At 39.0% G+C, this 144,179-nt stretch overlaps 1 protein-coding gene across 1 annotated transcript; it reads right to left on the bottom strand.

Annotated features, from left to right (window-relative positions):
- Positions 1-55,193: 55,193 nt before the first annotated feature.
- On the bottom strand, positions 55,194-122,660 carry COL4A1 (collagen type IV alpha 1 chain). The gene is made up of 52 exons (XM_062514963.1): positions 122,589-122,660; positions 122,298-122,348; positions 104,681-104,770; positions 104,546-104,590; positions 102,979-103,023; positions 102,807-102,869; positions 102,652-102,705; positions 102,475-102,501; positions 101,058-101,141; positions 100,883-100,945; positions 100,238-100,273; positions 99,652-99,693; positions 98,073-98,162; positions 97,471-97,506; positions 97,274-97,333; positions 95,095-95,139; positions 94,820-94,873; positions 94,307-94,348; positions 93,058-93,151; positions 92,376-92,411; positions 90,666-90,830; positions 88,754-88,849; positions 88,025-88,108; positions 87,236-87,306; positions 83,981-84,172; positions 82,963-83,131; positions 82,516-82,608; positions 82,309-82,413; positions 80,753-80,850; positions 80,297-80,447; positions 79,822-79,935; positions 79,263-79,430; positions 78,628-78,717; positions 77,898-78,050; positions 75,361-75,459; positions 75,180-75,269; positions 74,172-74,311; positions 73,185-73,315; positions 73,005-73,081; positions 72,173-72,271; positions 71,612-71,662; positions 69,553-69,738; positions 68,771-68,904; positions 65,613-65,685; positions 64,849-64,920; positions 63,397-63,525; positions 61,917-62,015; positions 61,554-61,766; positions 60,623-60,800; positions 57,687-57,801; positions 56,889-57,061; positions 55,194-55,275 (listed from the first exon to the last, which is right to left on the bottom strand). Exons 1-52 carry the CDS (start codon positions 122,658-122,660, stop codon positions 55,194-55,196), a joined length of 5,019 nt encoding a protein of 1,672 aa, XP_062370947.1.
- Between the last annotated feature and the right edge of the window lie 21,519 nt (positions 122,661-144,179).

The following is a 144,179-nucleotide window of genomic DNA, read 5'->3' as shown; positions in this document are numbered from 1 at the left end:
TTCTAGTTAAGCTTTCAGGTATGAGATAAAGTAGTCTGGCAGTAAGTTATATTGGGACAGTTTCTAATCTTGCAGTGAGATCCTCTAACAGCTTTCCTGTGTGGCAAAGAAACAAAAATAATTGCCAGCTGGAATTGAACAGGCAAAAAGGAGCAAAAGTTGTGACTGACTGTAACATCATGAAACTCAATTATGCAGCTCAGGCAGACTCCTTCAGGTCCACGATGCAACTGAGAAAATCCTAAAGTCTGCTTTGGAATCTTCCATCCTGGGCCATGGCAATGGAGGTACTTAAGGGCAGCAAGTATTGCCAGCATCTCTCAGCTGCCTAGGAAGAGCAGGTCCAGGTCATAGGCAGCATGATGAACAGGAGGTCAAGGTAGCCTCTGGAAAATGCCTGTGTGCTCTGAAGCTGAGGTGATGCATGGGGTGATGCCACAAAGTGTCAGTGCAACTCTGTTCCCTCTGCTAGCTCAGGGCGTTGATAGACCAGGAAGGGGAGAGCAAAGCAGAAGCAGACAGAGCTGTTGTGTGCCTGTAATAACCAGGATGCTTTAGTAGCTGGCAGAAGCACAATTTCAGGAATAGAGTTTGATTAGTGGTTTGTGAAAGCAATTACATGATATGGTTTATTTTTAGATTCTCCCATCACTCGGGAAATCTTCTACTGATTCTAAGAGGTTTTAGTGTAAAACCAGCATAACTGTGTTTATTGCAAAGAAGAACAAAGAGCAAACATCCTCATATTTGTTTCTTAGCTACCTTTTCCAAAATGTGATAACAAATTACATATATAGAAATTATGATTACTGTGCATATTTTTAAAGCATATAGTTCTCCATTTTCATTTATCTTTATTTCCTGAGGGTTGACAGAAGGAAAGATATCCATATTAGGGTAGATTTTCTTAACCTAGCAATACCAGCTGTAAGACTGCTGCCTTGCTTTGTAGATTTTGAATACAATGTTTAGTCTTCTATTAGCCATGGTATTTTAGATGATAGGCTCTCTACCTGGCTTGTTTCAATGCAACTTTTTACAAGCAGCACCTTAGCTACCTCCAGTAACAAATACATTCGGCATCTGTCTAGTTCATTGAGTCAGAGAAAGATCATTATATCATCTGATTCAATATTTGTATCTATATGTATATATGACAGAGTTACTACTTGACAGGAAACCTTGGAGTGATATTTCATTCTGTTTCATTTATTTATGTTTTTTTGCCAGTCCATGCATGGCAGAACCAGCTCTGTTCACATGATCATTATTAACATCTTTGCTTTTTAAGCTTTTGGATCTAATCTTGCAAAACCTTCCTACATAGCTCTTACTCAGAGCTATCTTATTTTTTAAAAATGCGAGTATTTTCATTGGCAGATTGGTCCAAAGATTTTAAATAAGTTCTTTAAGATGTTTTTCTGTTAATCAGAGAGCAAAGAGCTCCATCTAGCTGTTTTGGACTCAAAGATTGAGGCTGACATGAATTATGCCAAAAGAGCATAGAAATATCAACAGAAGGACAGAACATACCTAGTTCTGATGTCTCATAACTCTAGTTTTGAAAAAATTCATCTCTCTCCAGACACTTTTTCAGCATTGTATTAATAGTAAAATAATACCAAGACTAATAAACAAAGCTACTTTCAGAAGATATTTGGAGGCAAGGGGAATCTTTCCAACCACAAATGCACATAATTTGCTTTCATTTTAAGACTTAATTATCCCCAGAAGAAAATGTACAATAAATTGGAGCAAAACAGTCCACAGCTCATTTTGTTTGCTGTCTTTTGTTGCATCACCTACTCTGAACTAATAAACATCAACTGCACAGTGAATAGTTTTCAAATGATTCAGCAGAAGTTATTAATTATTCATTATTATTTCTATTCCAGCAGTGCCTGAAGATCCCATTGGGGAATTGAAACAAACAAACAAGGGCAGAGCTGGTCTGTTTGTGTGGAGCCATGGCTGAAACTCATGCACACAAGGCCAGCCTAACTCTAAACTCACAGGAGTGATGTTACCGTGTAGCTCTGGCAGCGCAGCTCTCCACCTGGGTGATGCAAACCATGGGAGAAGCCACGGTTTGTAGCCTTCACTGAAGTGTATGGAAGCCTGCATGGAAGTGTAGCCTGTACTGAACCCCGTGCTGCCTCAGCTATTTATCAGGCTGTATCCAAGGCAGCAAGCCACAGGCTTTGCACTTCAGCATCCTAATGTCAATTCATGGCATCAGCTGATTAAGTGTGAACTGGAGCAGCCAGCCTGTGGGCCCATGCCCTGTTCTGCTCATCTTCTTTGGGGAAATAACTTCATGCAGGCTCCTAGGGTTGTTAGTATCCAAAGATAGCCCTTTAGCCTACCCCTGAGCTCCTCTGACAGAGACTTTCAATAACAAGGAAATGGAGTAAAAAAAAGAGGAAAGAGTGGCCTTTACCAAAAACAGTCTTTGAAGGTAAAGCATATACTGTAGTCAACACAAAATGTTATTCTCAGAACTTGTAAGAAAACATTTGTGTAAATATTTTTAAAATATCATCGAATAAACTTTACTTTGAGCACCATCTGGGCTGACAGAAGCAATCCATCCCTACACCTTGCCAATAGCTCTTAATCAACCTCAAAGAAAATAAATATGCACTGTCAAAGTGATCCGGAGCATGAAGCATGGCAGTCACTTTTTTCCCTCAAGTATTTATATACACACACAAAGTTCTGCCATCGATGCAGCTGTTGTAGATAGTGAAAAAACCAGAATACTTATGAATGCCAGTGTTGCAGTAGTGAGACCGTACGAGAGGAAGTGACACCCAAAGGAGGTGATTCTGCCCCTCTACTCCCCTCTCATGCGATCCTACCTGAGGTGCTGAACCCAGCTCTGCAGTCCCCAGCACAGGCAGGGCTTTGACCTGGGGCAATGAGTCCAGAGGAGGCCCACCCAGATAATCAGATAGATGGAGTGTCTCTGCTGTAACAGAAGGTTAACACAACTGGGCTTTTTCAGCCTGGAAAAGAGAGGCTGTTGGGGTGACCTTATAGCAGCCTTCTAGTGCCTAAAGGTCTACAGGAAAACTGAAGAGGGGGTGTTTACAGACATGTAGAGATGGGACAAGGTAGAATGGCTTCAAACTGTAAGAGTGGATGTTTAGATTAGATATTAGGAAGAAAATATTTACTGTGAGGCTGAGACACAATAGCAGGTTGCCCAGAGAAAATGTGGATACCCCATACTTAAAAGTGTTCAGGACTAGGTTGTTTGGGTCTCTGAGCAACCTGTCAGGGGGCTGGAACTAGATAATCTTTAAGGTTCCTTCCTCCCCAAATCATTTTACCATTTTATGAAGCTCCTCATAGCAAGGGAAGGCAGAGATGGCGAGGATTAATCATCTGCTAACAAGAAGCTCTTTTATAGAAGAGAGTTTTCTAAGTTTCAACACAGTTAGATTAATTTTGGATTTGTGAAGAAGCTGAAGGACACAGCTGGAAGATGATGAGGGAGTGAAACATAATTTCTGTCTTCTGCAACACTAAGCTAACCAACAGAACTCAGACACAGAAACTTTATGGGAGAACTGAGATTGTTCTAGTGACTTGGTTAATTTGCCTCTGAAAAAATGCCAGAAAGCTGATCAAATCTTCAGCTGGTGCTCAATGAACTCTAAGTGTACTAAAGAAAATTCAGTCTTTCATACAGCCACTCTTTCTAAAAAAAAGTAAATTAAACTTTGCTCCTCAAATAGATTTCCAACTACACAACTACCTTATACTCCCTTCAGCACATAAGTTATCCACTTTTCCTTCTCACAAGTGGCAATGGTTTGATATTGAGAACCATGATAAAAAAGTGGTACTAAAAGTTTGTTTAAGAATCTTCCTTAAGGAAGATTTTAAGAACTTTTAGAGCCTTCTAATTAGTCATTCTGCAGTGAAATAATATCTTCATTGCACCCTCTGTCCTGGCCATTTCTCCATCCAGTGGAAGTACAATGCAATCTGGTTTTGTGTACAATGTCATAGACAAAGCTTTACATAAAGTTTTACATGAAAGAGTTTTCTGCTTCTTCTTGAAGCATCTAAAGGAACGAAAATGTACACAGGGATCATATAAATATTACTGTCACTTCAGAAAAGGTTTGAAATTACTGAGAAGCATTTGGTAGTTTATATGTGAATTCTCCCTTGGTGGTATTCATATGCTTCATGTGAGCCAGAAGAAACAGAATTTAAATCATAAAAGAAACATCCTGGCTTATATGAGGTCGGTTTCCACAGCATCTGGATGCCATAGGGATAAATTATATCCACTTTGGTGCTTTCTAATACACATTCAGAACAGCCCCAGTGTTATCCTTGTTCCCATATATGTCCTGTTTGAAGTGTGAATGGTGACACTACAAGGAATGTTGCAATTGTTCCCCGCCCCTGCCCTCGATAACTGCAGCTGGGAGAATGTTGCTCATCATACAAAACATGCCTGTACAATGCTTACAAGCCTCTTTCCACATGTAAGTTTTATGCCAGTGAAAGGTTATTAAATTCTTTCAAATAAAGGAGCTTTCCTGAGCAAAACCAGTTATTTCTAATTTTCTGAAGTCACTTGCTCATTGTCTGTGTTGCTGAAATATTTTAGTTGAAACTGTGTCTAGGTAGTGGGGTTTGCTCTGGTAAATATTTCTATTCTGACCAGTACACATGCAAAATAATTTCCTTCTGAATACTAGTTTTACTAATTTTCCCCGTCACACACGTTTTGTCATTGATTTCTAAGTTCTGTCTTGTCATACTGTGTTTCCAGAACTTCTTTACATGTGGAAGGAACTATTTAAAAGAAACTGTGGATATAATTTTAAATATCTTGTTAAATGGCCTTAGATTAATGTGAGTAAATCTATAAACTGTAGGCAAGCCTGTGAACTGAGGACTTACAGACTGGAACTAACTTCCATTTTTAGAGCTATTTCTGAACAAACTGTATTGACCTTCATTAGTGTTATGTAGTACCTGGCAGGGATTTCAACTTCTACTCTGAATGAAATGCATCTTTGCATGCAGTTTCCTTTAAAAGCAGATAGCTAGCACCAAAGCATGGAACTTTGTACAGTGTCTCTTGCAAAATTAGCAAAGTATCTTTATAAAATACAGGATCAAAAATCACATGGAGAAAAATAGCAAGTTTAAATCTTTAAATCAAGCTTATCAGGGTCATGCTATATTCCATGACAATTATAAATCTTGATGATCTCTTGTAAAAAGTTTGGCTTTTTGGAACCCGTTTTCATCTTCCATTATATTACTGTTTTTTTTTAATAAGGATACAAAGCTTAAAACCCCCCTGCATCATCCAAACAGTTATATGGAAATGCAATAAAATCTTTAGATGGCAGTATCCTTTAATGATGGCATTATGCCCACACAAAAAGCATGTTTAGTTCAAAGGGAGCTCTTTGGCTTCATGACAGTGATATAAGGTACTTATGCCCTGCATGGATCACAGAGCAGATGGAGGTTGTGTGAGTCATGCTTATACACACCTGGGATTTTTAGAGGGTCCAGAAATGCAAGGTAGAACAAGAGATGTGGCAGATGGATGCAAGGTCTGAAAAGCTGGAAGAAAATTTTGAATTTATTTTAACCTTTTAGCAGTTACATACTCAGGTTTATCAGTCTGCAATATATTACTGAACAATTGCTAAACCCTACTTTCATAAGATCCTTAACAAAGTATCTGTGCAGTACAAATATTATTCTTGTCAAGAACACAACTCTGCCCCTCTTTGACATAGTCTCTAAAAGGACACATCCATTAACTAATATACGATCTCTTCAAAATCTTTCAACACCATTTTACCTCCAGTGAGGCCAGAGCAGATGATGCTTTGAATGAGCACACCACAGTCTGGATACAGCTAAGACATCCAAGGGGTTTCTGGTGAAGTTTTTTGTTTGTTTGTTTTTTGTTTTTTTTTGTTTGTCTGTTTGTTTGTTTGTTTTTATTGTTTGTTTTGGGGGTTTTGTGGTTTTTTGTTGTTGTTGTTTGGGGGTTTTTTGTCTTGTATTCTGGGATGAATGCAGCTTGTTCAGTTGTCTTCCTCAAAATTCAGTCTCAAACATTTCCCTTACCTTTGTTTCAAAACTAGAGGAAGTGAGGACTCTTACCTTGCCAGAAGTAGCAAGAGGTAGAGAGGGCAATGTCAACAGTGTCCCCTCCCAGCCAGCTGCTGTAGCTTTCTACCTGGCTCATAAGCACTTGAACCCCCTCCAGTCTGAGACTGCTGAAGAGAAGGGCCTGGTACCTGGCATGGTCTAATGCTCTGACCCAAATACAGGCATTGGCAGGTGAAGTACATAACCTCTAAGTCCTTAGGAGGTCTCAGTGTAAGAGTCTGAGAAGTACTGTTTGATCAGTGTCTTAATAATTTATGTGTCTTTAATGATTGTCTTTAATAATTCTTCCACAGAATCTAAGGTTATATCCTGAGTTTCAGATAGCAAAGAACTGAGATGTCCAAACTAACCTCCAAATATTAACAGACTGTTGAGAGCAGGAGGCCATGCCAGCTGCCACTATAACTTCTTGGGCTGATTTAGTAGTGTGTAATGTCTTATCAGGTTCATGCTAGTAGTTCCTGAAGGATGGATCCAGTTTGCCAGAAAGGCAATATATCAAAACAGACATGATATTTAAAGCAATGATAAAATACTATCTACTTTGCCCAATTTTTTTCTGAAACTCCAACTCCAGTCTGTCTTGCACTGGCTGTAGCTTATCCCAACATATATTAATTAACTTTATGTCTGGTAAAAGATCTCAGAGGTACAACCCATGATGCATGAATGACAGAATGGAATGGTTTGGGTTGGAAGGGGCCTTAAAGATCATCTAGTTCCAGCACCTGCTGACATGGGCAAGGACACCTTCCATAGCTAAAGGTAGCTCAAAATCCCACCCAACCTGGACTTGAGCACTTCCAAGGATAGGAAAGATATTTGTTCCTTGAAGAAAGAATGGCAGGTGGGAAAGCACCGGGGTTAGTAGGGAAAATTATGAGCAATGTCTGCAAAATCTTAAGAGGGAAGAAGAAATTGTGCTCAGCCAAATATCCCAGACTCACCTCCTCCTTATCACTGATCTTGCTGGAGAACTACTGTGGTGCTGCTCAGTGAAATGAGATAACCAGATTCACATACATACTTCAAAAAGATCTTTACTAATTTAGTTGTTTTTACTGAAATGGTTTTGGAGTGTCCACATAAGCCACTGTGGTAGCTAACTGGAATGACAGAACAAAGAAATGGCATGCTCCCACTGAATTCAACAACATGGGAAGGTAACCTTTTCCACTGGTGCATTTTGATCTGGAAAATGACATCTGTCTCCAGGCTATCTTGAATGCCTTGAAAGGTAGCAAAGCTACTATAATAGTCCAGGATGTGAAGTAATGTAATCCAGAAACAAGGAATTTTCAAAAGATTGACAAAAGACTGCCTAGTTGAACCCTTTCATTCCTTCTGCTAGCCCCACTTCCAATGTTTCTTGGCTGATGTTTTTCTAACCTGCTCTTTCAAATCTCCAGATGATCAAATTTCCAGCACTCTTCCAGGGCTTGTCTCACTGTATCATTACAGTGTATTTCCTAGCATCTCATCTGTCTCTGACTTAGCACAGTTTAAGATCATTCCTTCTTGCTTTATCAGCCATCAGCTGGGAAATAGATAAGCAGAAGCGCTTATTAGATACACGAAAACTGTTAAAATTGTCACCTTCTCTCTGCTCCTCTCTAGACTAAACAACCTTGGTACCTTCAATCTTTTCACATGGGTTATGTTTTCTGGACCTCTACTTATTTCTGTTACTTTCCACCAGATTCTTTCCAGCTGGTTCACATCTTTCCAGAAGTGGAGTGCCAAAAAATGACCTTCCAATATCTGACATTCAGACTTGTTTGTATGAATAACATAAATTTGAATGACAAGCAGTGTCTGAACCTAATAAATCAGTAAAATTTTCAGCATAACACAGAAGTGGTACAAAACTGGAAACAGAAAATATGAGCTTGATTTTAGTTTTAGCAACACAGAAGTTTCTGTTGTATGTCTGAAATACTTATGTGTGTTTGTATATATACATATATGTACAATATATACTTTTCTTGTATTTAATGCAAACATTTGGACTATAGCTGCTGTTGTTCTTCCTGTAACTGAACTGCATCTATAAATAAATATTCAAAAAGATAAAAGATTAACTTCCCATCAGTGAAACCTTTGGCAGATTTCCCTGATTGTTCACATATGTAATTATATTCAAAAGGACAGTTTCCATTACTTCTGTCTGAAAGAAATCGACTGTAAGCAATCATGCAATCTTCCTCCCAAAGAGCTTACTTTTTACTGCTAAAGGAAAAGAACACCTCAATTTAAAAATGGTTCAGTATTTGTGGGTCTTTTTAAATTAAAGTGTCAGTTTTCTTCCAATTAGGAATCATAACAATTATCAAATTACAAAGTTTCTTTTTCTTTACTTTAGGAAGCAATGACTCTCTGTAAATGGTCAAGGAATACCAGCAAAGACACCAAGCCATCATTTTACCCACTAACATGCTTGCCACTATCAAAGAAATAAAAACATAATGAGCATGCAGGACTATGTGTACTTTTTCCTTTCACACATACTGGGTGGAAATTCCCCACTACAAAACTACTGAAATTACATCAGACTGTAACAGTTTGTTCCTTTCATGATTTGTTTTATTAAAATCTCATTCCTACACGTGTCCTGCTTATAGAATCCTGTTTGTGGAAAAGTGCTGTTTATGTAATGAATACAGTTTCTGCTTGTATCATTTTGGTTTCGTGGAATAAATTGCTGTGCAATAATGTTTTATAGATCAGTAATAGCCACTCAACCTTTAAAGGCTCTTAAGTGCTATGGCTGCAATCCACAATGCAGTGCCAGCTTCAGATATATGAGCTATCATTAACTGATTCTCAAGAGCCAGTTTGCTAGCAAGCAAGAAAATTAGAAAGCAAGTTTTCTTTCTGAACACTTGACCACTGTGCAGCAGAGACATTGCAGGTCTACCCTGAAAACCAGTGCAAGTGGTTTCCTAGCAATTCCTGGGGATTCTAGCAGTCCCTAGAATCGCAGAGCCAATGAGGTTGGAAAAGAGGTCGGAAAAGGGGTCAGTGAGATCACTGAGTCCAGCCATTAACCCAGCACTGCCAAGTCCAGCAATAAACCAAAGCATTGAGACAGTGTTTCTGAAATACTGTTGGGCACCAGATACCCACCTCTACACCCACAGTTTCGCTGAAAATCCACACACACCCCAAGTTGAAACTACATAGAAAAGTCACTACAAATAGGTTCTGGATGGAACACAGATGAATGAGATTTTGGGAGAAAGAGGTATAAAGGAAAGTGTCTTCAATGCCAGATCTATTGCTCAGATTCTTTTTCTTCAAAGAAAGTCAATATTACTTGTAAAATTAGTGTTCTTAAGAAAAAAAATGCAGAGTTTTTATTAACAGGAACATTTCCAATCTATTCATGAAGTAACTCAAAACTGGGCTGAAAACTTCAAGTAATTAAGGTATCTAATCAGAACTACAGCTTGTACTTACAGATAATTTTAAAATTTTCTTATGATTCCACATATTATAAAAGTTAAAATTGTTATCAACAATGTAAATTGAAGGAATAAGTGTGGAAATTGTATTTCAGGTGATGTACATTCTTTACATGTGTATAACGCACTGATAACTGATCTTCCCTAACGGAAGAGCAAAAAAACCTCATGTTTGTTTAAATTGCTTCAGACCTTCTTTTAAGAACACAGTCCAAGAAAAACTCCTCTGATTTTTAAAACGTATTTCACTACTTTTTTTTTTTAAGACTTCACCCAAATTCATTATCAGAATTCTTCAGGGCAGAGGGAGGGAAACAGAAATATTTCAAAGCAGAGGTAGATGAAGATTAAATGGGAAAAAGAGAAACATCAACCTTTTCAATATGTACTTGGATTGTGTTAATCATCTTCATTTTCTGAGATAAAAAATTAAAACTGAAATCTAAGTTGATAAAAGTCATCCAGAAGAAAAAAGGGGTGCCATTTATTAATTAAAAACCTGGTGATATTGTCCTTGCAGTAGTCAGGTATTGTAAAGGAACTCCAGTTCGAGATACCAACCTGAGAATAATGGTGCTCAAGCTGTCATAAATGAGGTCAGCACTTTTATTTATTTTATTACATGCTTGATCACTAAGATTTAGCTGAGATTTTTTTGTATTCACCACAGTTCCTATGTGGCTTCAGCTGTGGAAGTGAACATGAGTGGAGGCTGAGGACTGACATATTGAAACAGTTTATTTGGACAACTATTTGCAAAATCTTATCTGCAACTCCACTGATATTGTACTTTTGCCCCTTATATGTGTACACGACACTTTAGTAAGAACAGAACTCTTAGCAACAACAAAATTTAGAGCCATGAATGAAGCTATTCTTTCCAAGTGGCAGTTTGGATATGCCAAGATAAACCTTGAAGTTCAGCTTCCAACAGACATTTCCTGAACAGATTTATCTATTATGGAAAACCACTAGTCAGTTTCTCCTCCATCCCAAAAGAAATGTCAAGTACAGTGGTTTAGTCATTAATACTTTTAAAAACTTATAAAGTCTAGGGAAATAATTGACTTAGAGTTGAAAAATAAGTAGGCCTCAATCAAATCTCAAGTTCCTGAGAAAATTCTGAGAATTAAGGGGGCAAGTAAAAGCCATTGAGAAAATTCTGTGAGTCACTATGGTCAATGGGACTTCAAAAGCCTATTTGAAAGCTTTTGATGAAGACCAGCAGAGGAGGAGCTGGTGAATAGGGATATGAATTGTCATAGCTCTTTCTTGTCCCCACTGTGATCATTACTGTGGATTTCAGTCTTTAAATAATTATCCCAAATAACTTTATTAATATTTTTATTGCCTCCATTAATAATATACTAATTGCGAGGGATTATAACACAGCATTTACCCTCTAACAAAAAATCCCAAACAAACCTAAACCCACAAACATCACAGTTGTGCAGCCATTGTCTTCTAATTCAAAGTGTCTATGCCATGAGATATTTTCCACAGGTACAGGTAGCAGAACTGACTTGTGGTACAGTACAGCTCCACCTGTGAGCAGGAACTAGCAGCACACATGCCATCCATGGCATACAGGTAAGCTGCTGAGTGGCTTACAGCAAGGCAGGGATGGGGGTTTGTGGGCATCATGAAAGCATCACTGAAACAGCAGCTCCCAGGTCCTACAAGAGAGAAGGATGTTGCTTTCAGTGAGAACTCCAGGGAAAGCTCAAGGGGTTTACATGATATGTCCAAAGCCTGGCATGCTGTGGTCCTCTGGTATGAAAGAAATGTCTCACTTGATTTGCCATCTCAAGGTTCCTGGCCAGGTACTAGAACATGCTGCTGTTACCAACCACTTTACAAAGACAGAGGAACAGGATTTCTAAAAGCATCGGTACCATGATGGATATCCACCCACACTACACACGAGACAATTACATTTTGGTGGTTTCATGTACAGAGAAGTAAAATGGCCACAAGTACATAGGTGAAAACTATACACAAAACCTTGTGACAGCAAATGTACCTTAGAAAATATGGGCCCAAGATTATGCAGAGTACTTCTAAATGAGTTCTTGCAATGTAAAGTGGAATAATTTAAGAGGTTATTACTCTCAGCTGCCTGCCCACACAGCCAGGAGTTACTGCCCAAAAGCTAAGTCTTATTGCAGTTCCAGTGAATACACTAGGCTATGACCTCTGTAGCTGAGAGAAAGGGTATATCACCCTTTCTATATCACCTCTGCTGCTGGGGTAATAATATCTGGCAGACAAATGGAGCAGGTATTTTAAATCACTCCTACAGGAATAACCAAAGTTAATCTTAAGGTACTTTCTGTAAGGCCAAACTAGAACACCAGTGTCCTTAGTTATTTGCTGCTCTATATATCTATTTGTGGAACTTTTGCAAAATTCAAAACATATCAATTCATCCAGTAAGGTCTTTAACACTAGATAGATAGTATTAACATGAGAGATAAAATTCATATCTTCTGTAATTATCCAGGAAAGGGAAAGCAGGTAGCAATAGATGAATTGCTTATCAGGCATGAAAGGGAAATCTCATTTTCTGGAGAGTCTTCCAGCTTTCACATTCCTCTGGAACATTCAACATATCTCATGTTTCAACAGAGGAGTTTTAAAAAAAAGAAATGCTCTAAACTAGAGCCAGAACCTCAGGAGATCTAGCAGGCTTAGCATAGGTCCCATTTACATGCCCCTGATTGTATGGAGTTCTTTAGTTCAGCCTTCTTATCTCTGTTAGTATAACTCCAAATTAGCACAATGTGTTCTTTAACCAACCATGTCAGCAGACCCCACATTGCTTGCCAAATAATTATCTTCAAACTTCAAAGTCACCCTGGGAGGCTTTTATGTATAGCAATGTATCGTTTAAAAATAAAATTTTATGTATTCTGAATCTAAGCAGTGATTAAACGGCAGCTGTTAGAGTTAAAGAAAGAGAATGTGAATGTACATACCAAAATAACTTGCTATGCACAAGCAGGGTGATGCCTAGATGAAACTGAGATGTGAGAGCATTATTTTTCAGTCAAGGTACTGTCAGAGAAAAGAAAGAGCCTTTTTCTGAGTTAGACAGTTGACAGACAGAAACCACCCCTCAAAACACAAGCAACACACAAAACAGAGGCAACATACAAGGCTGGTCAGAACTGAGGGAAAGATTGTGTTTGATGTGACAAGAATGGAGATAAAACCTAAGGAACAATTCAATTGCACAAGCTGAGAATTATTTCTGATACTTCCCATTGAAACAAAGGGACACCTTGAAAAAAGTCATCAGACATTGCACTGCATGTTTCAGTTGTCTCAATTCTCTCTCAGATGCTGTCAATAATTGCAAAGAAAATTAGGAGTTACAGTCACAACACTGACAGAATTCTGCAGGGAAGGAGAATCCACAGTTATTAGTGCATGTAGCAGGACATGTATCTAGACTCCAGCTGTACTACTGCCCAAATGTACATCACTACAAGCAGGTTACAGAGTCAAAACTGCAATTTATTCAGAGCTCATATCAAGAAGTTATTTGCATCATGCCAGGTAGTGAAGTGTTTCTCTCTGGATGATGTAGCTCGAGGTGACCTCAGTCCAAGAAGTGAAATCAATTTGAATCTACAGCTCCCCAGTGGCCTCCATTTCCACTACAGTTACCTTAAGAAAAATGAAACAACACATAGAATATCCAAGACTTTCCTGATTATCCTTCCTCACACATCCCACACTGCCTCCAGATTTTGACCTGTCTTGAGCAGCCACCCCAAGATGACTGAACCCACATGTCATAAATCAGGTGTTTTCTCAAGAAAATAAAATGATCCCCCACTTCTCCCTGGAGACTGGAGATAAAGATTGCAGGGATGGGAACAGGTAGGAGACAGGGAAGGTACCATGTGATGGAGGAACGAGTGTGTAATTTATTGCAAAAACCTCCACAAGAGCAGGAGCACACAGGAATCTGATTGACAGCAGAAGAGAAGCACTGAAGGTGACAATTTGTGCTCAGGATGTGCTCCTGCCATGAAGGCCAGGAAAAACACTTTGCATGGGGTGTTGCTGGAAGGTATTCCCACAGTAATTCCTGCATCCAATTACTTTCAAGTTCATGGCAATAATGATCTCGTAGCAGTTTGTCCTGTTACCAGAAACACCCTGAATAATGACTAAGCCTTGGTGACAAGCAGGACAACAGAGCAAAGTCTGCAGCGTGAGTAAGATCTGTGCTCCCCAGGCCTGTTACACAGAACTGGCTCACCAGTTGCCTTTGCTTAGGTAAATGTCACATGTGCTAAATAAAGGCTGTGACTAACTGATTTCTACTGGGAAGGAATGAGGAAAAACAATTGTTTTGTTGTTGTTTTTATTTTTAATACATCCTATTACTGTAGACTAGCAACAGTTGCCAGGACAAGCTGTTCCAGTTTCATTCCCAGTGCCAGCGAAACAGACCATGTTAAGGAGTGGTTCATATGGGCAAAGAAACAGAAATACACAAAAAGCTGAAGTGTCTATATACAGTAAATCATGTTTAAGAAAGCTGGCAAGCTACTTGGGTTAAAAGCTCCTGAGACAGGCTGCTGAGGTGAATTATTACAGATTTATTGTAGTTCTGAAGTTGCAAGCAACATTTAAAAGCCTGGCAGAACATCAGCAGGACTTATCTTGAGGGGGTCTTCACAGAGATCTAACTTGTTCCATTCACAGTTAAATTGTTTAAGACCTTGCAGATCTACCCTGAATTTTTTCTAGCCATGGCCTAATAATTACTTTCTAAACCACAAGAAATAGAAGAGTATTTCATGTATATGATTCAGCTGGAAAGGCACAGAGCTTGACCAGACCAGCTTCTTAACTCTGTGAAATAGCAAGAAAATTCCTACAAAAATGGAGTTGTGATGCTATATCCTACTTTTCCACTGCCTTTAGGTGCTCTTTTGGAAACTTATTTTATACATAACCTCTGTACTGAAACCAGGAACCACACAATATTGTCCATTTACTCTAGATGAAAAGAGGTGGTTTCTATTCCAGAATATTCTCAACAGAAGCATTTTAACCATAGATATGTGTTTAGCATAATAATCATGAATGTGTATTAATTACGAGCAATATTAGATAATTAATCCAGGCAGGATTTCATTGATTCTTGAGTTTGTAGTAGTCTCAGGCCAAGTTTCTCCTTCTCTTAGGTTTGAAAAATTATTCAGCCAAATTTACATTACTAGAGTAGGCAACCATGTATTTATCTCAGAAACCTTTTAGAGTCAGCAGAAGTTGAATGCATTTGCCAGGTTATAATTATTTGAAAAACAGCCACAGATGATTAGCAGAATTGTCAGCTCCAAGTATTTCAGAAACCAGTCTCTCTTCATCATTTCAGCTACAAAACCCCCACCCTTCTGGCTCCTTCATGTCTGTTTGGCATAAAGACAAGTGCCCTTACACAAGAGAAAGACAGACAAAACCAATGAAACTAAATTGCCTCATGAAAATTTGTTGTGAATCTCCTTTTGGTGAAATATTTCTATTCCACTGGAAATTAAAGTGTATTTACTGTACATTCTTCACTGTAAATAATGTTTAATGTTTAGACTGCATCTTCTGTGAGACATTACATGATCCTCTATTAGCAAGAGACGAGATCATATCAGCAGATCTGCAGTTCAGTTCACGAAGAGTAATTACATACAAAGAAAGAAAACCTAGAATAGCCTAACTATAACTTTCACAGCAGAATATCTGAACTTAAATTTATGGTTAGTTCTTATCTAAAGCCTATTCAGCTCAAACCAATAATTTATTGTGAATTTTTTTTTCTTGAAAGCCCAGGTTTCCTTCTGTGGCAATTTTTAAAATGTACAACTAGTCACCCATCTAACTCTCTAAGTCTTTGTTACTGAATTAGACAAAATCTTTGCAGTCAAGATTTATGCGTCCTATTTGTTCTGTGCAGTTCTCAGAACATTAACAGCTCTCATAACAAACACTTTACCTTTTAGATGAACAAGTGTAAATATCTAGAATCCTGAACAGAAAAAGCGCTTCAACAAGACAGAACAATTCCTTCTTTCACATGTTGGCATATGCCAGCTAATCAGCCACATTACACTGAACACTGAAGGAGACACAGATGGCAATTTGGGGCTGGTAGTCCTACAGCAATGGAACAGCACACTGTTGGCAGAATATATTGCCATTTTTGTGCTGATGTCTGTGGAGTAATCATAGCAGTTCTTGGTCTTGGTAGTTACAGCTTTTCTCAGAACAGAGTCTTAGGAACTAATTTATTTTTACTTTCTTTAAAGTTCAGCTTCGTGGTAACAAAAAAAATAAATACACTAGTTGTGTAGGATGTGATGGGAAGATTTGAGTACTCTTCAATTTATGGATCTATGCAGGTACTTTGGCTACATCCTAACTATTTTGCAAAGAAGTGTGCAATTTATTTTCTTTGCCTTTTATCTGAAGACCATGTAGAGGACAGGACATGTAGGACAGATGTCCTACTGTCCAAATATGACACCAGATTAGATCCTCAGCACAGTGTAGTTTGGTCTATAACACACACCAATGCACACTACCTATTATATTTTTGATAGTATAGGAAAATAATCATGAGATCTTACTTTAGTATTTGGGTACAAATCTCTAATCTCTCCCCTTCACAAATGAGCTGCTCTCTAAATATTCAGAGTCTCCACAGACAGAGACTATCCTATACTGAAACTATCATCCCTACATCACCTTTTTTTAATGTGTTTGAAAATTATTTTTAAAATTATCACCCTGATGGCACCATCCTGAGGCTCTGTTGGTGACTTGGCACCCCTGCCAATTGGTCATTGTCACTCTGATAGGGGAAACTGGGAGAAACCAGCTCTAAGTTAATTCTTGTGCAGGTTTCAGATGCTGATCTCATTCATGTCAAGCACAGTGGAAAACAGGAAAACCTACATTGCCTGGAAATATCACTTCAAGATTTCACATACATTTTCAGACCTAAAGAATGATTGAAAAAAATTCTATTCAGCAAGATATCCTTCTCACACTTGTTTTTGAACTTCAGACACTTTCACGTGTTATGACTTTCCTGGAAAACTAAGCTGGACCATGGACCAACCACAATGTTGGTATGTTCCCACTCATAGTTTAGGTCCTCCCAGCCAATATTCAAGCATGATTCATGGGGGAATGTAGATGAAGGCCTGCTGCTAGTAGACTCAATAGATAATAACAGCTTACTTAATTGAGAAGAGAAAGGGAAATGTTATCATTCATTTCATTGACAGTTGCTCAGTGGGCCAGAGAACACATGTTGCATATTTTTTGTGTGTGTGTGTTTTTTTCTTTTTAGTGTTTTGGGTTTTTTTGTTTTGGTTTGGTTTTGTGGGATACATGTATCCTTCAATCCAGAACTGAAAAAATTTGGTGAGAAGTAATGTCCTTACCATTCCATTCTAAGTGCACCAAGAAGGTATTGCATGATACTTTTAGGAAAATGGGTATACAGGCTGCCTGTCAGCTTGCTCCCAAACATAACAATCCTTCTGTTTCCTGGTCCAGACTCCTAGAAAGAGAGTGCTCCCCTTGCAAGCCCCAAACTGCTCCTGTCCCCAGGCCAGAGCATGCATCACCCCTTTAACACCACTTCATACTTCTCTGCCAGGCTTCTCCCTTCTGGAAATGCTTCTTCTCACAATCTCTTTCCATCACACCCCTGATATTCTTCCAGACCTTCTCTCATTTCCTGGCTATTTTCCCCAAGCCTCCATTCCTCCTTACCACGTCTCAGATCCTTTCAATCCTTTTATCTGGATTCTCTTTTATTATTCTGGTAGACAGATTATTCCAGAAACCCATGATGCCAGCAATGTCCCTCTGAGATTGTGTTGCCCAAAATTTCCTGTTATTAAATTCTCAATGAGAGGGCTCATAACACCAGTTCTTCAGAGCTAGCATGCTCAAGTTTGATCACAGTCTTAGATTGCATTGTCCCTGTAATACTGGTAGATATACCCTAGAAAAGAAGAAACAGCTCGCCTTCTGCAGGACATTTTATGTTTAACAGAGTATGACAGAGGAAACCAAGGCACCAAAGCCAGATCTAGCACAAATCTGTTGCAGTGCTCATAAAAAGAGGAAATGTTGTTAAAGGTATTTGAATGAGGTGTTTTTATGACATGTTTGTTCCTGCAGCATGGAAAGTAAGCTAGTTTTCATGGTTCTCTAGGCTGTGAAAGGTTACATTACTCCTCCCACCAGAACCCAAAGAGTCATGTAAACAGGTTTTGAATAGGTATCCAAAGCCTTGGAAAATAGTGTGGTGAAATACCCTGAATCTGATGAACAGAAACAATTTTAAATATTAGATTAACAGGTGCAAACGGTGCAAAAGTTTCACCTGCTCACACAGATTTTGAATTAAATACTCCTTAAGGAACACCTCATAGGACAGCAGATAAGTCACTCAAGCAATAGATTAGATGGAAATCCATATTTGAAGACAGGAAGACAAGACAAAAGGTACTTTCATATTGTTTGTTGCTACTAGGAATTTGCAAGAGAGGCCAATCCTGGAATGTTACTTGTAGAGGATGAAACAGTGCGGACATAATTTTTAGGCTTCATAAGCATATAGAGAGAAAAATTTACTTCTCAGGATCTGAAAAATCCTGTATCTGGAGGAAAAACATCATTAATAATGAATTTTGTATTTTACTGGTGCAGAGAAAAGAGACAGAAAGATGTACTCCAGGATTAAGAGCCATTTCAAATTTCCAAGGGAAATGCAAGCACTCACGATAGTATATCACATGCCTGCTAAGCATGCAACTGCCTTCCAAATTCCAGAGGCCAAATATATTAATGTAATGTCATATGCTTATGGATCCTGTTACCTTTATTCAGCACCTCACTCTTCCCACCTCCCTTCCTCCGTCACTACTTAGTTTGTACAGTACATCCAGCACACAGACCTCATTTCCCACTGGTGCTGAAAACAACTTGGAACACAATTAGCCTTGTCAAGTCCTTCACTGGTACGCCATGTAGGGCTGCTAGCTTTCCAAGCAATTCAATAATCCTTAGAGCACTGCCACAGGGGCTGCGATTAACAGAGGTGTTTACATGTCTGAAAATGTACCAGGCTAAAAATAGAAGTCATTTTCTTAGCATCCTATGATGCTGGGTTTGTTCTTTTCTCTTTCTTTTCATTTGTCAGGTTGACAAATGAAGTGTGTTTGCTTAAATCCTTCAATTGATATAGAAGACCAGCAACAAAAAAAGAGCAACTTCCCAGTTCTGTGGTGGTAGAGGAAAACAAATCCCAAATGAAATATTTTCTGCAGGCCAAAAAGAAAAAGGAAAAAAACAACCAAGAGTGCCAGCAAACTGGTTTTCTCTGCAGCATCAAGCACAATTCTGGAATGGGGTTTCTAAAGGAGGGGATCAAAGAGAGTGCTCAGTATCTCCCCACAGATGTTTTCAGTTTGAAGTAAGAGTCTGCAATTGCACAGGGAGAGGTGAGAGGCATAAGCAAGTACCAGGACTGTTTCTGAGCTCCTCATGTAATAAGACAAGTTGATAGATTCATATTTATTTCTCTTTCAGTGGATCATATGTGATAAAGATCTCTGGAATAAAGCATTATATAGAAATATTACTCAGGGATCTCCTGGACGGCTGGCATCGTTAAAAGAACACATTTTTGGTACTCTTTTATGAAGGTAAGTTTGCAAAAGGCTAGGAACAGAGCCATTCTTCCTCAAACTTCTTCTAAGGCCGCGCATCTCTTAGAAATCACAAACATAGGCCCTGCTGCTCAGCAAGAGGAGAAGCAAATGAGTTCAGCTCCTGGAGACTTGATTATTCCCACTGCTCGGCTGCTGTTTCAAAAGGTTCCCATTTGCCCTTGCAATGGTAAATAATATCTAGAAGTGCTAGCACTGGATTGGGTGGACAAAATCCAGCCATGGTACTAAGCCTTGGGCTGAGTATTTGTTACAGAACTTATTTTCCTTTGCAGCAGAGACCCAGCCAGACCCTGTTCCCTGTGGCTGCCTCTTTAATGGCTGAAAATGGCTCTTCTAAAGACAAGGTCAGCTTCTTTCCTTGGAGCCAGAGCTCTGAAACACCTAGAAAACTTGTGCCCACTTCACGCCATAGAATAGGTAGGAAAAAAATTTGTGATCCTCAGGAATTTACCATGAGCAAAAAGAACAAATTTCTTTGAATTAAAGTGCACGCAGTACATATGTCAGAACCAATGTGTGTACAAAAGCCACAGATTCCCAAAATGAGCAAAAAGCCACGGGTAGTACTAGCATGAGACAATACCAATTATATTAGGATGACAGAAATCTCCATTCAGCTTGATTCAAGAACAGGGTCTAGTATGATGCAGTTTGGGTCAGCTCTGAACTAGGACTTGTTTAGAGACTTGTGCTGGTGAGCTTGAGTTTATGTATTCTAGGTCACTATAGCTAAACCTGATTTGATTACAGGAACTGGTTGTCCCAGGATTTGTGCCAACCTGGGCATTTTGAGGATTCTTAACTTTGACACTTTAGGCTTATTTATACCAGGAAATTTAACTTCAAAGATTTCTAATAAGTTCATGTTTTTCTGGTGTGCTTGTAAAATTTGCAAAAGCTACGGACCCAGACCCTTCTAATAAATGTTGCAGATTCACCTAATGTATTTATATGCTGAATTTAGTATTTGAAACTCATAGCTGACTGAGAAGTAAATACATTCACATGTCAGTAGGTTACTATAGGTCATTTCACAGTTAGAGATATTGAAAATCACAGGTTGTTCCTGTCAGCACAAAAATATGTGTGTGTTTCAGGTGGTAGGTGACCCCTACACACATTCCAAAAGATTTATTCATCTTGGAGAACTGAAACTTTAATGAGGGATAGAGGTAGAAGGTACTCCTTTAATCATAGAAATAAAACAAAATTTAAGACAACAAAGAAAACAACTGAATTTTCCCATATGAACTCATTCCTTCCAAACATCCAGGGCTCAAGACTCAGTGTTTTCATAACAAAATCAGTGTAAATTTTATCCCTGCAAATTATTAACGGAAAGACGATATATGCTACCTCCAAATCATAGTCCACTCTCTATCTGTTAAAGTCCTCACTTCATCCTTCCCTGAATCTCAGCACAATCACTCACAGGACAATGTGATGCAAAAAAAGATTATCTGAGGACTCTTTTACTCTGGGATATCATTAACAAAATGTCTGTCTGACATTTTGTTCCAGATTTCAGTATGGACAGTCATTCCCTTTGACCCCAGGTGGTAATCAAACTTAACACAAACAGCCTAGTAAAAGAAAGTAGTCCTGACTTCCAGGCCGAGGAAAACAAGTGTGTGTAGTTTCTCGAAATTTGACAGAATGGCCAAATGGGAAGCAAAGGTGTATTTAGATATTTTATAAGCCTCCTGCATGGCAACAGTAAAGCAGCAATCCCCAATGGGTTTGTTCCTGACTGAACTCCCTCAAAGCACTTATCTTTCTAGCAGGTACCTGTGGACAGGAGACACGAATTTGACCAGCAGGACTGGAACATGTTAAGACTATGAAGTCTTTTAAATATGCTACAGGGAGTACTCACATTTTAAGAGGCCCAGTTTGTAAAATGACCCCTTTCCTCTGGCATCTTAACCCATGATTTCTGTCACTCAGCATCTACTCCTTAAGTGGGAGAATGCTTCAGCCAAAGGAGTGGCCTCTACATGAGCACACAAGGTCTGATTTTTCACCATGCTGTCTGATGTGACAAGTTTCTACCTCCAATGTGAGCACAAATGCTCCTCTTCAGCTGACTGTGATATTTTTACTTAGTGTTTCTTACCTTTCTACAAGAATACACATGGGTCACACCTGCTAACAGTCACTTTGCCATGATTAAAATGTAGTGCAAGAGTTACATCCACAGTGTTGATGTGTATGACCAGCAGTTAGGCTTCATACTGTGTAAGAAAACAATGCAAATATCTGTGGAAACATTTGCAAAGGAATTGAAGAAATCTCCGTGAAGAATATAATTTTCTGTTCCTTTTCTTTCATTTCTGTAATTTCTACTCTTTTCAGACAGCTTCATAAATCTTCCTCATGGCTGTAAAATTGCCCTTATCTAAATATATTATCCACATTTTGGGTAGATTTTTAAGTAGATCTGTCTCCAAAATCTGAAACATATCTTCAGTTTACTGAATGCTAATCATAGGAATGGTATCTTGCCACCAAAAATATTTGATCCCCAATTATAGTTGCTATGTATAAAAGTCACTAAAGGAGTCACTTTAATGGGAGGCCTATAAATGGTAGGCAGACTGCTCTGGAACAAAAATGTGACTGTATAGCCATTATGGCAAAGATCACTAGTTCACAATTGTGGAAATACTGAGGTAACTCAGCTTTCCTAGATGGAAGTGTAGCATAAAGGAATGGGAACTTAATCCCATATTTATAACCCTTGGCTGAAGCTGTAGACATATGTCCTCTTCCAAATCCATCCAGGTCAGCTGAAGATAATATCAGCTCCCCTTCCCTCCCAGCTCTTTTGGCACCACAGCACAGTCTGCAACAGGGGTGTCTTCTCACACCTCCCTATCCAAGGCTGCCTTAGGAATTTAAAGATTTTAATATAATACTGGCTTTTGAATGTCTTTGTCCCAGCTTTTACTGTTCTATGTAGTTGAAAATCACCTCTGCACCTTGTGAGTCTGTGTCATATCAGATTCAGTGCAAAGTTGATATAAACCATAGAAATCGGATACAAAAGATCTGACACTTCCTGGAGTGTAGACGGAAATTTCTATATAAAAGAATCTTTGCAAATAAATATGAACAGTAAAAATCAGTGCTGTGTTTATTTCAGTCTTGATTGATAGAATTGAGTTTAAATTGTAAAATCTATATTTTCTGTCCCAGTGCTGCCAGTTGGCAGGAAGGAATTCACCCCAGAATTATACCTCTCAGGCTGCTTTGGAACTTACCTCAAAAAATACATAAACAGGATGTCCCAGTTTCTTTCTTCACTATTTGTTTTTTCTCCAAAGTCACTCATATATTTAAGTATATTGAAGGCTGTGATAAATGAAGCTGAACGTTTTGACCTAGGAGCCATATTGGCTGGAGGAACTCCAGAAGAACATGCTTTAAACATGATATTGTGTGAGAAGTGGTATAACAACTCCGTGAGGTTCAATCCCCTTTAGATTTTATTTCTGCTAGGTCAGATTCCAGTGTATGATCTGTACTTGCTCGAAGTTCAGTGACTTATAAATAGCAAATGCTTTCAAGGTTTACCTAACTGGTTTTGACCTTATTGAAATCACTATTGTATGCACTGAACATAAAGAGCAAGCCACCTGAATCACAATCCATCTCAGTGTTCAAAGAAGGTGTTTCGCAAATAAATTGATATTAATGTAGTTCATTCTTGTCCAGTTTTTAGTTTTTATCATTAAACAATAACCAAGACTCTAAAGGTATAGATTTTAAAAGCATTTTGTGTTATGTATAGATCAAACTATTGGTTCTCCACTTACTTTGAAATTGAAGTTATCCATAATGAAGTGTATTACCTCTTCCTATTACTGTATGAACAGAAACTGCTGAATATTTACAATATCATGGCTCTTGGAGAGACATGTGAAATTATTTATAGCAAATAGTATAATACATTTGGTCTTCTTTTTAGGAATATAAGTAGAGCTAATTCTATGTGAGAGCAGGTGCTGGAATACTTTTCTGGAGTGCTAACAGCACGGCACTCGAGATCATTCTGCTACAAAATTAGCACTTCAAGGCTCTTGAAATCTGCTTGAAGGTAATAGATGAAGATTTCTTTTTTTAGCTAAACCATTAAGAGCCATTACTACTTCACCTGAAAAGCCAACTACTAATGTTACATTCAAAGGTAATCTGTGCTCACCTTGCCCTCCAAACTACACATGCTGCCATGTTTTATTAAAAAAGAAAATATAACAATTTTTAAAAGGGTGTGCAATTTATTTTGTAACCATTATGACATGATTCTATCACACAAATAATGGATTGCCTAAGTAGCAGATTTCTGGGAGTCACTAAGCCTCAGATGGCAGGGCATCATGTGTGTGCAACTTTTTTCTATAAATATCTTACTCGTAAGGACCTCAGAACATATGCCATATTTAAATAGTCCTTCTTCTGTTTGTGGCCAATTTTCATAGCAAGTTCCTTGTCTCCTCAGAGTTTACCTGTATTGCCTTCTAAGCCCCACCAACACTTTCTGCTGACTTCATTCTTTCTCATGTCTACCTTGAATTCTTCCATCTCTCTGGCTGTTTTTCATCCTGTGCATTTACTTAGCAGTAAATGTCTTCAAAATTTATCTATAAACATACTGGGGAGATTTGAGATTTAATTTTAATCTTGTTGAAAGACACCAAATAGTAACAGAAAAAATACTGCATTACTTCACCCCCTGAAACATCTCTGATAAATTCTGGCTAACTGTGCAGAGCCTGGGGTTCCTGTAAGGAATTCCTAACCCTTCAATGCCTATAGTATTGTGTAAGCCCAAGGCTAAGAGTTTCTATTTGTTATAGAGCCTTTTTCTTTCTCTCCACTGTCACCAGTTCAGCTTAATGTAAATTCCTTTACTAACAGAAGCTAGCACCTAGAAGCAGAACATCTTCTTTCAGACACGAAGCTCTATGCAAACAAACTCAAAAGACATGCAGATAGCCATATAAAATATCCTTAGGAGTAAGAAATATTTAGGCTGGGCTCAGCTGTTGTCAGATTCTCCACCAGGACCTGAGTGGCAGTAATCCTGTATGAGTGTGTAATCTTGCAAATGTGAGGTAATTGGATTTAATTGAGCCTGCAGCAATAAAGAATTAAGATAAGCTGAATTATCTTGCATTTGCTGCAGACTAAGAGCATAGGAAGGCAGCAACCATTGCAGCTGATGAGTGGCAGCTACTTAAGCTCTGGAAATGAACTTTATGTTATGTTCAAGTCTGCTGTGGTAGCTCTCAAAAGCTGCAGATAGGATTACCTGCTGTGGTACAAACTATACCAATGAGCAATAAAGAAAAACATATTAAGAAACCAGCATGAAAAATCAGCCTTGAAGCAGATCTGAGTGTGAGACTGGCTACACCATTGGACTGTCCTGTGCAGGCTGGGGAGCAGAGGGCAGAGGAAAGGCCAAGGGGCAAGAAGGGGATGAGGTCTGACTGAGCTGTCCAGTCAGCCAGGTGGGACTGCACCAGTCAAGTAAGGCACAGATGCCCCAGCAGGCACCACAGGCCAGGGACTGAGCAGAAAAGTGGTCCCCAAGGTCCCTAAAGAGGCTTCTCACAGCCTTGTCACTAACAGCAGGCCCAAAATTGCTTCACAAACACTTCTTAAGATAGCCAAGCTCGGGAAGGTGGCAAACTCTCAATGTATTTTGTCCATCTTGAAAAGTAAATGGAAACTATGAAACAAAACTTACACTGACAGCAGAGAAGCAGCTGAGATGGGAGGCATGCATTTTTCTCATTTTTCTTATTCATGCCTGGAGTTATCATACAATATAATTTGGAAGAGGCTACTAGATGTCACGGATCTGTTTGTTTCTCTTTTCCGCACCAAAGTTGAAAAATTTGGCCTGTACTCAGAGAGATCAAATGGCTGGACTCAATGCTTTTAAAGATCTTTTCTCAACCTAACCAGTTTTGTAATTCTAAGGAATTCTATAAACATATATTTACTTTCTCTGGCTCTCTGCAGGCTCAGGGTTGTAGGGAAGAAATCATAAACAGTTATACAAGCAGCATAAGAACATCTAAAGCACTGCAAACAATGAAGAATAAAATGGAAAAAAATATTTTAAGACTATGAGATCTCTCCAATCTGTCAGAGGCAGAGAAACGGGCTGTATTTCTTCAAGGGTTACACAGCATCCACCGCAAATTACTTTTTCTACCTCAGCATCCTTTCTGGGAAAAACAAGTCTACAGATCTTTCATTACACTTATTTTTTTAATATCTCCCACTTATCTTAATTGCTCTTTCCCCAGTGGTAAACATTTTAATCAGGAACATGGAAATAAACACTTAGGTCCATATTCCTGTCTCTGTCTATTTCCTATGCAAAATAAGAAATAGAGGATGGAGTGCCAATGAGACGTGGTTTTAGTCTTTGTACTCTGACCCTTTTGGAAGACTGACCCCATCTCCAGCACAAACTGGGACACCTGAATTTCAGTGTAATCCAAATCCATCTCTGCAGAGCAGAGATGTATCTTAAACCCAGAAAAAGGTGACTTAAATCCTGCTGGACAAAGATCAGTGCCTTTCTCAGGGAGTCCTTAATGCACACTATTTTGAAGTTCCTGCTTGACTTTGCTTCTTTATTCCCTTGGACCAGAGTGCAACATGCAAAGAAACTGCAGCTGAGACCAGATTCCTCCATCACCCCAGTCTTGTAAAGACCTGTGTCACCCAGATGTGCTGAAAGGTATTATTCTATCATCTAAGCTTGGGTTAGCCTTAACAGACAGAAGAACAGAAGCTGTTCTTCACAGGTGCAAAAAGATGAGAAAGGAGAGGTAACTCTTCTGGGGTGACATAAAGAGGAGCTCTCTCTATGACACTCTGAGACTTCACCACAAACCAGCAGGCCTGAGCTGACGGAAGGGCTCTGAACAGCTCTTCACTTCTCAAGCCAGTCCAGGACGGTAAAATGGTTCCTCATTTCCTCTTGAAAAACAGCCACACCTCTCCCTCTCCGCCAAGCTGAGCTTGGGACTTATTTTGGCACCTGGCACAACCAGCGGCTGAGTGCACACACCCTGGCCTGCAGCTGCCAGAGGGCTCCCAGCCCAGCACAGCCCATCCCAGCCCAGCACAGCCCAGCCCAGCCCAGCCCAGCCCAGCCAGGACATCCAGGACAGCCCAGCCAGGACAGCCCCACACTCTGTCTGGACCTCTGCACAGCAAAGAGCTCTCACAACACAGATTAACCATGCACACTCCGGGAGAGGAACTCGGACCATGCTACCCAGCTCTGCACTCTTTAGAACCACCTGAGATGCAGCAAGATAGCTGAAATCCCAAACAGCATCTGCTTTTAAAGTTTTATATTCTATTAGCAAATGGTCTATTAATTGTACCCCAGTGACTAGTTGTAGAAGCAGTACCCAGTCTCTCTAGCTAAAGTAATAAAAATAACCTAATCACTTCTCTGGTTTTCCCACTCAGAAAGCTGCTGTGCATTAACTCAATCCATCATACAAAAGATTTCATTTTGTTTCTGCATTTCAGCCCTAAAAGGAGGCTGTCAAGCTTTTATGATAAAAAAGTAATTGCCTCCTTCAGCAGTGGTCCCATTTAAATGGATCTTTTAAAGAAACATCTTGGGTGTATTTTTCCTTTCTTTACCCTGACAAGAAAAAATAAAACATTCCTCAGCCCATTATTCTCTCCTTCTTCCAAATTCACATGTAAAAAACCCAAGCTGGCCATGTTTATTATCTCTCATCTTTTATAAGCAGTTGTTTGTTCAGTCAGAACTTGATACAAAGATAATGGAAGTCAATACGCGTTTTTAGCTGTCTCAATTAAGTCTTGGATGAGGCAACACAAAAACACAGTGTCGATGTGACATATTTTACTATAATGTTCTGTAGCTGGTGTTCTAAATCAATAAAAGATTGATTTTTTTTTTCTCTGTACTAGGTGGAATTGGTAGCAACTCCTGTTGGGAGTTAATGTTGGCATGTTAATGATAAGATAATGATACGATAAAACTCTTTACAAAACTGCCCATAATAGGAATTGTCAGCTTCTAACTACATGTATGAAAAGCTGCAGATTCAGTTGGGTACTGGATGATGAATACCTGGGGAAAATTTGACATGGTAAGATCCAGTCACCCACAAGAGTGAGTGTGGGGAAAGAGCAGTTGTATATTTTTTCATTTTTTCAAATTTCTGGAACCTGCTCTTAAATCTAGAGGTTCAGACAAGTCACTTGAAATCTAATGGGAGATGAGTGGCTTATATGTGAAAAATCTCCTGCCTTTTTCCATCCAACATGATACAGTTATAAGCTTTTCAGAAACAGTGATTTGAGCTGTTTAGAAGTCAATAACTGTCTAGAAACTGCACCCTTCCTGCACGTGTTCCAGGTCGAAGCTGCAGAGGGCAGAGCAAGATTTCAGTTTCACCTGGGCACAGCAGAAAAGGCACATTGAACTGGAGCAGCCAGGTCTAGGAAAGGACTACAGGGCGAGGGTGGGAAGGCGATGTGGGCAAGGGGAAGAGGCAGAAGAAGGAAAGGCTTTGTGTGGTAGCACAGGAAGAACAAGCCTGTGAAGGGAGATTTGGAGCTGACCAAAGGCAGGAACAAGGGGAAGGGAGGCAGAAAGGTAGAAATGGGAAGTTTGCAAAGTGGTTCCTGAGAAGTAACAGAGAACAAAAATGGCTGGGGAAAGAAACAAAAGATGGGCAGCCTGAGACTAAAAATGGTGAATTGAAGAGGCCATGGGCTATCTTTTCCATCAGACAGTCAGTGTATTTTCCAGCAGTCATAGAAACCTAGAATCATAGAATGCTTTGTTTGCAAGGGACCTTAAAGATCATTTAGTTCCAAACCCCCTGCCATGAGTAGGGAGACTTTCCAATAGATCAGGCTTCCCAGAGCACCATCCAACCTGGCCCTGAAAACTTCCAGATATGGGGCACATACCCACAGCTTCTCTGGACAGCCTGTTCCAGTGACTCACCACCCTCCCAGAAAAGTGTTTTTTCCTAATATTTAAGCTAAACCTACTGTTTTCAGTTTGAAGTCATGTCCCCTTTTCCTATCACTACATACTCTTGTGGTCTCTTTCCACCTTTCCTGTATGGTCCCCTTAGGTACTGGAAGGCTGCAATTAAATTATCCCAAGTCCTGCTAAAAGAGTTTGTCCAGATCACCCTGGATAGCAAGTGCTTCTTGACTTCACTGAACTTAAGAGGAACAACCCTGAGTAAGCAGGATAGAAAACTATTGTCCAAAATGGGATTCAAAGACAAACTTCAAATGACACATAAGTTTCAGGTCTTATGTTTCTCTTCACCTTGCCATCACTGGGAGAAAAGACCCATCACTGCATTTCCTGCAGAGCTCCAAGCTAGTGGCTCTGAGGTTCTTTTTTTCCTTACCCTTACCTAGTGTTTTCTATCATTTAGAAACACAGAAGAGGGGAGTGGTGAACACAGCTCATGGATAGTTCTGGGAAGGGTGCCCAGAGAACAGGAGCATGAAGGGAAAGAGTCATTCTGGGCAAAAGTGGAGAGTGTGAGAACACAGAAATTGAGTGAGGCTTGGAAAAGGGTCAGAAAGGTGTGTTTTGGATACTCAGAGTGCACATACCTACACAGTGGGTACACCACTTCCACATTTCTTCCTGGGATTTCCCAAACACAGAAGTATGTGCATATGTAACAGTACAGTATTTCTGGGAAGTATATGGTCAGCACTTGCATAGGAAATCTGATTCTTTCCACAAACATGTAGCACTGGGTTTTTCAGTTTCATGGCAGTGGTTGATGTGTCTGTACAGTGACTATATAATAGCAGACCAATGTGCTTTAACAAAAAGAAAAGGGACAGAGTCTTCTTCAGCATTAAGGAGAGACGTAAGAGTTTATACATCAACAGCAACCTGTCTTCATGTGAAGTGTCTGACATACTCGAAAGGGTTTTGCTGTTGAAGACTAAATTTCTTTTTTTAATAAGATATATTTGTGTCACCAAAGAGCCTAGCATATAGCATTACAAAAGCCTCACTCCAATACTTCGATTAGCTGGCATTTTCCTACAAATAACTACATTTTTAAAATCCTGGTTTAAAGGCATTGTTACTTGGCAGATGGTTAATTACAGTGCATTGCCAAACAGCCAAAGCAATGTTCATATCAGCAGCTACAGGAACAACACAGCATGGCCATAAAAGGAAAATACTCCATAGAACTGACATAACATGTTACCCATGTGACAGAATTCCCAGCATAGCTACATGCTTGGAAGACAAGCAGAAATCCTATGTGATAGCTGTACTCCTCTCTGCTTTCAGTCTAGTGTTAGCCAGGCTTTTAGAACCTGCTTCCAGAGGCGGTAGTGGACACCATTTCAGGCAGCTAACCAAAGAGCTACGACGTTATTTTATTGGCAAGTGCCATTTGCATTGCTGAAAAACCAGAACAGAGAATTTGGGGAATAGTCACTAAGGGAAAGTCAATTCATCCTGTGCAGCCTACGAAGCTCCTGTAGGTCTGATGGAATTAGTAATTGAAGCAATTTTGCTTTAAATAACAATTCTTATGTGCCACTACTCTAATACTGTACACTTCCACAGAGATACTTTTATATCGATGAGCAAATGCAATTAAACACATCAACAGCTCTGCTGTGGAATATCACAGAATCACAGAATGGTTCAGGTTGGAAGGCAACTCTTCAGTGTGTCTAGTCCATTCCCACTTCTCAAGCAGCATAAGGCAGAGCTGGTTGCCCAGGACTCTAACCTGATTTTACATGATTCCACAGATGGAAACTCTACCACCTTCCTGAGCAACCCATTCCTGTTTTAGGCCACTCTTGCAGTTTTTGGTGTTCAGATTGATTTTTTTTTAATTTGTGCCCATTGCCTCTTGTTCTATCCCTAAGCACTCCTGAAAAGATCTTTTTTTCTCTTTTGTTTGTGGGCATTTATACACACTGTTAAAATCCCACACAGCCTTCTCCAGCCTGAACAGTCTCAGCTCTCTCAGCCATTCCTCATAGGAGAGATGCTCCACTATTTTCATCACCTTTGTGACTGATCCCTGGACACTTTCCAGTGTCTTTATGTCTCCTGTACTGAAAAGCCCAGAACTGCACCCAGGACTTCAGATATTTCCCTATCAATGCTGAGAGGGATGGCCATTTCTATCAACCTGAGAGCAATGCTAATACTGTCCTGTTGGCCTTTACCACAAAGGCACATTTCTGGCTTGTTGATCTGGCACATTCAGCTTGCTGATCCTCACATACTTTTCTGCAGAGCTGCTTTCCAACTTGGTGCCCCCGGCACATACTGATACTCAGCATTATTTTTCTTCAAGTCCAGGACTTGGCATTTCATTTGTTGAACTACATAATTCATCTTTGCCCAGTTCTCCAGCCCATCTAGATTCCTCTTAATGGCACACCCACCGCTCTCACAATCTCACTATGGGAGCACTTTGCTCCACAGTCTTTACTGGGAGTCATTAGATGAATATAATTATCTCAGAATTGACTCCTGGAATATATTTCTAGTGATTTGCCTCAAAGTGCACTTGATCACAACGACTGCAAACCTGAGTCTGACCATTCTGCCCGTTCTTGATGCACCTCACTGTGTACTATCTAATGTGTATCTTGTCAGCTTGTCTATGAGGATGTTGTGATGCATGGTGTCAAAACCCTTACCAAGGTTAAGTTAAACAACATTCTCCATTTTACCCTCATGCACCAAGCTAATCCCCTCATGGAAGAAGACTGTCAGGTTGGTTAAACACCATTCCCCATTTGTAAATCTCTGCTGGTCAATCCTGACCACCTTTTTCTCTTTCACATGTCTGGAAGAGGTTTTCAGGATCAGTTGCTACATCTTCTACCCGGGGATTGAGCTAAGGCTGACCAATCTACAGATCCACAGATCCTCCTTTTTTCCCTTCTTGAATATTGCATTGCCTTGCAAACATAATCAAGAGTGGCTTTACAGTGACATCAGCTAGCTCCTTCATCACTTGTGTATACAATCTCTCAGGTCTTATGGATTTCAGGATGCCTGGTTTGTTTAAGTGTTTTCTAACATGATTCGATTTCACCAATATTAAGTCTTTCCTGATACATATTTTCCCCCTGCTTTCAGGGGACTGAGATATTCTAATATTATTTATTTTCATTATGCAAGCAAACACACACATACATATATGACATTTATTTATAATGAATATTGACTAGATATGTAAAGCTATAGAGGTGCTTATTTTTTATTAAAGCTATCTACTTTATCCAATATATCTACTTTGTCCAATATATGTACATACATCCTGGCAGGGGGATTGAGATTAGGTTTTTTGTTGAGAAAGGAATCATTAAGAGATGGGCTGCCAAAAGCCTTAAAGAAGCATTGGGGAAAAGTCTGAGAAGATGAGTAGACTGTAAAGCCAAGACCTGAGTTTCCCTGCAGTGCCAAAACGATGAGAACTTTTTCAACCACTTGAAATGAAAAAGAAAATAAATATCTTGTTGTTGTTACAATCAGCTTTCATTTCCTTCATTCATTTTCATGGACTAGATACAGAATTCCTTATACACCCATTAGGCTCAACACCTTGTGAGTCAGGGCAGTGCTGACCGACCAGACAGTGCACAGTGATTCAACCCAGCCTTCTGAAATTCAGACTTTCCAGTCATGTACCAACAGGTGCATTTATGAAAATGAAAATTTTGAGCACATTAGTTTGGAATTTCATAGTAGCAAATTCAAAAAACAATTTTCAGTGTTATAAAATTGTTTTCCTATCCTGAAACCTGAGCTGCATCTCTACACACCCTTGTACAACACCACTGATTTCAGCTGAGTTTTTCCGAGGCTCCAGAGTCAGCTCACATAAATCAAAAAACAAGATCAAAGCCAATGCTGGGAAGGCTCAGGCTATCAATTATGATGAAGTCTAATAAGTGGAGGGCCCAGTGACATTTCATTTTAAGACACACATGTAATTGTCAGGGCTCAGTGACATGGCACTGTTGAAAAGTGATGTGACTGTTCTGAAAAGCATGGCTGCTTGATTATTTTTCCCCCTTGTGAGTTGTTGCATCTTTCAAAAGCCTTGAGCTTCTTTCTAAGATGTCATTTCTTCTCCCAGCATAGAAAGCAGCTTGTTTGTGGACTGCCCTTCTAATTAGAAAAACAAGCCACAGATGTTCTTGAAAGAGCATTAAATTCCGTAACTAAGCTTGTACTCACTGAAAACATACCTCGCTTAGAAAGGCATCAGGAGAACTGTGCCATATCTCAGCTGTTTACAAGCAGCCCTCCATTCACTCCCATTTCTGGCACCAGATGTGACAACAATACCACAGGCTGCTTGTTGTTCTCTGTTTGCCTTTTTTGCTCATGCTCCCAGGGTCCTGCCTTGTCATTTCTGAAGATCAAATTTGTGCACAACTGGCTCCATGCCAGGGCCCCAGTAAGTACTCTTCACAGCATTGAGAAGTGCCTTATCTCACAACTAATCAAATCCTTCTTTGTTGTTGTTGTTAATTGCAGAGCAACTTGCTATTAATTTGCGTCAAGTTTGAAAAAGACAGATGCCAATTAATCTTGGATTCTGAGATGCCCAGTCAGTTCAAAGTGCACTGAAGTAATCTCAAAGAAATAATGTCAGTGGCAAATTCAGGCCTTAAAAGAACATATGTTTAAAACAGATGGTATGTATTCAAACATTTCATTTGTACAGTTGAATCCACTTTTAGAGTCTACAAATATAGCCATCTTTTACATACACTATAAGAAAGTCAGAATTCCAGATTTCCATTTGCACATCAAAACAGTTATATTATAGCCAGGCGTCATGCATATGATGAAATTGTTTTGATTAAAAACAAAACCAGATTGTTATAATGGGATCCCATTGTATCTGTGAAATTAATCTGTCTTAATACTCAGGAATAGCATCTGTTTTTAATGGAACAAAAATACCTCAGCCAGTATAGCAAATAACACTCTAAAATTTCCAGACTTTCCACAGAAGGGATTCCTTGGTAAAGGTGACTTAGACTTCCCATGTTTCCACATTGAAGACTGTGATTCAGACATTTCCTATGAGATAATTCTATTAGTTTTGTGTTGACAAATTGAAATGAAAAAGAAAGGAAACAATAAAAAGCCCTATACAAAGCACTTTTATTTTAAAGTTGCAAAGTTAAAGGGCTCATGAAACAAGGCACAACAAACTAGAAATTGAAATACTGTATACTCTGCTTCCTTTATACTTTTCACAAAAGCCTTTTTCTTAATGGTGCATTAAATCCTTGATAAGTTATTCCCTGTTTGAGCATCATTACAGTCTTGAAGAATTATTTGTAACCCTAGGATAACATATGTTGTCATCTGACCACAATCCCTGTCTGTCTTGAGAAGAAAGGAGGCTATCACGGTGGGCATAACTGGCTACTGAGTGTGACAGACATTTTAACAGGATAAAAATTTAAAAGTCTCTTCAGAACATTCACAGTAGGACCTGTTGCTAAGACCTTTATGCTTTCCTATAAAGAAACTCCTAATGTGGTTCCTACATACCATGTAAGCAAGTGAGATTGGGACCCTCAAGTGGGAAGTGGGAATACTCTATCCAGACCCTGCTTCTGCAAAATGTCTCAGGCCCAGCATTATTCTTAGGTGCTGTTCCATTGGAATCAATTATATTATTACAATTGTCCAGTTGTGCACAAGTACCTGCAGGATTGAAGGCTGCTGATAAGGGCAGCAAAAATGAAAAATTTTGAGGATAAAAGCAATTTCAAGGGACACCTTAAATTAAAAATGCTTTAAGCCAACAAATCATTTTTGCATAATTTAATTTTAAATGAAACATCCAATTGGTTTTCAAATAGAGTGAACATCTTTCAAACCAGCATTATTTCCTACTCCAGGCACTTGCAAATGTCTTAAAATTATGAGTGTGGAGAAAATTCGAAACATTTTTAAGGGCTTCAGATATTTTATTCTTGAAAATAGAAGTGAATTAAGCCATGTGTTCAAACAGGCAGTTCAAAGACATATTGAAGCAATTTGTAGCAAACAAAAGATTCACAATGAAATAAAAAGCAAGAAGTATAAAAACACAAACCATTTAAAAACAAAATAATTGGAGCCAATGTTTTATCATCACTATTAGACAACTGGATAGAACTTAAATGAGTGCTTCCTTTTACTACAATTGTCCATGACTTGACTAACCTCCCCTGACACTGGTTTTACCAGCCCTTCTCTCCTTTCTCTTCTTCTGTCCCCAGGCCTTTGTCTCTGGAGTGAGTTATGCCACAAATGCACACTTACCCTGAAACTGGTTTTCACCAGTCTCCTCACAAGCAGAACTGGAAAATGATCCTGGAATAAATGTTCATACCAGTATGAAATCATTCAGATAATGTTGCACCAAGAATTCCAGAGAAAATTTGTTTTTCTTCTCTTGACCAGACCTAAATTTTGTCAATTCTTCTTCTGGAACTAGTACCCTACTGCGAGTTTCACTTCACATGGTTTTAGATATTCAGAAGTCAGATATTAAAGTGCAAGCTACTTAGGCATACCTCCCTTTAGAGCTAATTATTTAAAAAAAAGTCAGAGAGAACCAGCAGTTATCCCCTAGGATCAGCTCGAGTACCATTTTCAGATTACATGGTTCACCTTCACTAGGAGCCTGTTTATAGGCACACCTGTGAGGGAGGTGATGATACTCTCTAACTTGGAACTAGCATCCTTTTGAGAAATACACCAGATTTAAAACACCTAAATGTAGAAGACTCGAGAGAGCATCCTAGAGGCTCATTCTAAAGCAGCCTCAAGACTCTTCAGCTAAAAACTCAAGCTAAAACTCAATTCAGCTACCTCATATGTATCCTTGGACAAAAGTGTCCAGCATCCTTTTCAGATGCATGCAGTTTTCTGAGACTGGCAGATGTAATACAGACCTGTTTGTCCTGCTTGTGACAGGAGAGGCAGCCGTAGGCCAGATGGTACAGCCCAGGACATCTCTGTTGGCATTAGATGTCTACATTTAGACTGCTCAGTTATGTCCCAAGGCAACGTGCCTGCTGTATTTCTCTTTGGATCCCATTGACTAAACCTCTGTTGACAGTAGTATGAACTTAGACTAATGGCCATGGGTGACACCTACATAACATAACCACAATTTGAGCATCTTAGACTCAAATTGACTCCCACTTACCACTTTTGGGTGAGATTCTCTCCATCCCTCAATTTGATCTCAAATATTAAGGTCATCTTGACTATCTGCCTGTGGATCTAATTTCTTTCCCTGATGTCTCTGCATATTTCCTACCTTGACCATGACATACTGCTTCTTAAATGAGTTTTTCTTACCCTTCCTTTTTACCCATATCTCAGAAAACCTCTATGCTCCCAATTTCTGGGGTGTGGTTCAAAAAGTCCTTCAAGAATAAAGAAAGTCTGCATAGGTGTATAATGGTATCAAGTCATGGGCTCAGTCTCATTGACTAGGCTGGGGTCAAGGCCCACAGATGTAGAAATTGTGGTGAGGTCTGGCCTCTAGATAGATATTTTGCTGTTGATACAAAGGTGTGACTTTCACTACATAATCATGACATCCAATATCAGGGCAAATATTTAATTTTTCTGAGCTAAGCTGTCTGAAGTAAATCACAATGGAAGGAACTGGGGGATGAACATGTTGTTGACCTCTGCCTTGCATGTTCCTTTGTTTAGGATTTTTCATGTAACAGCTGTTACATCTTAGTTTCAAAACTATCACTTCACCTCCCTACCCTAAAATCAGCGAAGTTTTGCTGTTGCCTTGCCTTCTGGCTTCTTCTCAGCACTAGATTGCATTTCCCTTGCTATTCTGTCTCACCTGATACAAAAGTATGCTTTCTTACTTTTGTTCATTACATGGTTTTTCAACTCCGAGCTCCTTTCCGCTATATTTATGCATTAAAAACCACAAATTCATATACATAGTTGAAGCAGAAAGACAGTGTCAGAAAAACCAAGAAAAGCATTATTTCCTTGTTCTTTCACCAGTTTTTTTCCTTTTTCTTTTTTAAATCATGCAAAAAGTTCCATGCTTCAGACCTAATCTTGCAAATGCATATGCACATGAAAAAGAATTAATCACATCACAGCTCTCATTTGAAAACAAAGAGATTATTGATGTGTTTGCAAGATTACAGTTTTCAAATTCTATAGAAGCACAGAATCATTTAGGTTGGAAAAGACCCATAAAATCACCCTTGAAGAGGTTCCACCTCTTACTACTCCACAGAGTTCTATGTGCATTTTGAAAGTAGTTCAGCACCTGCAAGATTTATCTTACAAAATTGTAATCAGTGGAAAGGAGCTATAGCTGAGCAATAACAGGTTAAAACAAACACAAATTGAGATCTAATAGTTGCTATTTCTAATAAGCCCTGGTGTGAAGGTATGAATTTTATTCCCTTTCCTGGCATTTGGCACTTTCATCTTGTGACTTTGTGTTTTACCTAGTTAGCAGAACAGAATGGCAGCTTCACTTGAGAAGTTATTTTAAGCGTTATTATTTATAACAAGCTAATTTGTTGTTGTACCACTAAATTGAAACTCTTGCTTCTCAAGGGCATTTATTCATTGTGATTGTGATCTGTTGCATTCATGGTTTATGTTTGGTTAATCCAGTGAGTGCTGCAACCTGACTTGTCCACCTTGAGAGAGAGAGTGGTGTGATCATAAGTTAGCTCTGAAGGGTAGGGTTACTGTCTAAAGACTCTCGGAAAAGAAAAATAGATGGTATTTACTGTAGGTAAAATCACTGATGTTATACTAATGATGTTTGGCTCAGTACCAAACAAGTAATGAAGCAAAGAATTCTGACAAAAAGATTAAAAAACCCAAACCAAACAACCTCTCACTGATAATTCTATGTGTGTGAATATACCAATGAAAACAGAGGCAAAGAGGGCTTGATAAGATCTTACAACTATATTGAGAGTTTTTCTGTGATTTGAAACTGGCTGCAAAACTCTTGTATTAAGCAAAGACCCATGAGAAGAGAATCTATAATCTCTATTCAAAAAAAGGCTGCTGCTTATTCATTGAATCAGTCATATCACTCACACTGGACCTGTGTGACATGACTGTGTATTGTGGAAGCAAGGAGTGAAGCAGAGGAGTGAAGTCAGGACAAAGGACCAAGTGAGAAGGACAAGCATGTGGAGCAGGGAGCTACACACAAAGTCTAAGAATCAGCCAGATGATGGGACCCTCATCCAGCCCCCCATTATTTCAGTGGGTTTGCTTTTGTTGTTTTTTTTTTCTTGCACTGTGAAGGGGTTTTTTGGTTCACTTCAGCAGAAGTCACACAGTGGCACTTCTGCAAAAGTAGGTGGCCCTATGCACCCTCTCACACTGAGAAACTGAGAAAGTGTGTTGTGAAACAGTAAGACAGGCATGACTGTCCTACACTCATTACAAACATGAAGCAACAGGCTGCTGAATAGCTAAGCACACTGATTTTGGTTCAAGCTGCAATAGTGAAGAATAGCAGGCATTCATTTAACCTTAACTGGTTCTGAGCCCAAGGATTTGGCATTAGAGAAATCATAAATGTTTATGTCCTGTGACAGACACTTCAGGAGTGTCCAGGCTGCACGTAGAAGGAATCTAGCTAACTCAGGCTCAAGTTCAGAAATAACCTGCCTGCTCCTCACTCTCCCATCAGAGCCAAGGGCTTGACAAAAGCTTTTTGACTGCATGCCTGGGCTCCAGCCGACAGCAGCACATTACCCCAGCCTGCCTGTAACCTAACTGGCTTTGGCTGGCCTGCAGGAAAGTACCTTGAAAAAAACCACTCCCAATGCTTGCTTTTCCCAGCTAAGGGTAACAGAAGTGACAATGACAACATGATGTCAATGAGATATTTATAACCAGCCAATTAACTCATCTGAAGAGCAGCCTCATTCATGTGATCCTTGCACACTTCCAGCCTGTTTCCTGGGCTGGCACTAAAGAGTGCCATTCAAGTAGGATGGGCTTGGTGCAAAGAGTAAACTCAGAGTTAATCCAAGCCTAAGCACCCTCCACTTCTCCAGCTTGCCTTCAACCCACACTGTGAATATGAAGAAATTTTGGGCTCACTACATGGTTGTAGTTATGTTCAAACATCAGTGCATATCAACTAATCTTTGGTTTTCAATCAGCTCTTTGTACACATAGCTACAGTTTCAATGTGATGTAGTTTTCATGCTGCAACCATTCCAATGTCTCTCAAAGAAGCCAGAGGGGACAGTCCAGAATTTTTCAGTGTAATTTTAGTGTGGGTTCGTATTGGGCCTGACCATTCTGCCTCTTCTAATCAGCATTTCATTACCTAAGACCATTTTCTACCAAGCTGGATTTATTTAATTATGTACATACTCTTCATAAATATCATTAGATACATATTTTTTTCATAAATTTCATTCATGATCTATCCAACTTGCTGGATTCACAAGCGTTCAAAGTAATTCAAGTCAGGTGTCTCTGCTTTGTAGGTTCTCTCTTTTTCAGGGTGAGGATGGACACTAGTAAGGGCTTTTGATACTCTGGTGGGAAAGGGATGGCTCAGGTGTGCAGCAGAGACATCCTGGGCCATCAGAGCACAGCAAGTCCCCATACTGGAAAGACGGCTATTGTCTCTCAATGTTTTTCACAGAAAATTGATGAGGGAAGAAGTCCCAGGTTTTGCAATCTGGACCCCAGTTCTTCAAGAAAAAGAAAATCAGACTGAGGAAGGAATGACAAATTGTGCAGCAACACTGTTCAAACCAAGGGGATGCTAGAAGGGTGAGAGAACCTTAAAGGCCTTCACGGAATATTTCTATTTTTCAGAGTGCTCTATTCTCCATTCCTGGTTGTTCTTGAATTACTCTTGCCATGGCCCTGGCCCTACTAGAAACCAGATCTTTGCCAGCTAACAAGAAAGGTATCTTGATATCTACAGGTCCAGAAAGGCTGTGGAACCAGCACTGTGATCTAAAGCAGTGAGTCTGTGGATCCCACTGGCTAAGACATCAGATATCCCTTCTAAGCCTGAACCCCATTTCTATGATGCTGTCCAGATTAAAGGGTCTTTGAAGTATACAGGCTTCTGTATCCCATTCATAATGTATTCAGTGAGAGGCATGTAAAGAATGATAGGGCAGATGTTAAAAAAACATGGAAGAAGCAGGAGGAGAATAGCATGCTGGGGTTGGAATGGATCTCTGGAGTTCACCTTGTCTGTGTTTTATCTGTATTATAGGAAATAACTTAGGATCATTTAAAGAAAGAGCCTCACTTTTTTAGGTGGTGGCAACAAATAAATGACATTAGATGCTTTTCATGGGAGTCTGAAAATGTGCTAGTGGTTACGTTTGGGAGAAGTGTTAGCTAAGATAAAAAACAGAGACCCCAAAATATTCAAAGAACATGAGAATAAGAGAGTTGCCATGTTAGAGCTCATTTTGCTAGCGAAGCAAATATTCACTGCAGAATTAGAATATTTATGCTTGCCTATCAATGATCATGATTGGATTAAATATATTTGACCACAGTACTGCTACTAATCAGTGTTACATTTTATCAAGCTTTAAATAGCAATATTTTTAATGTTTAAACTAATTGGCAACATTATAGACTGGAATGTATATATAGGGCAAGAAATGTTTTTAAAAGCACATGAGGAAATGCTTAAGAACTAGTTCTTGGATGCTAAATAAAGCACTGTGATTGAGAAACCATAAGAAATGCAATGGATTAAAAAGAAAAATATGCAGAGAGATAATAAAATCCTCAAAACAAAGATTTAGAATCTGAGAAGAAAATTTTTTTTTAATTCGGTTATCAAAGGAAGGAGAAAAGCAAAAACTGAAGGAATCAGTCACCAGTCATCAGTGAACAACCAGGAAATGTTACCAGACACAGTGAATGACCACTGGGATTCAAAATTGTAACAGAGCTCTTAAAAAAAATTAACAAATTGGGAAAAAAATACCCACTCCAAGTCTCAGGTCCATCACAGGATATTGGAGGTGAATAGCAAACAGTAACAGAAAAAAAGGTAGAACTCTTAATTTGGTTCTATACTAGAGAAAAAGCATTGAAATATCTGTTGACAAATTTGCCATTCTCAGTAAAAAAATGTCCAAAAGTGTCTGCTATATTTAAATGATTTTGAGTCAATAAAATGTAGGTTGATTTATGTGGTCAAGACACGTGGGGTCTAGGTGACTGTCCCAGCCAGGATATATCACCAGTGTATATTTAGATGGGAGTAGCATCACAACAGGAGTAATATTCTTCATGCTCCTACATACAATATTGTTGATTAGAATAATGGAATCATAAAGTAGTTTGTGTTGGAGGGGACCATAGGAGGTGCCTCATGCACTCACAGCTGTGAGGTCAGACCAGGTTGCTCAGGGTTTGCCCAGCCAGGTTTCACAATTCCCCAGGGATGGAGCCTGCCCAGCCTCCCTGTGCAGGACCTCATGGAAAAGGTTTCAGCGCCCAGCCTGAGGCCCTCTCATTGCAGTTCCTGCTGCCCAGGGCTCGGTGCCTCCTCTCCCTCCCCTGGGGCTCCGGGGTGTCTGTGAGGTGCCCCCAAAGCTGTCCCTGCCCAGGCTGGCTCAGCCCAGCCTCTGCTCATGGGGCCAGGCTCCAGCCCAGAGCCCTGCAGGGTGAACTCACTCCGGTTATCGGCGTCTTTCCGCACTGGGGGCACCAGACTGGCGCTGCCCAGATGTGCTCTGGCAACGAGCGCTGGGCACGGGGTGCTGCCCCGAGCTCCTCCCTGTGCTCCTGCTCTTGCAGCCCCAGATGCTGCTGCCTGTCCTTGCTACCAGCTCCTGCCCAGCTCGCTGCCCCAGTCAGAGTGTATCTGCACACCAGTTTCCCATATCCCTTGACTGCTTCCTCTCCATCAGCTTGCAAGAGGTTCTTCCTTTCCAGCTCTTTGCATTTGTGCTCTCAAAATTCATAAGGCTCCTGTTGGCACACCTTCCAGCCTGTCTAGGAGCCTCTGAAAGACAGCACTTCCATGGAGAGTGTTGGCCACCAGAAATTTGTATTATCTGCAGACCTGGTGAGAGTGTGTTCTACAATCTCTTCCAGGTCACTGAAGCAGGACAGGTTCTGGGATAGACTGCATAGTGGCTACCCTGTAGCACGTTCCAGGCAAAAAAATGATCCCCTGACCCAGAGACTCTGAGCCTGACCATCCAGCTTGTTCATTATTGGTCTCATTGTCCACCCATCCAGACAGCATCAAATGTTCATTTGTTCACATGGATATGTTTTTGATATAATTTTAGAAATTCCCTCAGATCATGGTGTCATATCAGTGTTTAGTCACAACTGAGTTTAAATTATTTCCCTTCCCTCCCACATAACCGGGCTACTGAACAGAAGGCTTCTGGTTCTCAGTTTTGGTCTAAAGATATTTAATCTGCACCAGAAGTTCTCATGGCCTCAGGTATCTGTGGGTCACAAAGAGCATTTTAGGACTGAGTTTTTGGAACTTCACGGTACACTGGTAGTATTCCTATGACATACTCAGCAAAGGCATTGTGGCCAGAGTTGGTTTTCCCATTTTGTCAAGTACATGTCTCTCCTCACACATCTTTTTCTCTGCAGAGCATTGATGACTTGGAAGTATTTTGTCCAGAATTAAATTACTTGAGCACAAGTCCCAGTCTCTTCACCCAATACACCTAGCAACCATTCGAAGAGCACTCATGATAAAACCAAGGACTGTACTAATGACACAAAGACTTGGTATTATTAAGATGGAATGGAACAGATAGCGATGTAAATGGAAAAGATGATGGATGTTTATCTCCTTAAAGGTATTTTTCTTGTGGAGTATATGAGTATTAGTTGTGTTGAGCACTTTGTTATGTACTGATTGTTAATAAGGTACCTTCCAGGCAATGTTTTATTATTTTCACTTTTTCCAGCACTGACTCTGGCTTCTGTTCTCTTCTGCTGCACTCCTTGAGCATTCCTCTGGGTAATGAACTTTATTGGACTAGATTTATGGTGACAGTGGCCTACAAGTCATGCTGATGGAAAATTCATTTTGGTTTGGGATTAGTTGGTAATCTTTGGGATTATTAAAACTATACCACTTGGACATTCTTGGTTTTGTTTTAATTGCCAGAGTTATGAACAAAGAGCACAGCCAGTCTAGCATCTGGTGTATGTGTATAATTTCTTATGAGCATTGACAGACAAATAAATACGAGCTATTTTCAAAGTGACCTTCTCCTTCCATCCGTATTAGAATGTTCTGACAAAATTTATAATTGACTGAAGTCTTTTTATAGCAGCAGTGAACATAATGACCAGGGACAGAGTTTCCAGGCTGCCACGTCTCTGCTCAGTGTCCTGTCATAGCTGTGGCTCCAGTTGGGCTACACCCGATCAGGGTAGCGCCTGGGCTCTGGCAGAGTGCAAAGACTCAGCAGCCTCCCTCCACTGCAGGGATTTCACTTCGCAGCAGATAGCATTTCGAGCTGGAATAACGATGCTTTGGAAGTATCTCATAAACCCCAGCCAGCCATATGTCCTAATGTTCACAGAATGAAGAGGAGATTAAGCCATCAGCAGTAGTCAATGGACAACTTATTTCTAAATTCTAGAAAAATCCTGCTTGTTCTCTCAATTATACATTACTAAATTATTCTGATTTTTAATACAGGTTACCATTCTTGCTTCAGCCTCTGGTAAGAAACCAGATTAATGATAAAGATTTAACCTATATTTTGAGCTTTCTGGCAACTGCACTGATTGAAACAACCTCTTGTTGCTTCACTATAATACAAACCCCCTTGAGTTCCTGATGGCAATGAAATACCTCCCTTCCAGTCCCTGGAAGACTGAGCAGTGTAATAGGAACCTCAGCCATCTGCCACAAAAAGAAAACACAGGACAGGGAGCAGATTGCAATTTAACTGCTTTTTTTGTTTCTTACTCAATGTGTCTTCACCTTCCTCTGAAAGCATCTAAGGACTACAATACCATCCAAGAGGATACCAATGTGGAAAAAAAAGAGAATTTTTATACATTAAAAAAATTTTGCTCTTTGGCAATATGCCAGCCTGAGATACAACAGAGTGCAGTCAATTGTAAAATCATTAACACTCACAGTGGCTTGGTCAATGTGATAGTTTGAATGACAAATGTCAATGCATTCCTAATGTACTGTTAGTGACCATACAGACTCTTAATGACCATAGTGACCTTACACATAGACACATATCTAATATTGTGTCAGATTAGGCATTTCACTGGTATTCAATTACCTAGGCACAGAGAAGAAAAGTGGAGCAGAAAAAGTGCATTAAATATTAGCTATGATTTATTTGGGACAGGTACTGCAGCACAAAATATTCTATAAATGTAGTGTTATCCTATGGTCTCACAAGATGCTTTAACAGAGACATTGCGGATTTCTCTTCTCTGGAGACATTCAAAACCCACCTGGACATCATCTTGGACAAACTTCTCTCAGTGGGTGTGCTTTAGCAGGAGAATTGGACTGGGTGATTGCCAGAAGTCCCTTCCAACCCAATCCATTCAGTGATTCTGTGAAGAGTTCAGAAATAATGGTTTTATACAGCTGTAAAGTACTGGCTGTAATTGGCAGGAACTGTGGACACAAAGACTGCAGTGCCTGTGGACATGGCCTCAGAGCAGGCACTGTGTGAAGAATTTGGGCTCTTGCTCTGCTCCCAGCCAATGGTTCCAGGGCATCTTTGCTTCAACTTCTCGGTCTGGAGCAAAAGCCTGGAGCAAAAGCCTGGAAAAAATGGTATTAGGTAAGGTGGAAAGGCTGACATTTTATGACATTTTTTCATTTGTAGTGCAGTTTGATGTGGCCACTGAGAAAGGACGAGAGCAGCAGGTAAGGAAGCACGCCAGGTGCTTTGTCAGAACACCCCAGATGGCAGTATGTGTCATGTCAATGATGTCAAGAGAACATATATTTCCTATTTCACTGGAAAATCATTCTTCCAGGAAACTTTTGCTTCATGATATTTAATTGAGGTTTGGTTTGTTTACAATGTAAGAAAATTACTTTTGTTACTGGGTAGTTATTTAGAGAACATAACCCAAAAAGCTACCTTGAATGTATGCATTTGTTATACTTCAAAGGACTCCTGGCAACTCTTGACTATAAGGTAGTAAGTAACAAGCCAGAAGAAGATCTAAAAAACTGAAAGATTAAAAGTAGTTCTTGGAAAGCAAATCACTTCTTCACATAATGAAAAAAAAAAAAAATCACTGAGAAGCTTTTTGCAGATAACTCCCTGGAGATAAAGTAAGAAGCTCTTCAATTGTACCAGGAAACTTAATGTTAAAAGACATATTCCAAGCTAGGCTGTAATTTTTAAAGTAAAGGCTTTTGCTGTCTGTTCTCACTATTTAAATCTTTTTCAAGCAGACTAAAAAGACACAAAATTAATTCAACCAGGAGTTGATAGTTTGCCCTTAGCGAAGGGACAGATTTTGTCTGTATATAGCAGAGGAAGATGACAGCTGAGAGCCTTACTCAGCAGCACAATTCCTTCCTTTCTGTAAAAAAAGCAAGATATTTTTGCATCTTTTTGTGAAGCGTTTTACTTGCTCTTTTGCTTCCACCCAGCACTACATTTTCTCTTGTCAAAAGAGAATTTCTTTTGTTGCAGAAAACTTTCTCAGAACTATTGTTCTCTGAATTTCCTAGCAGGACCAGACAAGTATGTGTCCCTAATACTGACACACAGAAGTTACACCACTCTGAAACAAAACAGTGGACACTACATGTTGTGGTGGTGTTTGCCTCTGAACAGCCTGTACAGGTAGAGGATAGAGACAGGCAGATTTTTGGGGTAACACATGGTACACACCCAAGAGAACTAGATAGACTTTGCTGGGATTTTTAACTGTCATACTGGTAACAGACAGCAAACAAAGGTCAGGACAGATGATGGCTGAAAAGGACCAGTTTGCTTTCATTTCATCAGGAAAACACACTGTTTGTACTATCACCTACAGCTTTCAACAATGGACTGGCTAGAGATGAGTCACTAAAATGAATAATCCTTTTTAATCTCTATGAAAAACATCCTGTTAGCATTGCCATATTCTAGGAATTGTTATAACAGGAGCAGAAAAAGGATTAAGTGCTTAAACCTGTCCCATCAGCACAAGTTTATTGGAGTAGAATCTCTCTGTTGGTAATGAGTCTTTACTTCTTACAAAAACAAGAGACTATTTCAATTCTGTGTTTCTTTTATTCTGTAACAAACCCTCTATGACCCACCAATAATATGGCTATTTTTAAAAATTAAATCTAGATCAAGTCACAGCACATGCTGAGGATGACAGAAAAGTAAGCATCACAAGTTCACCAAGATCATACCAGAGCCTGATCTCAATGTCTTTCAATGGAGAATTACACTTCTGCACAAATCATACAAAGATTATAAATCGTGTAGAGACACTGCTGTTCTTGTGTTCTGCTGCTTTGCAGCACAGTGCTGTGCCTCTTTCAAAAGGTGAGACTCCAGGAAGTGATTAAATATGTAGCATGTTCTGGGTAGCATAAGGCTGGAGCCTGTGCTTTCAACACAAAATGCAAAAAGGCTGTGAGCTATGCTTAATGAAAAAGCTGTCCAGCTACCTGACAGCAACTATTAGTCTCATGAGCCATGAAAATTGCTAGAGGAGGCAGATGACTACTTTGTTTTCCCCACAATATTTAAAATGGCAAGTACTTACTAAAATATTTAGAGTTAATAGAAACTGATGACAAGCCTTTACTGGTCTCCAGAAGTGAGAGTTCAAGAAGATTTCCTCCTTTCACTGCCTCTGTCATATTAAGGTATCTGAAAGATGTTGAAGGTGATACAATACAGAATCCACAGAGACATCCTCAATTAATCTGAAATTAGTTGAAAAGGCTTTATCATCAACAGGTGGCTGAACAGTGCTTATTTTGAATGCCTCTTTTAAAATACATCACAGGGTACTCAAGCCTCATCATCTCTTCTCCCATGGACTAACACTGACTTGAGCAGAAGTATAGTTGGGCAACACCAGATGTATTTGCAGGGTAGTATAGATGTTGTGTTTTAAGTCAAGGACCTTGGTCATATCCCAGCCACAGAGAAAATTAATCCCTCAATATACCATGCATTGACTGCCCATGCCATGAACAGGCCAGAGCTCACGACCAAATTGCACCTTTTTTTTTATTTTTCTTTTTTTTTTTTGTGCTGGGCTTCTTCCCAAAAGCAAACAGGTTGGAGAAGGAACAGTCTGCATTTGTACCTCCCTTCAAGGTAGAGCTGAGTCAGAGCTAACATTTGCACCTAGAACTCTCCAGCTCCTGGCCCATCTTCCACCTGCAATGAATAATTAAAAACAACTGAGCAAGACTTCTTACTTATCATAGATTAAGTTCACCCTTGTGTCACATGAATTTCAATAATATTTGTGACAAGTAGTACAGATGATGGGTTAATAGTCCTTAGAGGACTGTATTTACCTTACAGGTAAAATATATATACAATACCTGTTGATTTGTTATGCATTATATTTATTATTTTAATGTATATATTTAGAGATATAATCCACAATACAAATCTCACCAGAACATAGAAGGGTAATGTTTGATAATAAGAAACTACAGATATGGACAAGAGCTGTGCTTTTCTCTTCAGTAAGTGATAACACAGATTGGGAGGGTGTACTGGTTTAGGCCCAGATGGAAATTAAGCATCATTAAACTGCTCATTCCACACCCCCACACCCCCCACCGTCTTAGTACTTCAAACCATTTTAGTACTCCAGTCCTGCCAGCCCACCAAATAGCTATGCACATCTGTCATGCTTAACATTTTTTATACCTACATTCTTATTGAAAAATAGTTCCAAATCTCCCTTTTGTGATGGTTACAAAGGACTCCCCTGGCTGATTTCTTTAAGGTTTGCAATTTACATCCAGTTTACTAAGTCCTTTCTCTATTAAATGGCAAGTGTTTCTAATCCCCTCCTTGAAACTCTGTGAAGGAGTTTTAGACTTTTTATCTTTGAAAAAGGACAGCTAGGATGGATCAAAGAGGACACATGTAAAAGTCCATATGTCAGGATACCTGGTTATGCAGAATAACCTCTCCTAGTGATTGTTTCTGCTTTTATACTGACTCTTACTGGAGCCCAAAGAAAAAGAAATTAAGTGATATTTCCTAAAAAATACCTTGCCTCGTTTCACTTATCATTAGCTTTCTTTGGAGGCTCTGTTTTTAATACCACATTATTTTCCTCCTTCAGGAAAGTGACCAAGAAGACAAGAAGCGACTCTTATCAGGCACCTTTCCTCAGGTTATTTGAGGTTATTGTACATCTTATGTACAATACCCACATATCTGATTCAGCTGTCATTTTAAAACCACTGCAATACTTTAGAGTCTGTGTAAAGCTGTATATATTAAAAAGTCCAGCAAGTGCAATGGAATAATCAAAAACTAAACAGGTTTTCATCACCATCCAGGAGTGCCAGACACTTAGGGAGAACATGACCTAGCAGGGACAGACCTGATCCAGGAGTTTAGAACTGACTTCCTGTCTTAATAACAGCAAGTAATCTCACTTTCACAGGAGCAATACCATTTATTTATAATTGTTGTAAACAACTTAGAAATAAAAAGTTGTAAACAACTTAGAAATACATGAAACAAAAATCTTGTATATCAGTTTATTCTAACTACAGGTTGAAGACAGTAAGTACTAAGCACCTGTGGGTTCATTGTACAACAATGTACATAAACATAAATTTTGTCTGAGTTTGTCACATTCATATGTTTATATCTAACATATTTTTGTTCAGGAAGCAGAAAAAATCAGTTGTCACGAGTCTATGCAACTATATAAATTTAGATTCATAAGGACCCATAGGAATGATAAGAATGTCCTTTGCTGAACCTTGGTGCTGAAGACTTGGCCACATGTGAAAGGAGGTGGATGATCTTACACATTCCCTCTCCACTGCTGCCACATGATGAGTTAATATTTGATTAGACAGTGCCGTATCTATGACACCTGTTCACCAGGGAGACTAGGACAACAACTGATGTAATCTACCTTATTATATACTTAATGATAGAGGAGAAGCACTGCTTTTTCAGCTTCCCACGTCTGCTTTTCATTTCCTCTCCTACACATTCCTGAGGGGTCATGTTCAGTGCCTTGCGAGAGCAAACAAACAACTACAGTTTTTTTTTCCTCTCTCTCTTTGTGATTCTCTGCAATTTGCTTGATAGAAGAGAAAAACTTTAAAAATTTCCTCTCTACTCTGTGTTTCTGGGAAGAGAACTGCTTCTTGAAAATAGTTATCAATATATCTGTGTTCGCAAGATTTCTCTGATTACAGTAAGAGTACAGAAAATACAAAAAAAAAATGCTTTGGTACCCAGGCTACATGGAAGAGCCATAATTTTCATAGTGGTGGTTCACACACTTGGCTGTTGCTTTCAGATTCTACTCACAAATGTCCTCTTGAGACAACCTTGCCCTTTGACAAGTAGGACCTACTCAATCTTTTAGTCTGTTCTCCAAAAAAGCAAGTGGCTGTTAAGTGCCACTTTGCAGGAGTTCCAAAGCACCTCATCTGAGCAGATTCCTAGCTATTGTCCCACTTGTTTGTGATTCCCAGGTTGCAGTGACTTCCTCTACAAAAGGTGCTTCTGGTTTGGACCACTAGCAATCCCAGTAATATTTGCCATCTGAATACAGGTTTTTTATTCCAAATTTATATGGCTGTGTTCAGAAGACTTTTTTTCAATTCAGTCTTCACAACTTCTGTAGATATTCTGCTAAGAAATCCCAGTCTCTACAGGGAATCCCTCAAATTTTCACGCAACTATAGGTGATTATAGTATTTCAGATACCATCTTTCTTACTGTGAGTAGTTGTTGTTATAAGGTGAATATTTAATCCAGGGAAAAAATTGCCAAATTTCCATTATCATTTTTTTCTTCCCATTTTATATAGTTTATAATCTTTCCCTGAAGTAAAACTTGCCTTTGAAGAGAGGGGAAGGAGAAATGCAGTGGGGGTTTCTTTGAAAGCTTTTATGGACACCAGAACTTCTTTTCTATGTGATCTTTTAATTGGGAAAAGAAGGGCTGAGAAGTAGGAAGGGTGTATCTTCCATTGCCTGGTCTAGGTCCTTTCCTCAGTTCAGGGACAATACCAAAAGGCCTGGATAGCATTAGCTTTGAATAGAGACAGTTGACAGCTCCCAACTGACCAAAGGTAGCGAAAAAAAGATCTGTGAAAAAGTTGTAGTTTGTCAACATGGAAATACAAGCAAATGGCAATTTTGTTTGCAGATGTTGAGCTACCAGGAGTCTTCATTCACTCTTGCCTTGTACTCACCTTCTTACCAATCTGAATTCCCAAAGACAGTGCAACACATCCAGGCCAGGGAAGTGGGAGGTGGAACTCAATATATTTATAAACGATGCCTACTGAGACTGCTCTGGGAATCAGTATTCCTGTGGGGATTCCCAAATACATTATTGAAAGAGGTACACAGAAGCAATTCTTGACATGGGATTCATGTGACTGCATTTCAAGTCCCAATGATTTTGTTGACACTTTGATCACATCTCTCAGATACGTTCATGTCCAAAATTAGGCTGGAAAAAGTGTCGCTATAATTATTTGGAGGAAATAGGAAGATGAGAACGTCTTCCACTGCCAGCCACTATGCCCACAAAGATAACAAAAGCTTTGGCAGAAGGTAACACCAGGCATGTTCTCGCACTCTTCACTTTGAACCTCTTCCAGGAACCAATGGTGAGAAATGAGCACTCTGGTGTAAGACTGAGAGGAACGTTCTAGCAAAAACACACCATGGGCTACACTGATCCAAAAGCTGTACACCAAGGATAACAAAAAGGTTTAATCAATGCTCTTTAGACTGCTTTACAAGGACTTTCTCCCCTACTCAAACCATTTTACACGTTTATTTACTACAGTGCAAATCATATTTCATGATGTTGAGATGACAAATTAATCCTGCCACAATTCTGCATGAAATCTAACATGTTTTCTTAGGCAAGACAGGAGTTGACAGAGCATCAAATGATCACGTTCCATCCATAACTTTCACTCTGTCAAGTCTTCTGTCCTCTGCACACCAATTATAACAAATATAGTTGACTGCATATAGCCAGAGGGGGAAAAAAAGGGCAGTTCTCTAGCATATGTAAAAGATTCAGACATTTTAAAATCATTTCAATGTTTATACTCTGGGAAGGAACGTACCTTTAAAAAATCAACACTGAAAAGTAAGTGAGAATATTCAGCTCTGAGTATCATCCTCTTACAGGGGGAGCTGAAGAGAGAAGGTGTTGTCAGTAAGCCTGACTAGGTAAAATACCTCACAGTAAAAGCATTCCTGTGTTCATGAGAAGTAGTAGTGGTTTATCCTCCCACAGGTATTAACACATTAAGCAACACAGCAAGCTTGCTGTTTGCCAGAGAGAAATAGGCAAAACCCACACACTCCCCTCTACATTTTTTGGAAGGACTTTCTTCTGACACTGTGAAGAAAAATAATGGTTTGAAGATTATACTTCCAGGATATTTTTTTGAGGTTCTTTCGTTAGTACATCTTTCACAAAGAACACGCACTTCTTGTTTAGCTGATAGTGCTAAAAGTAAGTTTCTGTATTAATTTTTGCTTATAATTATGCTATAGAGACATCATCAATATTACAAATTCACAATTATTATCCATTTCTTACTATGTTTTACTAATGGGTGGGTGGAATTATTTTCTTCTCTCTACCATTGTACTGCTGAAACTGACAGGCTGAACACTTCCATGTAGCTACTGAATGCTTCTTTTCTTAATAATGATTAATTATATCCCAGAGCATCCATCATTGGTCTCAGCATTTGTCTGAGCTCAAAATATGCCTTTAAAGATTCACCCTGGTGTCTCATATTTTCACTGTTATCTAATTCAGAATGTGAAGATCATCAGAAAGATAATTTCTGTATGAAGAGTGAGAAATGCAGTGGGCAGTGCATCGCTGCCACGATGTGACCAGCAGAGAGAGTTAAACTCCACTGCAACCTCTGAAAAAAATGCTGTTGGTGTCCTTCCAGAAGTTTCAGTGCAGGCATGGCCAACCACCTTTAGAGAGTAAGGGATGGAGATACAGGCAGATACTGAGACAGCTGCCATTTCACCTAGTCAGTGGTCTTTGTGCCACGTCCTGTATTTTCTGTTTAGTTGGTGCTCTGAGACCCACAAACCTGGCTCTGTGTTTATGTTTCACCTTATGCAGTTAGTGTAGATTATTACAGATTTGTAAAACAAGGAAGATAGGAATTCTCAAAAAGTCATGCAGCTTTACAGTTTCAGTCATGAAAATACACTTTTTTTCTGGGAACCTAGTATGGGGATATTCTTCTCAGGAGTCCTGTTACCTAGAAAAAAATGTATTTCATCAAGGAAGTTACGACTATGAAATGGATAAGAGATATACTTATAAGCTGAATGTACATTTATCAGAAAATACACACAGGCTAAGACATCCTTTACTTATAAATATATATTGGATCATTTAATTATATTATATTTTTATTTTGCATTATGTATAGATTTTCTTTTTTAATTGAAAACTGATCAATTCCTATTTCAAAAGGAAAACTGCTGGTGACTAGAACGTGTCAAAATAGAGATGCAGACAGGAAAATAGTAATATATTCAACAGGGTCATGTTAGCAGATTAGAGATCAAGGTATTTGTTGGTGTAAAGTTGTCCGGCCCAGTGTTACCACAAAGAGAGCAAGGGCACCACCTGCTGTTTTAGAAATGTATTTATTGCGAACATGACAGCAACTCTTCAAGTACTGCACTCAAAAATTTTCTCCTGAAATTGAAGCTTCTGCAAGACGATTTGAGTAACTGAGGAGTTAACAGTTGCCTGTTCACACGATGAACTGAACTGTAGCCACAACACTGGCCATAAATGCCTGAATATGGGGTACTTAAGAGGTTATTGAAAGCAAGGCAGTGTTTCATTAGGGGCTTTTCCTCACCCAGGGCATTAAAATCTAGCGTTCACACATTTTCAGGAGATCTGACTCATATTCAAGAAGCACCAAAAAGTTTAGATTTAAGAAGAAATAGCATGTTTAGCATGAGAATGGTTTAGGTCATTATATGAGCTGGAGGTTATGGAATAAATAATTACTATTCAATAAGGAAGACCTCAAACTACAGCTCAAGCAGTTTTTGAAAATTTTCACAGGACATTGTTCCCCAATGCTCCCAACTGAGAAGACAAGGGTTTATACACAGCCAGTTGATTTAGACATACATGAAGGATGTTGTAAACCCAACTGTCTGGCAGTTCTAAGACAATTTGACAGTAGCAAATTAAATCCCTAGCTGACCAGGAGATAAACTGTAGAGTGTGAGCAGCAGTTTGGATGCTCTGAGTCAGTGAAGACTGACTTTTTACATCATTTTTTCCTAGATGCCACAAGGAATCACCTTCTCGCCTTCTCTTCTTCTGGATATCAAGTGTCCCTTGGGAAAATCCTGAGTGAGGCTGCTCAGGCATAATCAGACTGTTTTATTTTATAGACCAGCAAGGAATTTCCATGAGGACTGGTCTTTTCTAAATAAAATCATCAAGTGTCAGAACCTTTGTGAGAGTTCATTGCTAAATGAAATGGCCAATTTCTATGCAGGAGACTTCAGCCATTTGGCCAGAAAATGTCCTGAAGGATTTTAAGTGAAAGCCAAGCTCAGAACAGCTGCAGCAGCCCCAGTGTCCTCACAAATTTTGGAAAACATCATGAAACTTTAGCAAATTATGTGCTTTTGCCAAGGAAAACTATAGCATGGCCCATTTCCTCTTCAACCAGAGCCAAGATTCACCTTGCCCACTTACAAGCAAAGTTATGAGAGATATTTTAAATTTTATCCTGTATAATTCAGTTATATTTGTGCATGAAAAATTCAAAGGAAAAGTGAAAAATGTGCATAATTTGCTTGATTCCCATGAGCTGAGATGAAGTTAGCAGATTTTTGTAATGCGTTCCTATCAAATACATTTCAGTGATAAGTTCCTCATGTTTAATCTATCAGTTTTAGTTCTTACAATATAACAACAGAGGTGTCAGCACAGTGCCCTATTTGCCCTTTAGAAGATGCTTTGTACATCTGGAAGATGTGCAAAACAAAAATCATCTAGGATTGCATCAAGCTTGTGCATTTATTGGTGGCTTATTAAAAATTAATTCATTGCTGTAAAGGAATGCTAATCACAAATTAGTAAAAACTTCTTCTTTTCTTCTGTTTCGTCTTTTTTTACACAAATAGTTTTATTACAAACTTGAATTTTTAAGAAATACACATGTAAGAAATTACACAAAGGCCTTGGCATTTGCAAAAATCTTTTGGTATTTCCATGGTAATAGTCCATAAAACATTTCTGGAGACAGACATGCTCAAACAATGGCATCATTGCATAGAAATTCTTTAGAAATATTTCTGAGGCCATATGAATAATTTTTTGGCACAATATTAACAAAATTAAGGCCTTATACTTTTCAAAATCAAGTAATTCAGTGTGTGAGTAGTGTTTAAAACCCTGAAAAATATTAAATACAGAATAAAGATATAAGCTCAAAGCAGGATTTACCATTATAAACACAAATAACTATTAACCTGGGTTCAGTCTCTGCAACTTCAGCATTGAAATGGCTATGTAAAATGAACGTTTCACATCATATTTTGGCATTTAACATCTAATTCATGACACTGAAAAGAAGAAAAAATTTGTAAGCTTCTTTTTGAAATTATAAACTCAGAGCTTGATTTGCCTAATGGTTGATATCTATATAAATTACTAAAATATTTATACATATATTTTTTTCTTGACCATTGCTGGATCATTCTTTATTCCACAGGAAAGTTTGTTCTACTGCACAAAGAAGCTGCATAGTACCAACATAGCAGAAACACTTACTTGCCTATTTGTGAAGCCAATTTGGCAATCTCTTCCAGATGTACACCCATTAATACTGACAGCACTAAAGGCTACAAACAGAAGCAAAGGTTTGCAGGATGGCACTCTATGTTGTGAAAAGATGGTTACGTGCTGGTTAACCATAGTCTGTAATCCCAAACCTCTTTTTTACATTAGTATTCCTTTGTACAAGAACAATAAGTACATACCCAAGAGTCTGGAATTTTAAGACAGATAGATAATGGTAACAAACTTATCTGGGGAAGAAAAATGAATCTAAATATACAATACAAGAATGAGAAAGGGGGTCAAACAGTATAAGGCAGAACTGCATACCTCCTAGCACCTTTGCATTTTTTTTCTGGATAAATGCTGACTTTTTATTCTATCAGTGCATTGCATTTATATAAAAAATACATATACTTTGATCGAAAGTGCCATTTGGCATGTCAACATTTGAAGCTTATCTTTGTTGTCTCTCTTCTTCTTTAGCAAGGACAGGGCCAGTAAAGCAGTGTGTGTTAGTTATGCAAGTTCCTAAAAGGCACTTTACTGTTTTCATACTGGACAACAATGAGGTACATATGATATATGTCTAGGCTTCATTGCTGTTAAACGAATAGCACCATATTGTGTGAAATTAGTTGAAATTCAAAAGTCATTATGTTTTTCTCATACAGACTTGACAACGGCTAACATTTGAGCGTAGATCCCCGGCTTTCAAAGTTGAGGGAGTTGGTTTCCTATGGCAAAGAAAGAAATTAAAAGACCCATTAGCAATTTTCAGGTTTATAACTGACAACATCAACTTGGAATGTAAGTCTCCCAGCCTCTGCTGAATCAAGGTGTTCCTAAGTTCCTCAGGGTGTAATCACTTCCAGGTTTGGTCACAAACTATTATAAGATTAGTTTTAAACATCACACACTTACAGTTACTGAAGAATTCTATTCTTTCATGAGGCATAATATTTCCTTAACCTAGAACACCATCTGTTAAAGCAGCAGTTTGAAAACAATCTAGAATTTGGGTAATAAAATAAAATTGGGCAAAGAAGCTGAAATTTGACTGTTTATAGTTTCTGCTATCTCTTGTGACTTTAAAGACAAATGAAAAGCTGGAAAATTATGTGATGTCATATAGAAACACAAACCAAAGCCTTTAGTCTCTAATCTGTCAAAAGGAATTACTCCTAGCAACTAGAAATAAATCGTTTTCAGACAAAAGTGCGTTTGCATTCAGTGCTTTTCATTAAAAAAGATTATGGGTTTACAAGAAATTGAGGAGTATTTGTGATTTATGATAGCAGGGCAAGTCCCCTGATCTGGGATTATTTTATTAATCTGAGGTATAGTTTGTAGCCAGAAAAGGGTGTGAAGTTGAGAGGGCTCTGGGTTGGACTCAAGGGATGGCAACAACTGTAGTGCTCACTCTAAATTTTCCTCCAATCAGCTTTCCTCCTTCCTAGGGATCCAGGGCTTACCCCAGTGGTGGGGTGATTTTGGTAGTAGTTTTTCTGGTTGATGAGATAATCAAAGCCCCAGTGATACTCAGTCCCAGTGCTCAATTTATCTACCTACACCATTGACAGTTATCTGATAAACAGTGAAAACTGGCTAAACAAGCTGCCTCATTCTGAGACAGGCAAGGCAGCACTCACAGATCTAGAAGACAAGAAGAGATGAAGGGTAACAGGAGCAGCAGTCAGGATTGTGGTGGAAGAGGGTGATTACCTGCACTCCAGAGGAATGTCTGCTGACCAGTTAAGATGTGCAGACATGAGAACTGTTCTATATGCTAATTTATTAATAACATTCACATAGAGAAAATTAGCCTGTGTTGAAAAATATTTATGTGCAGGAGACCAGAACAAAGCCAATTACCACCAGCTGCATTTTACCCAAACATACTTCCTCTAACATTAAGGAAGGGTAAATAATTGTTCAACTCTCTTTGTTTAACACCTGTACAAATTGCAAGTGGTTCTATTATATGTTAACATCCATTACAGGAAATGTTATATTCTAATGTAATTTCAATCAGTATGTCATCCCAGTTACCACTGGGTGAATACAATCAAAAACATAGTGGAATTGTGAACATTGACAGATTATTCTGAAAAGCAAAATACATGGTACAAATGACACATTGCAAATGCTGACTGATCATACAATCATTAATTCCCCCAGAAGCTACTATTTTTTTTTCCTTCTGTTACAAAAATAATCAACTACATAAATTAACTGTGCTGGTGGACAGCCAATACTTGAACCTGCATTACATTCAAAGAATACTTATTTTATTCAGTGATAAAGCTAAACTGAGTCTCAAAGAACGATAAATAAATCATGAACTTACTTGAACATCTCATTCCTTTCTATAGTGGCAAGCCAGAAGCTGTAAGCATTTGCATAATAATTGCAGGTGCCCCGGCCATGGCATTCGATGAAGGGAGCGCTGCGGAACTCTTCTAGGCAGGAACCAGGGGACGCCAGGGCCTGGCCAGAGCCCTCTGCACCAGCACTGGTGTGCTAGGAAATGCAAAAGCCTTGGTCAGAGAGGCACTCTTTACCTCTTCTGCTACAACTTTAGTGAACTCTCTCACACAAATATTTCTGTACACTTCTCTCCTTGTCCTCTGTTCTGTCCATCTGATGTTTTGTTGCTCAGCTCAAGGAGGAACAAGAATGTGGAGCTGAAGGCTCCAGAGTTGGCATTGGGTTCTCTCACTCAACAGCAGCATGACACATCAGCAATATTAACTTCAGGGGCAGCTGTATGCACAGAAGTCCTTCAGGAGAGACAGCAGGACCCAAGCTATCTCTATAAAAGCAACATGCCAGGGCTAGCTCTTGGCCCAGAAGGCATACAGTCTGGTATGGCTTTTATCTGAACAGCCTAACTCCACTCCCACCCCTCATCACAGTGGCCTCTCTCCCATTGCCAAGTGCTAACAGCTCTGGATCCAACCTGTGTCTCAGACCACGCCCAGGCCTTGCCTGGGAAAATTACCAGAATCTTTTTGAAGTCACCCAAAGGGTAGAGGTCTAATGCCCTCCTAAAACCTGAGGTGACAGAGCCAGATATCAACTTTCCATACATCAAATCTCTGAAACAAATGCTTTCCTCAGCTCAAGTGTGCCCCACTGCACTTACCATGACAAAGGAGTATCCAATCCAAAGTGAACTCCAACCTTCAGGACATGGTGGTATTTGGATTGTTTGACTGTGAACAGCTATTACCATAGCAGGAGCTTCACACACAGAGCATCTAGAAGGACAAAAACATGAATGAGCTGCAAGCACTTAAGGATTAATACTCCTCTATTCAGAAGCTACTTTCTTTATGGAATCTTGAAATAGACAATGTTGTCATGTTCAAAACCAAAGGAAAATCACAGTGTTTCATTTAGAAAAACAGCCAACTGGTTCTTTTTTCTTTTTTGATAATTTCTAATTTATTTTGTAAACTTCTAATTTCTCCCTTACTTAGAGACAGTTCAACTATTAAATCATATTTGTATTAGCTTTCCTATGAGAAAAGAACAAGAAACCTCTTATCTGAATATTTACATGCATTTTTCTTTTTCTAGTCCTGTTTGTACTGAAGTTTCTAAAAGTGCTCAATGTCATGAACATAGGAGGCAAATAGCCAAGCACTGTAACTCAGTAAGTATCACTTAAAAGTGGTCTACTGCGATCAGAAAGAAGTAATTCATCATCCTAAACTTAGCTCTGACTTCCACAAAAAAGCCATCTCTCTGGAAAATGTCTTACAAAGGCAATCACTGCTAATCTAATCTAACACTAATCTAATCTAGACTCTTTCCCATGCATTTTCCTTGAAAGTGTTGTTTTTTTTTTTATTATTTACATTTGTGGTTTCTATCTCCAGTAAGAGATTTCTAGCAAAGTAACTTGCACAACAAACTTCAAAGCAATTCTCCAGAAAGGCATGCAGTACCAGTTCTTTTACTTTAGATAAATTCCTCGTGTCTCAGAACTGCTAAGTTACTGAATAATCCAATGACCAATCATGCCCTCACAGGAGAATCATAAAAAACCCATGAGCTGGGCTGGAATTTTAATATGGGGGCTAGTAATAAGGACTTTGTAGATACAATCTGTTTTTTCTTGTACAACTCTTCAACTGGTTGCTGCAGTTAGCAATTACGAAAATGATTCAAAACTAAACAGTCTGATTCCTGTTATCAGAGCTGGGAAAAGAATCAAGTGCAAAATGGATTAAGTTTGATTCTGGAAAATGCAGAGAAGCAAAGGTATTCAGAATGAAAGCCTTCTACTTCTGCCTTGTGAAGACTGCTTTCATACCTACTGCCTTCATCTTTAGTGCAGAAGCAAGAGAGTTATTTTAAGAAACACATCAATGAAAGAGTAAATTAAAAGAAGGAATGCAAAGCTGCCTCTATTCTTGGAGCTCTGCTTTGCTTCAAGAGATTTCTGCTATTTCAGTAGAAGGCCTTACAGGAAAAGAAGTCCTATGATTCAAGGCAGCAAGTGACACTTCTACACATTTTCAACATTTGGACAGGGGAAATTATTGGTTAAAAAGCAACAACTAATAAAATTAATTGAAAGAAGAGTCTTCCAGATTCCTTGTTAGTTTTCTAAAAATAAATATTACAACTATTTCACTCACTGCTATGACTAAAAGGAGAAAAACACATAAGCATACATGCACACATACACATATGTACATACATATACACACTTACACATTTTTATGGTGCAAAAGCTAATCCGTAGGCATAAGAAAAGGCAAAGTGTTGGTTAGTACCTCCTTCAGCAAGAGTTTCAAATGTGACTGTTAAAGGCTATTTTGGGTGCATGATATGGGATAGCATAAAAAGAATATTAATTTCAGGGGTTGGCAATTTGAATTTTTCTGAAAGTCAAGCCCCTTCTGTTCACATGCAACAAACAACCAAAAATTTAAGACCAACAAAAGCTATAGTCTCCCTTGAGAATCTTGTCCTCAGTCTGCCCATTCATTTTGAAAATATACAAACTTCTTTGGTACTAAACCAAAAGTAAGAATACAGAGTACAGCTGCAGATACAAGGGGGGATCCACCATGCAAAATAAACATAAAATGTTTTGCAGTAAGGAACATCCTAGAAGTCCAGAACACAACCTAATAATGACTTGGATTGTCCTTTCTCTTGCATGTACCTCAGAAATTATTACCAGCAATCTCCACTGCCATTCATTAAATATGGCTGGAAGAGGGATCAGCTGATACAGATTAGAAGCAATGACAAAAAGGACAGTAAGATGCCTACATCTAATGATTATCACTTAAGCTGAAAGTTGAAGATTCCCTTGTCAGATTCATATCTAACAGTGGAGCAGTTTGCTACAATTCTACTCACAACTCTGCTTTCAGCACTGGACATGTTATGCAAGAAGAGGTTTTCTAGTGGTCTTAAAATTTCAAATGGACCAAAAGTTCAACACTGATGCAGAATAGTTAAGTGTATGATATAACCACCCTTCTTTATGGTGCTAGCTGCGAGTCTGGAATTGTTAAAAAATAGATGATTGATTTTGCAATTATTTCCTTTAATTCAGACAATAATGGTTGTATTCAAGCAGAATGTCTAAAACAATGGAAGAAGCCTGCCAGTCTACTGTATGATAAAAATGCTACCATTTTCAAACAAAAGGAAACCGAGACCTAAAAAGCTTCTAGCTATGGCTAGTCAAAAAACAGAAGTGTTTCAGACAAGAATTGTGAAAAAATGCAAAACTTTTTCTCCTTCAAAGTACATCACAGCTTTTGCAAGACAGCATTTCAAAGCAGATCTTTTCATTTCAATTACACTCAAAATAGGCTATTCTATTTGTTTGGGTTTCCCCCAAAATGGATTTATTTTTGATCAAAGTCAAAACTAAAAACACACACACTTTGAAACATCTTTGAAACATTTCATCAAAAGAATTCAAACTTTAAATTTAAAGGCAGGAAGTAAAAGTATACAGATTAAAAGCCTTGTCCAGAAAAACAAAGTACCTTGTGCTCTTTCCACAGGCTTTTTCACTTTATAAATACAGCAGAACTGAAACCATACCTGCTGATGAATGGTCTGATATTATCACCAGTGATAGGAGCCATATTCATTGGCATGGGTTCAGGAGTAGACAGCCAGTAGGAGTAGTCATTCCTTGATGCAAAATTACAGACGTTGTTGATATTGCAGAATAAGAAAGGCATGGTACTAAATTTACGAAGACAGCTTCCTGCTGTGCCTGAAATGTTAAGTGAAAGGTTATCTCTTAACACAATTTTGTTAAACCACTGCCAACTGCCTAACAATTATTTCCAGGAGCAGCTAAAAAGGCAGAGAACACTTGCTCTGGAGGGCCCAGTTTTCCCAGAGGAAGTGAATTCCCTTATCTCCATGAGGAAGGAATGGGACAGGGAAAGGAGAAGTGCAGTCTTGCCTGTAGAATTACAGAATACATTAGCTTGGAATAGACCTCGAGAGGTCATCTATCTACTGCCCTGTCAGTTAGATCTGGTTTCTTGGGTCAAGATTCAGTTGAGTTTTGAGGTTCTCCAAAGACAAGAAATTCAACCATCTCTCTGGGTTTCTGTTCCAAGGCTAACCATCAGCATGATAAAAAAAGCTTTTATTTATATTTCACTGAAATTTATCTCATACTTGTGGTCCATTGCTTCTTCTGTCACTGAGACCCTCTGAGGAGGGACTCCTTACTCTCTACCCTCCCAGTAGATAGCTGTAGATTGCAATAAAGGCCTCCCCATAAATATCTGTTAAGGCTGAGCAAACTCAGATCCATCACACTGCCCAGACCCCACGAGCCATCTTAGTAACTAGAAGTAGTATTCACTGTGGAATAGCAACATCTTCCTTGTTCCGGGCTGCCTAGGTCTGAGCCAGAATAATTATACAGATTTACTCAATACAGTTCTACAAATGAGAGAAGCAATTGGTTTGTAATGAACACTAACTCAATTCTAATTTGGTTTCTACTTACCCAGATCTTGGCCATGTGCTCTTTCATTGCCTTGTACATAAAGCAAGGAGTAGCCGTGGTAAATCAGCCTTGTTCCAAATGGACACAATGGTTCTTCAATGGTTTGACTGTGTCTGGTGACAAGGAAGCCATGAGCAACAGATGGTGCCCCTGGTGGGCCCATGACCCCGGGCAAGCCATCAGGGCCAGGTGGACCAGGGAATCCTCTGGGCCCTACAATACAGAGAGGCTCCTTTTATTTCTGCAGACAACAATATTCTCCCTACATAGCTAAAGAAGTGAAATCAGATACATTCACACCTAATAACATATGTTATTTTTCCATGAAGCAATGAAGTCTTTGAATAATAAGCACTGACTTACCTGGGGGACCATAAGGACCAGCTTCTCCTTTCTGCCCAGGTTGACCATCAAACCCTGGACTACCAGGTGGTCCAGGTACACCTGAAGGTCCTGTCACACCTGTTGAAAAACAAGGAATAATTATTACTGGACATTATTTCATGTTAGTTCTCACTTTTTAGTTCTCAATACAATACAGCACAGGTATGCCTTAGCATAAACTAAACTCATGCAGATTCAGTGCATACAGTTCCATATCTAGAGCACACAAAGGTTACTGCAGGCAAAGTGATTCTATAGTAGAGAAGAATGCAGAAGTAAGGAGAGAGCATGTTTCTAAAATAACCAGCATTTGGCTGGAAGGAATCTCTTCTCTCTCTGCTTACCATATGACTCAATCAAAAATAGACCATAAAAAGGTGGGGTCACAAACAGTGGGAAAATGCGTATCCCCTTAGCTTCTTCCCAGACAAGTTTTCAGATATATTTTACGTCTTCCCGTAATCGATTTTTAAGAATGCTATGAATCCTACATAAACTCAGAAAATCTGACTTCAGCAACAGGAAGTTAATATCATCAGCACTACAGCAGCAGTTCTGTGACTCAACAGAAGCTTTAGAAGCTCACAGCTTTCCTCTTCCTGATCACCCAAAAAGCAATATTTTGTTCATGTACTGAATTGACTACTAGTGATGGAGCAAAGGATCCCATACAAGCAAACCCATGCTGTGTTCAGTCACTAAGACTTTTCATAGCTATTTCCTAAAGGATAGCAGTTGAAGAGTTGTATCCCCACCTTCAAGAGAAAACTTTCATACCTACTATATTAACTAGGAAAAAGATATTCATCATAAATCCCCATTAACTTAACATAATTCATTCAGGAAAAAAGCTTCCCCTTAGAATCTTAACACTCCTGACCCCCCCCCCCCCATGTCCCATCATTCTGAAGGATGTGCCCTTGTGCCAGCATTTCATTTGTCCTACCCTTTGCTTGATTCTCATACTTTCTAATGTGCTTCATTTTTGCAGTTCACCTACTCTTTATAAAAATTGCAATATCTGGACTAAAAGAAGGAATGTAGGACCATGGAACAAACTTCCTCAGGAAGCACTTTTCATTCCAAGATCATGTGTTTTTCCTCATGTTTGTTTTCTCCCAGAGACACACAGTAACTAAGTTTGGTTTCTAATGACAGAAGAAACTCTAACAAATACATTTAGGGGAAAGAATGAGCAGTATTGCAATTCATTCTGCTTACTGCTGATCTCAAATACTGATGTGATGACTGCAGAATGACAGCTTATAAAAAATCACCAGGAAGGCATCTGTTTTGGATGAGCTTCAAAAAGGACTCTCTTCCTCATCACTGACACAATTTAAGTAGCATACAAAAATTGGATAATATTATACCAAACACCTTGTAGTATCTAGCCTACCTTTGGTTTACTTTTACATTACTTAAAATGTACTTCTACTGACAAAGTAGAAACTCTAACCTTGTTGTCCTTTGGGACCTGGAAGTCCTGGGAATCCCTTGAGACCAACTGGTCCTACAGGTCCAGGTAAGCCAGGATCCCCTTTAATAAGCTGAAAAGGACCTGGTGGGCCTGGTGGGCCTTGTAAACCTGTGGAAATCAACCAAGAAAATCAGCACATATTTAGTATTGCGCAATTTTTTTTTTAAAAAGCAACAAAAAGTTACCTTGTACTCTGCCATTTATGCAGAGACTGGAGCCTCTCACAGATAGTCACGAGATATCAACACATCCTAGACTTCACACATTAATTAAACTGCAAAGCTTCCCAAACAGAAGCCTATCTATGCTGATATCTCCAGCCAAACAGACTTCTCATGGACTGAAATAGTTGCCCAGACCTTAGGTTGCATGGAATTGTCTCAGCAAGCTTGCAAATAGACCCAAGCTGAGTGTTGTAGTCATGATGCTGGAAGGAAGGGATGCCATCCAGAGGCACCTTGACAGGTGTGACAAGTGGTGGGCCAACAGGAACCTCATGAAGTTCAAGGACAAGTGCAAGGTCTTACCCATGGGCCAGAGCAATCCACAATATCGGTACAGACTGGGGGAGGAATGGACTGAAAGCAGCCCTGCAGAGGAGGGCTTGGGAAACACAGGTAGATGAAAACCAGAATGAGTCGGCAATGTCTGCTCACAGCCCAGAAAGCCAGTACGGGGCTAAATGAAAAGAAATGTGGCCAGTAATGCTCCCCCTCTGCTCTGTTCTCATAAGATCCCACCTAGAATATTATATGCAGCTCTGGGGTCCCCTGTATAAGAAGGACATGTACCTGTTAGAGCAGAGCCAGGAAAATGATTAAAGGGGTGGAAGAGAAATTCTATGAAGACAGGCTGAGAGAGTCGGGCTTGTTCAGCCTGGAGAAGAGAAGGCCCAGAGAAGACCTCACTGTGGCCTTTCAATATTTAAAAAGAGGCTTATAGGAAGGACTGAGAGAGATTTTTTGCTAGGGTCTGGAGTGACAGGACAAGGGGCAACAGCGTGAAAGAAAGAAGTGCTTACAGAAGGAGTGTGAATTTAGATTGGACTTAAGGAGGACAATTTTTTTCTGTCAGGGTCGTGAGGCACTGGAACAGAGGCTTCCCAGAGAAGATACAGAAGCTCTATCCCTGCAAGCATTCAAAGCCAGGTTGGATAGGGTTCTGAGCAACCTGGTCTAGTGAAAGACATCCCTGCCCATGGCAGGCAGATTGAAACTAGATGGTTTTTAAGATCCCTTCAAACCCAAACCATTCTATGATTCTAATCTGACCATTCAGATGCTGGTACATGCTGATACCGGTTTCATACTCTGCATTTTTATACAAAACAAAAGGGTGATGGTGTTATAGCCACAAATAACCACTAATTAATCACAAATAACCATTTTGCCAAAAACATCAGGGGTAAAAAAGCACAAGTCTTTATTATACCTTTAGATCCAGGAAGACCTTGGTCACCTCGCTCACCCTTAAGGCCTGGGAAGCCAGGAGTTCCTTTTGGACCTGAAATCAAAGGAAATATTTGTATGAAAATTCAGTAATTTTTTTATTTGGAAGGATATGTGTGGAATAATCATGTATGATCCCATCATCCTGAAAAGGATGTGACTTTATTTGCAGAAGTACTTTTTAACTGTTTGCAGGAACACAATAAAAACAACACCACTAAGTCACCAAAGAAATTATGATTGAAAATAAATTTCTCTTATTTTTTATTTTACTTCTCTTCAAAGTTCTCTTCCTTCAAGAGTATAATTCTCTAGATTAAAAGCATTGTTTTTTCTATTAATAACTCTTCTTATACACCTGGTGTTTTCATGTATATGATGGTGACAGCATCAGGAATATAATCAGCAAGGGAGTCATATGGAGCCCCATTCCTCACATATAGCTCTAACATTTGTGTCTTCAATTCTCAAGAAAATCTTGAAAATTCTTGACTGGTAGTATCTAACAATCGATTTTACATCCATCTTTCAAAAGAAATGCACATTTAATATTTGCAATGCAAGAATAGGCAAGAGACAAAAAATCTTAGGAAAAATCTCAATGCTTTTCTATGTTTTTTGATGCAGCTTTCACTGTTCATTATTAACATAGAGTCAACATTCTTTGCACATCTCTTTTGAGAGAGGAAGGTTATGAAAGAGACATTTTTGCATACTTTTCAGGAATATGTTAAGTTTTCTCCTCACCTGGTACACCTGGAACTCCTGGAGGTCCGAGATCACCTTTTGGACCAATATCTCCTGGCAAACCAGGAGTACCCTGCACAAAAGAAAATGTGAAATATAGTTATCCTACACTATTATGATATGACTCACAAATAGGTTGTGTATTACTGGATACCTGTGAAATGAATACAATATGAAAAAGCCATTAAGTTTAAGAAATGGTCATTCTCTCCCTAATGAGATGACAAGATTCTCCTACAGGAACATGAGTGACACTTTGCTCTTTCTAAATTACTTTTTGCCTCACAAAAATGATACCAGATCAGAATGAGGTCCTACTAGCACTGCAGCCAGTAAAAAGGTTCTCAACCATAGACCATCTTATTACGAAAAACATTAGTAAGCACAAATCTCAGCAGATACTAATTTCAGTGCAGTCCCAGCAGGAGGTTGCTAGTGAGATAATTAAATGGGGTAATTCTAGACCACAGCAGACTTGAAAACTTCTACATTTACACATGGGATGAAATTAAATATGCTCAGCAATTTATAATCCTCTGAGGATTTTTACTTTTCAACAGTGCTAAAACATTCTAGGACTTAAAACACTTCAAACACAATAGGAACTCCTCCTGCCTTCACCATTCTAAACTGCAGCCCTGAAATTAATGGTAACAAGTTCACTGTAGCCTCACTTCAAGGAAAACCAAGACCCTATTTCAAAAGACACTGTAAACAGTAATTCAAATGACTGCCAATTTCCTTTTCTTCTTTTTTCTGTTGAAGATCATCTGCAAAAACCTTGCAAATACAGTTTAGAGTTTCTCCCTTGCTGAATTGGTATGACCGTAACAGTTCACTATATAAAAAAACATGGAGCACAGGGGTAGGAAAGAGATAAAATCCCTTTGCTAAGTAACCTATCAACCAGAAGCTGAAGATGTGAATTAAATACCCAGTGTAAATTAATACCAACAGTAGGGGTCATCATATTTTTAGAGCAATAGCATAGGCACACAGGAGTGATTTTTCATTCAGTGCAAGTTAGATGTTTATATTAAGGTGAGAAGAACAAAAAATGTCTAATTCTTTCCACTGATTATAAAGGGAGAAGAGACAACCAGTTCAAAAATGGATGCCCACAGTTAAACTTCCAAAGAATCCAAAGTTAAACAAAAGAAATGCTACTCTCAAAAGTGCTAAGGAAGGCATGAATGAAGTAAGATTTCCTGGTTTCCTTCAGTCATGGTCACAGTATGGAGGATTTTTTAAAGAAATGGCTGTCTCTTTGTATCATAACATGTGCAACTTCTAAGCCCAAAACCGGAGGGCTAACTTTCATTCAGAAGGCACTTACGAGGCAATCACATTAAAAGACAGAGGTTTAAATATATATATATATATATATAGGTTATAATTATTAAAAAATATATTTATAAGAGGAGTTTATTGGAAGCTTTCCATCAAAATACATTTTCCACAACAGTATGCATTTCTAAAACATTTTTTTCCTCATCAGATACAGCTTGGTAAACAACTTCTTTTTTGGATCTGCTCCAAACTATTTCAGGAAAATATTTCTTCTCATTTCAACACTAAAATGAACAGGAAAATCCCGTGAGATTTGTATTGCAGTCTGATCTCTGCATTTACTTCTTTTGGTTACATCTTTTGGACAGGTTGTGCCACTCATGTTGCAACAAAATCTCCCTTCTGATATAAGTAACCATGTACCTGGAGACCTGTATGAGCAATTGAGCCATAGTCAGGGCAGGAGCCTGTCACACTGGGGTGGATGAAGACATTAGAAACTCATCTTAGTATGTATCACCAGAAGAAACTTGACATTTAATATCACTCTCACTACAGCATTTCACACCAAGTTAACACCTCACTACTATGCATTATGGCTCAAGGATAGTAAAAAGTTTTTTCTGATTGAAGGCATGGAATCAAAATCCTTAGGCACTTCCCATTCTTTCTCAGCAAACAGTCTCAGACTGGTGTATGAATCAGTGAAAAGCTTTACAATTTCCTGAGGTGTAGCAATTTAGCTCTCTGCAGAAGTAGTGCAAATTATTAAACTAGGGAAAATATACTGGAGTTATGAAGGAATTTACTATCTTCAAAGCTGGTGTGGTATGGTACAGTATGGTATGACATATAAAACAGTCTGAGCATGGAATCAAATCTTGAATGTCTCTGTGAAGTGGCTCCTGGATGCAGAAAGCACTAGATATTTGCATTATCAAGAATAAAGTGGACCTTTGAAGTCCTGCATTTCATATCAGGATCTTATTCCTGAATATTTTTTCCTTTTGTACATCTAAAGCTCCCCTGGCAAAACTTTTGGCTTTTTCTTCTTGTCCTGTCACTTGTTACTTGGCAGAGGAGACTGACCCCCATCTGGTTACAACTTCCTTTCAGGGAGTTGTAGAGAGTGATAAGGTCCCCTCTGAGCCTCCTTCTACTCTGGGCTAAACAATCACCATTCCCAGTGTAGTAAGAAAGAAGGAATGAAAAGTTAAAAAACAGAGCAGATTTTTCAGTGTGGAAAAAGGGATATATCATGCACTCTGAGAGAAAGAATATAGAAGACCAACTATTCTGGGTGACTGTCCTATTCTACTTCATTCTCACTAGTGTACTGAAAAAGACTATTATAGGCCAGGGGAAAATGAATAATATATGACAAAAATGTATTAATAGTATTGCCTGTTTGTAGTTCTAAATCAGCAGCAATATTTCATCACTGACAGTACTGAAACTGCACTTTATTTGAGAGCTTTCACAACAAAAGCAAACAGTTCAGGTATTTTCAGAAGGCAATTCATCGTGAAATATGCAATCTTTAAAATTAACTACTAAAGCATTTACCAGATTTAGGAATGTGCTTCAGCCATCCTGTACTGTTAAAACACTGTAAATTACATTTTGGGTGTTGTATGTTACCACTCACTATCTATAAATTTCTAGTAAGTTCATTAGCTCACTGGGGCAGCCTTTCCAAGAAGAGCACTGAAATGCTTTCAAACTGACTTTACATCATCAGCAGTGAGTCCAAAGGCACTTTGAGCATGAAATATCATTATTTTGAAGAAGAAACTGTATGATTAATATATTCATTAATTACAAGAATCAGCTTTCAGCAAACCTGGAGTGTACTAAAGGTAACTTACTGGAAGTCCTTGGAAACCTGGATCACCTTTCATTCCCGGACCCCCAGGAGTCCCTGGCCAGCCATTGCTCCCTTGCTCTCCTTTGGCCCCTTTCAGACCTGGAGGTCCTGGTGGCCCTGTTGGACCTGGTAAACCTAAAACACAAAGGAAAAGAGTATTTAGTAGCAAAACTGGCTTACAGCAGTATCTGATGGAGGACAATGAGGGTCTACAGATGGACAGAACCAAAATAATTGTTGCAAAATTTCAAGAAAATAAGTAAGAGAATCTGTTGCAGGGAGATGCCTCATCCAAACATCTCTCATCCTGTGGATAATTGAAAATAGAGGGAGTTTTCCACATGTGCAGAACAAGCAGATAGTCCCTCCTGAGGCATATATATGCTAAAGATATTTTGCAGCTCTTCTCCACTCTCCTCCTTAGCCTCTAGCACAGGCCACTACCATGGAAAGGCCAAGCTGGGGAATTTTTCAATACATTAACCTTCCAGGATGTAGGAATACACAGCCCTGGATGCCCCAAAACAGTAAATAAAATCCACAGGGAAACATGGAAATGGGAGGCAACCTTCTCAACATCAGAAAGATTTCTGGGCAAAGCCAACTGCTTGAGGACACAAAATCAGCCTGTTCTAGAACATACTGCCAAAACTACCTGTGAACAAGGCTTTTCTCTGACCTGGGAGAAGAGGATAAACAAAGATATACAATACTGATTGTATTATTAATTAATTAAGTAGGTGAGCCTTGATGAACAGTGATACTTTACTACTGAAGAATTACCTGGAAGACCAGGTTGGCCTTGGGGTCCTCTGTCTCCTTTAGGGCCTTCAATTGCACTTCCTGGCAGCCCAGGAAGACCTTGGCTCCCCTTAGGACCTGGTGGACCTGCATATCCTGGTTCTCCTTTCAGGCCTGGGATCCCTGGACTTCCTGGGGATCCTGGAAAACCCACTTCGCCTTTTGCACCTAGAATTTGAAGCAACCACAGAATGTGATTAGAGAGAAGATCACAATCACTGAAACCTTCTGCCTTATTATCCACTTGTAGTAAGCTTTATTCTTTTTGAAAACACTTAACTTTATACATTTCTATAAAAATGCAAAACTTCAGGAAAACTCTATTTTTCTTCACATTATGATATAAAATATGAGGAAATTAGTTTGACTGACATACTTTTTCTTATCTAAACTCATCACTCGGTTATTTTTAGTCACTCTTAAAATAGATTAACATTCAACATCCCTCTAGCACTCCTTACACAAAGATTATAAAGCCCCCAAACCCCTACTCCACAGCAATTATTATTGTCACAGTCAAGTGACTATGCTTGACTAAGCACAAAAGGACTTGCTCCTGGAGAAAACTGGAATATTTTTTTACTAAGATCTAGATCCGTTGTACTTACTTTCAGGCTTGTACAAATAGTTAACAATTGCTATTCAATCTAATTTTAGATAGAGCAAAAGAATACAGAGTAACTGCTACAAGTACAATAATAAGAGACACAAAAAGTATAGATAGATATAAAACTATCCCTGGCTCTCTGCCTGAGCAGAAAAAGGTTTTTAAATCCTGGACTTGTTTCTTTGGAACTATAATACATTTAGAACACAAACTATGTACGTATAATATATATTTACTCTAAACTCAGATACTTTTAAATGAGCTGAGATGACAAAATGAGACATGGGGAGGTGAGAGAAATGTTCTCATAATCTAGTGTTCTACATGCCTACCAAGCTATGATTAGAAAATTTGCTAAATTTATCTAACTTATCTAACATTAGGGGTTTCACAGTAGTTAATGACTGTTAATTAGTCTAAGATGGTAAATAAAAGGTATTCTGAAAATCTGGTTTATCACTTTAGATTGTCCAGACAAGTTTCCTGTATTAATAGAATGAATGAGTGAGGTAGGACATTGATATTTAAAGCTATGTAACTTATTCAAAATATGCCTTGTCGTGTTAATTTCATGGATGGACTAGTTGAATTGTTTGCATTTTCCAGATGGTTAAAATTGAAAATTCCTCCATTATACACAATTTCCTTTATCAACAGCAGTTTGTATTTATTCACTACTGTATCTATTGCAGCCAATGTCTAGGATATACATATTTCATGAAATGGAGCACAGTGCATTACAGACACCTTGAACAAGCCTGAATCAAGCCAATCAAACCATTCTCATAGCCCAGTGCAGTGACACACTTTTCAAAGAACATAAGGGGACTTGAATTTTCATAGTCATGTGGCTGTACCCAAGCTATTAAATCCTGAGCCCAGTCAACAAAAATTTTCAGTGAGATCTGATCAGTACTCTGCTATCTTTTGCATCTCTGCACCATGCCCCAGTGCATAGCTTAGACATGCTCTACTGAGCTATAGTAAATAACTATTTTAGCAATTAATATATCTGGGCTGCAAAACAGATTCAGGCAAAAAAATTTCTACAGTAGCCCGGCCACAAAACCACTACCTATAGCTATCTGGTGTACCTAGCCTCACTAAATTTTCATTCTTGCAAAATTAGTAGGAAAACAGAAATACTTGGAGTCAAAAGCACAGCACACAAATACAGGAGTTATTTATGTCACCTCATCACAGCACAGCTTGCAGTAAATTCCACACTATGAATAATTACCTATTTTAGGGTATATTTAACTCCAAGATGTTGCCACTGTAACAGAAATCGGAATTTGAACCTCTCAGAGCTTCTGCCTGCTCTGAGAAGGCATTGGATAAAAAAGAATGAAGTAGAAAGTACGTCTGCCTTACAGAATTATGGTTATAGTATGTTGGGAAGGAGATTAGGAATTGTTTAAATAAGTATTTTACCTTTATCTCCCTTGGCACCGGGAAATCCTGGAAGCCCTCTACCTGGAAGACCTGCAGGACAGAGACAGCAAAAAATGAGAAGTTGGGAAAGTACTTACATTTAACCTGTAATGAATAGAACTGTATTGTGCAAATATAAACTCCAAATAAATGGCTTATGCAAAAGTTCTTCAGGGCAGAGGCTGTTTTTGTTATGTACTGGTATTGTATTTAGCACAATGGGTCCTGTATGACTGAAAACCCTACCCAAAGAAAAGGCAAGGCTGCTCCACTATTTCACAGCTAAGCTGCAGGCTGAAATTAATTCCAAAACACAATTCTTTAAAGTACTACCAGCTTTTGTGAAAGAAGTTCTTTCAAGATTACATTGATTAAACACAGTTGCTCATCTAAATGATCACACTGCAATGCTGGATAATTGTAAGACACCAATACTGACTTTATTTTCTAAGGTTTCATCCAAAGGACTCAAAGCCAGTACACACTTCTACCAGCTACTCTTGTGCAGCCTGTGTCTGTGCATTTTCATACCATGGGAACTGAAGGTGACAGTCACAGTACCTTGTTCACCCTTTGCACCAGCTGCACCTGGAATCCCATCATAACCTGGTTCACCCTTCTGACCAATGGCACCAGCAGGACCCGGAACACCAGGTTCACCTGAAAAATCATTGACATTTTCATTTTAACTATGACTTTTCTTTTTCTCTCAAGAAAAACTTTACTTTTCCTTTTGCTCCCGCAAAGACCAAGCAGATATTGCACGATGACTTCAGTGTGTGACTTTTCACTGAGTTTACTTCTGAATTAAATCAGTCTGAGACAGGGCTCAAGTACTAAAGACTTTGACACAGCTAATTATCATGAATTGAAGTGAGTTTAGAATGCAGGAACTCCAGCAAAGACTTGTGAACAGCACAGTCTATTGTCCTGGAAAATTATGTGTCCTGCAGTCAAAAACATGAGAACAGAAGACACCAAGATCAAAAAATGTTCACAACAGCAATGGACTTACTCTCCTCCATTACTCTATTTCCTTCCTAACAGCTGTGAAATTATGCTAATTTGGCGATTCACATTTGGGCATGAAGATCAACTGAATTGTTTTTAAATTAACTCAGAAACAACAGAATTAATGGATGTAACAACAGCTGGTCTTGTGGAAGGTGGCAAAATGTGTTCCTCTAGCAGTGCAAAAGAAGTATGAGCCCTCCATTACACTGACTCAGATTTACCTAGGAAGCAGCAATGTCTTTTTTGCTTATGAAATAAACAAATGCACTGTGAAATACTGAGCCACAATTAATGTAGAATGCAAAAGATTTTGTTTCAGCCACTGCCTGGAGACTAACAATATTTTAAATGTCCTCTGGTGGTCTATATTTCTTTTTACCTGGTTCTCCTTTTAAACCTGGAATCCCACTTAAGCCAGGAAGTCCTTTTTCACCCTTTTCCCCATGGCGGCCAGGGCTTCCTAAAGAAAGGAAGAAGAATGTGTTTCCATGCGGGATATTTGATAGAATTTTAACTTTATTTTTTCACTGCAGTTTCTGTTTTATAAAAGCATAAACACTTGCCTGGAAATCCTGCCATGCCAGGGGATCCTTTGGGACCAGGGGCACCCGGCATTCCAGGAATTCCTGAACTACCCTTTTCACCCTTATCTCCAGATAAACCTGGACTTCCCGTTCTTCCTGGTTCTCCCTAGAAGAAGCAGCACACATAAAATCCAGACATTAATTCAGAAACAGGCTTTGTTCTGTAGGCAGTGGTAGATGTCACCCCTCTTATCCATCTGACTTTTAAAGAATTCCATTGTTTTTCCACTCCTACACAATGCAGTTCAGGATCAAATTTGGTTAAATTTGGTTAAATTCCACTAGCAAGAGTTTTTAACTAATCTAGCAATTGCTTAACACCTACATATGAAAATCAGCAGTTTTTAGGATGGTTATACAAAGTCTTTTTGAAATTAGCCTCTTAACTTACTTATTGCACTTCATCATCTTTAAAAAAGTCTTTTTTGAATCCTCAGTAAGTTTGCTATCAGCTAAGCAGGTATTATTTTTACCATTTTTACTTAAAAATTCATGATAGCTGTCATTGTAAAGCTAGGAAAAGGAATATGAAACAAATGAGAATCCTAATGACAAATCCAAATGAGAATCCACTATTAGAGATTAAATTAAACTGTACAGACATATTAATGCAGTTCACTTTTCAGTAGTATCTGAGCATTGTACAGTATCTTTGTAAAAGTACAGTAACATTATTTTAGTGTGATTATTTGCTGTGTATGTGAAATGCCCTTTTCACATTATTTGCCTCTTCCCTTTCCCTACATTTCTAGCACAGTGAATCAACCTATTTTGAGCAGAGATAATAAAAAAGAACACTGGAGGTACTGGTTCCATCAAACAGAATACATCTAACCTGCACACCTTTCAAGTTTTTCATGAGGCAGTTTAATTAGCATAGTAGAAAATAAAACAGCTTAGAGGCCAACAGCATCTTTTCAAGTGCTTGGTAGAGATAGCCAAATCCTTAGGGGTATAAATACCTTCTCACCAGGAGCCCCTGGAAAGCCAATTCCAGGAAAGCCTGGTGCTCCTTTGTCTCCTTTTTCACCTTTTTGCCCAGGGAACCCTGGTGTGCCTGGTGAACCTGGAACTCCAGGAAGACCCTTTTCTCCAGGTGTTCCTAGTAAAGGGAAGGGAAAAATAGGTGCATTAGAACCAATATTGTCCTAGCAGTCCTAGCAGTGTTAACAGTGATGTTTCAGCATTGCTTTAGCTATTCAGAGCTATAAAAGTAGGTAAATTTTCCTTTGAGATTCACCCTCTAAATGGGAGTTTTTATGGGATGATAAACTCTACTCATAGGAAATGGTCATAATCTTGGATTCAGAGTAAACAAAGATCTTGCTAAAAATAGGAAATTAATAAAACTTTTTTTTTTATTGGAAAAATTTCTAATCATACTACAGTTACAAAATGGCTCTTCTGCAGCATATTTTTTCTGTCCTCATTTACCATTTCAGACTTTCACATTGATTTCCTAAATTTGCTGGACAGAAGGCCATCCCATTGGAGACAAAGTTTCCATGCTGAGTTAGAGGTTCTTCTCCATTTTATTCTTTACCAATCCCTTTCACAACAACATTATTCCCAGACCCCTATAGTTCATATTTGAAACTCAGGGTCAGACACAGCAGCTCACCAAACCTTTTAGAAGGGAGAAAATACACAAGAAGCTTGATGCAGTTCACAGACTTTCAGAGACAGAGACAGACAAAGAGGCACCACTCAAAAAACTGCCTGCCTGAAACAAATACAGAAAACTAAACATCCAGCTAAAGGATTTGCACACAGAAACTCAGGAAACCATCCCATTATCTGTACTTCATAATAGGACTGAAAAGCAATGTCCCAAAAGCCTAACGTTCAGTCACTGCAAACAGTGTAATTATTTAGTAGATCTACACTGACAAATATTCCATACAGGTTTCTCATAATGTTCTATATTAACTTGAGGAAAAAAATGAGAAGAAATTCCTAGCAATCAGTACCTGGTAAACCCATTTCACCAACCGATCCTTTTTGTCCTGGAACTCCTGGATCCCCTGGGTACCCTGGGGGGCCTTGATCACCTTTTGGTCCTACAGACAACAGAGAAATTAAGAATCCCATTCATTACCAAGGTTTAAAATGCCTGACAAACAGTCTGTCTGCTGTTAGCTTCAGACATACCTGGTTGTCCCGGAGTACCAGGTTCGCCATCTCGCCCTGGAATTCCCGGCTCTCCATAATCCCCACGTAGCCCTTTTTCTCCTGCTTCTCCATGGTCCCCTGGACACCAAAAAGGACAAACAGTGAGAACAGTTTTATTACAATTTACTTTAATTACCTACAATAACCCTTCCAGATAATTTTTGATCACTTTTGCTTCTCTCTGCTGAACAAGGAAATGGCTGAGTAAAACACAACTTTCTAATCACTAAACCAGGATGAAAACTATTGTGATTTTATGGGTGTCTGTGCAAATTACAGAGCAAGTAATGTCTATAAAAGAAATGGAAATGAATGTTTGTTTAGGTTAGATTAATGAGTTATTTCAAAAATGGCTGACACATTTTAACAGACATTATTTATTTGACTGTTCAGTTCTCTAAAGAGGCACACTTGAAAAACTAGTAAACAGCTAGAAATTTGCTGTTTTCCCTGTTTCCTTTAATGTTAAAGCACCTTCAGAAGGCTTGAACTCTTACTCTGTAGTGTGCCTCTTCTCCAACTTTATGTCCATGCTTTTTGATCATACACCATTCTGTTAGTGTAACATAGAGCTGCAGGTCAGGTTATTGAAGATAAGTCACTGAATGATTTTAAGTAAGCAGCTTTTATTAAAAACATTTCAAGATGTCCAGACCCAATTTTTTTCATTAAGCATCACTGATAGTATGCCATAAAAATTCTGTGTCTTCTCTACATAGTTTGTATTTTGGATGCTTCTGAAAACATTACTGTGATATTCATGTCCAGAGGAATGAAGGCAGCCAAAATATCAGCAAAGTTATGGAGTATAACCAAATTATTTTTCTCTGCTGACACTAAGTATCCAAAGGATACTTTGGTTGAAGAGGATGGGATAAGGGCAGAAATTTGCAGGCTGGGACCTGTTTGGAACCTACTCTTCCAGGCTGCGTGAGCCAAGCCAATCTGTAGACTGTGTGTGGTCAGGAAAAGGCAGAGCATAGAAGCTTGCAAGCATGCACTGTTAGTGCTGGAAAGATTAGCAAATTAGAAACCAAAGAAATTAACTATTTGAATTTCTCAGCAAAGGTTTCTTTATTTGCATGTAACAAGTGTGCCTCATTAAGATTTCTAGAAACAAAATAAAATCAATCATCCTACATGCCAGTAGTAGATAAGGAAATAGTGAAAACAACCTATGTGGTTTTAAGACTTTACATACCACTGTATATACCAAGATCAGAAACAAATGAGAAAAAATAATCTAGATGACAGGCTGGGAGCTTCATTAAAAGTACTCTCAGAAGCTGCATCTCAGCTGAAGGGCAGATGTACTCCACACTTGCTCACGCCCTCCCCTGCAGTCCCTGGCTGCCCAAGCTGCAAGGCACTACTTACCCACATGCCCAGGTTTCTCTGAGACCCAACCAGAACACGTGAGCCCAGATCTCCTTCTGACAATTAGCCAGGACATGGAGATAAGAGGTAGCTAAGACTGGGATATTCTCCTGTTTCCACAGTTCAAATACAACATAGTATAGTTATTAGTGATTCACTGTCAAACTGGAAAGGAGTCTGCCCTGGAATACACTGATGAAATGTACAGACGACACCCAATAGGAAAGGCTCAAAAAGAGGATAGGATTAGACTACAGAAGGATTTTGAAGAGATGGAGTGAAGCTTGAAAATCACCACAGTGAAAATCAAAAAGTATAATGAACCATGTGTGTGGTAAAAAGTCAAAAACATGCATACAAAATGAAAAATTATTACACAGGCAGTAGTCCAGAACTAAGGGACTAAGAATTATAGCTCATCAAAAACTCAGTCAGCTGTTGTTTCAAGAAAGGAAAATTTCATTCTATTCAGGCCTGAGTAGAAGTACTTTGCTTGTTTCAGCAATGTGCACTGTAACAAACTGGGGAGTCACTCAAGTCAATCAAACCATTCACAGAGCATGTATTATCTAAAAAAACTAACAAACCTATAACCATGAAATTTCTAAACAGAAATCCAGTTGCCTTTCTCCTGATTACTTCCAGATGTTTCTAAACTGACATAAATTGATCTGTTGGTATCAGTGGTTTAAATGTATTTCTTCCATGAATTTTATTCAGGTCACAAAGAAACACATGTCAAAAAAGGCTGCTCAGTTTTTTTTCTTAAACTATCAGTTGATCTTCATGGCTACAGCTACATGTTTCACATGAAAGACAGCTTTTCCCTTCTGGAAAGCTCTAGCTTTTACTTTTAAAATTTCTTTTCAGAGAGTCTTCTGATTAAAGAGGTAAAAACAATTATGAAAGGGCAAACTGAACCACTTCTATTCAACTAAAACACTTTTGCTCTCTGATTAATCTTTTTTTCTATAGAGTTGAAAAATACCAGAAAAATATCTATATTTGTTTGTGAAACACCTTAATTTTATGTTAAAAACTGTTGCTTAAAACTAATGCAAAACTGAATTCAAAGTACTGCTGCTTGGTAGTATATGAGTGTTAAATTCCACTTATTCACAGTTAGAGAATAAAGTTACCTTTTTCTCCTTGATCTCCCTTCTGGCCTTTGAGGCTAACCATATCCATGGTGTCTATTGTTCCAGGTTTTCCTGGGAGACCAGCTTCACCTTTATCTCCCTTAACACCAGGATCACCCTGTGGTCCAATTACACCTTTGAAACCTGGACTACCTATAAAGACACAACACTGATTGTTATAGGGGCATATAAAACTTTGCAAAAATATTTAGTAGACAACAACAAATTAAATTAGCTATTTATTCAGATTTTGAGTACCAAATACCATGTTCTGGAACAGCTCCTATGAATTCTTTTTTTATACTTCACAATAGCTCTGTCAGAAAGTAGACATATTTTTCCCACTTCACAGCCATTAATTTTAGGCTCTTGAACAATAAGGATGGGAGTTTGGTAGTAATACAGAGTATTATCTGAGGCTCTTAGGACCTTCCTGCTGGCTTTTAATAATTTCAAATAGTGCATTTTTCTTGGACTAATACCTATAGCAACTCTACACGTAGCAAACCTGGATGTTGTTGAAGAATGGATCAAAAATCATGTCTTGGTGCCAGAACACATGACTATTCCTAGGATATAGCCTTTTATACTATTTCTAACTTAGAGGAAAATTAGTTGACATAAACTGTTCCTTAGGCCAAGTATATTCCTTATCTTTTGTTATTTCCCAACTTCTGTTGGGAAAAATATAGGGTTTACAATTTTTACTTTAAGAAAATCTCTCTCTTACCTTTTTCACCAGGTAACCCTCGATCTCCAACTGGTCCAGGAGTTCCTGGCAATCCAGGAGTTCCCATAACTCCCATTTCTCCTTTGGGTCCTGAAGCCAAAGGAGGAGAGTGAATAAAAAAAAAATAAAGCAAGCAGCATAAAGAAGTACAAGAAACAGAATTATTTACTGCCTATCATACTAAGAGTTGCACTACTTAAGGAAAAATAGGACAAAGAAGATGATTAAACTAAAACAGCCCAATAGAATAAACAACAGTAAAAACAGTATTATGAAAACCAGAGGAAAACCGTTTGTAATGGGTTTTTGACAAACTCTTGAAACTTCCTATTACAGCAAACAATGCTGTCATTAACAAAGGCATTATTAAAACCATGATCTGTCACTAAAACTGTGCACAATAATCCCCTTTCATTATTACAGGAAAAAGGCTAGTTCCTTCAATCTGCTGGATTTGCTCCATGAAAGGACTTCAGCAGTAGTTCAGTTACATGTGCCCAGAGATGCTTTACTGACATCAGTCCATGTGTTTTCCCAAGCTTGGGCTCTTTGATCAATCAATTCCTAACCGAGTGTGCTACCACAGCTTAAAATAGTTGTCAAAGATGCTGATTTCTGAGGGACAAGGTGTTTACCTGCTGATCCTTTCAGTCCAACAGCCCCCTGTGGACCTGGCAGGCCAGGTAACCCCACTGAGCCTGGGACTCCTGGCTGGCCCGGGCTACCTTTATCCCCTTTCGGTCCTGGCATATCTAGACCTGGAACACCAGGGAAGCCCCTTTCCCCTTTTACTCCAGGAAATCCTAGGAAAAACAGAACATACAGGATTAGTCCTTAACATAAACAAGGAAAACCATTAAAAGCATTAATCACGTCTACCTGTGATTCATAAATTACATGGCATGGAAGATGAAGACTCAAAGGCAGACAGCAGAACCAGTCCTCATTTCCTAAGAGAGGCTTTGGACCTGTATCTATTACCCACCAAAGACCCAATGAGACCAATCCAAATGCCAGCAATCCTCTCAGGAGATCTCATCCTGCATTTTGGACCACATGGAGGAGTCCCACTAGCATGTCCCCCCATCTATTCCCATCAACCTCACACTGCAAAACGCTCTTAAGCAACACTTTTACCTGTGTCCTTATGTCAAAATTCTGCTCTTAAGCAGCACCATAGGATTCTCTGCTCACCTGGTGGTCCCTGGGGTCCTGGCTGCCCGGCGGGTCCTGGCAATCCTGGAGGGCCCAGCCCTGGTGCACCTGGAGGGCCCTGCAAGCCTTGGAGACCTGGGAGACCAGGGTCACCTGCAGGGAGATAGGAGAAATATGGACCAAGCATTCTCTGATGCTGTTTGACATCTTACTTGCTGAAGATGCTAGACAAGGTGCTTTGGAAGAATATGGCCAAGCAGACCTCATTCAGCTGCCAATACCTGGGCTTGGAAGAAGGGCTGCTCTTTGCTGCTAACGTTTGCTACTGGTGGGTAGTAGGAAAAAACAAGAAGGGAAAGGGGCAATGCCCTGAGATATCCTCAGCAATTCCCCAAGACATACCCAAGACTCCCCCAAGAGTAGAATATTTCAGTGATAAATAGACTTTTTGCTGCAGAAGAGTGACTTTAAAAAGAAATACCAATACAGAACTGTATTTTTCCAGTGATATTACCTCTGAAACCTTGCTGTCCAGGTATGCCCGGAAAGCCTTGCTCACCACGTAAACCAGGCAGCCCTGGATTTCCCTTTTCTCCAGGGATGCCAGCTGGGCCAGGGGGGCCTGGCAGCCCCTTAGGGCCAGGTAGACCTACACCAGGTTCACCCTAGCCAAAGAAACATAATAGATTAGGAATCAACACATCAAAACCAAGAAATAATTTATTAAATGTATTAAAATCATGCAATATGGGGCTAATGTATAGACCTCTATACATGACTTCAGGGGAAAGCCGTAACCCCTTTAAAAGTGTTAATGTCAAGCATTAATCCATCTACTCTGTCCCCTTGCATGCAGAGTGGGAAACATAAAATGAAAGGCAGTTTGGCCAACTTTTAAGTTGTTTTTCCCTCCACACATTCCTGTCAACATGGGGAGTCACAGAAAACAGTATCAGCAGCTGGTATCTACCTTTTGGCCTTGTAAACCTGGAACTCCTGGCAAACCATCCAGACCAGGGGTTCCTGGAGTTCCTGGCAGACCAGGTGAACCAGGCTGACCTTGGAAACCTATAAAATAAAGCAAAACAAAACAACAGTCACATCATTACTGTCTCTGTCTGTAAGTGACCTTTGCTGTTTCTTTAAACCTCTAAACTGAACTAGTCACAGGGACAGTGTTAAAAAAGATCTGGGTAGTCAAACTTCTAGGCATGCCAGGATGCAAATGTCCCAACAAAGATTCAAACACAGACTTTTGTGAAGGAGATGGCTTCTGATGAGAAGCAAACACCCAGAAGAAATAAATGATGAGTGTCTCCTCTTAAATAAACGGCCTTGTGGGTACATCTCCCATCTCCCATGTGAAAAACATCCTGCAAAACTGGGTTCCCAAAGTCTTCTTCAGAAAAGTAAACTTAATGTGTGGGGCATCAGACTGAGGGATGCACAACAAAGTCCACCTGTGAATCAACACCTTTTTTGCAGTATATGTCTTGTGACATATTCTATGTGTCCTGCTGTGGATTTTATACAGAAGGTTTCTATGCCAGAGCTAGCCCAGGAACTGCACACTGGGAATGCAAGAATTAATACCTACAAAATTCTGCAAATCCCTTAAAGATAGCACTCACTCAACATCAGAACACACACAAGAAATTCAGATGAAGCAAGCAGAAATCCAGGTTTTAGGCTAAGACCCAAGGATGTCATTGGGCAGAGCTAAGTTCATGGAAGGGTCCTTTGAAGAAATATATTTAATGTGTTATTTATTTCATCTGGCAGCAAAGTGCACACAGCAATTCTTTTCTAGATACAATGGGCCTTTTCTGTTCAGGTCCCAATGCAGTCTCAGAGGAACCAGATGTGGTGACAGAATAAAATATGCCCTTTCTCCTTATTAAATTTCTGACCCTCCCAGTTCATTGGTGTGTGGATCATAAGAAATAATAATGAAGACACAAAAGAACTTTGGCAATTGAGCTGGCTGCTGAAAGTTCAGTCATCTAGTTCTAAATGAGCAGCAGTACTGTGAAGTACATCTTCAAAGAATCCAAAGCATTTAGACTCACTCTAAGGTTCTTGCATACCCTGACAATGGCCATGCAGGGAAGACTATACCTATGCTGAATAAGCTGGAATTCTAACCAAGCCACTCTCAGCTGTCTGGGAACCAGCAGAGCTGTAAGCTCTGGCTCACAATTGTTGCAGTTATGTCAGCATATTATTTTGACCAACTACAACACACTTGTGTTTATCATCTCTCAGAAGGGTCATCTCAGCAACTTCAGTTGCTGCAATGTAAGATGCTGTACTATATCACTTTCTATTCTGGCAGTAGTTGTGGCACTGTCTGTAGGGGCACCACTGCACTACACAAAGCAAGTGTGCAGCTGAACTCTATTGAAAGAATGCTCACTGTGGGGCTGGTTGACTTTTGCAAGAGAGCTTCTTCAGCTGCATGACAGTGGAGGCCTCCATCCACTCTCCAGTTACACCAGCTTTGTTCGATGGATAGCTTTATCTTACCTTTGGGACCTGGAGGTCCAGGGAACCCTATACCTGGCTGCCCAACAGCACCTTTTTCTCCTGGTAGGCCAGGTCTACCTGGAAGCCCAGGATTCCCTTTGTCACCTTTGCAAAAAAATAAAAACAAGACAAATGTTAACACAAAGGCAAACTTCTGGGGAACACAACCATCCTGATAATCAGACAAAGATTAACAGACTGCCATACCTTGGGGTCCAGGAAAGCCAGGTGGCCCAGGAAGGCCATCTGCCCCAGGAGGTCCAGGGAGCGATATAGTTCGTCCTGCTTCACCCTTTGCTCCTGTAAATGTAAAATTGTACTTGAGTACAGGAACTGATGAAATAAAACAAGGAAGTTCTAGCTTGACAGCATTATCAGTTCATCCATACCATTACAAGTGACTTGTTATGAAGTTTGTTTGGTAGAAGATTCATAAAAACTAGGATGAACCTAAACCATTCCATTTAGCCTAGCAAATTCTTCAAGAAAACTGCCCTCAAAAATTTGCAATTAGACTGCTGAAAGTGAACACCGATTTAAATTAGAAAGTCTTTTTATTTCAGGCTTACATTCTGATGATCTTCTAGGCTGTACCATTTAATGGGCACCATTTTTTTTTTTTTTAGTATGTTTTCAAATACAATATAGCATTACCTGGAAGTCCTGGTAAACCTGGGGTTCCAGCAAAGCCTCTGTCTCCTTTTTCACCAGGTAATCCTGCAGCACCTATGCCAGGAGGGCCAGGAAAACCTCTTTCACCACGCACTCCAGGGAATCCAGGCTGGCCAGGGGGACCACGTTCTCCTTTCAAGCCAGCTGTACCCTAATTTTTGGAAAGTATAAGTGTACTTCTTGCCTGGCTGGCAAGACAGAACATATCATCCTCTCTGAATATTTTGCAATGGGGATTTAGCACAGGTATCTGTAATGTTGAAGAAAGTGGATTTTTTCTACTGAGTTCAATGGAAATAGAACTAGGTTCCATGTGGAATAGCACATGGAAATCACATCTAGCAATCAGCTAACTAATATGTAGGCCATGTTTCCAGTAGAGGATCTGGGAGCAGAGGTGAGTTCCACATTCAGCTCCATATCCACATCAGCTGAGTTCTATCTGTGCAAGATTTTCAAGCATTTGTTTCCACAAGAAGAGAAATATGCTAGAACAGACTTGAATCTTGTCTTCACAATTTCTACTTGGATAACTGCATTTGTTCAATCATCTCCAAATATCAGCTAAACCATTCACACTAGTTCACACTATCAAGTTGTGAGAAAGGCAGAAAGGAAAAAAACTACTGTCCGTGTCTGAACCTTGTCTCTATAGTCCTGAAAGTAACAAGTCATGCTGAATGCATTTGAGTCAGATCACTTTTTTACATGACACCTAAAAAAAATGGTCTGAAAAACCTAGCTCTAAAATAGTCTGTTGTTGAAGAACTGTCTTCCTCACTACTTCCAGTGAAAATGGAATCACCTTCTGAGGAAGAATGTACTACCCAAGGTAAGGAATAGATGTGGAAAAATGAATGAGGCCAATAAGCAAACATAAAGCATGTATAGGGCACAAAACATGTGAATTCTGATCTGAGAGACAGAATGTATAACATGGTAAGTAAACATAAATAAGCACACAGTAGGACAATATGTAAACATAACAAAACAAACATACCGCCACTCCTTTTGGACCCTGGGGACCTGGAAATCCATCTTTTCCTGGTCTTCCTTCTCTTCCAGGAATGCCTGGTTGTCCTGGGAAACCAGGATCTCCCTTTTCGCCTTTCAGGATAGAATCGTAAGTAAAATCTCCAGGTTCTCCTTTTGCCCCGGGGCTGCCCATAAGCCCTGGAGTGCCAGGGGGGCCCTGAAATTTCATAAATTCAGATGTCATCAGATGCCCTACAAACCCTTCAATTGATACAACAGAAAGCAAACCTCCAGAAACTAAAGTGTAAATCCAAATCAAAGGAACCACCAAGTCATTGAGTGAGGAGGTCAAGTGAGAATATTTTCTAAGACACAGCAGTTCTGGAAGCAGAAAGCTTCTCCATTGGGTAGCTTATTCATGACATTTAGTGGATGTGTTCCTTCATTATTTATATTAATTTATTTTGAAGAGCTGACACTATCAGTTGGCAATATCAGAATACTATGCACTTGCTCAGAAAATAGTTTTGTAACCTCTTCTGGAACTCGTACACATACAGGATTTTGAGAATTTCAATTTTTCCCCTACATATTTTCTAGGACTTGAATGAATGTTTCTTACAGGAACAGTCTGTATAATTTCTAGTGACTCAGAGCTACTCATTAGGGTAGTAAAACACAAACTTCATGGGCAATGTCCACTAAGTACAGCTCATATGTGCTCTCTACTTCAACCTGAACCAGAACATGGTTAATGGTAATCTTTTCATTAGTGTTGGAGTGTTCTGAATCAGACTCTGATGTTCTGGCACAGCTGTACACAATGTCAGCTTGCAAGGCTGGCCTCTATGTAGTTTTTCCAAGTTAAATTATACACTGGATAACCACCTGGCTGAACTTTGTGGAGCAAAACAAGCTTAAAAGCATTCGGAACAGCAGCCAATCCTTGTCTGATTAAAGACATGAATAGCACTTATGAGGCAATAAAAGTAAAATATAAAGGTGTGGCAAAACAGGTGCCAAGAACAAATGCCAGACAACAAAAAGCTTAAATATATTGGAATGTCTTTCATTTCTTTCCCACTGTTTCTTTCATGGATCCCATTGATATACTACATTCAGTCACTGGGTAATGCAATTTATTGTGGTGATGATAGATAAAGAATTCATCTTAGTCAACTTTCATTGGCTGAACTCAGGCAACAAAGCTTCCTTTATACTCCAGGGACCATAAACAGTTTCCTTGAGTAATGAATTCATACAAGTGGTTTGTTTTTTTTATTTCTGAAGGTACCTCTATCTCACCACTGGTGACAGAGGGAGCTTGAATAACACCAGTGTGTGATAAAACCAGTGCACAGGAATGCCACTGAGAAGTTACATTGCCAGAAAGCATCAGCTGTAAGGAAACAGGCAGCATTAGGAAGAAGAGGTCTGGGAAAACTCAGTCTACTCACACTAGGAATGGTGTCAAAACCCAGGTTATGCTACAGGAACATGTTTGCTGAGGTAGGTTTTCACAAAAAACTTCAGTGTCCATAGGGGCACTTAAATGGACTCTGACAAGGTCAAATGTAGTTGTGGTAGTACACTGCTCCTCTATGAGTAATCTGTGTTACATTTTAGACAAGTGTTACACTTATGTCTGCTCTGCTTCTGGCCTTAATGAGCCATGTTGTGCTGCCTCAACATAATTTACAAGTAATCTTATTTGGTTGCTACTCCTCTTTCACAGCTTTCCTTTATTTCCTCAAAAGTATTTAACTTTCCTATTTACTAATTGTGTTCTACAGAACATACTGCAGACAGTCTGCAAAATCTTCCTTAACAACCTGGATGCAGCACTTGAAGGAATACTAAGTCAATTTGCCAGTGACAATAAATTGGGACAAGCTGTCAGCTGCCTTGAGGGAAAAAAAGACCCTGCAGAGAGACCTCAACAAATCAGAGATGGGCAATCACCAGCCCAAGGGCAAGTGCCAGATTCTGCACCTGAATCAGAGAGATGGGGCAATCCTGAATTGTGTGGATAGACCAGAAAACAAGAGGCTGCACAGTGCCATGGAAAGGGACCTGGGGGCTGTGGTCAGTGGCAAGTTGAACATGAGCCAGCAGAGCCCTGGCAGCCAGGAGAGCCAACCCTGTCCTGGGGACATCAGGGACAGCATGGCCAGCTGGGCAAGGGAGGGGATTGTCCTGCTCTGCTCTGAGCTGGGGTGACCTCCCCCTGAATACTGGTTTTGGTGCCACAGTATAAAAGACATTAAACTACTGGGGAGTATCCAGAGGAAGGCCACAAGGAGGGTGGATTCTGCAGGGGAAGCTTTATGAGGAATGGCTTATGTCACTTGATTTGTTCTGGATAGAGAAACTGAGGGGAGACCTCACATCAGTCTACATCTTCCTCATGAGGGGATGAGGAGGGGCAGGCACTGATCTCTTCACTCTTGTGAACAGTGACAGGACTTGAGGAAATAGCATGAAGCTGAGTCAGAGGAGGCTTAGGCTGGATATCAGGAAAAGGTTTTACATCCAGAGGGTGGCTGAGCACTGGAACAGGCTCCCCAGGGAAGTGGTCACAACAACAGCCTGACAGAGCTCAAGAAGCATTTGGACAAGCCTCTCAGACAGATGTTGCGATGTTTGGGATGTTCTTCACAGGACCAGGAGTTGGACCCAATGATCCTGATGAGCCCCTTCCAACTCAGCATTTTTTCTTATTCTATGATTCAAAATGCATCAAAACTGCCACAGTGTGCAGCATGCTAACGAGATTGCTTACACTACACTAGATGGCACTGTCTCTCTCTCAGTATATTCGCACTCAACAGCAAAGCATTATTGGAACAATTCACGAGAAGGTCAGGGAATGCTTGCATCTGTTTCCTGAGAAATCCTACTCCTTACCCAGCTCCACTGCTTAGCTTGCTCAGGCAGAAGGTCATGTGTCCCACTGAGTTCTTATGATGGATAAACTCAGAAGTATAACCAATATCTGGCAGCTCTTTTTTAGCTCTTACAGTTCAAACCTACTACTTCCTACTTTATATTATTAGGCATAGTTAATCCTAATTTTATCATACTAGCGCACTGTTTGGGGTTTTTTTTGTTTTTGTTTTTTGGGTTTTTTGTTCGTTTGGGGTTTTTGTTTTTTTGTTTTATTTTGTTTGTTTGTTTGTTTGTTTTTTAAACAGAACTGTTACACAACCACACTGATCATCACTTTTTTTTTAATCACGTGCCTAGCAGGACATGTAGTATTTGGCAAGGCAATACTTACAGGCACCCCTGGAAGGCCATCAAGTCCAGGTAAGCCTCTGTCACCCTTAAAACCTGCTTGTCCTGGAAAACCTTTTCAGAGAGACAAAAATATGGCTTAATTTATTACATGCTTTCACAAATAGCTCATTGTATGTGAATTCTTTGTGATTCCCTTTAAAGTGTCCCATTCCATTCCCAGTAATACCAGCATAATGCTGCTAAAGCCAGTGAACCTGTCTTGATTCATGCACTTGTGTTGCATGCCTGCATTCATAAACTTGGAAGTTGATGATTCATTTGATTTAGGAATGAATTGAACAATTCATGTAACCAGTGCAGAACCAAAACTGACTAAACCACATTCACTTTTCTGAACAGCACTAGAACAAACATTAGGTATAATATCATTTTTTTGCATATGGCACTACTCTCATATGGTAGCAAAAAATAATTTTATTTGTGGGCCACAGAATTTAATGCTGCAATTGGAAATAAATGTATGGGTCGCTGTCAAGCTTGGGCACGTAGCAAACAGTTCCCACATTATTTCTCACTGTGAAAATATTTGGGCCAAAACTGGCAAAGATCCCTCACTGTGGCCAGTTTCTGCTTCACTGGTAATTCTGGTTGATTGTATTGGAAATTTAGAATCAGGCCAAAAATAGGAACATGCCACCTTCCTTTCATTAGTCCTTTCATTAGTTTCACAAACATTAGTGGGATTGAATGTAGTTAATTTTATTATATATGCTGCAATTTTTACAATTTAGCCTACATAGCTCATTCTTGGGTAATTAAGGAGTTTTACCTGCTGGGCCTGGTGGCCCTTGTGGTCCTGGAAGTCCAGGAGGTCCTACTTTATCACATAAGGCACAGGCCTCACCTTTGTCACCTGAAAAAAGAAAACAAAGCACATGAATAACAACAATAAGATTCAAGACAACTGCAAGCAGGTGGATTCAGAGCAAATGTCATTTGAATATTTAAATAAATTGCTACTTCTCTTTTCTTAAACACCTCCAGATATGGTGACTCCATCATCTCCCTGGGCAGCCCATTCAATGCCCAATCACGTTTTCTGTGAAGAACTTCTTCATAACGTCCAACCTAAGGTTGTTTATAGGTGTTCAAACTTTATCTTCAATTATACTCATGGCAATGACACATAAACTATTTTCCTTCTCAACTCATCTGCCCCTCTTTAATTCTGCATATCAGAATTCACACCCTGAATTGGCTAGAACAGCTCAGTTTACACTGCATAGAGCTATACTCAACTCTTGCTGCTCCTCTTGCAGTCCTGGGCCATCCTTTATCACTTCCCAGCAATGAGCAGGCCAAGAGAAGTTTGTATCACACAGTTCAATACACAATATCCTTCTTTACTCACCAGAGAGTCAAGAAACAGCTTCTATGTCCATGAACTATTTAACTAACTTTAAATACACTTTCTCTGGATCCAGCCTAATGTGCTCAGCCTCTTTATATACCCAAGCTCCAGGCTACTAAGTATTAGAATACAAAAAAATATGATTACCTTTCTCTCCCATCTCTCCTGGAAATCCATCTCTTCCTGGAAGTCCAGGACTACCTGGTGCACCAGGTTCTCCCTGCTGGCACTGATCAATTCCATCTGAAATGAAATTGCAATAAAGAATATTGTTTTGACAAGTGCAAGTTTCCATTATAGAGTTGCATTTATATCATACCTGAAATGTTACCTATGAAAAGTGGTAAGTCAGGATAGCATTTTATTCCTTTATTGAATTTACTTGGAAAAATTTAACTGGGATTCTGTATTCTTATTCCATATACACTGCTTAAGAACCCCTGGGAATTACAGTGAAAAGACAGGCTCTGCCATAATAAGGTTACAAGCAATTTCAACATAAAATCTATTTTCATTTCAAGTTTTGGCTTGGAAAAGTATCATGGGTGAAAAACTGATGTTTTGACCCTGAAGAGAATGGAAAGTATTGATGTTCTGAAGAAATTCATTAAGAATGTTTTTTTTGTACCCTGACTTCTCTTTTCAAGATTTTAGGAAACTTTATAGGTAGAGCAGCTTGTCAACATCTATTTAACTTCTTCACACTGATCAAGCTTCCTGAAAACAACAAACCTCGTATGTTAGGATCTGAAATAGGTAAAAAATGAGAATATTTATCAGAATATTTATCAATATAACATGACATCATTTTGGCCAAAGCCAGTAGTCAAAATGCTAATGTGAAGTTTGGAAAACAAGTTAAATGAAAAAGAATTGCTTCCCAATATACCTGAAGAAAGCTAAAGAAGTATCTGGGGAAAGAGCAGAATTAAGCAATGACAATAATTTGTATGAAAAATAGGAGTTGCTTCTTTTTGTAGGAAAATATAAGATTTAGACACTTAATCCCATATTCTACATGCTTTTGCACCACTTCATTGGCAAACACAGCAACAACCAGACATCTTCCTGCTTTTGAACAAAGTATCTTTGGTTTAAGAATTCCATAGGAAAAAATGTTTCTTTCAACAGCTTTAAAGGACCTTAACTATTGTAATAAGGGTATCATTCCTGACGTTGAAATGATAATTTAACTTACAATATCAGCATCACCTATAGCAAAAGTTTTCTGTCAGAGTTAAAACATTAGTTGGAAAGAACTATTTAGCATGGACCACTTCCATATGCACCTGGTTATTGCTGCATTGCAGAGCAAAATCATTTTTCTCTTTAAAATTCCTTTATTGCAATCTAATAAAATGTGTGTACTGTTGTTATTATTACTACTGATGTTATTATATACTTGTCACATCATTACTGGCTTTTCACTTACTCCATAAAGCATGTTTTTACCCTGATCTAGTAGGTGGCATCCCTGCCTGTGTTGGGGGCTTGGAACCAGATGAACTTTAAGGTTTCTCCCAACCCAACCCTTTCTATGACCCCATTCTTCTCTAAGATAATTTTATTTTAAAATAAAAACTTCTGGCAAACTCACACTGTGGCTCTCACACCTCTTCAATCTGTTTTACTGACTGGTACTGCAGACTTGTAAATCATTACACTGAACAGCTATCTTTATCCTGAGAATGGTATTAGTATCTGCTACTCTTTTAATTGAAAATATACAAATATAACTACATTGGCACAATAGGACACAGAACAAATTAATGTGAATTAAGAGCAACCATTTGGTTAAATTCTAATAATTCACAATGAATTTTGTAGAAATTTTAAAAGTATTTATTTAGCAAAGAATCCTTGTCCTTTCCCAGTAAGGAAATAAGCGGCTTCCTGCACTGTGCAACAGCTTTTACTTGGTTCATCAACAACTCAGATATGTTTCTTTCATGATACAGCTACATCCTGATAATAACTTTTATAATCTTGTCTCTTTTTTCTTTTTTTAAATGTGCATTATGAGTCTTCAATGTGAAAAGCAACCAAGGGCTTTACCCACCTGCTTTTCCTGGAGGTCCTGGTGGGCCAGGCAACCCGGGGGGGCCCGGGAAACCATCTCTTCCAGGTATTCCAGGTGAAGGGAATCCTGGAGAACCCTTTTCACCTTTTTCACCTCTCTCTCCAGGGACACCAGGTGATCCTACCCTCTCTGGAATTGGTCGACCTTTGGACAGAGTAAAACATACATGTAAAAATGACAAGTGAAAAGACAGCAACATTATTGACACATTAACTTACACAGGGCTTTAGAGAGAAATGGAGAAATATTAGTGCAAAAGAAAAAAGGGACTTTTTTTTTAATTATTGGCGATTTATAAAAAAATGAGTTTGTATACTCACTGCAGCTGAGAGAAACTCACTTCTGTTAGGTCCCTAGACAAACACACCTCATCTGTATCAAGTGCTTTTCTGAGATTTAGTTGGACATACTTTTGCTGGGTAATGAATAGTGGCAACACTGGAATTAACTTAGCTATTCCATCTAGAAACTATTACACACTTCCTTACCTCATAACCAACCAAATCTAAAACACACCTAGAAAGGGTCTGATAACTATGTCTGATAACTTCAATAAATAAGTACTCATCAGTGCTAGCAGATACAAGGAATGCTAAAACCAAAATGGTTTTTAAGACTAATAAGTGAAAAACAGCCAAGAAAGAGAAGCAGTTAAACAACTACCAAACACCCTATTTAAAACCCCCCTTCACCTATTTGTACAGTCACACAGGTTTTCATATTTTAGTGACTTCTTTCAGTTCACAGGTCATCACTATACTTGACCACTAAAACATTTTGTGTCATCTGCAACACTGCAGGAAGATATGGAAGTCACACAAAGCTCAATTTCTGTAGGGTTATTACAGGCTAGGAGCTATCGTTACAGCCTGTGGTACATAACATCTTTTCCTCAGCCTGTGAAAAATTTCCTGGAAACTATCTGACCCTGGCTGACATTAATTTCGTGTTTAGCTCACTGCCAAGATAGAAAAGGAAAGCAAGGAAGGTAATGGTAGTATCACTGTAGGATGTGTTAAGTGTCAGGCCTCCACAGAAGAGTTGCCTAATTCTTAAAAAGCAAATACTATGCTGTAGGTCAAACACAAGTACATGTACTTATATACATAAAAGCAGTGTTACCATGGATGTGAAGATGGTAAGGCTCTGAAAAAGGCAACATTTGGTAGGCAAATGAAATACTTTATTAGACCAAGTGACATAGTCAAAAAATCAGGAAGCTTCAGGAATTTCTTTGATCAAGTAAGTATTATTTCTTCCTACAAACTACATTTTATTATACTCATACAAACACACACAGAGCTGAAGTGAGAGCAAGACAAAGATCTACATCTGAGCATACACACTCAGGTAGAGGTGCACACTCAGACATTCACATTTAACAACTCTTCTTGCCTGATGGAGTCACACTCTCTGGGCTGTCTCTGACAGACCGCGCACTACATTTTCAATTTCAGCAGAATATTATCAGAGCAGAACAGAAGGAACAAGGCTGGATCACATCAGAGACATGAGAAAAGCAATCTAGAGGAAGGGTCTGAGGGGATGGTTGGACCTCTGGAGAAGTCAGTGCTTGGGTGTTCAGAAAGTCAGGCAGTAACTGAAAGCAGTTAAGGAGAACATCCCTCAGGACTGTTCACCCAAGAACACATGACAAATGTGAAAAAATTAGCAGCCATAATTTCATACCTGGAAGTCCTGGGATTCCTTGTGCACCAGGGAAGCCTTTAGAAAGAGAAGGTTTCAATTAGGCAATGAATTCTGCAATGCCAGTGAAAGTGAACTTTTAGGAGATATAACTGAAATTCACATTCATGCATATTCTGAATCAAATTTGAAGTTAAATAATCTATATGTATCTTCAAGAAATACATTGAGAGAAAAGGTCCTGCTGTGTGCCAACTTCCCAGTGATTTTTCACTGTAAGAGGTCTGTAAGAGGGGAAATGGCAAGGGAAATGCTTGATTTTCTCTGTTTCCTGAAGACTTTTTTTAAAATATGCAAGCCAATCTTACAATAAAAGAATTACCTACTGACTTATACAAAAGAGTCTCAAGATTCTCTGCATTAATTACCCTCCTTACGTTCATGTTGATTTCCATACTTCTTATATAATCTCACTGAATTATTTAACTGCTATAAAACCTGATCCCAGTTTATCATTTTTCATCTATAACTGAAAGTTATGCTGAGAACCGGAAATGTCCTACAAGCTACTACAACATATAACCTGAAAGCAATTAAATAACTGGAACATCACATGGTCATATAGAGCTCCTGAGCACAGAAAGTACAGTTTTAATTTCCTTTAGCAAGGAAACTAAAAGTATAATTCAATTAAAAAGACAAGACAACATACATACATACATACCTTTTTCACCTTTTTGACCTTTCAGTCCAGGCAAACCTGAAACTCCAGGGTCTCCTTTTTCACCAAAGGTATCTACTGGTCCAGCATCTATCATCTAAATCACAGCACAAAGACCAGAAACATAAAACTGAGACATCATACCTCCCCAACATTCATCTGATGGTACAGAGGCCATTTTAGTTTTATTGACAATTTTCAGCAGTTTTGATTATACCTGCAACTTCAGCAAGTGAGAGGCTTGTAGCTGCTGAGGAATTACCAGAGAAAATAAATATTTCTTATTCTACCCAAATGCCTTCATATCAATTACAGGATTAAGTGGAGAGCTTTTACAGCATCTTCCTTAAAAATGAATGATGCCAGAAAACCTTAACATGGTCTAAGCACTGATCCATTAGGTTTGTATTACTTTTATTTTAAAATATTATGCCCTGGCCCATTTTGCTAACATCGATCTGAGCTCAATATATATGATGCTAATATTTACAATAAAATATTCAGGAATTATTTTCCAGAATACAATTAGCAGATTGGTAATTTGTTCCCATAATTGGGAAGCAGAACCACCAATCATCTATTTGTTCCTGACTAACTCCATTTTGGATTTGAAGTGTTAAAAAAATTATAAATTGCTCCCCTGGTTTCTTCTTGTGTATAAGGACCAATTTCTGCTCAGGGGCTCACTGGACATCGTTCAGCAAGTGGTGAGCAATTGCACTGGGCATCACTTGTCTTCCTCAGGTTTTATTCCTCTCTCTCATTATCTCCCTTTTCTTCATGATTATTACTACTACTACTGCTACTACTAACTTTTTTTTATTAATAAATTGTTCTTATCTCATGAATTTCACTTTTTTCCAATTCTCCTTCCCATCCCATGTTGAGTGAGTGAGCAGCTGTCTGGTGCTTAGTTCTCAGCTGGGGTTAAACCACAACTGTGAAACTGACAGATTGACTCTTCTGAACTGGCTTTTAAATACTGTGTAGTGATTAGCAATGCTTATAATATTCATAGTCCAAACCACTTGAAATTCAAATCCTTTGAGGGTTCCTTTCCCAAATTTCAAACATACTTTAAAGAACTGCACCCAACTATTGCTTCCATTAAGGAAAAATATGGACATGACTGAAGAGAACAAGGTCAGACTATACATAGCATCTCTTTTCCTTAATTGTCTGAGGACTTTGACTTTCACTAAATTCACTTTCATTTTAAATTTAAAACTAAATACAAATTTATTTTACTTACTCTTCCTGGAGGTCCTGGATAACCTCGCTCCCCTTTGTCACCCTAAATCAAAACAGAATTTATGTTTTAAATCCAGATCTGATTTTTTTGCCAACAAAATCAAAGTTCCTCAGTGAATGAACACTTCAATAAGACTCAAACAACATCCACATGGTAAGTACCTGGAATGCTGTAATATGCAGCAGTACTAATTAGCTGGCAAGCCCATACTGGTTTGCATTATTTGAAGAGAAACTGGAGGTTTTGGGGAAGTATACTTGTACCTATGCTGGCTGGACAAAGAGATGGTGAAAATAAAGCCTGCATTAATCAACACAGATAAGAGATCTAAACTGGGGATACCTACACTACCTTCATTTTGACTTCTCCTAGTCTGTGAATGATGACATACAGCTTAGCAACATTCAATTAATATTGCTTTATGTGCATTCATTGCTTTAATGCAATCAGTGAACACACTACAAAAGCTATTAACTTATTATGAGTGAAGGGAAACAAAATGCTACTACTCACCTTTGTGCCAGGCTCCCCAGGTCGTCCTGGAACCCCAAACCCTCCAGGCAAACCCTGTGTGTAGAAGACAGTGAAACCAGAAGAGACAAATATAGGTGGATCTTAGCTGTGGCAGCAGCAAAGTTTAAGAATTTTAGAAGTCACAAATTTACTGAAAGCAACAACTTCAAATAAACAATTCAGAAGGCTAGAAGATATCAACTATCTATAATACAGACAGTTGTTCTTTGTTTTGAATGTAAGAAACAGTAGTGGAAATTGAGTAAAATACATACAGGTTCTCCTTTCAGTCCTGGTTCACCATCTTTTCCAGGCTTTCCCTGTAAAACAACAAGTTCCACTCTGCTTTAACAGACAACCACATACATACAATTTCTAAACACAATGGGTGGAATACTGGAACAAAATTGTCACTATTGCAGTGCATTAATCAAAGTGCACTAATGCAGCTAACAGAGCTGAGGGCACAAATGGTGAATATGTCTAGTGCTTGTATTACCCAACACCCTCCAAGATGCCAAATTAAATAAAATCCTGCAAATCCATTCCCAGATTCAGAAACAACATAGATTTCCCTGCTACAGAGTCTTTAAGACAAAATATATCTGCAGCACAGGAAACTGGAACCAGATCCATCTTTTTCTTTCACAACAATCCCTTTCTATATATACACTCGTCAGCTTCAAAAGACATTTATGCATAGATATTCAGTGGCTCAGTTTCACCAGAAGGCTTGGAGAGTGCCCCTGTATCAGATTGTGTGGCAATATAGTGGTAAATTCACACTGAAATTCAAATCATAAGGCAGGTGATACACTAGAAGTCAAAATTCCCTCCTCCAGATTAAAATTACAACTATTAGACCATTGTGTTAACCTACAGAGGGGATAAGATTCCCTTGAATTAGTCAACAAATACATAATAAATTCTTAAGATGGACAAACCTACTTTCCAGCATTTTCCCTTCCTCTTCCTCTGTAGCATAAAAAGACTGGGACTTCAGCTTGTAGCCTAATCCATTGGAGGCTGCCTTCCATTTGATGTCCCAGTGCTTAGATTGTATGTGTAGCATAAGCAATATGAATTTGTCCCATAAACCCAAGGGAATGCAGATACATAATGCACAAAGTAACAGTGCATGTAATTCAATCTAAAACATAATCCCATCAGTTTAAGTCCAAAAATTTTGTCTTAAACAAAGCAATCAAAACATCAAAATGACAGAACAAACATGATCCACCACCACCACTGAGGTATGCAGGTATGGTCTCTTATAATGAAGGGTGAAAAGTAATTTTTAATGATTGATTAAAACTATGATTTGCAAAGTCAATAGCGTCTTCAAATATAGACTGTGATTAGAATTAATAATATGGTTTATTTTCATCAAACTAGAATATCAGATTTCAACATCTGTTCATCTTTCAAGGCTTAGCTTAATTTCAGAAGTAGCTATGATTTCCTGAACAACTATATATAAAATAACTTAGAAACTTTGTTTCAGGGAACTCTGCAGAAACTGAAAACTACTTTTGATAAATTCACATGTTCTGGTTTCCTCAAAAAGTTCCAAGCCAAGGTATCTCCATTCCTCCAGCTTCAAGGCCTCATATACAATAAGAGTAAAAATACATTTATGATAGAAAAGATAATCCCATAACTTCACTGAAAAGTTAATAGAACATCTGAGATCAAAGCACAGTAGAAAGGGAGATTTTCCCTTTTTCAGAATGAATTAAAATCAAATGCCTGTAGATGAGCTGGGCCTAAAAGTTTATGAAGACCCACACCTTGAAAAACTTAGAATTACTTAGAATGCTTTAGATACATTTGGATGTAGAAAAAAGTACAATTTCGCTACCTGCTCAGCTATGAAAGATACAGCATGACTCATGGAGAAGTTCTATGAATGAGACTATGATTTAGGTCATATTAGACAAATGTAACAGACTTTACAGCCTCAGGCATCTACAGCCAGGCTAGACACCAGCAAACAAAAGTATTTCAGTCACCTCAATCTTTTGTTCCATTCAGTGTCTTTGTATGAAACTTTACCTTCAGGCTAAGCAGGCTTATGTTGTTGATTGCACATGAAGAGTATTTGAAATAAATTCAACATGTTCCACTTAGCTAAAGTCACTTGTACAGAGCAATTTTTTTTTTTTTGTGCTTTTATTCTTCCATTCTGGAATGATTTAATCTTTTCTTCAATTTGAATTAATGGGAGTTTTGCCTTCACCTTCAGCACTGCAAGCTACTGTTAATTATCTGAAATTTTACTTACTAACATTACTGCATGTTACTACTACCTTGACTGTACACCTGTCCTACAGCAAAACTTGCTTGTTTAAAACAAAAAAATTGCTGTTTAACTAATGGTTATGAAGTTTAATTAGCTAATGGAAACAATACAATAACTGCAATTATGGTATTGATAAAATTGGGTATACTTACACGTGGACCAGGCTTCCCAGGTTCACCCTTGTCTCCTTTGAAACCTGAACCTGGCAATCCCTGGAAAATAAATATTCATCAGATTAAAAATACTGCCAAAGTAAATTTTCTTTTATCTAACATGTGTAAAGATATTCAGTGCCATTATCAGAGTCTTTGCAATTTTTATAGTAGTAAAGAAGTAACTCAGTACTCACTGGGATTCCCTGTTCGCCCTTTTCACCTGGATCACCCTAATGAAATTATTAAAACAATGTAAATTAGTAAATAAAAACTTAACCATTATTCATTTAGGTTGTAAATAATTCTTCATTTCAGCAAAAGTACATTTAATCTAGCTCTCAATTTCAAGAATTATGCCTAATAGTATGATGTGGAAGAATTTCGACAAATGTCAAATGTGAATCCATTAAGCTAGTTTATTTTACATTTAGTATATATTGCTTCATCTGCTTAATTCAGTAACTGAAAAAATCATTAGCACTAACATTTCACGAATTTGCATATGAAAAGTTGAGAATATGTTACTTAAACTTTCAGAATAATTTTACAATATCCTTATCAATTCTCCTTCCTTGGAAAGTCATCTGCTGCTTACCTTAGTTATGCAATTATTGATCTATCACATATTTTTAGAGAGACTTATAGAATGAAAATTAAAATTTATCCATGAGGTAAAAACAGGTAAAAATTTTTGAAAAATTTGCTCTTGGTGACTTTGTATTTTTCCTGTTTCACTTTAATTTGCTAATTCCTATGATTATACTTTAATGAAAAGTTTAATAATTTAACATCTCACCTTTTCTCCCTTTATGATTTCACTCCCTTTTTCTTTCATATGAGGTGCTGGTCCTGGGGGTCCTGGAGGGCCCCTTACCCCTTGTTCACCCTGTCAGTAGTAAATCCAGAATTGTCCATTGAAAGCAGAATGATGCTGAGATCAAATATGGCTAAGACCAGTAACATTAAAGAGAACTACTACTAGCTTTTAAAAATATATCTATTTAAAAATATAGGTGGAGATTTATATCTAAAAATAAAGATGAAGATTGATTAATACCATATACCACAAACACATCTGAATAATTACAGCAATAGTACCAAAGTTTTACAGTGCCTCCTTCAGGAGGAAGCAAATTAAGAGGAAAGTGGTCAGGTACAGAAATTCAATGACTAAAGGAAAACGTAAAACCCGAAGTTTGCAATGCTCCAAAAGCTTTTTAGAAGTCCCTAAAGGCCAACTTAGGGTACCTGTGGACGACTTTTTAGCATGCATGTGTCCATTGCAGGGTCAGAGCCTCATCTCCTTCTGTAGTGCAAAAGCTCTATCTTTAACAGTAAAACACCTCTGAAAAGACTCCATAAATTTCTGTCAAGCAGTAATGCACAGTAATACTATTTATCTTTTGCTAAAGACAAACCCGATGAGTCCAGGAAATCTCCACACACTTCTATGTCATAATCTCCAGTATTTTTCAATAAATTTCATGAGAACAAATTAATTTCAACAACATGTCATGTTGCAAAAAATTCTATCCATTAGGAATATTGACTCAAAACCTATTAATAAGGTGATGGTTTTAAAAAAAGCCTTCGTAAGTAATATAATTTACTTATATCCCAAAAGCCCTCCGTCAATGACACTCACAAAAAGATTCTGGAGAACTGCTCGGACACATTATGAATTTACTGAATAGCCCTTGAATGCACGCAGTTCTTGGCTCCCAGAAACACAAGGCACTTTAGCCTAGACCTCTCAGTGTGAGAGGTAAGAGATTAAAGCTCACATGTATTACCTCCCATTTGATGCTAATTAAGAGAATAAATGGGATCATGGAGCACATCTGTTGGCTTAGATTCATTCAAAAGTAAACCACTCTGTGTGCTCTGAAACCTCTTCCTGGTTGTGTCAAAACACAATAAAAGGGGAGACAACTGAGAGATCTGCTTTAAATGTGTGCATTACCAAACCAAAATAAGGCAGACAGGCCCTATAGTCCTACAACAATTAACTCAAATCATTCTGAACAGCACATTAAATTTCATCCCTTAGAGCTAAATTGATTTTTAAAAAATCTCATGGTGAGTGCTAGCATTCAGAATAAATGTTTCCAGATCTGCCTACTGCAAATTAAAGTAGCTTTCCAGGCACAGCAGGAAAACAGGATGGTGACCTAAATTAATGTCAGGTACAACATCACCATTAGAAAGGTCTGTAGCAGCTCATTTCATTTAGTAAGTTACAGATTTACTCAAGTCTTCTAAAAATTACAGCATTGATTTTCTCCATTGATTGATTTCAAGAATTTTCTTTACTCAAAACAAAATACCAAGGATATTTCTGACAGTTGTTCTCTAGAAGTTTACAAGAGACTTACCTTTTCACCTTTGGGACCCTGAAAGCCCAAGCCCATGTAGCCCTGAAAATGTAAATTACATATACCTAGTCAATTTTTTTTCTGCAGTGCATAAATGCATATAAATAAAAATATGAAGGTAATATGTACTCATCTAATGCTAAGGGAAAATATAAAAGACAGAATATGTCTTTTAAATGCAAGTGTGGAACAAAGAAATCATCATGTCCTAACTTCCCTGTTTTTTAAGTCCTGTGTCACAGCAAGTTGTAAAAAAAAAGATTTAAATTCACCAGATAATTTTATTGTCAATACGCTCTTTTACCCAACACTTTAGTGAAAATGTTGACATTTTTTAATTAATTCAAACAACCATAGAATACTGTAATTAATACTGATTTGATCAAGTGAGATAACAGGGCTAGACAAATGTGAAAAAAGGAAGTGGTAAAAATCTGTCATTATGATGTTCATTAAGACACAGAAATAGATCCCAAAGTATAAAAAAACCCCACACCTTTAAGACCACTAGTTTCCAGAGTTTTGAGGATCAGATATGCAAAATAAATAAACATATGGACTTAATATTTGTATTAAAGAGTCTTACCTTCTCGCCTGGAAGTCCTGGTGGCCCTGGGGGACCCTACAAGACAATACATTTTAGCATGCACATGTATAGAGTGCACTAAGTGGAATAATGCTTCATTATATGGAAACAGAAAAAAGGCAGATCTTTTCATTAAATCCAGCAATTTCATTTTGCCCTTGATGTGCATAATTTGCAACTTAGAATAAAAAAATAGCAACAAAGAGAATCTGAGATATCCCATTAATTATTATAATAATAGATAGATGATAATGTGCTTCCACGATAACACTCAGTGCTGCTACCCATAAGAATAACCTCAGCAAACATTTAGATTTTGATCTGGATGCTTGGTACACGGTTTATCTTTTATAAATTAAACTGGGGAAGAGAGGAAAAGAGGACTAACAGTTACAGTCTCTCCCCCACTAAAAGACCTTCCAAGAGTGCAAGAAGAGAAGAGGACTGTAGGAGCAGCTGCTACTGAAAACCTGTGTTGCCCAGTAACTTCTGCCATGGTAGAGTTCAGAAGGCTGAACATGAAGTCTGGAACCACATGTTGTCTTTCCCAAATCCCAAACAAGACTTGCTACACACACCTTCTAGACCTTCTTCTTCAATAAAGATCTGTAAGTGAAGTGCAAATCACCATGAAAGAAAACTTACTGGCTCTCCTGGAGGACCTTGTGGCCCCATTGGTCCCTGAAACCCTGAAGCTCCAGGTGGACCCTATGAAAAATTCAAATGGCGTCATAAGAAAGTGATACTTATACAGTAATTTCATTATACTGATTTAATTTTAATTGAAACTCACTGCTATTCAAACATCATTTAGACTTACAGGCAGTCCAGGTTGGCCAGGAAACCCTTTTTCACCTTTTAGCACACCAGGAGTTACAAGACCAATCACTTCACCTGGATCTCCCTACAACAAGAAAAGAAAAGGAGTAAATCTTGAGCACGAATTCAAATACATTCAAACCTACCAGGAGAGGAAAGTTGTAGCTATGCATACTTTGGAATCATTTGGAAAGCTGACTTTTAAAAATCAACTTTTCTTTTAATTCAGCTGAAACATAGAGATATTAAAAGTTAAGACCTTAATTGCCAAATGTACTCTAAACCTGCCTGAAGAGATTCCAATACCAAAATTATCTTCATACCTCACTTCCTGTATTGTAATGGGTAATGCAATTGCAATGATTTTTCCATGAAATCAATTACTACTACAGCGTCACCACACAACTGGAGCATCTGACCTGGCTGCTCAGAGAAGTGGTAGCCTCACAATCTCTTTCCCCCACTGAGATCTTCATGCTTACACCTAATTTTGACATAAAGGCCATTTATGGTGTTCCTTTTTCTCAGGAAAGGAATACACTTAGTCTTACTTTAGAAAACTATTCTGATCACCATCCTTTTCTTTGTGTCCCTTCTTTTGAGAGTAAAAATCCCATATTGCCTGTGTTTTTGTACAAAGTTACAATATTGTAAGTGATTTTATTTCAATTCTGTACCTGTGCATACATGCCTAGGGAAGAAACATCTGAGTACTTCAGTATTTCTAGAAATGAGTCAGCTCTTTCCATGCGACAGTAAGAGAAATGGACATTTTAATAACTTGGGTTGTCATGTCATTACGAATTTGAGATTACTTTTAGACTTATATTTAGCTTACAGTTTCAGATAATATCTGTTCATTTTAAAGACAAAAGGCTCTCAGATGTCATTCAATGCTTCCTTCTCCCGTTCACAAAATGCATTCAGATACCTAGTTAGTCTGATTTTTTTCTTTATTAAAACTGTCTAGTATATGTTGGATGATTCTCATATAATGTGGTATAGGACTTTCTTCCACTAGCATTATCCATGTGAAACTTTTTAGATAAATCAAATGCCAATATAAAACCAAATGTTTGAATCATAAAACCTATCTAAATCTTTATAAACAATTGAGTGGCCACCATAGTGTTTATACATTATTAATGGTATATACTACTTCTTTTCTGTTGTAATCCATATAACACTTACCCTTTTAAGACCTGCATGGAACAACACGTAAGTTCAATTGTTATTAAGTGGGGAGGTCACCCCACTGTCTTCTTTTAGTGGGGTTGCAAAGCAGAGTACAAAGTGAAACAAGGCAATACAAATTTCAGTCCTTAAGTAAAGACTGCTGCCAGTCTTAAAGGGTGTAGAGATCACACAAATTCTTATTGTTAGAAGCAGGATATAAATACACTTAAAGTAAAGTGTACCTTCATTCCAGGAGGTCCTGGAGGTCCCTGTGAAAAAAAAAGAACATATTTGTTGTTATTGCTCCTCAGTGTTGTATATACATTATATCTTAAACTCAATATAATTTCCTATAGTTATATTTGCATTTCAAGAGTCAGCCTGAAAAATGTGACTCAAGCAGGAAAGAATCTACTTACTATACTTCCAGTCAGTCCTGGTAAACCTGGGGGACCTACTGGACCTCTTTCACCCTAAGGGGAACAGAGAAATTGGTTTTGTTCAGGGAACATATGCATGAAGGATGTTTTTATTTCAACACAGAGATGCTGTTATAAACATCAGTAAATCTCACCTTTGTGCCATTACATCCTGGAATACCAGGTGGACCAGGAGGGCCATCTTGTCCAGGAATGCCCTTCATGAAGAGACAGTAAAGAAATTAGCAATATTTGGAATAATCCAGATCACATGTCACAACTAAAAGTTTGATGTTCCTTGTCAAAACATAAATACTTCATACATACAGGAAGGCCTGGGTTTCCTGGAAAGCCTGATACTCCTGGGGGGCCCTGCAATTGAGAAAAACACAAACTGAAATGACAAATCCACAAAACAGCAAGGACAAGCTGCAGCTCAATTTGCATCTCCAATGCTGATAGTAAAAATCAGTAGCATTTAAACTTGCTTGACAAAATAGCTTTGATCTTTAAAACCTCTCAAATATATCACATTAGTAATGAATAACTGAAAGCAACCTTTTATATTTCGTTAATTTTTTTAACAGTAGGAACTAGATCAGAGCCTCATGTAGAGGTAAAGGGAATGCACAGGTGTTCCCTTCTCACAAACATTGTTCCTAAAATGAAATTTACTGTAGGCATCTCTTCACAGCAGAAGATAATGTTAACACACCATAAAGATGCTTCTCTGTCTTTCATACTCATCAGTGCATCAATTCATTCTTATTATCAAAAATCCTACCAGTCTGAGATGATTCTTTCTCATTGAACAGCTTTTCAGTTTAATGAATCAGGCATTTAAGTTGGCACATCATTTTCATCCTATCATCTTACTTATCCATGCAGCATTTCCTAAAACATGTACTATGAAGCAGCAGAAATGTATGGGAATCCTGAGCTCAGATAGTGTTTCTGCCTCTTTCAAAACTTTATAATTGCTAAAAAATATTTTACTTACTCTGCAGCAAACAAATACATTTTCCAGGAGGTGCCAATTTACATTAACACTCAGGATACCCCAGGTCAACACAAACATCATGGATTGAAACACAGATATCTTGATCTAGCAGAGTACCCTCTCTGTAACACCTCATAAACTGCATTTCCATCAGTAAATTCTATTTGCTGCAGCAACTGCAGGCAAATGAAGAACAAAAGTGAGATGGCATTTTGAGAAACTGTGAGCAAGAGGCTATAGCTGGAAATGTATGCATCATTACTGGCCAATTACTCTTTCATCATGGCATTAGGAAATGTGAAAATTCTCAGAAAGAGCTTGGCACCTCACAAAACCTCAACAGGCACAGCCCTGGCCAATATAATATGCTAAAAGAAGTGCTATATAAGTGCCCCATTTAACAGAAATGACAACAGGATGATCACAGATATTCAGAGCCTCTTCTGGCAAAGTTAAGAAATCTTTCTCCCCAGCTTTAATTTGCTCTGTATCATTTTTAGCACATATGTGCTCATGACTGTGTCAGCTTCTCTGCTGGAGTGCTTCAAGGGTAGATGGCAAATACAAAGGAGAATTTTCCTAGAGGAAATAAGGTTGGTTCATTCTGAAGTTGGAAAAAAGCCTTTTTGTATGTCATGAAGATATTGTCATGAAGATATCAGAGGTATATTAAAACCAATACTGTTGACACAGTGATAAGTATCAGGTAGCAAAGCAAATTACTAAAGGTACTGGCTGCCCAGTGCAGCAAGAACTTCAAAGGTAAAAGTGAAAATTTTGAAATTATTGTGCAGCTCAAGGGGATGTCATTCATTAACACAGAGACTTCCTCTTGCACTTGAAGGCAGCCATACTCAAGGACATCAGAATTGCAAGAAAGTTGACAGAACTCACTCTTGTTCCCTTTGTTCCTGGCAGTCCTGGTTCTCCAGTATCACCCTGAAAAGTAAAAGAGAAAGCTTTATCTTTTCTTGGAACAACACTTAGGGAAATCTGATTGTTTTGAATTCTAAAGCTTAAAGTTCTTACCTTAAGCCCTGGTGGCCCAGGGGGACCTTCAGGTCCTTGCATTCCAGGAAACCCAATCACACCCTGTAGTCCAGGCAAGCCCCTTTCTCCCTGTGGAAGAAAAAAAACTAATTAGCAACTACACAACTGAAGCTCCTTCTTCAAATAACTCACATATCCAATTTCCATTCTCGAGGAACCTGTTAAGTGGTAAAAATCTACATGTGACAGCAAAGAGTTCATGTTGGTACTCAAAAGAAGGATTATTATAAATAAAGAAATATTTATGGGTCAATAATAGATTGTCAGGGGCTGAGCGTGGCACAACAGAACAGGACTCTTTAAATATTAGTTAAACCTTTTTTCTGGATAGTGCTCTTCATAGCAGATTTATTCTCCTGGTAACAGGAAGGTCACTTTAATAAAACCTACCTGCTTTCCTCCAGAGGTGCTGCTAAATCCTGATAGAAAATCTAACAGCCCAAATCAGCAACTAAATTTCTGAAAACCATAAATATCACTGGTCAACTAGTGTATGAATGGCAAATACCACTCTTCTTATACACCATTCACAACAGCAGGTTTTGGAGACCAGGTTTTTCCCTTAGACTTGAATTTCAGGGTAGATCAGAGATGGGGAGCTCTGAGTTACAAGAACTTCCCAAGAAGCTGAACACAAAATTGTATTTGTATGTGTCATCCTTTTGATTCTCCTTTAATTCTGTACAGGACACCTGTCCGGTCCCTCTCCCTACAGCTCCAAACGTATTTAAATCAGATAAATCTAGAGGCAGAAAACCTATCCACATTCTAGATCAATATTGCAGCCTTTATATATTCAATTATATTTGGATTCCCAGTGAAACAAAGAGGAACATTATCTGAAAAAAGGATGCAAATCTACACATAGAGAGAGGGGAGAAAAACTTATGCATGTCAATTCCTGGAAACAGCAAATCAAGCAAATCAAAAGCCACTTGCTCCATGCAGGAAGTAACCAGAGTTGTGCTTTCAAGGTCTGATTTGGAACAAGCAGAAATACTTCATACTGTCAAAAACTATGGGAATATTGGATGAATAAAATGTTACTGTGAAAGTGCAAAAAGAAGAAGTTTTACAAGTTTGGAAAACAGCTAAAAACATGGCACCTGCTTTAGAAACTCCAAATACTGCAATTTTCAAAGGACAGCAAAAAGAAAATTAAATTAACAGTGCTCAAAACACACAAAGGGACACTACAGAGACTTTAGGATTTTCAGCAAAACAGCAAGAGATGAATTTGCAACTTGCATTTAACAAGCAATTTAGTATTTGATTCCAGGATGGGGATTAACAACGAACTTTTCTCCTGTTTTCTCGGGACAAAGATTCCCAGAAATATGTTGGCTACTTAGAGGTCAACTGAGGACTCAGTCCACATGAGAACATCTGAGTCTTGGAGAGCTCATTTGTCCAGGAAGTGTAACAGGCATCTTGCGAAGGAAAAGTTATGACATGCAGACGGAGGAAACTGAGTGATAACCAACAGACATGGTGCTTTAGTGTCAGAAGATGAGAGGAACTGGAAAATTTGTGGAGTCACTGGGTTGATGTTATTTTTTAGTTCCTTGTCCAGGATTTTGTTAAAACGAAGAGACAAGGGGGAAGGGACATTATGGATGGGTATGAACAGCAGGGCCAAGGAAGGAGGGAGAAAACTTTAACTGAGATGATAAAAGCAAGAGAAAGTAAAATCAAAACAACATTCATTTATTAAAAATTCCTGACAGAAAAAAAATACCCTGCTGCTTCTCCTCTCCATCTTCCCACAAAAATAAAATTTCTCAGTAAAAGAGTATTTTCTGAGACAAACACTCCGTTTTTCCTTGAGGTGCTGAAATGGCATGTTCTTCTCTATTTAATTCCAAATATTTTTTATCATGGTTTGAGAAATCTTTATTTGGTTAGAGCCAAATCTGAAGCAGTGTACTAGACCAGAAAACAAAGCAAAACAAAGCAAACATCAGAACAGCTGGAGAAATATGTTTCTAGGTCAGCTGTAGAGGTACAAAGTCCAAGTTCTAAAGTAACCAAAATTCATTTGAAAAGTATTTTAAGGAAAAACACATCACAATGCAGGTCTCTGAATGAATGTTGAAATAATTAGCAATATGAAATAAATCTGTAAAGTTGAAGAAATTACATAAACCCATACTTTGACTGGGTAATTTGCACTGCTGTCACAAGCATACTTCTACAAAATCAGTTGTTAAGTCCTTCAGACCAGAATTTCACACTGAACCCTGAGCACTTGCTCTCATGACCTGCTGCGTGATAAGTTAAGGAAGGAGAAGACACTTAAGTACATACAACAGGGTCTTCCAGTGCTGAAGGAATGTATAACATGTGCAAATGAGAAGAAAAAAAACTATTATTTTGACACCCACAGAGAAACATGCCTCATGTGTAACACATGTGACACATCAGTAATGTGTAACACAGCTGATACTTTCGACACTCAGAACTTCTGCCCCTGGGGATTTCACCACACTTGGAACCACAGCACTCTGCAACACAGAAAAATAGTCTTTCCTCCATTCCAAACCAATGTTAAAACTAAGGTTTACAAATCAGATTTTCACTTGGTCTCAGGCCCCCTTAGACCATTCTGGAACTGTAAAAGGGCTTTAGCTTGCCTGTAAATCACTTACTAAGGGAATGACTGCTTCAGCTGGCCAAGGAGGTTACCTAAAGGCATAAAATACATATAAACTTGCAGCTTCTAAGGCAACTATAGTCAATTCTCTAAAGGCTGTCTTCAGCCTTCCAGGCTGCCCTGTCTGAGGGGTAAACAGCTGGAGGAGCAGCCTTGAGACCATAACAAGTCACTTTGAGCGAAGATACATTCAGGTTTCCCTGGAAACATTTTTATTTTCCCGATTTAAACTCTTAGGCCAAGAAGAAAAACAACTGGCTATTTGTCCAGAACTTCTGGACATCCAGTCAAGGTACTGGATGTTCCAAGGCCTGGAAAATATAACTCCTGAGCATGTGGAGGTCTGTACCACCCCAAAGCCGGCAGACTCAAGATTTCTCTTACTGGAACTGAGCTCATCTTCTTGTAATAGGGGAGTAAGGAAACATAAAAGAGACTGCATGTGTGAGAGCTGCTGGGTCCCTCTCTGCATGCAACCTGCCACCTTGGCTGCTTATTCTAACAGGGAATCATGGACTTACACACTGCAAACACTTCTCCCTCTACTCTGCCTTCACATTTGATTTTAATGCAAAGTAAGTTCAGGTTATATAGTCCAAACTAAGTATTGTGCAAGAAGTCCACATTTCTGAAGCTTTAGGCTACACAATTATTGGGATTTAACTCCTCCATGCCACCCATGGACACTCAGAGAACTCAGGGCAAGCTGTTCCACCAAGACCCAGTAAGAGACCTAGGGGGTCTCTGGGGTTCCAGTCCATTTCTTTAGTCCAGGTCTTCCTGGACTTTCTTTGTACAAAGTCTTCCTCTTTATACAACAGCCTTAGAAAACTAATGGTGCCAGTGCTTGTAAGGACTAACGAATAAAGCTTTTACTTCAATACTCCTGTTTGAGTTAGTACAAACTTCCATCATTTTTTTTTTTTTGCATCAGTGATACTACACTAAATTACAGTAAAATTCTATCACAGTATCTACGCTGAACAAGAGAGTACAGAAACTCTACCATCCTGAAACTGTAAATTCATATGACTGAAGGGTATCCTAATGTCACTGAGTAGATCAGACCCCACAGATCACTGAGGTAACAATTATACTGCTGCTTTCCTACCTAAGGTGGCTTACTTGGAACTTCAAGATCAGATGAAGCTATCACTTATTATGCTGTACAGGACAGACATAGACATTTCCTGAAGGTGCCTTGCCTTGCATGGAAACACTTGACCTGCTGCATCCTTCCCATGTTTGCCTGCCTGCTCCTTTCTTCATTCACTATTCCAGCCAAACAGCCCAATAGTAAGTGCTCATGCAACATTTATGCTGCAACTCATTAAGCACATACACTGCATAAATTGGCAAGCACCAGGTCATCACTGCTACCCTACTTACTTTTTGCTCAGCACTGAGATTTCTAGCTGTGATGCATGAAGAGCACGAGACTCCAACTGAAAGGGTTATGTATTGTTCAAGTTCCAATATTCACAGCTGCAAAATCTTGGCAAATAATATTGAAAGAGCTTCTGCTTCTTACAAATCAATTCATGAGACTCAAGAATTAAAACAGATGTAACCATGTCATCTGTACCTCTGCTGATTCAATGCAAGCTGTCAGAAAGCACAAAGGAGAACACATTACTCAGCTCACAAAAATGCATATTCTGCCACTCAGCTGCTGAAAATGTGGAGGTGCAACGTATAAAGACAGCAGGTGCTCAGTCACCACTGCACTCATTTAATAAGCAAGATGTCTGTGTTAGCTCAGCTTTTGTGAAATGCCTTTACATTCGGTAGTTCAAATTAAAATTGAATGGACTTCTGAAGAGACATGAACCTTTTAAGAGCTTAACTGAATAGGCTGACATTTTTTTCTGACACCTACCCTTCCAAATTAGCCATGAAATGCTGTTTGGCACACGGAACAACTTCAGATTGCTAAGTCACATAAAGTAAGCAATTTCAGAAGATTCAGCTGTAATATATCAAGGGCTGAGGGGGAGGAAATAATCACCACCCCATTATAAATTATTTCCCCTATTACTTTGCCTAGGGACTACTGGACTGGGAGATACTAGGCTTGAGAGATTGGTAATGGATATAAATCAACTGCTTCCCAAAGTGTGGGCTCACAGGGTGTCTGTGTCTGTACAAATATGATGTTCTCAGGCTCTCCAGAGACTCAAGCATATGGTGAATAACAATGTGAAGAGCTTCCCAAAGCCATTTGCAAGATGTTTCATTTCTTAACATTTGTCTCTGCCAGAGATCCCCCACAGCAACTAAAACAGCAGGACAGACACGTGTCTATCCTTCAGCTGAAAAGGCATAAAACTCAGTCTAAGGGAAAGATTTCACAAGGCAGCTAAAGTGATCTATCCAGCAAAGGTGGCTCTTCTTTTAAACGGATGGTGCCACCTTATCCTTTACACCACCTGGTATGATTCCCTCAGCCTCCACTGCACCAGTTCAGCTCACTAAATTTACTCCCTTTTCTTTTGTGAGCGAGCTTGGTCTGGCCTATGTGCGCTGAGGAGCTCACCAGCTGTCCAGGCAGCTGCCAAAGCCAATGGGAAGAGGACATAGCAGGACACAAGGAGAGAAGGGACATAGCAGGACACAAGGTGGAATGGCAGCAAGAGCAGTTTCTCACACCAGCACAGTGGGGCTTGCTGGAGCTCATCCACCACAGCTCCTCAGCTGTGCCTTTGCTGCAAGGGAAACTGAGCTGGGAGCCAACAGACCCCTGCCCTTGCCAGAGGTCTGTCTTCAGACCAGTGTCACTGGTGACTCCAACGCGTTGTGAACTCAGAATTCCTCTCTCAAATGCACGTACTATCCTGTTCCCAAGAGTTAACATTCACTGAACTGAAATTCTACCTAGGGCATATTTGGCAAAGAAATGCAATGATTTCAAGACAAAAATTGACAATGCAGTTTCCAATAAGAGTAAAAAAAGCCTGACTGTTAACAGGAAAACCTGTCATTCAAAACAGTCATCACACCTTGATGCTCCAGCACAATCTGAAAATCTACAGCAATGGACAACAGCCTTGCAGTGTATTACATGGTTTCTACCAGACTATCCCCAGCCACACGAGAGGTGAATGAAGGCTCTGTATTTGTTCTTTCAGCTGATGTAACTGCGAGCACAAAAGTGAATTGGCTCCAAGGTGCTAGAGCAGTAATTACAGCACGCAGTGGGAAACAGCGCTGTGCGACCTGAGTAACGCTCTCAAGTCACAGCGTTTCTCTCCACACTCTTTCAACATATGTTAGAGAATTGTAATTGGCTCAGTGTTACTCAGTGTTTCATTAGAGAAGACGCAGAGACGAGCCAATTCTTTATTAAAATGGTATTTTTAACCACCAGAGGGAGTACTGGCCCTGACTATATTTCAGGAATAAACTAAACTTGTACAATAAACGTCATCTGTTTGTCCTCAGCTGCACTTAGCATTTTCACTATTTTATTGAAAGTGTGAAGTGGATATCAGTCAAGCAGAATTATTGCTATATGCTTACAGGACATGTGTCCTTAAATGCACTGAGGATGTTTAACATTACAAAATTCCCACTGCACATTCTTCAGCAGAATCTATCTGCACCATAGCTATACAATTATGGAGCCACACAAGTAACAAGTCATTAATTACACAAACATAACTCTGCAGACATGCAAAGAATCTGTGTAGGAGCTCTGTAAAGATCTTGGCTCACCCAGAAGTTTTGGGGCTGAGTTCCTGACAGTATGTGGAATGGAAGAGGGGCTAAAGCAGAGAGAGGGGGGAGAGTCAGCAAAATCTGGATTCTTGCATTGCCAGGAAGCATCTGAAAGAACTCAGTTCCATAGAAATGTGAGTGCAGCATTTTTGGCATGACTAGCAGAAGGAGCAGCCATGAAAGTCAGGCTGGCTGAGGCCCTGAACAACCTCCAGCACTGCCAGGGCTGCTCCACATCAGAGTCGGACACGTACCACAACAAAGGGCCACCCCAAAGCTGTTGGGGAACAGCACTCTCCTACTCATGATCTCTTTGCCAAGGTGCTCGTTCTGCATCTCCTTCTCGCTTTGCTCTCTCGCCAGTGACCTTCACCCGTGGGACTCCTTCAGTGCTGCAGACAAGTGAGCTCTCAGGCTGCATTTGGAGCGGAGGGCACTGGGAAGGAAGCAGCTATTCATGGTGCAGAAGCAGTGCCATACAGCACCCTGATTATCAAATCTCTCTCTGTTTTTTCACTCTCTGACAGGATTACTCCTCCTGCTATGAAAGTATCCTTTCTCAAGGATGATGAATTTACAACACTGAAGAACCCCTGCAGCTTGAGGTGCAAGATGAGCCCAAACCTCCAATGGAAACTCCATTGATATAAACATTTAATTAGAGAGCTTTTCAGGTTTAAGGTTCAGGGACTGAGTCTGGGCCTCTGCCTCCCAAACACTAAAGAATGTTTAGAGCAAAGCATATTTCTGTGGCACCTCATGGCTGCACAGAACATTCCTCAGGAAGCTGCTAAGTGCTTCCCAGGAGTATAAAAATAGAAATACCAATCTTTGATTGTCCTTTTCCCTACATATCAGTATCTATGTGTTTAGCTGGTGCTCAAGTATATGGATATACACTGTGTCTCAAAGAAATTCAGAAGTTAAATAAGAAGTAAAATGAGTGAAGTAAAATTAACATTCAAAAGCCAATCGTCTATAATTTAATTGATGCCAAGCAATTGGTTTCATATCAACATCATACAATTTCAGCTAAACCAACTATATGTAAGACCCTCTCCCTATATAATTTAGAATTCTTCTTCATGTAATTCCTCTTCTTCCTTGTTATTCCTCATTTTCCAAATGTAGCAGTCAGTTTTTTTCAATGCAGCTGCTCAAAGTTCACATTTTAGGACTTCTTGAGCCATGCACACTCTTATCTTACGCTCTCAATATTTCCTTATATTTGCATGTCTTTGGTTCATGTATGCTTTGTGTGATGCTGCATTCCAGAGTAGACAAATGTTACAGATCCAGAAGTAGCTGGGATGCTGAGGGGATACATATTTATTCATAGCACGGATCGAGGGCATGGTATATGAAGCACAGAAATAGAAAATGAGAGAGAAGAAGACAATTGACAACAATTAAACTTTATCTTGAGCTGTGGAAGTCTGCCTACACAGAGTTTGTCAGTTTAAAGTATGAGGTTCATTGTCTTTATGTTTAAACTTTTCTGGATAAAAAAAAAAAGGAAAAAGAGCCAAACACAATAACACTGCCTATGATGTTTCAGAAGGAAGTCACACAAACCTTTTTACAAAGGTACATATCTCCAATTTTATTTTATTTTATTTTTTAAATCTTTTATTGCACTTGGGTCAAGGAGCCTCTTCTCATCAGCAAGAGTCACTCAGGGGAACAGAAGTACCTCAAAGAACCATAAGGGAAGAGGATGTTTGAAGGACAAATGTGTTTGCACTGTAAAAAGAAAAAGGAAATTCTATCACCTGCATGCAGGTTGAATCAAAAGGGTGCCATATTTCCCACCCCTTCTAATCATCTGTTGAACACATTAGGTCTGAGTAACTCTTCCTTTGTTTTATTACACATTGTATTAAATCACTTCCAGTGTTGAACGTCCAAGAATATAAGGAGTAAAAATGCTCCACACCCTTCCTACTTCATTAATGAAAATTATTTAGCATTTGTTTGCATTTGGCATTGTTTAAAGGCTCACATTTAAACATGAAACAGCAAAGGAAGAAAAGGGTCTTAGACTACTCTGGGATTTTTAATTTATTTTTGTTCAGATCCTAGACCGGGAATGAAATGTGACGTTACATGCAAGTTTTATTCTCTTGCCAAAGGTTCGTCATGGACATATTTACAGAAAATAATCTCTTCCATAAATAGTAAAAACATGGGCAGCTGATCCTAGAGAGTACGGACTGCAATAAAGTTCTCATAACGAGGTACTCATATCTTGAGGGTATATGACAGACAGTACTAATTGAGACAGTGCTAGTCTGGCTGCTTTTTTGGGTCAGGTTGGAAATGGCATTTCTAAAGATTTAAACATTTTCAAAGTTCCATAGGAGAAAAATATCTTTCCACAAAATAGAGGAAATATTCTGGCTTCTGACTTTCAATCATATAAATATTACAAGGCAGACAACATTGTGCCTCAAAAGTGTCAATCAGTGCTTCTTCGCATTATTGTTTATTGATTCAACCAGATCCATTGTAAAACAGACATGAAAATATATATTTTTGTAATACCTCCAGGGTTGCTCATCCTAAGCCCATAAAGTTAAAAAAGATGCAATGATTATTAACAATAATAAAACCAAGTATCTTTCTTATTTTGACATTGTAGATAATGTCAGTATCCTTGTCACTAAGCGTCAACCAGAAGTTGGTGTATTGCTCAGCAGGTGGCTTTTAGGTTTTCCTAACAAAAAAAAAAAAAAAAAAAAAAAGCCAAGGACATGTGAAGAGGCCGGTCGGAATAAATGACATCCCTAATGTCTGACTGCCACCCAGAGGACCCCGCGGGGAAGTGACACAGCCTGGCACAGGCTCCTGGGACACTGCCAGTCCCCAGCACAGCCTTTCCCTCGAGCCCCTGTCTCTCCTGCTCTTCCTCAAAGCTGATGGAGCCCAGTGACACACGGCGGGCAAAGGCAGCTTTGCTATCTAAAGCTTATAGTCTGGAGAATATAGTCTGGAGAATTTCGCAAACACTCTATTTTCCCTTTTTTTTTTTTTGTTTTTTTTAAAATGAGGGAAACACTGTCACTCAGTTCTCCTGCCTCGACACTGATTTCACTGTATTTTATACCTAGAACTTCCTACAGAGGTCCTTTTATAGGAATTTCACGGGGGTCGTCCTTGCTGGATTTCCAGCCTCTATTTCCACACTTTCAGACAGAAATGAAGTTTGAGTTGAGGTGCTGGGATCACGTCCTTTATTCACTGTCCCATTAAAGGTGCAGCAATACAGATGGAGGCTGCGCTGCCTTCTCTTCTTTGCTCGCTATTCGAGCCTTTGGTATTCCTCCCTTTTTTTCACCTAAGGACTGACATTGGAGCCAGAAGGCATTTTAGACTGCTCCTCTGTACTAGAGTCGCCCCCTCCATCACCACCACTTAAAACCATTTCTTTTGCAGTTCTGCATTGTCTTTCAGTCTTTGCTTGACATTCGAGCCAACTAACAAAATTAAAGGTTACCAAACCCCCTCAAGTCTTTTTTCTGCTAACTAGCCATGAAATGCTTTTGTTGCATCTGTTTAGTCAGTGAGAAAAGAGAGAGAACACCCCATTTGATGCTAGGGACTGTGCTCACTCACTCAGCTCAGTACACTGTGCACACTGAACTTTGACACAAGCCTTGGTGAGAATTATTTTTGTTGGCATATCAATACATTTTCAAATGTTCCAGCTGAACTTCGGTGGAAGCTGTCACATGCTTTCTTTAAGAGCTACAAAATTTATGGGTACATTTTGCCTTTCTAATCATTGTTAAATATTCTAAGAGATATAAACATGATTTTCCAGACAGGCATCAAAGTTTCTTTTCTCTTGGTTTTACCTTGATTTTGTGTTTATTTTGCTGTTAAAGATTATATTAGAGAACACTTTATCTATTACTGAAAGCTAGTAATTATTTTCATAATTTAACTTTCTTTGCTCTGTTATCGATAGCTCAATTAACTATTCTGTAGCCCTTTTTCAGGTGTTAGAATTACTTGAAGAGAAATGTAAATCCTCTTCAACATCTCCTAAATATGGTTTCCCAACTGTTTTTACTCCTATTGTGATATTCAACTTCTTTTATGGCTAAACTAAATATGTTCTCCAGCAGGCTAGAAACTTCCCTGTGTGATAAAGTACTCCCCTATCACTCCTTTAAGAGCTGCTTCAGGTTTCCTCTTTGAAAATCCCATGCTTCTACTGTTCTGTCTCCTTCCAGGCATATAATGTCACAAGCTTTGCTATTGCTTCTGCTGAAAGTGGTTTTGAGAACTTTGTATAAAATTTGGCTTTTTACCCTTCCTTAATGAAATCCAAACTTTGAGAAAACCCAGATCTGCTTTTCTGAAGGCCGACATCATATGGCCAGATGTTTTCAGTGACTAATCTAAGTTATGACCTTTCTCTGAAAGCATAGGTCTAAAATCTGAAATAAGAAGTAGCTGAGAGGAAGGAAGAAAACAACTAATTACCATGAGATATGAGATTAAAACAAACAAAAACCACCAACTTCCCAAACCACTTTTTGCTCTTGGTTAGAAAGACTAGAGAGTGATTTAAGAAGACTATCATATACCATATTACTATGGTTCCCTAGATATAATTATATACACCCAGGTCACTTCTTGTGAATATTGCTATAGAGAAAATGTACACAGAGACTGATTATTAAGTGCATCAAGGATTAAATTCTTGTTGGGAACTGACATATTACAGAACTGTGTATATTAATGTCTGTCTTGGTCTGAGATCCCCAGCAAATAAAATATAAATTGAAGAGCAGAATGATTTAAAGAGACTTAAAGGGTTCACAAAATGCAGCTACTGCTGTACCCCAGAATTTGCTAAGACCCCAGACTCCTAAGTTACACCCACAAACCCCCTCAGCATCACAGAGTTTTAGTGGGCAATTCGACCAGATACTGAAAAACTGTGCATCAGGACAAAAGTTTTGTAACCGGTATCTAGTCAGTAGATATCTGTATGGACATAATTTTAAATTTGGGAAGATTTCAAGCTATGCACAGATATTGCACAGGCACTGGGCTTCTCTGCTTCCCAAATGTGAAGATTTCAGAGAAGCAGAGATCTTACACATCTTTTCATATCTTACGCTGATTCACACTGGGGAAACTTGACTGACTTCATTGGAGGCTCATATACTTCAGATCAAGCTAAGGCCCTGCAACCCTTCAAGAAACCATAATGAAGGCATACACTAACAGTTGTGCAAATTTAAAATCAAGCACTGTGAGCTTGTTTTATTCCATGAAGAATAGAGCCTGAGCTCATTGTGCCAGTACCCTTATAACCTAAGATAATGCATCTAGCAACAGCTGCTTAAAAGGTCATATTGTACCAAATTAAATATTACTTTGTGAATACCTTCAGAAGTCAGCTATGAAAACTAAATATGAGCATGTCTCGGCACCTAATACTACTGCTTTTATAGCCCTCTTTCCATGGAGATAAATTGATCAGTGTAATCCACTGGTTTGGATTAATCAAAGATACCCACTGTACTGAGTGCAAAATCATCTTTTAATATGGAAAATGTTGTCAGAGACAATTGGGACAAATGGTTCCTATAACTATTTAAAACTAAGAAAAGCTGATGGTTTCAGATGCCACTTAGAAGTTTGGTCTGACAGCTGGGAAAGAGTAGGAAATTTTTCAACATTTAGCATATCACAGCCAATATTATTCAAATTTGTTTTTTGTTCTTTTGGTCTTTTGTTTTTTCAAGAATAGCAGCTGTCTTCATGAAACATGATGTTCTTTTAACCTGATTTGAATTAAAAAGACTATTTTTCTGAGTAAAGGATAAATCAATAAAAATATACTTCTGGCAAAGTGTGACAATTGTGACAACATCCTGGCTTTTAAAAATATTTATGAATGACAAGCTTCCCTGTAGAACATCAGATCTGCAGTGATCAGTATCTTTGCTTATTTTATTACTGTCTTCTGAGTCTGCCCTTTCAGGCATAATTAGATGATTTCATATTTTCTATTAGCCCTTTCCAGACTGCAGACAAATTCTTGCTTCCCACATTGCCTGCCACCCCTCTTTCCAACTTTACGGCCAGCTCCAGAGTGCATTATTTGGTTGTGGTTTCCTTATTGTCCCCAGTTCATGGTCTTTCCAACTCAGGCATAAACTGGTGCTGGACACACAAAGTTCCTACAGCAGCCACTTTTTTAAAATCACGGAGTCACTAGGTTGGAAAAGACCTTTAAGATAATTTAGTCCAAACCATGCCCTAACATCTCAACTAAACCATGACACCAAGTGCCACATCCAGTCTTTATTTAAACACATCCAGGGATGGTGACTCCACTACCTCCCTACCTCCCTCACTAATAGGCAGACTATTCCATTACTTTTTCCCTCTTTCCATAAAAAACTTTTTTCTAATATCCAACCTATATTTCCCTTGGTGCAGCTTAAGACTGTGTCCTCCTGTGTTCTCAGGGGACTTAAATAGGAACACTGAGCAGTGGTTAATAAAATCAAGCAGTGTCAATGAAAAGTGATTAAAAAAATTATCATTCTTGATTTTTAAAAGGCTAATAAAGGTTGACTATGAAAAGCACAGATCTAATGATTACTGATTTGCTCAACTAAAGAAACGGACTTGTTGCCTCTGAAACATGTTCAAGGAAACTCAAAGTACTTAATAGTGATCTTCTCACTGACTGCCAGGGCTTCTCTACAAAAAGGAGGTTTATAGTGTGTTAAATCATCAATATTAGAAATATTTTTGTTCTATCTTTTGATATGTAAGATGACAAAAAACCCTCAAAGGTCATACCAGTTTCATAAACCTTAAAAAAATACAGGGACACAGTCCATTGCAACAGTCAACTCTTCACTGCACTGAGCAAAGGGAGAAGCACAATACCCTGCAGACACCAAAACCATCTGTGATTTTTAAGGCTGGAGGAGTGTGCAGGAGAGAAAACACTGGTCTCTGCTCCTGTTGATGGAGAACTCCAGAGATGTCCCACTGACTCTCAGTCTAGTTCAGAGCTACCTGGCTTCCAGATCCAAAATACCTCAAGCAAAGCCAGTCTGTGTACTTCTGCATTATGGTCAACCCACACAGGGAAGATGCACCCATCAAGACAAACAGAGAATTAAAAGTTATGTAGGTATAATAATACTAATATAGTCTCAGAATTAGGGAAAAAAATATATGCCAAAATAAAATTATTTGCTCAAGTTTTCATGCTTTCAAACAATAAAAATGTGAAAACCAGCAGTTACATTGAGTAAATTCTATTCTTATCTTCTATTTAGCAAAGATTTTTTTTTTAATTGCAATACTTCATGGTCAATGACAAAAGCATGTCTGATATTCTTGTTGACTTCAACCTTCAGTAGTTAATGCTGAGACAGTGAAATCATCATAAAATGCTTATACTAAAGAATGAGGATTTATACTTCAGTGCATTCTAACTGATAAGTATAAGAAGATTAATCATTCTGTATTACTTAGAGCTAGGTTCCAGTGTTACCTCCCTTAACACGTTTCTGGTGCAGAGCAAAAGTAGTGCTAATGGCCATGAATGAGAGAAGGAACATTTCTAGAAAGAAGTCAATCCATGGAGAATTTTACTCATCTCTGTGCAGTCTCTGTTCTGAATGGCAATTAAATGCTTAACATGTTTTTGTGCACACACTAACAGCTAGCACTTCTTATCTCGACAGCTGCTTGAAATTGTTCTCAAAATCTAGGTAGGAATAAAAAAGAAAATATTGCTTCAGTCTTCTTCTGAATAGCTCAATAAAATGCAGGCAAGCATTCAGAACTCTAATCACTTTAAACAGATCTCACACTTCAGTGAGGTTTAAGAGAACAGTAAAGTTATTATGCAGAAAGCCAAATAAAAAGCATAAGACGTAATAAATGAAGATGTTTTAGGTTAATGTCTCTAATGGAAAACAGTAAGGAATTATTTATTATTTTAGCAATATTGTGTTTTTCTAAAATTTCTGCACCTTTTGTTTGGCAAATATGTGATATTTGACATTTTATAGCTTAAAACAACAGCTTGATGTTCAGTGTAATAATAAAGGCTTTATAGGATAAGGGCCATCTCTTGCAATAACACTCACTTTCTGAATTTTCTGAAAGGGATGAAAACCCTTAAAGTTTGTCAATTATATGCCCTTGATAACATATGAGTCATGTTAAAGGAGTATGGCATAGAAATGCAATTTTCATGGAAACAGTCTTATGAGAGAACATATTAAATGTACTCTAAACATGGCCATCATCTTGGTGAAATTATTCTCAAAGGAGAGAGAAAAATATGGCAATGCAATTTACTCTTCCATGTCTGAAATGCTCTTGGGTACTATTTCATGGGCATTTTGCAGCTTTTAAGTCAAATACCATTTTCAGCACTTTTTCTGATGAGATCATGAATACAATTATTTGGCCAAATGAATTTTAATTAAACCCCAGTCTGGAACTTCTGGCTCTGGAACTTCTTCCCACACTACGGTAGGAAATATCTCTCCAGATGTTAATAATTAAGGCATTAAAGAGTCAAGCCAGCACCCACTTCCGCAGCTCCCAAAGCTCCCATGGCAGTGAAGTGGTGTGGGTGGATTTCTGAAGAGTGTGGGAGGATTGGAAAAGGCCCTTCAGCTTTTGTGCACTTCTGCACGACATGGAAGCCAGATCAAAAGGGTTTCCAGTGTAGGCAGAATGTTGGCTGTGGATGGTGTAGGGTAGAGTGGATATGTGCTCCCACATGAGAAGTGGAGAGCAGATGTTCTCTTATGTGGTCTCCTGGGATACCACAGGAGCTGGGCATGGCAGCCTTCTCCTAGCCTGAATCTTGGCTAGGGGAAGTCTTCCTAATCTGTCCTCTGATTAAGCAATACTCACATAGATTTTTGAAGTAACAGGTACCATTACTGATGTGTGTGTTAACAGGAATCACGTTTAGCAGGGACATGTTTTGAACTCAAATGCATTCATTGGAAACACCACTTACAGAAATATTACAGAGGCAAGCAGAAAGGGTGCTCCCCTTACTTTCCTTCACCAGGTTCTGTCTCCAGGCCTGGGATCAAGTGGCAGGCTGTCCTTATTCTAGACACATGTTAAATATAATGAATCAGGATGAAAAACTACACAGAGCTGAAGGGTAGAGGCAGATATTTTAAAATAAAACTCAGTTTTCTGTTCCTAAGTAAAATCCTAAGTATTTTTGAAACAAAGTTAACGTAATGACCAAGGTTCACATATGTTAAATGCATTCCAAAATACCTTCAAATGCTTTTCTTGACTATTGTTTTCTAGGTATATCTACTCATTCACCTGTCTAGTTGTCTCTAATGTCAGTAACTGCATTTCCTACACAGTCTAAAATTATGTGAATACTTCACTATACATCTGCTTAAAGTCAGAGAAATTTATGATGGAACCCATTAGGAAGAGTGGAGAGTACACTGACACACTGGAATTTAATAAGTCTTGTGTTACTGTGGACTGATATTTTTCTCTCATCAACATTTTTAAACAGCCTACATTAATGTGAGGTAGTTTTGGATTCTAGCATATCAGACAAGCATCTATTTCTTTTAAAGAGAACATTTTGAGACACTGGACTATGTAAATGGAAAATGCCAGCAAGAGCTCTAGCAAACAGACAGAAACACAGCTGGAAATAAATGAAGCATAAGGTTTAATACTATTTATTTCCCCAAGCTATAATTTTTTTTAATTATCTTGTTACAAGACGCTGGCATACTCTATGAACTGAACACTGATGTCTTTCAACAAAAGAGTTATAACATCTCCTTCATTCTACTGTGACTCATTTGTTCTTGTTACTGAACAATAAGATCAAGCTATCAAGGAATAGGTTCAGAGTTTTGAACTTTTCCCAAATCTTTGTGGTATTTGTTTTTAATATATAGATGACTTTCATTAAACAGACATTCATGGGTCGTTAAAAAAAAGGAGACTCCATCTGAATGATGTTTTGGACCTTGACACTTTTGATCTCTATCACAAATTAATCTATGCTCTATTACAAAGAAAATTTTCTTGCTTGGGCCTCCAATTAAGTAATTTACATTCCTAGTTCTGGAATACACCAAAGAAAAGCCACCAGCAGACATTCTTAAATCCATCATCTGTAAATATGCAGCTAATGCCTTTGAGACAACACAGAACACCAGCTGTCTATTTATTTCAAAGAACAAAACAATCCCCAAAACAAAAAGCAAACAACCCCTCCATCTCTTCTAAGTATTCCTTTGGGTGACCTAAATAACTTACCTCGAAAAACATACCCAAAGCAACCACAGGATGATAAAACTGGTTTACATTCATTTATAATGCTAGATGTACACCACATATACACACACAAGAGAACACATCATAGATTAAAATCTCTACAAACAAAACAGGAAGAGAGAAGGAGAGTGATTGAATGTCAACAATATTTACAAAAGCAGGTAATTTACAGGGGGAATTCAAGGAATGCTTAAGTGTGCTATGATTTTTCTTCACTGTTAGTACTTTAAAAGAAGACTTTAAAGTACCTTTTTTGTTTCATACACAAGAAGTTTGGATAACTGAATGGGAACTTTAAAACTCATTTGCAAGGTTCTGTCAGAAGTTTTAAATATTTTTTTCTCGACCTTTTCTTGCAACACTTTCCTGTATCCAAGTTGATCATTAACCTCCCTCTTCCTACTCCAAGTCTTTGCCTCCCAGGTCTAACCCTGGGCAGGGTACATTATGATGCATCACAGCCATCCTGGAGAGCAATCTGCACGGTGTGCTGACAGGAGCATTTCTGAACTGCTTCCTCACTTCCAGAGATGTTCAGGATGTCAAACCTGCTACCCAGTGAAAAGGCCAGAGATGAGGTGAGGGAAAGGTGAAAGTGACAGGTTAGCATCCCACTCAATGGGGCAGGAGAGGACATGGCCATGTTGGGCTGGGGGGGCTTCCCTCCACAGAGGGGGCTTCACCTGCCCCCCACCCCTGGCCCTGCTGCCCTGTGCAGCCACAGACAGAGATGGCTGCTGTTGGAAACCCTGCTGAGGCACATGGCCTGGCCTTGGCAATGCTCCCTGGCAGTGCACTGAACACAATGGCTCACCTGACTCCCTGAAGATTTTATACCCTGTGGTTGAAACAGGCAAGAAAGTGAAATGGACAGAGCTGACCTACCTTTTGCCCTTTTACTCCACTGCAATCGCATTTTCCACAACCGGAACATCCCTGAAAAGAAAACAAATTGAGAATTAAATGTCTGAACTGGGTGGCAGGCAGAACATACTGCAATGAGCCAGGGATGTCAGCAGCACCCCGCTGACTGCAAAGCTGGTCAGTGTGGGGAAGGTTTGCTTAAACCCATACAGTACCATGAGAAAAGTCAGATTAACTGGTGCACAGGTTAAAATCTAACACTTGCTTTGTGTTTCCAAAGACGCTCTTAAGTGCATCTGGGTTACTCTCTACCTTTCCTCCTATGTCATAGGCATAAAGCAACTGGTAAGCAACTCGGCAGTCAATTGCTTTTACTGTTGTCATACCCCTCAGAAACAGACTATGAGGAAAAGAAGTAAAACGTCTGTATCAGTGAATATTCTACCAAAGCACAGGAGATCCTTCAGCAGCGCCTTCAGGCCATTATTCAGATGCAGTCAGGGACAGTACCTCCCCTGAGCCAGCTTTCAGCACAGATGCTGGGCACCTGTCCCTCTACACGTGCAGGCTCCAGTCTACTGGGATCTCAGTACTTCTGGGAAATGAAAAGAAAATGTACCTAATCTGTTTCGAATTTGGAAAACCCCCAATGAGACCAATAAATATTACCCCAGAAAGTCAAATAATACAGTCACATTTTTACTTGGTAAATACATTTTATTTTAAAGTGAAGCAGAAAAATTTTAATACTTAAACAAACAAACAAACAAACAAAAAAAAAGCTGTCCAATAAAACTACAGTGCTATCTCCTGAAAAATTTATTGCTTTTGTTTACCTTTTTTTTATATGGACATCCACTGAATTTGTTTCTTGGAGTAGAATTTTCTCCATACTGACATAAAGCAAAAATAGTTACAATTTTTTATCTTGCACTATTATGGGATTTTGCCATGGCATATTGTATATTCACACAAAGATGAGAATTAACATGATTACAAAGAGTTTTTATCATGTAATGCAGGAAGAGAACTAGATCTGAAAACAGCACCAAGACATGCTGCAGTGCAACTCCAGTAAGGATCAGAAGGGAAAAGTGCCACCCACTGAATAATCAGCTTTGCTCCTTGCAGGACATGATTATGCCTGGAAAAACATTGGGTCTCCCATCACAAGAAGTGACCTGGTGTGACCTCTCTCAGTTTTTCAGGCCTGATGACATCTCAGCTGGAGGACGCATGCTTGCAGCTCATACTTCCTCCTCCAAGATCATGCAGAATGTTATCAGTTTTATCAACACATCCCCTAAATTCAGAAGAAGTCTGTTTTAATTGCGTCTGGGAATGTACTTAACATAAGTCACTGAATCATTAAAAACATCTGTTTTCAAGTTAATCCCTGCATATTTCCTTCAGCCTATTATTTAACATGCACTGTTTTAGGGGAAAAAAAAAAAGTTGTTATTTAAGTATGGCTTTGTTCTCAAATTTAGCATAGCCAGAAGAATGGACTGTGCTTTCGAGTTTCTTTTGGTCCCCACAAAAATGAGTCCATTATATTCAATTTTTCCTGTTTGCTAATGCCTCAGATTAGAATAAACAAAGGCGAGGAAGGTAAGAAGGTACTGAGCACCAGGGAGCACAACTGCACAAGGTCCTGTCTGGGGCAAGGGCTGCAGCCTGCTATGCCAGAAGAGGCACCTGCTCTACAAAACGCTGCCTTTATTTCACAGTAACATCATCTCCTGCTATCACTGACTGCAAGCTCGGCCAGTGGGTGGGAGGTTGGCCAGCGATGACAGCCACAACTGAATAGCATTATCCTCAACTACTAAAATGCATTTAGAATCTGAGCAACGTGGTAGCATTCTGCCTATACTAGGAAGAAGTATGAGGTTTTTCCTCCTGTTTCTCTGGGAAGATGGGAGGGCCAGACTGGAAGAAGTTTGAGGATCAAAGGTCACTTTAAGGAGGTCAAGGGGGCACTTAAGTAATGAGATGCTGGAAGAGAGAAGGATGATTGTAGCAAGTACAGCAATTAAATGAAACTATGCAAATTATTGTTCCTTTCTAAACTTTGGTTTTAAATCATTCTCATGACATGAATAATACACTTAATGAATTCCCACTACATATGACTAGAGATAATGAGACAACAAGAGAGAAATAACTTTGTCCTGTCTCCCAGAAGTCCTCATTGAGACGCCTTCCCCAGAAATTGCATGGAGCTTGGAGCAATCACTGCTGTCCTCCAAGTGCCAAAACAGAGAAGGAACAGTGCTTGGCAGGAAGCAAAATCTGTGGGGGGAGTGGTAGATGAAAAGGTAGGCTCTTTATCCCTTGTCTAGGAGCCAGTTACAGGCTAATGCAAATATTTTGGCCAGGTGCACTGCACCAGGTACCTCCCCTATTTTGCATGGTACACTCGCAATTTACAAATACCCATAGCTTCCTCACACCACAGGCCAGCCTCTCATGTAACATTACAGGACATTAATTGTATCTTAATCCACCCACAAAATATAAGTCTGCCCAGAAGCAGAAGCTTATTTTAGTGATGCAAATTGTTTCATTGCTTGACAAGCATTTCCATTCCATTTCATTCTCCCAGACTGTCTGCAACTGATAAGCTTAGTGAATCATCCTAGTAAATCAGTATTAAACTATAAAAAGATTAAGTCCCTTCAACACGAGGCACACAGAAGTGCTACATGCAGCCTGAGTGTTTGCCTAAAGAACACCTACTTATTTTCTATCACATTAACATAGAGTTCAAAAAAAGTCCTGCCAATGAATGGGCATCCCAGTCTGGACCTGTAGTTTCCATGACCCACATACTGAGCCTTACAAGCCTTACGTCCTGTCAGTGACAGAGCTGAGAAAGCTGCTAAAATTCCCTGCAGCAGACAGAACAAACTCTGCTCTGCAATGCAGCCTGTAAGACATCTGTCAGATCACAGCTACAGACTTGTTGCGTTTTGCCCTGTTTTTTCCACATCCAGCTACTTTCCTGGCATTTGAAGACTACTGCTTGGAACTTGCACAGCACCGATGCGAACAGCCAGATGAGCAGCCCAGGAGGGAGACGACTGCCATATTTGGAAATGCACCATTTCTGGAGGCTACAGACATCTCCAAAAAAATACAAAGGCAGAGTCAGTTCTTGGAAGCTACACTCTCTTACAGAAGTGCATTTCTCAAGACAAAATGTAGTTCTCTTTCCCACAACATCACCTCAGGCTCTGCTTACTGAAACTCAGTTGCTGTGCAGCCACCAGCTGAGGTTCATTGCTTAGGTATCAATCGAGTTCACACTGTAGACTGTAAAGCACAAATGGAAGGTAAAAATTTAATTAACTTCCCCCTGTTTACTCAACTTTATTAATGTTAAAAATCTCGTTCCAGGAAATATAGTCACTTCTGCACAAAATACAGTGTCTTTCAAATCACAGAAAAACCTGTAAACAGATGAATGGTGAGGCTAGCACAGATATCAAAACTCTCAGACGATTCACAAATTACCTAATTCATATCCAATGTGCTTCAAAAAGGTAAAAAATAATCATAATTACTTCATCTTGTGATTAATTCCTTATAAAATGACAATTTCTGTTTAGATGGGATGCTTGAACTGATGTTGTTTTCTGATTAAACAGTGTAGATTTCCCACTCTACACTGCTTTAGTTTAAACCCCAATTTGAGCTGAATTCCAATAGCAGTTTCAAGATGAAACACAAGAAAGGCTAGGCCAATAGGATGGCTGCTTGACAGTGACAACTTTAAGTCTGAATCTCCTAACTCTACAAAATCAACCCGTTTCCACCTCTGTGTAAACTCAGTCTCTTGGAAGCCCAGGGGAGAGTAATCCCTAAGTAACAGACACCACACTTCTTCCTAAGCACTCGGGTATACAACTCATGTAGCTGACATGAGAGCTGGATCAATAACATCTTCACATTTCACATCCCACCAAATACAGAAATAGGGAGCTGATGCCAACTGCAGGACACTTATCTTGCATTCCTGTCATATTTTCTTCTCTTTCCAGAATGTCAAAATAGCTCCCTGGCTGTATTACTATTCTTGTCTTTACCCTTTAGATATAACTACTGAATTAGCAGAACTGCTCTTTTGTGTGCAAAGTACCACTAGAGGAAACCACTGCTATATTCCAGTTAAAATTAGTATTTTGTTAACTGATTTTACAGTCCATTAACAACTTTGAAAAAAAACATGTAGCTAAAACTCCTGACTTACACTTAGCTAGAACAAAGAAGATAACAAATAAAAAAAATATCCACACTGCCTTAGCAATTAGCAAAATTTAGTTATACACCCTTAAAGTACTTGATACAAAGCCAGTTTTTCTGGACTGATGATTTGAACTTCAACTCTTAAAATGGTTCAGGAAAAGGAACATCTGCTGTTCCTTCATTTTGAGGACAGAAAGCAGAGACCAGAAGTTGAGCACAGTTCTCTTGTCTTTTGCAAACCCATCAATTTCAGATGTCTACAGACAGAAAAATAGCAGACAAAAGGACAAATTTTATTATTTTTTTTAATAATGCAAGCTCCAGTCTTTCCTTCTCTCCAGGGTTATTTTCCTCATTATTAAAAACCAAAACAAACAAAAATAACTCTCCACAAACCACAGCTGGCAACTTATCTTCATGTGCTTTTTAATATTTTTTTTTTCCCCAGCAAATCATAGGTAGACTCCTGTTATGGAGTTATGGCTGTTCAGGGAATTCCCTAAACCAAGGGAGGACTTATTGGTTTTGAAGCTTTAACCCTCTAGGTCAGCAAATTAAGTTCAGCTCTCATCAGCAGTGACTGGAAGCTTCTGTCATGCAGTAGCTATTTCAAGTTCTTGGTTGTGTCATTTCGGTTTTCTGCAGATCCAGTCTTCACAGAGGACAGCAGAACAAGTGCCATTCAAGATGTCCTGTGGGATATCACCTGCTTTCAATTGCCACACCAGGTGGGAACTGCTCTCCCCTAGGTTCCTGGTCACATCTGCTTGGTCTATGTAAATATATAATAAATAAAGGCACCAGATGCCTGTGTTTAAGCAAGGGAAATACATGCAACCCAATAATCTCCAAACACTCATTAAACTTAAGAATTAAAATGCTCATTCTCCTGAAGACCTTCTTTGGTTGTAGGCTGATGTACATGAGAGCAACAGAAGGAAGCAGAAGTGGTCCCCACTCATTTCTCTCTGTAAATGCAGAGCCATTCTCCTAACATATCTTCTGGGGATTGCTTTCGACCAGATGAAAAGTCTTCTTGAACAAACCTACTCAGTGGAAAACTTTGGCATTTCATGATTACTTGCATGAAAGTGCATGAGTTAAGTAGTCCTGTTAGTCTGAGGGGAGCTTTAGAGTCCCAAATTCCAAATTAACCAATTCATCATATCTGAAAGGAATGGCAAGGCACTGTCTGAAGTACTGCTCTGCATGATGAAATTTGAACTAATCACAACAATTCAGCTCTGGTTTTATTTAAAAGTTTAGCTCAGTTGATTGGAGCATGGTGCTAGTAACATGAAGATTGTGGGTTCAATCTCTGTATGGGGCCATTTAATTTAAGAGCTGGACTCAATAACCCTTGTGGATGTCTTTCAACCCAGAATATTCTGTGAGTCTGAGAAAAGCCATACAATTTTCAGAAGAAAAACTCCATAAAATACAATAGGGGAAAAAAAAATCATTAGGGCTACTGGGACAGGAGGGCACTGTTCATATATTTTTGGCAGGGTTTTTCTGTTTGGCTGGTGGGAGGGCTGTTTTGTTGTTTTTAGTGTTACCAGAATCATGCAGGATATTCATACAAAGATTGCAGACAGACCATAGATTCTTTACTATATTCAGTGTACTTCAGTCACTCAAGGGAATATTAGCAAATTTTTAGAATTTAGTAGATTTTAAATTAATTATTAATGAAAATATTTATTTTTGTAAATTAGCATCAGTTGGAAGTACTTCACTTAAAATAAGTTTTTAAAAGAGTTCTGTCTTCTTAATCAAAAGAATATCACATTGCTGGCGCTGAAATGTTTTGTTGCTGGGACCTCATTTTTTACATTCTTTTCCAAATTCCCCTGGGGTCTATCCTGGAGGGGAGGTCATGGGACTACCCTGCTTTGTGAATATGACCTTCCTGTTGGTGATGTGAACATCATTTTCACAAAGTCATGCAAATCCAGGGGGCTTCCCGTTAGTTCACAGGAAATATAGCTATTCCTGTTGTTCCATATTTGGACAAAAACGACATTTAAAACAACTGTTTCCTCTAACTACATTCTTTAACAGGAAGCTCTGGAAACAATCAAAGTATCTGCTTACTTGGGGAAATTTTCAGAGTATCACATTATAGGACTCTGTACTGCACAGCTCAAAGCAAATAACTGTTTGCGAACACAAACTAAAAAAGCCTCCCATGAACATTATCTACTAACAGGTCTATTTCCATGGGCTGTCAGATACTGCTCAGCCTCCAACAGAGAAGGCTGTGTTTACCAAGGGACTATCCATTCAGTAGGTTTTGTACCCTTTTCTTATACAAGAACTCCACTTTTAATTTTATATTCAAAGAAGTGAAAAAAATTCCAGATGCCAGTAGAAACTTCTGGTGCTCAGCCACTGGTGTTACTTCACCGACAGCTGAGGATTAGAGCATGTTGCAGGGCTTCTAACACCCAGTGACAAGGGCTTTCAGGAATACATTTCAAAGGGCATGGCCCATCCTAAATTTGATTATGGTAATCACTGCTAACAATCGTCACTGGACTCTTCTACTATGTGAATGGGCAAACTGAAGCCAGTTGATACAGCTAAGAAACTCCCACTCCTCATCTTGCTAACCTGAAAAAACCTACAGAGAGGACAGAGAATCCTGTTGCAGAAACCCCCTCACCCCCCATGGCTGTTGCAGAGTTTATCACCCGCCTCGTATACAAAGAGCTCGGGAAGCAAACTGCAAAAAAAATCCTGCACAGAACAGATCCAAACACCCTGTCTGTAACTTGCATGTTTGGTGAAACTGGCATTAGCAACCCCCATATATACAAGTGGAGGGCTAACCAAACATCAAACTTGGCAGAGAGGTTGCAGACTCCAAAACAAATCACACAGGCTTGTTTTTCTTGCTGCCTTATGGGACGGATCCACACAACTGCTTACAGCACCTGCCAGAGGTAGAAGGCTGGATTTAGCCATAACCTGGCAAGAAGGAAACAGTGTCATTACAGTGCTGTGGTGGCTGGTGGTGCAAGGACAGGTGGCAGTCTTCTTGCTGTCTTCTCAATAAATTCACACCTGCAGGGCTTCACTGCTTTCTAGAAATGTCTCAGAGTTTCTCTGGCCCCTGTGCCTTTGCTGTTCAGTGCATGACCCCATTTTCACAAACACATCCATAGTAAGTCTGAGTATGGGTGCTCCGTGTGGCTGAAAGTCTGCCCCAGGACACCTCCAGCAGGGAGGCAGAACATAATGCCACCAAAACTAGGCAGAGGCTTGAGGGAGAGGTGGTGGTGGCCACCAGCTCAGCAGGGAATGCAGCCCCTCCCAGCCACTTTCCCCTCCCAGCACTTCCCCAGGCCAGGCTGAAGGCAGAACCAGGATGAGAGGGAACTGCCAAGGTGGACTCCCTCCTTCCCCCCTCTCACAGGGAGCAGCTGTCTCTAAGCAGCATTGGGAATGAGGTAAGAGATGGATGCCATGGTGGCAACCATCCCCAGATCTGTGCCACCATGGGCCACAAATGGCACAGGATCATCCCTGTGGCTGCCGTGGGTTTGGTCCTGATGGAGAGACCACCTCTGCCATGGTCCACCCAATCACTAAGTCTTCCTTTTAAATTTGTCTGGCCCCAACAAGCCCTCATTACGTTGGGGAGTTCACATCAAGAGGAAGTCTGCAGGGGAGATGCAGCCTTCCCAAGCTGCAGCCCCCATCAAGCAAGGCATTTTCATAAACCCGAAAGCAAAGGAGATGCCTCAGGAGAGATATGCAGGAAGCTGGTGAACCCATTTTGCAAATGTGTACAGCACATCCATGAGCGGTGCTTTCCCTTCCGTTAGCTGATAAACATGAGCATCAACATAAACAAATACATTTAGAAGTAACAGCTTCTGAAAAACACAGTGCTGGGAAGCAGAGGTCTTCAGCCTCCACCATTCTCGCCTAGACTAAATAAACGGAGAAGCAAAATCCTCTTAGTTGGGATGCACACCAAAGAATGTGAGAAAAGCACAGTAGATAAACTGGACTTCTATGCTCGAGTGCAGAGCAGAAACCCAAGTGATACACAGCCCAGCAAAGGCATAGACTGCTGTATCCTCAACTCACACCACCTGAGCAGGGCTTTCCCCTGAGCACTCTTTTCACTTGTGCAGCTCCTAACTGGCCCTTACCACCCTCCTGCAGTGCGATCCATCACCAGTGGAGAAGGTTGTATGTACTTCCAGTTAACATCATCACCAGGGACAAGGTCTTGCCCAGGAGGCCTCCTGCCTTCATGTCACATACACTGCATGACCAGGGTTCACTTGCTCCTTTTTAGTCCTCTGCTCCCCACCAGCAGCTCCATACCCTTCTGTTCTCCCAAGCCTGAACCTTCATTACGTAGGAAACAATGTGGGTTTATGTGGGTATGGCTGAACCTGCAGCAAGGCTCTGCACAGGCACAGGCAGCAATTCCTCAGCACAGACAGAGCAGTGCTGCAATCCCTCCCTGAAGCTGTAGCTGTACCTGCACAGCATGAACATCCCCAATGCACAGCCCCATCTGACCTTACCAGGAAGATCTGCCCATACTTGTCAAATGTTGCAGCTTGTGCAAGGAAAATCTTAATGGAAGACTCCACTGACCTCCATGGCATATTGCAGGTATATACAACTTGCCACTACAACCCTTCCAGGAGGTCTCTGTCTGATAGAGCATTTAAAGATTTGCCAATTTTACTAGAACATATGCAACTTTTATTGCATAAATTTATCAGAACTGTCCAAGTGATTTCTTAAGAAAAACATATGAAGTTATCTTTTCTTCTAAAAGGAGCCTCAACTTTTTCAAAACTTCTGATGATGAAATAATAATAACAATTAATATAAACAATTTTAAAAACATTATTTGCGCTTCACAACACCAGCTCACTCATCTCCTCAGTAATACTGAGGAGACAGGTAGGGCAGCAATGACCTCACTCTGGCCAACAGACTCAACAATGAATTACAAGACTGTTAACGAGCAACTAATTGGTACATTTTAAGAGCCTTATGGTATTCTGGAAACAGCGGTAGTAACCACAGCAGTTCAACATCCTTGTCAAACACAGGATTTAAAAAGCATGTAGCATGTTTAGTCTACTTAGCACTCAGCCAAAATACACAAAAATTCATTAGATAAACCTACTTTTCTTCCCCACAGATCTCAAAGTTCTTCCAAACAGGTTCATCCTATGGCAATATCACTGCCACAGGAGGAAAAAAAAAAAAAAAAAGAAAAGGCAGCTGTAGTGAAATATTTGCTCTAGTGAAAGATTTCAGGCACTTGTTGCAGACAGCTTTAGAAACTGCAGCGCAACAGGGAAGGCCTAAAATTGGAAGCGTATTTCCTAAAATGAAATGTTTTTGGATTATAATACTACCATAATTTTTGGACTGGAAGCAGTACCAGAGTCTACACTATGCATTTTCTCTCAAATATTTTAACAAATTGCAAGTCATCAATCCATCTGGGCATCTTCTCTTAAGCCCCATCGTACAACTTTAGTTCAGTTACATTGATAATTTTAGTGACAAATCACTAGTCATTTATCTGTTTGGACTCCTAAAAAGCTGTAAGGGAAAGTATTGCTTTCTCTGCTCCTTAACAGGCCACTGAGTTTTGTCTTTTGCTTCAGTCAAGGATACCATTGATTATGAACTACTTTCTCTTCAGGACACAACAACATCTTTTCTCCTAAAAACTCTGCACACCCCAGAAATAAACCACTCAGTTCAAGCTACATTCCAAAGGACATTACTGCCTATCTAAAGATTTCTGATGCATATGCATCTGTCTGACTCCTGAAGAATCACAATTTTCAAGAGATATTCCTCTTAAATGCAAAGCTCATGGTTTTACAAAAGCCTTTGCTCAACAGAGAAGTGAAGACTCAGCTCCTGTTAAGAAGCACAAAGATGATTGACCAGGAGTCAAAAAAGTGTTTTTTCTTCTTTCCTTTGCTGTTACAAAGAAATTACCCCAAAGGATGCTTTATTCCTCTTGAGAAGCACCAGCTATGTGGAAAGACTTGGACTTTTCCAAGTGGTGTTGTCTTTTAAGAAAGAGTCTAGAGAGAAAAAAGCAGGAGGAAAAAAAGACTCCAAAACAAACCCTAACCCTCAAAAAATATGTGCCATTCAGCAACTGGACAGATAATTGAGAAGTAACTCCCAAATCACTACTTCAGTTCACAGGTCTGCTGTGAACTGTGTGCCCCTGAGGATCACCTTACATCTGGAGCAAGATGCTGGCTCTAGATCCTTCACAGACAATGCCAGCAGCACAAAAATACTTCCCTCAATCAACAACAGCCTCTGTCTTTAACAAACACACTTGGACATCCACAGCTTATGACAGTTTGACTCCCTTCTACCCCACTTCAAAACAAAAATGATGAAGATGAGCTTTGCCAAAGCCTCACCCTATGGACTGCAAAACTTCTGTGAGAATTAAGAGGTATGGAGAGGAGCCCATGTCTTTTGCTACCTGAAGAGCAGCACTATCACAACATTGGAATAAAAGCTAACAGTGACTTGAATGACTCATAAGATCTCACAGCATTTGTGTATGTTTGGCTTACAGGGAATGGATGGATTGGATCTCTCTCAGGATGTTGACATCTTCCTTGTCCATCCAATGAACATCAAAATTACATGAAAAGGGGATTTAGGGGCAAAATTAGATTGTTTAATCCCACACTTTGTCTCATTAAATGCACATTTGCGGCAGTTCCACCTCATGTTGGATTCAGTTCTTAGGTAAGAGCCTTATGGCATAAAGGAGTTCAGAGAAAGTCAGTGTAAATCATCAGTGTGGCTTATATTGCCCTGAAGTCCTGTAGCCTGAACCTGTAACTTGCTTTGAATTCCACCCTTACATAAACATAGCAGAATATTTATTCTGGTAGAAACTATAGTGCTGTGTCTTCCTACACAAATTAGCTCCTTAGTCCAAAAAACCATTTGCACTTGCAACTGGCTTGCGACATTCTAAATGCACATTGCATAGCAAATAAACATATCTATTGAAGAGCAATTTGTTTTTAAAAAGTAACTGAATAATAACCTAGACTGATTGTCAAACAACTTTTTTTTAAAAAATATATATTTATTTTTCAGCCATGAAACTCACTTTTACTTGTGTGGCGGGTCAACTGGATGCTTTTGCCATTTTTGAAACATAGTCACAAGTTAAAACCAGTGCTATCGACATGGACTCTAATTTATTTGTCTGGTCCAAATGTAAAACAGACAAAATTTTCTCCAATCTGTATTTTTCCAAATTGACATTTGAAAATCCAGTTTTAATAAAAATTAAAGTGTTGGAACATGAGAGCAAAATAGCCACAGGAAATATTATTTTAGTGTGCAATATTTGCCAGACGCAAAAGGAAACAAACTTGTCAGTCCTCTCTTTCTTTTATGTTTCTTTGTTGACTAGACAGGAAGCTGACAAAAATTGATTTTTTTCCTCTTGTAAAGCATACAACATAATTTTTATTGTACCACTTCAGTTGCTGACTGCATTTTGTAAATAAAAGCATACTTCATGAGCATCCAGGGAAGTGCTTGATATCTGACAGTTTACAAAAATGCAGTACTAATTAGGTACAAAAAGAAAAGTAAATAGCTTTCATTGCAGAAACGGAAATAACATGGTTTAGAAGAGAGGCTGAAAATCCATTCTTTTCTATGGCAACTTCCTGAGTGATGGAAAAGTTATAGTTGAGAAAAAATAAACATTTGCCTAACCTGTATTCCTACATGTAGAGGTCAGCAGAAGTGCACATTGATGAACATTGAGATCCAGCTGTAAATATTTTGTGAGCAGCTTATTTAAAAAGTGTAAGAAGCAGACAGATAATGTTTCAGCAATAAGATATCTTCCACTGATTAAGCAGACACAGATAGGCTTAAAAATCCATGCTTGTTATTTAGAATTAGAAACAATAAGCTAAAGGTCAATCATCCAGTGAAAGGTCAATACTAAAGATCTCATACTTCATCAAAAAATTAATCAAAATTGTCTGAAGTTAATAAACACAGGCTATTATAGAAGCAGGCTGAGTATCCATTTCAGAGTTCTTCTGAAAAAGATCCTGCCAATAAGAGGTATAAGGCACCCAAAGGACAAGATGAAGGACACAAAAAAGGCCTTTCCTCCTGAGACTTGATGAAGGGTTGCGTCACAACAGGTAAAGCCACAGAGACCTTGGTGGGACCTGACACATGTTTGTTTTCCCTTCTGTAGTCCCAGCCCCACTCTTGCCCTGCCACTTCAACACATCAAACCCACCCTGGAATTAAACTATGTGAGGACTAAATACAGTGACCTTTTTACCCACATTTGTTTTTTAATGGTACTGTTTCGTTTATTGAATTACCTTCACAATGAGGTCAATCAAATAAATGCTGCCATAGTGGAGGGGCAAGATAATGCATACAGGACCACAGGCAAAACTGTCTAGGAACAGTCTGATGCATGGGGTTTAAGATTGACATAGGTGTCACAAGTACTTTAATTATTAAAGGCACATGTCATTTTATGAGATAAATCAGTAAATTAATAAACTTACAAGCTACTGCATCCCATTGTGACAGAAAAAGATGGAGAACCCCAGAGTTTACCTTTAAACCAAAATACTATTGATCATAGTCCCTTCTCCAATAGTGTAACCAACAAAGGTACTTTCATTTTTATTAGTATTTGTGAAAGAAGGTTGAAAGTATCTCTAAAGTTATGCTTATCTAAATTATTCTTGAAAAAATGTGATCAATACTTCCCAGTTTCTGTACCTGTATGACCTGTATGACTAATAACCCCATTTTATCTGGGTTTGTAAGATACTTTTTCATATCATTATCATCATATCATCATTTTCAGCTTCATATTATTGTAGATACTAGCTGCATTCACTCTAGCAGTTACTTGCAATGTGACTTCAAGCTTTACCAGGCTTCCTACTTACAAAGATGATCATAGGTTGTGGCACTGCCAATATGGCTTTATACCATAATTAGCAAATCTCAGGGGACTCAGAGAGATGTTGAAAATGAGCTTTCCAAAAACATTCCCAGCCTGTGAACACCTCTAGAAGATGTCTCATCCAGAGTACATATAGAAAGAAATTTAAAATCTATAATTATCCTTCATCCTTAAGCATACCTCCTTGTGATCCACAGTATGTTCCCAGCACTAACATACCAGGATGAACTCAAGAAAATTATCCTCAGATAATATAAGTCCTCAAGTCATGTACAAAATAAATGTGAAATCTCACACGGCCCTAAGAGACCAGCATTTTGCTAGAATTAAAGTTCATTGTAAATGATAAATATCTAGCTGTTTCAGAACATTCCATGTAGATTCATGAATAAAAAAATGTTCTGCTTAATAATTTTACTATAAAATATGCAAATATTGACAATTTTAAGTAAAAAGTGCCCTCACCAAAAAAAAAAAGAAAAAAACAGGACTAAAAGTGATAAATGTAAGCAAAACCACCCAAAGTCACATCACGGGACTGACTTTCAATGCCAGCACATCTGCAAAAGTCATACTAAAACTCAAAGTTCAGAACATGTCATTCTTATGGCAACATCCTTAATGCGCCAGATGTATTCCCAAATCTCTCCCCAGAACAGACCACACTTTAAACCACACATCTAAATAACACTTTTTAAAAGAATCTCATATTTACACTGCATGAAAAGTTAAAAAATGAAGTCATTAAAATCACTACCTCTACTTGATAAAAGTGTGTAGTTAACCAAAAGGGTATTAATCCTGCCTATACATAACCTTAAACTTGTGACTGCTGCCTTACAGAGCCAGCAAGTGTTCATAACTGTCAAGGGGCCTTTCACTTCTGGCATTACACTTTAGACTGGAGTTAAGTGACTTTATTGTTATCTTCTAGCTTTTTTTTATTTATTCAAAACGTGTCATCTGTTTGGCTGCCTTATAGATCAGAAATCTGCATGGTAAAGATCAAAAAGAAGTGTATAAATTTCAACAGAGAAATTATTAAAAAATATTCTTTTAAAAATAAAATTACATTTCCTTTGGGCTCAGCTCATGTTTCTTGCACAAGGAAAATGGTAACTCTGTTTGAATTGGCTTATGTATATTTTTATACTTGATGTAATTCAGAAGTTGAAAGAGAGGAAAAAAGTCAATTATTAAATAATTCAAGTTTTTAGGGCAGATTCAGTCTGCTTGATAAAGTAACCATTAGCATTTTTAACCAGACATAATATAAGCAAAAGTTTTACAAGAGAATTATTTCCTTAATTTTACTGGTGCTTGCTTTAAAGGGGATGTTTATTTATATTAGGTTTTTATAATATTTATTATTCTCTGTCTCTAACAGTTTATTTGATCACCAAGTAAAATAGTTTGGGTTTGAAAAGTACCTCATTAAGATAAAACATTTAATTTAAGTAATATACTAGAAGGAAAGAGGAGTTACTTTACTTTAAAGCATTTTAATAATTAAACTGTGCAAATTCCAGTAGTTCCCAGAGTCATCAGGAATAGAAGGGTTCACATCCCTATCATCAGCTGACATGACCTCAGTGAGCATCACTCTAGACTGGCACTACTTGGAGCACTTAGAGTGAAGAAAGGAAAGCAGGAAAGCAGCATTGCTCTGCAGGATAGGGCAACCCTGGGTGTATGGACAGACTCCCAGACAGATGGGGGAGTGAGAGGCTGCAAAGCAGTGCTGTGGGAAAGGGACCTGGGGGCTGTGGTCAGTGGCAAGTTGAACATGAGCCAGCAGAGCCCTGGCAGCCAGGAGAGCTAACCCTGTCCTGGGGACATCAGGGACAGCATGGCCAGCTGGGCAAGGGAGGGGATTGTCCTGCTCTGCTCTGAGCTGGGGCAGCCTCACCTCCAGTGCTGGGGGCAGTTCTGGGTGCCACAGTATAAAAAGATATTGAACTATTAGAGAGTGTCCAAAGGAGGGCCATGAGGATGGTGAAGGTTTGGAGGGGAAGCTGTGTGGGCTGAGGTCACTTGGTCTGTTCAGCCTGCAGGAGACTGAGGGGAGACCTCACTGCAGTTACAGCTTCATCATGAGGGGAAGAGGAGGGACAGGCACTGATCTCTGCTCTGTGGGGACAGTGACAGGACCCCCGGGGGAATGGCCTGAATTGTGTCAGGGAAGGTTTAGGTTAGATATCAGCCCAGAGGGTGGCTGGGCACTGGAACAGCTCCCCAGGGCAGTGGTCACAGCACCAAGCCTGGCAAGGTCAAGAAACATTTAGACAACGCTCTCAGGCACAGGGTGTGATTCTTCAGGTAACCAGCCTAGGGCCAGGAGTTGGACTTCAATGATCCTTCTGGGTCCCTTCCAATTCAGGAGGTTCTATGATCTATGATTAGGAGTTGTGGCTGACAAATAAAAGCAGCACCAAGAACAGAGGGCATTGTCCCAGCTTAGGGAAGGAGGAGAACATCCAGATTGCAAAACCTGTAGGACTCTCTACAGGGGCAGATCTAAGGTCATGAATTGCAATTTTATTCTGTCTGGCATTCCTTTCAACTCCAACTAAAATTAGGGGAAGGTGGGGGGAAGCAAAACTAATCTCCACAGACTTCAACAGAAATGAGAATTCAAACATCTGCAGTCACAAACATACTCATGCCAGTGTCTCACAGAAGGAACATACTTTACAGTGATTTACAAACTGTGCAAACCAGCAGAATGGCTGGAAGGATGGATGGATGGATACTGTTTGCCAAAACCAAAAATGGACCCAGACAGAAAAAAGATAGATTTGTTTTTTTCTTTGATATGCACCCATAGTATTTGACTCCTTGCCACATTTTCTTCAAAAAAGAGACAGAAGTGGTGCTAAATAGGCCATGTGAATCAAAACACCTTTAAGAGGTTCTGAATATCCAACAAGTTTTGAGGAAGTAAACGAGCATTTTGCTGGATAGGGATAAGAGTTAAAGCATCCAATCTTAAAAATGTAAGTAATGAGAAACTGGACAAAACACATACAAAGTCTAGTTTAGCAACAGCATAAACATTAATATCTCCTTTATACAAGTTAAAATAAATTTCACAGTTTTCAAATTTACAGGGCACTAAGCAGAATCAAACCATTGCAGTAGTTTCTTTCAACAGTGTTGCACCTATCACATCACCTAAAATCATGATCAGAAACTTCAGAGTATTCAACAATTTGGCTATATTAGCCCAACTCTGGGCACACTTTTGTTTAGTAAATATGACTGCATTCAGTATAATTTTCTGAGTCAAAGAGCTGTAAGAATTTATGAGGCAATCCAACTGGACAAGGTAAAACAAGATCACCACACATTCTTTTATCTTCAGTATAAGATCTTGACTTTATAACTATCTATTAGTAATGTATATATGTTCAACATAGCAGCCTTATTTCTCACATCATAAGAATTTTACATTCTCTGTTATGAACAGCATGTTATAAAATCATCTCACATCTCCACACTTGGCAGATTTTCTGAAATAATCAAAAATATCACAACCAAAGTTAGGAGCTGCTTAGGTTAGTTTAACTGCAAAAGCAAAAAAAGTCTGTTTTTATCTCAGAAGCATGTCACCATCCCAGGATGTAGTGAATAGTTGTCTTGAAATGTACACATCAAAAATATGAATGCTCAAATAAAGGCCTCCTGTAGCAGTACCTTGTATGGCTTTTCAGATCACAGAGTAACTATTTCATACCTTAGATAAACTCTATACAAAAATAGCATCTGTCGGAAGATGGAAACAACAAGCAACTGGTACCACAAAGATTCTGCTATGCTCATTAAGACAGCATCCTTCTTCCTTTGGTCTTATTTTTCACATCCTTCCTTCCTTTTAGGTGGCTATGTGTCACCATTTTGTAAAGAAGAAAGCATCTGAATTTTATCATTGCAAAACCTCAAATTTTACTTCCAGAATTTTAAATAAATGTGGAGAAGTAATGGAACATTTTTTTAAAAGTGCCTTTACTAAAACAAAAAAAAAATCCCCCCCCCCAAAAAACCCGCAAAAGCAAAAACAAAACAAAAGTACATTAAAAATGTTCTGTTTTCTCTTAACAATCATTATTAATTTCAAATTTCAAATTCTAAAGTAAAAGGCAGAAGGACAATTATCTTTCATAATGTTTCCCTTACTCACAAACTCTCTTAGTCTTTTCTATTTTGAGCGCTACTTGTAATATGTGCACCACCTCTTAAATATTTGAACCACAAGCAAACTTCCAATAGGCTCTAAGAAACATGTAAAAGTGCAGAAAGCTTTTGATTATTTCTGACCAGAAGACACCACTGGCAGTGAAATGTTGTCTTAAGGGTACTTTGGCAGTGAAAAGCTCAAGGACAAAATAAACAATACTCAAGTTGTTCTCTGCTAAAGAATCCTTAGGTTGGCTTCTTTTCTATGCACAGTGCTGGACAAACACACACCTGGGACAACAGACACATTTCCAGCTCACATCCTAATCCTGCTCTTGGCAATTGGTGGTGCACCTCGGCCATGTCCTGTGTGGAAACTTCCACACCAGTGACAGGTCCCTGGAGACTTTATTATATTTTATAGCTTACTTGTATGGTAATGTGATGGATTTGTTCCACCTTGTGAAAGCCATGCACCACCATTAATATTTAGCTGTTGGTTTGTTCTACCAATTCACATTCTTCAACTGTGTAGCACGACCAGATTCGGACTTGGATGATCATGAAGTGGCAAGAGCTTCTCTAGCAATGCAAATTCAGTACCTGGATAATGCACATAATAATAAATCTCCTATAAAAATAAACTCATTTTACAGGCACTAGCCTAAGAATTCTTGAAAGGTACTTTCAGGATTTACCGAAGTGATACTTAAAGTATTATAGAGTGGATTATAAAAATGCATTATTACAGAAATAAACTTTCTACAAAGTCTTAGTCTTCACCCAGAAAAATTAACATTAGAAAGGTGTATGTTGAACAACTGCTTTTCAGTGACTACTGTAATATTTGTCCTCCTATTTTCACTTCAACAAAGAAACTTACTCCACTTTACATTTTCACTTTCAAGCAAAACCAGATGACTTTTCATGCACTTTCAGTTTTTGAAAATCAGTCCCTGGCAATGATTTAATCTCTCCTGCAAACCAACAGAGATTAGATTACAATTATAAAGCACTGAAAACAGGAAATGTTGTAAACTCTGACACTATATTAAGTATGTTGGTTCAAATGACACTGTGAAATTTTCTTAAACGTCACCATTTCTCTACATAGCTTTTTAACCTTTGATTTCTAGGAGACTTGAAAGAGAAAAAGCTTCTCCTAGGAGTGAATTCATCACCAGGCTGTAAGAATTAAGTAGGGATATTTAAGATACTTCCAAGTCACGACACACTCGTATTTCATTACTGAAGGAATTACAATAGCATGTCTGTAAATTAAAAATATAAAAAATAATCCTTCACTATATTTTCTTTGTTGACAGAGCTGGAAGTTCAGTTGGTCAGTGGGATATTCATGTCAATGGAGGCAAAAATTGTGCTTATTGTGTGGATCTTCATAATACACACATTTAATTTCAATTAATTCCTCCAAAGACACACATCAGTTAAGTGTCCACTGCCAGCATTCATTAGACAAATAGACTCTGTATTGTCACCAATTTACTGAAATAGTACTCAGAGGACACCTGTTTCTATAGTTCCTTTTACACTATTAACTAAGAGAAGAAAGAAAATATTTCTAAGGAAAAACCAACATTCTTTCAAACAGCAGGTTTGAAATGAGCTACATCCCCAACTGGAATGAGCACTACTCTGAGCCTAGTATCATGTATCCTGGCTTTAACCAGACAATTAATTAAAAAATAGCTATTTTAAGTATCTATTCATTTCATGTATCAACATAATTAAATGACAACCCAATCAGCAGGGGATGATTTAAAAGACAGCCTTTGAACTATGATTAACAGGATCTCAGGGGAAATGAAGCAACCTCTCAGGAGCAGCATACAATGGGCAGCATGGCAAAGGAGCCTCAGGATGAGCAGGACAGGGGATGCACTCACACACAGCTTCAGAACTATGCAGGACTGATGGACAAGAGCAGAAGTATCCAAAACCCCAGGGAGGTTTCCTGTACTGGGAGACTGGGAGTATGCAAATGGCAAAAAGCCAAAAGGGAACTCAGGTTTTCTTCTGAGACAAAAAGGACCAGATAAGAGGATGGACTGAAGAGGCTGCCGGGATGAGTGCACTAGACCACGGTAGCTAGAGAAAGGTGAAGATGTCATTAGATGTAACCCAGGGCAGATAAAGCAAGGGTAGCCTCAGAAAGTGAACTGTGAGAGTCTCCTGTTGAAGAGGCAGCAGAGGTATGGGAATCAGATATGGAGAACTGAAGAATATGAAGGAGTTTGATTCACAGAAGACTGGTGAGTAGGAGATGATCAGAGAAATGGTGAGCTGTCAAAAAAAGAGGAGTCCCTCAGAAAGGCCACAGATGAGCAGTAAACTGAGACTGGGTCAGGACTGTGGACTAAAGGAAGAGAGTACCATAGGGAGGTCTCTCTGTCCATCCCTGACCCTTCCAGTCTGGGTGTGTTGACAGTTTTGTAGGGCTGCCACCCAATCCTAATTTTTTTTGTTTTCTGTCAAGAATCCTTCTCATCTTGGCTACCTTTCATGAATTAGTATCTCATATTTTCATAAATCTTAAGTACAGGTGGAACACACCTCTTTCTTTTTGGTTTCTAAATAATGATGAAAACTACTGAAAAAATAATTGTTTGCATCCCTCTATTGAACTGTGTTTGCCTGCAGTTTAGAATACCAAAGATCTGGGGTTTTATTATAATTACACACACAAAGTCTAAGCGCTGAAAAGAAGTGTCATCTCAAATTACAAAGATGTGTCACTGTAACAGTACAGTCTTCCCACTAGGGGAAGCATTATCTTCATAACAAATACAATGCTTAAAAAACTCACCCTGAAACACTAAATCCATGGTTCATGTAATTTAATGTAAGCTATGTTCATGTAATTTCATGTAAGTATGTCCAAGGCCATATGCAAACCAAATTAAGAGAACAATATATTGGCTCTGTCTCCTTGCTAAACTGTCCCACTACACATGTCCCACTACTTCGACATGTTGGCAGCACACATCCTTCACCCTGAGAATCATTAAAACTGCTCTCTGCTCCCAAACAGGACCCCACTCAGTCCAACTAAATTCACTGAAGTTTTTCAAAACTGCGTCATAACTCCTATGAGCATTCAGTCTCAAAGATGATTAAAAACTCACAATAGGCAATATGAAGAATCCTGGAGAATAGAATTGGTTACCAAGAAAGAACAGCATTGGATAGGGGTAAAAATTTAGTTTGTGAAACACATTTTTTAAATTTCCAATTTCTCTGATTAAATTAAAGCTTCACTAATGTTTCTTCCTTGATCAGATTTTTTTTTTTCACTTTTCTTCCCTAAGATTTGAATAAAATGCAAACAAGGAGTCAGGAGGAACAGGCAGCTGGCCTTTGCATCGGGTACACAACCCCAAAAAAAGACCTAAAAATCCTATAAACCTTTTGCGCATTTATTGTTCAGACAATTTGAGGTGCACTCAAGCAAAGCCATTTCACTTATAGCACTCACCCATAGCCTCCTTCTTGAAACAAACAAACAAAAAAAAAATTTTTGAAAAGCACTTCCCTTATGCATTCTATAAAGGGGATGATGGGAAATGAAGAAACGTAAGAATATAGCATGTGAAAAGGTTTGATTAGTTTTCCAAGTGTTTATTGATGCACACTGAAACTGAGCTTAATTGCCAATGTTTAGTAGAACTACTGGACATCACATAATGCCTAATAGTCCTTCAGCTTCCCTGAAGTAAAATAAATTTCATTGAAGGCATCTTAGAGCTCATTGCCTACACATTGAATTTTTACTGGTGTACACTAGCAGTTAAGAGTCATGTTCCATCTTTAAGTTGAAATACTAGAAACTAGTATCTGAAAAACAGAACTCAAGAAGTTACTAAGCCTACTATTTCAAGAGAGGATCAACTATACTTCTTCTGCCTAGTGCTGGTCTGGTCTTCCCTAAAACTCAGTACTTTAGTGACCAGACTGAATCTTTCTCCTAGAAATTTAATTATTCTTATCTTGCCTGGAGAACAGAAAAAAATTATTCTTACCCACTTACAAACAACTTTTTAGGTAGCTAAAGTTTTTTGATTTTTTTTTTTTTAATCTCATTTCAGAGAAGTGATGTCCCTCCTCTTTTTGCAGACAGGACACACAAGCCTCCCGTGGAGGACAGTATGCTACTGTCTCCCCCTGCTATTTGACCCAACACTGACACATGACATTCGCATCACAAAGTAGATGAGACTTATCAAAATCATTACTGAAATCACTGTTATCTGCTCCTTCCCCACTCTCCACTTGCTACTGTGTTACAGAGCCAGGGAGCTGATTTAATACAGCTGGTGCCAGCATGAGCAGCGTGGGTGTTTATTTGTATGGGTGCTTCCACTCTGTTTAGTCAGCCAGGGATCTTTCTGGGGAATTTGAGAAAAACTGAGTAGTCTCAATGAGTTCGCAGGTATTCATTTCCCAACATT

This window comes from Cinclus cinclus, chromosome 2 (assembly GCF_963662255.1).
Source record: "Cinclus cinclus chromosome 2, bCinCin1.1, whole genome shotgun sequence".
Classification (NCBI taxonomy): Eukaryota; Metazoa; Chordata; class Aves; order Passeriformes; family Cinclidae; genus Cinclus; species Cinclus cinclus.
The sequence above is the reverse complement of the archived record's forward strand: the minus strand, read 5'-3'. Positions and strand labels throughout refer to the sequence as shown.

Excerpts from the sequence above, each read along its gene's own strand:
- COL4A1 (XM_062514963.1), bottom strand. The coding sequence starts at position 122,660 with ATGACAACAGTAAAAGCAATTGACTGCCGAGTTGCTTACCAGTTGCTT. Across the intron at positions 94,874-95,094 it reads CAGGACTGAAAGGAGAACCT|GGTTTGCCTGGAGGGTTTGG; the intron begins GTATGTATTTTA and ends TTCTACACACAG. Across the intron at positions 83,132-83,980 it reads AGGGTCCAAAAGGAGTGGCG|GGTACAGCTGGCTTGAAAGG; the intron begins GTATGTTTGTTT and ends TCCAAAAATTAG.